Here is a 144,179-nt window from a genome sequence, read left to right on the forward strand (position 1 = left end):
GCATGTCTCGAAGAGACAGTGCCTGCACTACCTAGAGGAGACCTTAAAAGGACCCAAAACAGTAGTAAAATACTCCACCTCAGAGATTAGGTAAGTTTAGCATGCCTGGCCGCCATGGTATTACATCACCCTCCCTTAGAAAATAATGGAGTTAGGACCTTAAAATAAAATCAACTTGGAAATAATGTCAAATTTAATTCAATTATTTAAAATGGGCAAAAGTATGAATAAATATAATTTAATGTTAAAAATTACATTTAACTATAGTAAATAGTTTTATTTAATTAAAAATAATTTGAATAACCTTTTTTGAAACTTTATTTTTTAACATAATTAACTTATTTTAAATTAGTTCTATACACAACTTGTAATACATATTCATGCATAGTAAAAAAAGGCAGGTGTAAATGTATTTTTTAATTTACACTACTGAAAAATAATTTACATTTAACTTACGTTTATTTTAATCGAAGATTTAATTCAAAACCAAGCTAACAGGGCTCTGGCATGTTTTTCTTTAGTTTTAAGTTTAAACTAAAGGTATAAAATGATTTTACAAAAATGAATTAAAATATATTTATGTATTTTTTTGCATCAGATAAGCATTTTGAAATTTCCATATAACTTACCATAGTCAGACTATGCAGGTTGAATTAGTCATTTTTTGTATGTACTTCTACCTATAATATACCATAGGGAGACTCCCTAACCAAAAGAATGTTTAACGTTTGAATTTGAGGAAAGGTTTTTATGATGCCACTTTTCGCCTGATGTAGTGCTGGGCATGGTTGGTGACATGGGAGCAGTAGCTGGATGCTACTACAGCCCTCTCCCAGGCTGTTCCAGCTTATGTCCAGATTCTGGATGCATTGCATTTCCTGGCAACTGGATCTTTCTAGAAGGTCTCCCCTGACAACATTGGCATCCCACAGGGAAACCAGGCGTGATGCTTGCATCAGGTACTGAGATGCATCAACCAAAGAGTGCACCAGTGTACTGCCATGCCACATTCACACGTAGGAAGGCAAAGAGTGGCAAAGAATTTTATGCTTTTGCCCGCCTCCCTCATGTGTTAGCTGCCATTTACTGCATCTGTGTGGCACTTCAGCCACATCTCAACAAGCACACCTTTGTCACAAAATACACCACTGACACTCCATCAGTGTGCAGGCAGGTTGTTTTACTGATGTGTAAGTTGCCTTTCCTGAAAGCACATATGACAACTACATTTTCCAACAGTCCCCTCGTACATATTGGTTGGTTTCTGAGGATTTGGGTGACATTTACCTTATTGGTAATTAACAACTCCCCACAATGGGCCTACATTTGTTTTTAGGGGTGGAATCTAAAAATAAATGAGTAATCACTACCACACAATACACACACATTATCCTGACACATACTCCATGTAACTCGGCATATTGTAGTACAATTGGAATAGGTGCCATCTTTGTTAAAAAAAGGACATTTCTGTTGTTTGCAGGTTATGCCAGGTAGTCTCTTTCCCCCTTAGCTCCTCAGACCCTGCAAACATCCAACAACAGTATATTAGATGGGGTATACTAGGGCACATACACAAGCAAATACTGAACACACTTTTGGGATCCTTAAGTCATGATTCAGATATCTTGGCTGTAGATCCTGTTTCCAAATACAGAAAGAACAATTGATGGACAGAATGCAGAACAATGTCATACATTTACCCCAGTACAGAGATCTGGGCCTAAATCGATCATTTTTTTTCTCACCATGCCATTCCAGTTTGGACCCAGCCATATGCAAATCACTCTCGACCCTGTACCCAATGGGAACAGTCCAGCCCGAACTTCCAGGTCCTCCCTGGACTGGAAACAAGCATCCTTGGACCGGTTTCGTGCTTTCAGCCCTTATCAGCCAGGATAGCTTGACTCCAGTGGCATGGAGATCCTGTTTCCAACATGGAAGAGGGACTTTATGAAAAAGCCCCCATATTTCTGTAAGGGAATTTCAGGTTATTTCTGATGGGGTCATGGAAAAGTACCCTCACCTTTATGGGGTTCCAAATACACAACTGAGGAATGCATTGCTAGCTCAAATCTAGAGGGACATCCCTACGTACTGCAGTGCAGCGGGTGTCCACAGCCAGCACGTGAAGCTGTGGAGCAAACACTAGGTGGAACTTCATCGCTGGGCCCATGTTAAGGCCCAGGACATTTTGGGCTTGTTCTCCAAGCCTCATACACAGAACCCCTGCATGACATCACTGTACCAGGGTGTCCTGAAAGCTGCCTGGTGGACACTACATGCTCAGTTGGAAGAGTTTGAGCAGCAGTGATATGGTAATTAACAGTATTATATTTGTATCTGGCACTTGTAATTGCGTTTTGAGAGTGCTGTCCTGTGATGTGTTCACTGTAAGCTTTTTCATAACCTTACATGTTCTATGTAAGATGTTTTGTATGCATTTATTGACAGTTCAAATTTATTAACATACATGTTTATTGTTGGTCTACTTTGACTTGACTACTAATCTGGTTTTGACATTATGGGAATAAATACAAGAACATCAGATTTTCTGGACCTAGAAATATTTAAACACATGATATACATTAAAAAAATGTATAATTGCTGTTGGATGTGGCCCTTTCTGCAGGGTCCTCCCCAAACGTTTTGCCTTCACCCTCCTGCTTTCTGAACCCGTTTTTGTTGGCTTTTAGGACTCTGCATACTTTTCCATTGCAAACCAGTAATACAGTGCTTGTTTCCTCTCCTTAAAACATGGTAGAAGTGGCATATTTTATTTATTCGTAAGTTCCTAGTAAAGTTTCACTGCCTGTGACCAGGGCCTGTAAATTAAAGGCTACTAGTGGGGCTGCAACACAATTTTGCCACCCACTTAATGTTGCCCTTTAAACATGTCTCAGGCTTGCCACTGCTTCGTGTGTGTACAGTTTTAGACAGCTGTTCCAACTAAGCAAAATAAACCTTTTGTCAGGCCCACACCTTCCCTTTTAACACATGCAAGTCACCCCTAAGGCAAGCCCTTGACAGCCCAGACGGAAGGGTGTAGTGTATTTAAAAAGTAGGACATGCACTTTTAAGTTTGACATATCTTGGTAGTGAAAAACTCCTAAATTCGGTTTTTTTCACAGCTGCAAGGCCTACATCTCCCATAGGAAACATTGGAGTAACCTTATTGCATTCAAGAAGCTGTAATTTCCAAATGGGATCAGGTACCCAGTTAATTTTGGTGTCTTTGGAATTGTAATGAAACATTTTCTCATGGTAAAGTTGGATTTTAAATTACAACTTTGAAATTGGCACTTTTAGAAAGTTAGCATTTTCCGGCACCTTCACCAAGGACTCCCAGAGTGACTCCAAGGTCTAGTCAGCTGGGCTCTTCTTCAGAGCCACAGGGACATAACAGGCTCACAACCACCTAAATCAGCACCAAGATCCGGCTAGAGCAAGCCCCTTACCCCCAAGTGGGGTACCCCTCAGGTCCTGGACCTTTGGTGTGGGCTCAGTGGAACTGAGTTAAAGTTTTTGGGGTCTTTGCCAGTTAAAGCAAAAACCTTTTTACTCACACTGCCCGCCAAAGCGAAGTTCCATCAACCAGACCCTTCATGCAACAACATCGACTGCTCCCGAGAGCTGCACTGTGAAGGTTTGGCCCGATAATTCACGATGACAAGATCTTCATGCTACTGCGATGACTGTCTGTGATCTTTGTGTTACAACCAACTGAACTATTTGCGCTGGACCTAGAAGATAACTTTGTAGCTGGACTAACTTGGTCCCTGTATTTGACCCATGCCCATCACGGTATGCCTAAACTTGTGACTTACTCCTGGTTATGCACAAACCGATAGCCGCAAGAGGTGCTTTGGGATTTTTTGTTCTATTTTCACTTAAATCTTTAAAATTGATCTTCTATTCTACTGATTGGATTTTTGTTGTTTTGGTCTTGATTTGCTGATCACATTTTGCCCTATTGTTCATAGTTGTTATGGGATTTTTCTTGTGTTGTATTTCACTTTATCGATAATAAAAAACTTTTTTAAAGTATATGTTATCGTATGGTACTAAGAATACAACCTGGGTTAAAGCTATTGAGTAATACTGGTTTGAGAGTGGATGTAGAGGTGCGAATGTGATTTATCCAAAGGGAACGAATTTTTGCTCATTAAAGTTCACTCAGAGCCATGTCCCTTTGGTGTGAGGGGCCTCTCTCTTTATGGTTTTATATTTCACTTTAGTACTGTTTGAAGTGCTGCATTAGTACTTTGCACATTGTCTCTAAGTTAAGCCTGACTGCTCTGTGCCAAGCTACCAGAGGGTTGTGTTCAGGTTAATTTGGGGTTTGCTAGTGCCTCACCCTGACAAGAAATGGTCCTTGACTAGGGTTCTCCCACCCAACTAATAACCACATTCTCACAATTTCAATATTTGTAATTTTTAGTTTATGTGATGCTGACTCTATGTACCTTTACTTTGCTTCATAACCAGCATATGTTTGTAACGTTTTACCTTTAAATTTTCCACAAATATGGAATGTGTTAAAATTGTGAAATCATCCAATAGAGACTGCTTCAACCCCATTTAAAATGCTCTGTAGCCAGGTGGGGAACTTGTCTCCTCTCAGATAACTAATGTGCAAACAGCTTTCAAAGTTGCAAAATATCCGGACTCTAGTGGTTTAAATTTTGATTTAAAACTATTTGAGAATAATTTCAGACAGGCAGTTTGTGAAACAAACAGATGCCATAGAAAACAAAAATGTCTGGAATTGTTATCATCATTATTATTATTATAATTATTATTATTATTAGTAGTAGTAGTAGTAGTAGTAGTAGTAGTAGTAGTAGTAGTAGAAGTAGTAGTAGTGGTAGCAGTAGTAGTATTAATCAAAATGAGAAAAAAAGCTGTGAATACTACAGACAGCAATAATTTTTCTATCAATATGTTTCATATTTCTACACAGATTTGTGAGACTTATTTGACTAGTATTTTTAGTCTACATTTGAGGATTGTATAGTCTCTCCCTTATATCCATGCTTTTTAGATCTACAACTGGATGCAATTCCAAAATCTAGCATTGTTGTTTCTTCAAAGACCATGAGGGCCCTTGGCCCCATTGGCCTCCTACTGGACATCTTCTGACTTTATCCCGACTTTTGTTCAACATTTTTGATCCCTTTATATATAAATATTTCAGCCTTAGGACATACTACTGATACTTTGTGATTTATGTAATCCGTTCACATATAAAAACATTAACAATAAGTCCCCAAAAAGTATTGTTGAGAGTCCTTACAGACAGGGATGAAAACATATTGTCAAACTTCTGTTAAGCGAGCTTCAAGTGTGAACTGTCTTGCAAAGTGTTGTGCTTGTTCCTTTTTCTAAAAATATTTGTAGAAAAAAAAACATTCTACCAATGATAATGTACTTTGGTTATGTGGGGAACTAAGTACACAAAAATAATCACAAATGAGGCAAATTGTTCCCGATTTGTGGCCTATGCCAGGGCCGGACTGGCTGTAGCGGGCACCGGGCAATCCCCTGGTGCGCCGCACGGGTGGGGACCGGTTTTGGGCCCCTGGGGGCCGTTTTTGTTACAGGGCCATTTTTGCAGCATAGCTGCAAAATCGGCCCTGTAACAAAATCGGCCGAAAACCGGCCCTGGCAAAGAGCTCGGTGGCACCCATAACCCCGGGGGGAGGGCGGGGGGCCAGCTGAGCACTTTGCCGGGGCCGGTTTTGGTTCCCAGTCCGGCCCTGGCCTATGCTGGTGTCTTTTATAAAAATCAATAATTAAAGTATATGGAAAATTGGATAGATAGGGAAGTAATCCTACCTCATTGCACCAGCTGATTGAACTTTACATGGGTTTAAAATGTGTGGGTTTACACACATTTATAACTTTCTAATACATCTGTGTCAGGTACTTACTCGAATTATTTTGCATTTGAAATTATTGCATGCCACATGGTGAGGGAAAGCGTCTCTGGACTCCATGTTCAGTGCACGCATAAGTGCCCGTACTGCCTAGACCATGTTGGCATTTCAATCATTACCAGATGGTGTTCCATGACCTGCATTGAGCTCTGACAATAAAGAGCTGCCCTCGCAGCATGGAAGATCACTTGGATGGGGTGATCTCAAAGTTGCGAGTCTTCTTCTTATATTGAGAAGATACCACACCCTTAAAAAGGTAAGTGTGGCTAGCCTTATGTATGGCTTTTTACAAGATGGTAATTTGTTTCCCAGATAGTTGCCTGAATTAACCATACCATAATGGTGTTAATCATTTACCTGTGATGCTATTTCCCATTTAGAAAAAATATAATGAGACACAGACAAGAGATGGATGCATCACAACATTTTTATTCTCTTATTTTTCTTCATATTCATCACCCACGTGGTACCATTTTAATACTAAATATTTGCTCTACGTTTTCTTCAGCTACTTTCCATTTGAATTCCTTGTTTCTGAATGAAAGATCCTTGCTAGGATCCTTTCTATCCCTGAATCAGAGAGTGTTTGGCACCTTGCTTATTTTAAACTTGTATTCTTATCATTTTTTTAAGTTTAAAAAAAAAAGGTTTATTCAACTTAAGATGGTATACAATAAAATAGTACAGAGCAATAAAACAAGAATTACAAAAAGGACAAGATAAAAATAAGAAAAAACTGAAGAGAGAGAGAACAAAGTACATTACATATTAAACAAAACATTACAGTCTGAATATTTGTCAACTTTACAAACTTGAGAGAATATAAGGAGATATTTGAAATTACCAGGCCTTAGAGAAATTTTGTGTGGAAGTCAGGGAGGTTGTAAAACGTCATGGAGAATAGGTGGGGGAGCAAAAGCTGTAATAGCGGAGTGATCTAGAAATTGATTGACAGGTGTCCATGGAGCTTTTCGTTTCAAAACAAGAGATAAAGGGTGCATTCAAGCAGTATCTAATTGGTGATCGTGGCTAACTGCATACCACCATGCCTTAAAAGATAGTTGTGTCAAATCTTTCCATTACGGACTATTTGTTGGAAAGCAAGTGCTAATAACAGATCTGACATCGACATATGAAAAGGAGCATTAGCCCAGTCCACACTACCCAAAAACACCTTGGAGAATGAAAAAGAGACCTTGCTTTGAAAAATAAGATTAATTCAGTGTCAAACTTGTAACCAGAAAGTACAAACTAAGGGGCAAGTGAAGAGTAATTGCATCAAGTCAGCTTGTGGTACAGAGCAAGTCCAACAAGTGTCAGGGATATCCTGGTTAATCCTATGCAGACAATGAGGTGTAATAACAAGCCTGTTGTAAATGAAAAAAAGTGTTTGTGTAGTATTTCCTACTTTTAATCCAAATACGTTTCCATGAAAGCAAAGATATTGCGGTGGAAAGCGCCTCTTCCCATTTAGTATCCGTCGCTGTTTTGGATCTCAGAATAGTGGAATCAAGTAAGTGAGAATAGATAAGTAATGCTTTAGGGCACATAGGTAGGATTTCAGATAATTTAGTAGATGATGGAGATTCATTGAAAGAGGAGGTTTCAAAATGATTATAGACTTGAACCACAATCTCTCGTAAGAGAAGAAAGGTAGTTAGGAAGGTAGATGGAAGGTTAGAAAAGAATGTGAATTCTTCGCATTCGCAGCAAGAATTCTGTAAAAGAGGAAAAGTAAGAAAAGAATCCTGATCGAAAAATTGGTGCAGCAAAATCATTCCCTTAATCCCCCAGGAGTGCCAATAAATATGATGCCCTTTCAATTGAATAAACAAGTTATTCCATATCATAGAATTGAGAAAGGAGTCGAGATCAGTGTTTGAAAAATGCATTACTGAAGATAGCAATTTGGAAGTGTTATTGACAATAGGGTTGGACATTTTCCGATGTTTCTTTACAAAAGACAAGTATGGTGACAAGAAAGCCCGTTCTAAATCAAACTGAAGCGGAGTGTATAGCTAAGAAGATATAATCCAGTGAAAAGATTGTCGTAAAAAGAAGGATTTAGGATAATTTAGAAAATCAGGGAAGTGTACTCCACCTTCAGCTTTAGATCATTTCAACGTAGAGACATATGCGGTTTCTTGGTGTTCCAAAGGAAATCAGATAATATAGAATTAATGTTCTTGAAAAATTTAAGAGGAACCCGTAGTGGAATATTAGAAATGGTGAAGAGAATCACAGGAACCAACATCATCTTAATCGTATCTAGATGTCTCCACCAAGACAAATGGAGGGGGTGCCATTTACTAGTTAGAGAAGTGATGGACTGAACACAATTGTCCAAATTAGTTGAAATACAGGACGTGATGGAGGATGAGAATTGAAGACCGAGATATTAAAGTTGTTTGGGTCACCATGTAAATTTAGAGGAAGAAAAATCGTGACTAAAAGTACATTTATTGAGAGGTAGAATTTCACATTTCTCAGCGTTTAGCTTATATCCAGAGACAGATGAATAGGAATCGACTTCTGACATAAAAGCGGGGAGCGAAGAGTTAGGCTGAGAAATAAATATTAAAATGTCATCAGCGTATGCAGCTACTTTAACCTGATCCGCGCCGTGGATAAAACATTTTATCTTAATATTCTGATGTATCCAAGATAAAAAAGGTTCCAGTGCCAGAATAAAGAGGAAAGGTGAAAGAGGGCAGCCTTGTCGGACTCCCCTGTATAAATTAAAAGAAGAGGATATGAGTCCATTGGCACAAATAGCTGCCTTAGGGGCAGAGTAAAGAAAAGAAATGAGAATCATGTATTTTGGTCCAAAACCAAACCAAGTTAAAGCTTGAAAAATGAAAGACCAGGTGACCCGTTCGAAAGCCTTCTCTGCATCTAAAGCAATGGACGCTATGGTATTGGGTATATTTGCAGATCTAGATATAATATCAAAAAATAAATGAGGATTATCTGAAAGAAATCTACCTCTAACAAAGCAAGATTGTTCCTTACCTAACAAGTCAGGAAGAAAAGGTTCCAGTCTCAAGGCCAAAGCTTTAGAAGGAATGTTATAATCCAAATTAACTAAAGATATGAGATGATAGTTCTTACAAAAGTGTGGATATTTACCTACCTTCGGGATTAAACATATATAATTGTCTCAAAACGAGCCAGAAGAAGTATCCAAATTGAGGAAAGAGTGAATTAACAAACACAGTTTAGGAAGAAGCAGCTTGGAAAAGTATGTATAAAACTCAGCTGTAAAACCGTCCTGCCCAGGAGCCTTAACTTTTTTAAGAGAAAGTAGGTCAAGTTGAAGCTCTGTTTGAGTAATATCTGTCTCTAAGGATGAGAAATCGACTTGAGAGTAGCCTGGTTTTGAAATAGAGGAGAGGTAATTTAAAATGTCAGAGTCAGAAGATGAGTACTCCGGTGTATAAATGTCTGTATACAACTTTTGAAACTGCGTTAAGATATCTTGGTCAAGGTGATGAGAGGAACCATCATCATCAATAATTGATTGATTTTTAGGCAATTAGGTAGAAGGTTTCCAGCTCTATTTGGATCTCCACAATACTTAGTACTAGATTTGAGGAGGTATGAAGCAGCATTGTCAGTGGAGACTTTATTGAAATTAAATTTGGCTTTAAGTAGCTTATTTATGATTTGATGGGAATTGGATGTATAATAAGAATGTTTTAAAGCTTTTATTTCATTAAGAAGTAAGTTGAATTAGGATTGTGACAGACATCTTTTTTTTTAAACGAAGTTCACAATAAAATCACAAGCTGAGGCCTTGAATGCATCCCAAATAATGGGAAAAGACATGCCTTCCATTTGATTGTGAAGAAAAAACCCCTGAGCAAAAGCGGTGAAGCAGGAGTTGAAAGAAGAGTCAAGTAATAGGGAGTTATTGATTCTTCATCTTCTAGGGGAAATAGATCTAGGTATAAAGTCTAAATGGACAGAACTTTGAGCATGATCAGATATTAGAATGGAACCAATGTCCACTGAATGTAAGGATTGATTGAGATGATGTGATACAAAGACAAAGTCAATTTGAGATTGTGTATGGTGATCAGGAGAGAAAAATGTATATTTCCTCAGGGTGGGGTCACATTGGCGACATGCATTGGTTAGTTTACGTCTCTGGATAGCTTGTGCAAATGTTTTCTGCGATTTGTTAGGAATATAATGCGATGCAGAGTGTCTGTCCAAAAGAGTATCAACCGGTAAATTACAATCACCAGCAAGAACTAAACTGTAATCTGGGTATTGCAAGAACTTCTGAGAAATTAGAGTCCAAAATTTACCATCAGGTTCGTTGGGCCCATATACATTAAATAAAACGATTTGTGTTTTATTACTCTGCAATTTAAGTATTAAGCATCTACCCGCTGCGTCATTTTCCAAAGAAATCAGTTGAATTGGCTAAGGACAACATCTGTGCTTTTCCCCAGAGCGGGAGAATAAAAATCCTCACCCGCCCATCTTCATTTTGCAATTTCAATGTCTGATAAATGAGTCTCCTGCAAGAAAATTATATCAAAAAATTACATTTTGCTAAGTGAGTGAGATCACGTTGTCTCTTGATAGGAGAGTTTAGGCCCCTGACATTCCAGGTATCCATTGTCAAGACCATGGTAAATAGACAAAATGCATAAAACAATCAGACCTTGATTGAATACAAGAGAGGAGTGAGGAGTGAAAAGGTAGAAAACAGGAAAAAAGAAAAAACAAGTATTTGCAATGCAATCGGTCTTGCCCTTGGGACCTTATATCTAATTAGCTATGCAGCACATTAGCCTGGGTGCTCAAACATCTACTGTTCTTTGACATGGAGGGAAAGTAAGCACCAAACTGCGTGACACCCCAGGTATGGGAACACATGGAGATAAATATTGCCTTTCCAAGGGAAATGGTACAGTCCAAAAGCTCTCTTTTTATAGCCCTGGTTGTCAATTCATTTCATTTATCAACTTTTATTCGGCTATTACAGCCATAAAAGTACATAAAAACAAAAGGACAAGCTACTGAGAGAATCAGGGGAATAGTACATTCACAAATACAATAATACATAGCATCAAAGCAAATATGGGCGCAATTTTTGGGAATTCAGCAGGTAAAATACATCAAAATGGGAAGTACTAAAATATCTAAAAATATAAGTTAATATCAAAAGTTTAAAACAGATAAAAAAAATCATATTCAAAAGTGTCTATCAGTCTTCCTCAACTAATAATCGTAAAGTTTGTTTCAATTCTAATGGTATAGCAAGTGTATAGGTATCTATAACAGAACTCGCATAATTCTAACAAAACATAAGCAAAATACAAGTTCCGAGAGCTCACGGTACAACTGTCAATGAATCTCACATAATTCTTGCACCGCGTAGGCACACTACGAGTCTCCAGAGACCACATTGTGGCTATTAAGGAGATACCTACGCTTTGACCACACCTGGTTGTCATATCACTGAAAATCCAAGATTTGAATAAAATATTATTGTCTATGGGTGCTCGTGGAAGACAATTTCTATAGACCGCAATCTAGAGAATGCTAACGTGATTCAAAACAGTTAAATAGAGGCTGTTAAATAGAAATGAAAAAAAGTCCCTAAGCGAAAGCAGACAAGTCCTAGGGGTGATCTCCAGAGTCCACAAAGTACATACACATATAAGTGTATACGGAAGTATATAACACGAGGTCTCGAATGCTCGACCTAAAAAACAGGAGGCAAAAAGTTTCAGTTTAAACCTGCAAAAAGAGGTCAGGTCTAACAATCACTAAAAAAATGCTTTGTTGAATATTTTCAACTCCTAAATTAGTAGACTAGAGGCATCATGTACAAAGATAATTTACAGGTGTAACACCTACAATTCATAAAAACAGAGGGTTTGTATTACAAACTTTCTCTAAAAAATGTGATAAAGTCCTTTTATGTGAGAGAAAATTATTTATGAATGCTAACGAGGCGAGTTGAAATATTCTTTACCAATGCTTTGTGACTGCAATTGTGGTCACAAAGCATTGATGAAATAGAAAACCTCAAATATGGTGGTAACAGATACACACCGGGGAAGCTGCCCCCAGTTAATCACATGCTTCCCTCATTGTGTTCCCAAACTGGAAACATTGTTTTTAAAGCAAAATCTGTTCTTTTAGTAGACACAGGCTGGGCTTTAAAAGAACATTGTTCCCATTTGAGAGGGTGGTGGACAGGTGTCCCTAGACTGCCACACCCCTGCATTTGCTGCCATTACAGAACATGGCGGACTCCACCCTCAGTCAAGTCTTAAGAGAGATGCATGTGAACTGCAGCTCTGCTCGGTGTAGACACGCAGCCAAAAAGCTCCTTTTTAGGTGCTCAGCTGTCATGCATCTAAAGCTGTGTTTAAAAAAATGCAGTATTACCCCATGGGATTAGGACTGAGCCAGTTCCCATGGGACAAGGGCAGAGCCAGGCCTGCTGCCCGATCCATGCTCGAGCCGTGCTTGCTTTGCTCACTTACCTGCATAACTTTTATTCTTCTTTTTCACCGGGACCGTCCATCATTTAGGAGTGAACTGTGAGATGACACGAGCAATGAAATATTCATCCATTTGTTAGAAGTCCGAATATCTACACATAATTAGTCTGCCCAAATGTCTGAGGAAGTTCACCTTTTAAGAACTAGAACTTACGGCCCACCCCATTTTTAGGTCTCGCCTGTCAATGCGCATGCGCATTGAGCAGAGCGAGACTATAGGGGCTTAAACAGAGCTTACCTAGACTGGCGATTTGATGCAGTGCATGTGCCCTTTTAACTCAATGCGCAAGTGCAATTAGTTAAAATGCGCGTGCACAGCATCAAATCGTCAGCTTGGTGCCGCCAGCAGCTCTTCCCGCTCCGCCCCCTGCTGCATCAAAGGCTTTGCGCTCTGCCTCAGCCCAGCCATTCTCCTCCCCTAATTACCCCCTGCTGCATCAAAGGCTTTTTCACGGCCGGCCAGCCGTGCTTTCAGTTACACAGCCGGCCGGCCGTGTCTTCTTTTCTTTTTTCATTAATTGAATGCGCTCACAGCTGCAAAGGTCTGCGCCCTCATCACTGGTAATCTCCCCATCTCCTAATTACCCCCTGCTGCATCAAAGGCTTTTTCACGGCCGGCCGGCCGTGCTTTCAGTTACACGGCTGGCTGGCCGTGTCTTCTTTTCTTTTTTCATTGATTGAATGCGCTCACAGCTGCAAAGGTCTGCGCCCTCCGTCACTGGTAATCTCCCCATCTCTTGCCCACAACGAATGGATAACCAAAATGTATAAAACCGCCTCATGAGTGCTGCAAAGCCCACGGCCCCCCTCCCCTCCGACAAACTTTAAGAAATCCAGGAATGCTGCTGATTTCATCTCAGTCGTTAAGAGCCCGCAGCGTCTCAGAACCAGCTTGCTTTTTTTTAGTCATGACATAAGTATGCGCTATATCCACATCCACATCCACATCCACCACCACATCCACCACCACTTCCACCACCACATCCACCACCACCACCACATCCACCACACCCACCACCACTACATCCACCACACCCACCACCACTACATCCACCACCCCATCCACCACCACCCCATCCACCACCACCACCGCATCCACCAGCACCACCGCATCCACCATCACCACATCCACCGCATCCACCACCACCACATCCACCGCATCCACCACCACATCCACCACCACATCCACCATCACCACCACATCCACCACCACATCCACCATCACTTCCACATCCACCATGACATCCACCGCCACATCCACCACCACCACATCCACCACATGCATCACCACCGCATCCACCACATGCACCACCACCGCATCCACCACATGAACCACCACCGCATCCACCACCACATCCACCACACCCACCACCACCACATCCACCACCACATCCACCGCATCCACCACCACCACATCCACCACATCCACTACATCCACCACCACATCCACCACATCCACCACATCCACCACCACATCCACATCCACCACCACTTCCACCACCACATCCACCACTACATCCACCACATGCATCACCACCGCATCCACCACCACATCCACCACCACTTCCACCACCACATCCACCACCACCACATCCACCGCATCCACCACCACCACCACATCCACCATCACCTCCACATCCACCTCCACATCCACCACCACATCCACCACCACATCCACCACCACATCCACCATCACTTCCACCACCACATCCACCGCCACATCCACCACCACATCCACCACCACATCCACCGCCACATCCACCACCACCACATACACCACACCCACCACCACTACATCCACCACCGAATCCACCACTACCACCCCATCCACCACCACCGTATCCACCACCACCACCGCATCCACCATCACCACATCCACCGCATCCACCACCACCACATCCACCGCATCCACCACCACATTCACCATCACCACCACATCCACCACCACATCCACCACCACATCCACCACCACATCCACCATCACCTCCACATCCACCATGACATCCACCGCCACATCCACCACCACATCCACCACATCCACCACCACCACTTCCACCACATGCACCACCACCGCATCCACCACCACATCCACCACACCCACCACCACCACATCCACCACCACATCCACCGCATCCACCACCACCACATCCACCACATCCACTACATCCACCACCACATCCACCACATCCATCACATCCACCACCACATCCACATCCACCACCACTTCCACCACCACATCCACCACCACATCCACCACATGCATCACCACCGCATCCACCACCACATCCACCACCACATCCACCACCACTTCCACCACCACATCCACCACCACCACATCCACCGCATCCACCACCACCACCACATCCACCATCACCTCCACATCCACCTCCACATCCACCACCACATCCACCACCACATCCACCACCACATCCACCATCACTTCCACCACCACATCCACCGCCACATCCACCACCACATCCACCACCACATCCACCGCCACATCCGCCACCACCACATCCACCACACCCACCACCACTACATCCACCACCGAATCCACCACTACCACCCCATCCACCACCACCGTATCCACCACCACCACCGCATCCACCATCACCACATCCACCGCATCCACCACCACCACATCCACCGCATCCATCACCAAATTCACCATCACCACCACATCCACCACCACATCCACCACCACATCCACCACATGCATCACCACCGCATCCACCACCACATCCACCACCGCATCCACCACCACATCCACCACCACATCCACCACCACCAGCACCACATCCACCGCATCTACCACCACAACATCCACCACCACATTATTTACAAAATTAAAAGCCATTGTTATTTGTAATATCAATACATCTAAGTCCCGTAAATACAACACACATTGCATTACAAATGCTATAGGTGTCACATTTGCGAAAGTTAAAACTATTGACATTGTAACTGACAAAGCTATTAATTTAGCTATTTTCAAAACCAACACATGAATAAAAAAAGTGTCATTTACAATACCAATCGCTCAAACTTTCCTAATGCGAGACCTATTGCATTTCCAATGCTTGTTTAAATGTATTGCTTTCTATTAATAGCCCATTTAGGCGTACAACTGATCATTTGCCCCGCCCATTAATCTCGCTCACTCCTCACCTCTCTTACTTGTCAGACCCCTCTTTCAGATGCAGCTCCCTCTTAATCGTTATAATAGGCGTTATTTAAAATTGTTGCTGGCAGGAAGAACGCTCAGCACTTAATTACGTGGTAATCTGCAGATCCTGATTTCAAACCTCTGAGAGGCGGACTCTGCTTCCATCCTTCCTAGATGCTAAACTGAGGACTGTTATAAGGGTAATAGTAATAACTGGGCTTTACGGTGCTTAGAAGTAATGTTGTAAGACACGCTATACAGAATGATATGTATACAAATGACAGCGAGATCTGATGATAAATGGTTAAAAAAGGAAAATAAACTAGGATCTAATGCACTTAAAAAAAACATGATAAGAACAATTGTTTACTTCTGACCAGATTCTATTGCTTCCATTGATAGAAAAGAAACTGATGGCGCATCCGGCGCATAGCAGAGGGGCGCCCTTAGTCGCAACACGGGCAGGAGCAGCCAAAGGTGGAGAGTCGTCCGTCCTCGGTGTCGCCATAATGGAGGGGTCGCCCCCATGACATCATCAGAGGGCGCCAAAAAGGGGGCAGCAGCATATAAGGCCCCGCGAGCGAGGGATCGGCCTCTTTTTCCCTCCCCCGAGCTCAAGGATCCATTACTCCAGTTTCGCACAAGGTTCGTAGGGTGCGCACGGGGCACAGAAGTAGCCCGGTAGATAGTGGGGCTTGGTGAGGGGGAACGACCAATAGCGTAGCCACAGAAAATGTATTCGCTTTGGTATTAGCTTTGATTTATAATGGTGTTTTTTCGTTATGTCGAGGATAATTCCTACTTTATTTTTGCATGTTGGGACCACCGCGAGAGATGGCGATAGCACACGGCCAAGAAGTCGACCGACGTATCCGGAGCAGATCGGCCAGTAAGAAGCGGGAGTCAAGCGAATTGAAGAGCGCATGGCGGCCGAATCCCTCGCCGGTCTCTCCCTTGCCGGACCAGCAGCCAGTTAGCTCGACACGTAGGATACCATGGCGTCATCCCGTGAGGCGGCAGGGGATGCATTGAAGTGGGGGCAGAGGGCCCACAGAATGTTGTGCGAATTATACTCTAAAATTGCCTATTGAAGCGGTAAGCACAATGAGATGGTAGCGTAAGAGGCAAGTGTCGTTTTTTCTGTTATGTCAGGACGGTTTATTGTGCGATCTTAATTTTTTCCATATTCTGATTCTGGTAATCATATCAACAGTAATTCATTTACGGAGCTTTTATATTTGTGAAAATTAATGGAATTTAGCCTGCAAAATATCAAGGTTTAGTCGACAGCGACGGCTTGTCTAAACAAAATCGGAATTGCATGCTCCTTAATATAGGAGGTAAGAGCTTAATAACCGTAATCAATAGCTTAGAATTCACAAGCTCTATATGCCAATAGAGATTAACTAGCCACTATGCTATGGTGTAAATCCCGCGGCAGGCAATATGACAACAACGGACAAGTAGAAGAGCAGACGTTAGCTCCACGTGGGAGTAACGGTTTACTTAACATTAGGTTGCGAGTGCTAGACCGCTATGAGGTGTAAATTCACCTGTTTTCCTTTTCGATATTAGACCTATCGGATGGAATACGTGAACAGAAAAAGGACCAGACATTTTTTTGCCTGTAAATGGCTGGTTTATCCTGAGTGCTGTAATAATACCACTAGTCCCGAGTTTAAAACTATTAGTCACCTGGTAATGAGAATTAATTCACCAGGCATAGGTAACATATGAGGGCCGGTATTGCTACCTCCTTTTAGTGGACCCGAACAGTGAAACGATGACATACTGAAAGAGTTATCATGGCTTCTAAACATCATGCTCCATTGCAAACTATAAAAGCCGCCGGTTACTGTGGCAAGAAAATGAGCAAACGAGTGTTATAAGGGTGTGATTGTGCACTAATTCTAAATTTGTCCAGACACCGCTGGAGGTAACTCGAAGTAGTTATGGTAATCCTGCTACCTGGCATACACCCGCATTTCTGCATTATGCTCCAAATAAGTACCTGAGTGTGTACCCATTTCAGCACAAATGCTGCTTCACAGCACAATCTTGCAGCCTGCAGGTGTAACCCTAGCGATTAGACAGTTTTATTAATAGGAGATAGCCCCTTGTGCACCAAGCAAAACCCATGGGCATCGGCTCCTATGCATAATGTGGTGCAGGGACAGCCACAAGGGCAGGACAAGCTTAACAGCATTAAAGGCCCCAGGGCAAAGGAGTGATATGGGGCCTGCCCACACAACCACTCACAAGAATAAAATGTTTAACAAAAAATTCTAGTCTGCGTGGGGCCCCATTAGACCACAGTACGGGAGCACGCCACTCGTGCAGTCACAGTTTTAAAAATGTCGAACAATCAATTATATGGCAAATGCTTTTCCAGAGGGTTTAAGTGCTTTAATAAAAAGCGGGAGAGTGGCCACGTCAGTGACATTATATTTTTACAAATGTTTGAAGTAGTGGTATGTTCACATATATATATTTTCCTTTCCACTCCGCTAAAGTCGTAAAGAGAACCATGCATAACAGAGCGTCCAGTTTACACTAGAGCTACAGACCCCCTGAAGCATGTTTTAAATGGCACATCGTTTCATAAAGAATTTGTGCAACAATCTCGCAAAACATTAATGCCCGTCACTGTCTCGATTAGAGTAAGAGATGCTTCCGGCAATACAGTATGCATTTGATTATTTCCCAGTAAGATATGCTTTCCCGGGGGGCTTAGGTGCTATAATATAGAGTGGAAGAGTGGACACGACAGTGACAGTATAATTCTGAAAATGTTAGAAATAGTTGTATGTTCACATATATATTTTCCTTTCCACTCTGCTAAAGTCATGAAGAGACCCATGCATAACAGTGCGTCCAGTTTACACTACAGCTACAGATCCCCTGAAGCATGTATTAAATGGCACATCGTTTCATAAAGAAGTGGTGCAACAATCTCGCAAAACAGTAATGCCCGTCACTCTCTCTATTAGAGTAAGAGATGGTTCCGGCAATACAGCTTAACACAGCGGCGGATGACATTGACTTGTGAGCTCTAGCTAAAAGCTATCCTGCATGGCCGCCTTCAGGTTTGAATCAATATATTAAATCTAGAAATGCAACGCCAGGGACTACATAGTAACTAGCGGCGTGATATAGCGAGCTGCAGAAGACAATTGACCCGGATGCAGGCTTACTCAGTAACGTGGGACCTCGTGTTTTTTTTCCCCCAGGTCTCCTTGACTTTAGTCTTTCTTCCCGGCCCCTCCTAGGTTTCCCACATTCTGCGTCTTACACGCATATGCTTTACGTCTTTCCTTTCTTGTAATCTCTCAGGCTGGCAGTCTCGTGCTTTTGGTTGTATGTACTAGTTTTAACTACAAACACCGTTTTTCAGCCACGTGCAAAAGTCAACGCGTAACACGAGCTGTTTGTGCAGACCTCTCAGTCACGAAATACTTCAGAGTTACTGACAATCTACTTAACAGTCCTAAAACACCTGAGCGCTGGGCACACCTTCAAGTGGAACAAACAAACGATTTCATGCATGCAGGTAAAAACAGGCAAAATCGAATAGCTGAGCTATTTGAAGGGAGTTCTTCTAGTACAAACGAGACGTGAACATTCAATTAACCAAAGCATGCTTCCAAGTGGAATTTCCATTTTCCTAAATGAGCTAAGGATATCGAATGTCAGTGTTGAAGGGCTGCATTGGTTTCCTTGTTTCCAGGACCTTAAACAATAACCAGTTTCTCTTGTTGTTTTCACATGGTCTCGGGGTTGCACCGAGTGACGGGGTGGCCAGACATGAAGGCCCGGTTCCGGCGATGTAACCATCAGCTACACTGGCGGCACCCAAAAAGAGGGGGTTTAAGACTGCCATCAATAAGCCGGCGGCCAGGCACAGAGCTGCGGTGAGTATTCAAGATGTCGCCGGTGCAGCGGGCTTGGGTCGCTGCTACCAGGTTGGGTCAAGTATTGGGCCACCAGGTATGTACTTTGCGGAAAGTAAACCAGAGAGTATCTTAATGGCGTAATGTTTATCCGGGCCCGAGGCAGGTTGTCATCGGGAGCGAGATGGTACCCCCCTGAACAAGAATGTACAGGGGGGCAAATTAAGGATGTTAGGTTAGCCACAGTGCTTAGAGAATGTGCCCTGAATAAGGGCTTCAGTTTAGGCGGGGTCCTGGACAAGAGGTATCACAGGGACTCCTTTGGTCAGTGCCAATTCTTTACCCCAGAAAAGGTTTTAAAAATCATCATGGGCTCCGGGCTGGCGGGAGATTTGGGGCTGACCTGCTGGTGGCCCTGGATTCTCTAGCCCCACCCTGGAAGCCGTGGGTTGCCACAAGTGGTTCAATGATCAGGTGCACACAGTGCCTTAGGGGACACACGTATCGCCACCACAGGAGTCAAGGTACGTGGATAGGGCTACAGCATCACTAAGTCCGACCCAGTAAATCTATAGCCGTCAGGGGTGCTACCGCAGGCGGTTGTCGATTGATGCGCCAGGGCAGCGGCAAATATACTAGGCCATAAGCACTGCCAGTGCAAGACAGAGACACAAGTATACTCAGTGCGGGAGATTTCGATAGGCCAAAAGGGGGGCTACAACCTCGCAGTATGGCGGGTTCGCCGGGCAGAGGCCCGCATATTGGCGCTAATTAACAATCCAACAAGTAAACAAGGGTCAGGACCAAGCTAATGCAAGTAGCGGCCTCCAGCAGCCCAGGAGTGAGGTAAGATGGGTAAGCATCAATAGGGAAGGGAACCGGAATAGAAATTATATTCCCCCGACAAGCTTAATGGCAGTGGGGAACAGCCCTTTTGCTCCCTAAATCACGCCGGGTCGTGGCGCGGCAGGGGCCCCCAAGGTTCATGAATGGGTGTAAGGAAATAGTACGTTTAAAGGTGCATTGAGTTATTCTAAGGAGGGGGGGTCCCACACGGAGCACTAGTAGGCGGGCCACAACCCCCCTATAAAGGACAATTGGTACTAGCTGAGTGACACTAGGTTTGCAGTGGAATCCGGCTTCCTCCCCGCAGAGCTTCACTGGGGTCCAAGGTCATTGTTACGCCCGGAAGGTGAATATCTAGCAACATAGGAGAGAGCAATTGGCTCTAGGGGAAGGGAAGGGTGCTGCTGAGGCACTAAGCACCGCGGTGAATCAACATTGAGGAGTCAGGGGTAGCACCTGAATCTTATTCCATGGGTTCCGGACCAGAGGGCGAGGTCAGTCAATAAGTATTCATGATTCCGCAGGCAGCACCCTCCTCACAACTCTTAGGCCTAACTAGATAGGCAGCTAGGTTCCTGGTGGACAAGGGAAGGGATCTAGGGTAGGGGAAGCCGAACACATCAACCATTGGCAGGGACACATCCGACATCCGTAGGTTTCTAAATAGTAGCCAAGGGATAAGGATTGTAAGAGGATGAAGAAGAGGATATCTACTAGGGGCTCAACAGGTGTAGAGTCTGATTAGCCACAGTTTTTAGAAAGCCGAGCGTGCCAGACAACAACGTTTCTATGGCTCAGTATACCAGGTGCAGTCATAACCGAGTTGTATATGGGTACCCAGGTAGGAATCTGGGACAGAGGTATATCTAAACACCCATAAAGGAGGGTGCGGGAGATGGAGTGAGGCCCTTTAGGGATGAGGCACCCTTTGCAGTATAAGGACCATCAGCTCCGTTCGTGGGCAACAGTCAATCGCAGTGGTATTAAAGAGGCACATCAGGGGTAGCGGGGGGAGGGCGAGTTTGTCAGTGGCCAACTCGCCCCGTGGCATAATTTCTTGCAGCAGAAATGGGGGCTACCCCAAATGTGGAATGATTTACTGGAATTTTCCCCTTGGAAGGGGGTTTTCATTATGTGAGCACCGGGCAGGCAGGAGGGGAGGGACTGACCTGCTGGTGGTCCTGAACCTTTCGGCTCTACCCCGGGATATCTGAAAATTGACCTTTTGGGGGAGTTACCTAGTGGTAGGTAACTCTGCCAGGGATGGACCGCGCTGCGGTGCCCTGGAAGTTATTAATAAATGTATTCCCTTGATTGATGATGAGGGTGATGGACAAGGTAAGGGGCCTGCTGGCACTTGCCATTAAACTTTTGGAAATGTTCCTCGGTAGAGGAAGGTCGAGATACTGATGTGTTGCCTACACAATCGATGAACTGTTTATCTGCCCTATATCCTGAGTCCCAAACAATTATTTGTGATCTGGTGGATATTATGAACGGTGTTCTCATAAAGATATATGCGTTACTATGACGAAGGTTGTCACTTATCATTGCACAATGTTGTGTCTATGTGATTAAAAGGCTACGCCCTTGGTCAAACCACACTAATGACTTTTATCCATTTCCTCGAGAGTGATGCAGTGGGGCGCAGCGAGTGGCATGTATGAGCGCACTATAATGGCGCATCCGGCGCATAGCAGAGGGGCGCCCTTAGTCGCAACACGGGCAGGAGCAGCCAAAGGTGGAGAGTCGTCCGTCCTCGGTGTTGCCACAATGGAGGGGTCGCCCCACGACATCATCAGAGGGCGCCAAAAAGGGGGCAGCAGCATATAAGGCCCCGCGAGCGAGGGATCGGCCTCTTTGTCCCTCCAACGAGCTCCAGGATCCATTACTCCAGTTTCGCACAACCACCCACCCACCCTGGCAAGAAGGCTGAAGGTGGCGTAATTTCTTGCAGCAGAAATGGGGGTTACCCCAAATGTGGAATGATTTACTGGAATTTTCCCCTTGGAAGGGGGTTTTCATTATGTGAGCACCGGGCAGGCAGGAGGGGAGGGACTGACCTGCTGGTGGTCCTGAACCTTTCGGCTCTACCCCGGGATATCTGAAAATTGACCTTTTGGGGGAGTTACCTAGTGGTAGGTAACTCTGCCAGGGATGGACCACGCTGCGGTGCCCTGGAAGTTATTAATAAATGTATACCCTTGATTGATGATGAGGGCGATGGACAAGGTAAGGGGCCTGCTGGCACTTGCCATTAAACTTTTGGAAATGTTCCTCGGTAGAGGAAGGTCGAGATACTGATGTGTTGCCTACACAATCGATGAACTGTTTATCTGCCCTATATCCTGAGTGCCAAACAAATATTTGTGATCTGGTGGATATTATGAACGGTGTTCTCATAACGATATATGCGTTACTATGACGAAGGTTGTCACTTATCATTGCACAATGTTGTGTCTATGTGATTAAAAGGCTACGCCCTCGGTCAAACCACAGTAATGACTTTTGTCCATTTCCTCGAGAGTGATGCAGTGGGGCGCAGCGAGTGGCCCGTATGAGCACACTATGTGAAGCGCAGAATGAATGACTGCATTACAACTTGCGGTCTAGTGTTTGTATGCATTTTTATTGGAAAGCAAGCATTCCCAACCCGCTTCCGGCCTCGTATCAACACACCGCGGCTGGGAGCGATTACCTGGGGCTGCTCTCGGAGTTGACACCTCCCTCCTGGCGGAACTCCGACCAGTGCTCTCCTCCTCCTGTGTGGCAGCTTCGACAGAGACATGATTTCCTTCCCCCGCTCTGTGTCTCGATGACATGGTTATGGGAGTCCTGATTGCTAGGTACCCTCTGGCTTTGTTCTCACTGCAAAGTGGCTCCTCTCCGATCACGGACCCGGCCTCGGGCAGCCAGCTCGAATAGCAGCGGTGATTAAAAAGTGAATACGCATTTGTCCTGTAGATCGGGGGTCGGTGGTGATAAAATAACGGCCCTCAGTACTTCACTTCGTCATGGGCCGGCGGCGGTGATGCATGCAGCGCTCTCGGTGCTCCTGGACAGTTGATGGGCCTGTAAGCCAGGCAGGCTGCAACGCGGCACCAGCAACGCCCTGGGGGGCACATAATTACCCCCAGAAACAGCAGGCACAAGGGGGGGGTGGCAAGAAGGCATTAGACTGTGGGGAGAGGGTTAGGGATGGATGGGAAGAAAGTAGTCTGTGCAGTGAAGGGGCCAGTTGCCATGGAAGGATGCAAATTACTGACATGGCTGTCATGGGGCGGGACTAACAAACTTAAAGCGAATCGGAAGGCACCATTTGAAACCTAGCACAATGAAGAACATGGGCTGGAGAGAGGGAGGAGCTTCCATGAAGCTTCCACACTAAAGTGTATACTGCATGCTCGCAAAGCGATGGCAGCACATTCCTGCTGCAACTCTAGGCGAGACCTAAAAAGGAAACGTAGTAACTCGTGCAATGCAAGAGATTGCAACATACATTAGGAAACCACAAACAGGGTCAGCAAACAGACAATAAGGATAATATACTCAACCAAAATCCTATGGAGGTGAGGGAGGGACCACACAAGGAAGACATCACGTCCGATCCATAGGGGGTGACATGACGCGAGAAGGGAGGCGATGCGACAAAGAGTTGGGAACAAAGACATCTATGACAAAAATATGCCTTCTAAAGGATAAAAAGGAACATTTGATAACATCACATCAACATTGAAACATCAATCTAATAATCAATATTACAACAACAAGAAAAACTCATCAGCATCAAAATAGCGTAATAACTTCTGAAAGGCAATTTTCGAACTCCACTGGAGATAAACGTTCTTCCATAAGTGACCAACTGTTGGTTAGAGTTTGTAATTTAGCATTAGTGTTCTCGATAAAAGGGTGTAAAGCCCCTAATCTCTTCCAATAGAATATCAGGTGAGACTGCAGGCGCAGTTTTTGTAAGTGAGGGGGGATTTTCTTTGAGTCGCTTAACATGAGATGTATTTGTTTGGGCTAGAGATGACCCTGCAGGCGAGACAGGCGAAGAGGCCATGTTCGACCCTGCGTTTGAGGTGAGGCTATCCATTGCGACAGAAATTGTCCAGACCGGCTGGCGTCTTCTCAGCTTCCCTGCAGAAAATTGAGTTGAAGAAAGAAGAACCTTGGACCTGCCCATGAAACTGCATCACATAAAACTAAGACCTAAACACAAGTCTCAATTCAATGGTAATTATCTTCCCCCACATAAATGTCAAGCTCTGGCATAGCAAATAAAGAGTTCAAACATTTCAAATTTGGGCATTCAATTTAGGGAGAAAATACTGAAAAAAGAAAGGCATATCATTGAATACAAACCTCCACAGAACTCTATCAATTGCAAGACACTTGTCAAAAATATCGCTGGAGCCTAATTCCACCGTCAGGATGGGAGAAGAGCAAAAATGTAGGTAAGAATTTGACAGATAGTCCAGAAAATACATAAACAAACCATGTATGAAACACTGGCTTTAAGAAATCAGAATGCTTCACAATAACCATTGGCTTTAACCCCTTCGCTGCAGGGGTTATTCCCCCGCTGTGCTGGGGGGAGGGGGCGCGCACAGCGCCCGCATGCTCATGACGAGCTCAGCTCGTCATGAGGCACGGGGCTCCTGTGCTCATGACGAGCTGAGCTCATCACAGGTCCATTGGCTCATGTGGAACGATCAGCACAGCAGGGGAATTCTCCCCGCACCTGAGCGTTCCACGGGCCATAACGAGCTGAGCTCGTCATGAGCACCGGAGCGCCGTGGCTGCTCGTCATGAGCACCGAAGGGGTTAAGGAGTATGAACCTCCTTCTGGGGAGGAGCTTGTTCATTCCTTTCTTTAGATAGCATGCAGGTCTCTCTCACAGCTGAGATGGTGGCTGGCTCTGAGGGAGAGGAATCAATCTCTTATTTGTGGTCTGTGTGCCCCCTCAAGACTTCAAGAATGCGAAAACCACAACCGATGTGCATCCTCAACTGGGAAAAGTTCACACAGCTAAAATTTAGGCGAGGGGCTGTCGTCGCATCACCGGCATCCGCGTCGTCCTGCGGAGCCTCACAAGACGCGGCCATCTTCGCCGCGAGGTAAGCCGCGCCCCATTGCATTATTATCATATTTAATCAAGAACTATCAAAGCTGTCAATTCGTTTTTTACTACCTTCGTGGCTTTTTCCTTCTTTTTAGGCCATTTTACAGAGACTGACACCTTTCATGTGAATATTGAGTGCAGAGTGGCACCAAGGCTACTGGGAGAAGTCGTTGGTATCAAAGAGGAGGAGTGATGGGCTATTACTGCTCTTGACAGAGTAGAAGGTCCAGACACGACGTGCCCAACTAAGACGTCTATACAAAGGTTGTCGTCCTGTTCCTAATGGAAGAAAGAAATTGGTACAGTCTGTGAAGCAGGTGGATTAGAACAGGGTAGTTTGAAAGTGACCCTGGGAATCCATTTTGTTGGATTTAATGCCCTCACACACCCTTTCAGGTGTCATGCTTCATCATTTGGGCCTGCTCCTCGTTGGGTCGGCGGTGCAATACCCAACGGGCAACACCTCATAGAGGGGCTCTTTAGCGGAGATCTTTTTCCAACTGCCGTATGGATGAAGTGCGGGTATGGAGCCAGGACTGAAGGGTAGACGTGGTTTAGTGGGTTAAAATAAAGCTAGTGGTACCGGGAATACTTTATTCAGAAGGGCCACTGCTTTAGTTAAAAACGATTTCCTAGAGGAGAGTAGTGGAAAATGATGTTTCCAGCTCTCATCTGGAATTTATTGTAGTCCGGTCAACATGTTTCTCGCTACTGTGAAATTTGTTTAGCGATTCTTCAGGACCAAGATGACTATTTAGCAAGTATCTAAGGATGCAGGAAACTGTCTACACTGGTACCCTGGAGTATGGTGTATGTATGCTCATATGGCTACCACACTAGTGGGTGAAGGGAAGAACAATATTATATTACCCCTCTTCAAGTTGTGATTGTCAGTACCTAAAGTTAAAAACAATCAGACAACGACAGTGTCCAGCGGGTAAAGCTTCAGGGAGATCTTCCACCACAATGTTGGTGATTCCTGAGCTGCGCTGTATGCACCTACCCTTCGCCGCTGGAACCTTCACCCGGTTCCAGCGGCGAAGGGTAGGTGCATACAGCGCAGCGCAGCTCAGCATACAGCGCAGCTCAGGAATCACCAACATTGTGGTGGAAGATCTCCCTGAAGCTTTACCCGCTGGACACTGTCGTTGTCTGATTGTTTTTAACTTTAGGTACTGACAATCACAACTTGAAGAGGGGTAATATAATATTGTTCTTCCCTTCACCCACTAGTGGGGTAGCCATACGAGCATACATACACCATACTCCAGGGTACCAGTGTAGACAGTTTCCTGCATCCTTATATACTTGCTAAATAGTCATCTTGGTCCTGAAGAATCGCTAAACAAATTTCACAGTAGCGAGAAACATGTTGACCGGACTACAATAAATTCCAGATGAGAGCTGGAAACATCATTTTCCACTACTCTCCTCTAGGAAATCGTTTTTAACTAAAGCAGTGGCCCTTCTGAATAAAGTATTCCCGGTACCACTAGCTTTATTTTAACCCACTAAACCACGTCTACCCTTCAGTCCTGGCCCCATACCCGCACTTCATCCATATGGCAGTTGGAAAAAGATCTCCGCTAAAGAGCCCCTTTATGAGGTGTTGCCCGTTGGGTATTGCACCGCCGACCCAACGAGGAGCAGGCCCAAATGATGAAGCATGTCACCTGAAAGGGTGTGTGAGGGCATTAAATCCAACAAAATGGATTCCCAGGGTCACTTTCAAGCTACCCTGTTCTAATCCACCTGCTTCACAGACTGGACCAATTTCTTTCTTCCATTAGCAACAGCACGACAACCTTTGTATAGACTACTGGGAGAATTCGCCATTAACTGAGGTAATCATTAGGGAGACTTGTAAGACCTTCAACACGTTGGTGGTATGAAGTAAGGTTGTATTTTTGCTACATTTGTCTTCCGACTTTATAATACAGGTTTGCCAGCTAGTTTTTTGCAGCCCAATCTAAATTGTGCCCCCTAAGGAACTCTACTGAAACTTTTTTGAGTTTGCATTTATTTATCCACATTTATTTAACCATCCCACAATAATATGCATATATCAACACTAATTTGGGTGTAGGTAGTTAGCAAAAAAAATGTTGTGAGCATGAGTGGTTGCTTGCACTGCTGTTCATGCTTCTTTGTATTTAACGCTATTTTCTAACCAGAGAATGCATCCTCGCATCCATTATGGATGCAAGGGTGCATTGTGCGCTAAAGAAATAATACAAAATACTGGGCTTGTGTTGGGGGACAGTCCTACCAATACAGCACATTTAGTGAGTGTAGTCGCTGCTCACACTGTGTTCTGTTGTATTTAGTGCTATTTCTTAGTGCAAAATGCATCCTTGCGCCCATTCTGGATGCAAGGGTGCATTTTGGTGCTAAGAAAGTAGCACTAAATGTAGAATTACTCTTTTTGAGTAATTCCACATAGGTAATTATATTGGGTTTTGCTACAGAGAATAATGCAAGTTATGTCCACCCCTAATTTTTATACCAACACCTTAACAGAACATATATATGTGAAGATGTTACCATCTTCAAATAATGCCCCTTGTGATCTTCAACGGAAGGTTTGATTTAATGAGGCACTTAGATTCCCATCCAACTGCAGAATACACATCAATGTTTGGGTCTCACAGTGTTAACAGTACATGAGACCCTCATCAGGACAATCTAGCACTTCTAAGTATTTGAAGACAAGGAGGTATCCTGTTTGTTGATTGTTCTGTTTTAGAAATGTCAGATACAATACTTGCTTCTTTCTCTGCAGTTTTCTGAAATCCATATTTAAGGTTATTCACAGGCTATCTTGTACCTGTTTCTTTTCAGTTTTCATTATTTAAGGACTACTTTCAGCTAGAGCTAGCTCAACCGTTAATGCCAAATTAGGTGGGACTCTACATGTTGCTCTACAGAGATAATCCAAGATGGTGAGGGCCAAAGGACAAACTTGGAAAGTTTGTGAGGTAAGCTCAAGCACTTAATTATCCCAGCCAACTGTAGTTGTCTAAGGTGTGAACTCAAGACCAGTGTCAGCCCATTCTACTCCATTGCCTATGGAGTGAACCTAGGAGCAACATTAGCACACCCTGCTGTATTTATCTATTGGGTGAATCTGGTGGGGAATTAGTACCACTTGCAGTTTTTTCTATGGTTTATTCGGGAGCTGAGTTAATCCTACCTGCCAAAGCAGTATGGTTATACGTTCCCGTTTATGGCTGGATGCAGAGGTGGAGTTAGTATGGCATACTAAAGTTGCTTATTGGGTAAGCCCAGAGGTGGATTTAGCCCAACCTTCACTATTTGTGTATGGACTGAACCTGGTAGTGGACATAGTCAACCCCCAGGTTAAACACAGAAGCAGAGTTAAACCTACCTGCAAGGGCAGTATGGTTCTACAGGATTCATTAGTGGGCTTAGGGGTGTGTTAGACCAAACCTATTGCAAAAGCATATGGGGTGAGCCAAGCAATGGAGTTTGTCCAAGCAGCTGTATTTGTCCATGGAGTGAACCTGGTATTGGACTTAGTAACGCCTGTTGTAGTTGTCTGTGCAGTAAACACAGAAGCGGAGTTGATCCTACCTACTTGCGCAATATAGTATGGGGTAGTAGTCGGTGTGTAAACTCACCATTGTAGTTAGCTTAATCTACTTCAGTTACCTATTGGATGAGCTCAGAAGCAGTGGTAGCCTGAAATGGAGTACTTGTCTATAGTTTGAAATTTGAAGTAATCTTAGCCTTATCTGCAGCATTTGTCTGTGGAGTCAACCTAGAGTGACATCACTGGTTTCTCACCCAAAAAATGATGAAGCCACACAAGAGGACTCATTTGCATTATCCATCTGCACAGGAAGTGACATCACTAGATTTCACATTAACCATCTGCACAGGACATGACATCACTTCTCCACCCCCAGGACCTCCATAATAGTGGCCACAGCATGGATGCGAAGCAGCCACACACAGTGGACACTCTGCTGGTGCTCCGCAGGTGTGCCAAAGGAAAGCCTTTCTGTGTACGTCTGTACCTGGACCACAACTTTTGCCAGGAACATTGGTCCTCCCATCTGTGACCTGCACACTCTACCTTGGCTGCTGTCCCACACACTTCTGCCTCACCACACAACACAAACTCTCACGCGCTTTCTGAAAGTTTTCATGCACTTGCTGCACTTAAGACCCTTTCCACATGCACCAATTGCACCCAACACGCCACTCTCTCACACTCATACAATACTGAAACCACTCTTATAACCTTCTGCACTCTCATGCATGCTTCTCAACACCCGCTTACTCAGGAAACGCTCCACAGAGATCTGGGTCCTGCTCCATGACAACACCCCAGACCTTCTTTTCCTCACAGAAACCTGGCTGAACCCTGCATCTGCACCTGACGTCACCATAGCCACTCCCTGGTTACAAGATCGCTAGACAAGTTAGACTTCACAAGCCTGGAGGCGGAATCACCATCATCCACAAGAATGCCATCAGCTGCTCCACCTCCATTCATATATCATCCTCTAACATGAAAACCCTGTCCTTCTAGCTCCTCGTCACAGTCAACTTCACCTTAAGTGGCACTCTCATCTACAGACCACCAGGATCGCACATCAACTTCACTGACACCACTTGACCTTGATGCTTACAATTATATCCTACTCGGAGACCTGAACTTCCACCTGGACGATGACTCAATTCAACTCAAAAGCACTGATTGAAGTCCTTGGAAGCCTGGACCTCACCCAATAAGTAAAGGTACCTATACTCTTCGCCAGATAATGTCTTGACCCTATTGTCACCATTTTTCACAACATCTGAATTGACGAGCCCACACCAATCTCCTGGATACCATTTCATTTATCAAGTTCAGCATCCCATCCCTGTCCAACAGACATGCACTACCTCCGTATCAGGTACCACCGCTGGACCAGACCACCGAAAGTGAAATACCCACTGATTCAAACACAGCAACGGATTCCACAAAGCCATCAAGAATTTCAACAATTGTATCACCTCTTGTGCCGACTCCCCGGTCCCCCTCAAACACAGCAATACATGAAGATCTAAACACCAGGCCAGTTGGTACTCAGAGGAAGTCAGACTGATAAAATGCCAGTGCAAACTTAAAAAAAGTTAACCCTGTCAGTTCTTTTTCTATATTCAGTAGTTGCTCGACCACAAACACAAGAGTCACCTGTTTAGTATTACAGCGGACTCGCTCAACATTTGGGCAAAAGACAGACAGGCAGACTTAAACACTAGATTTTGGGTCACTCTACGTATTACAAACACTTCCAAATGTATATTTAAAAACTTTTTATTCATAAAAAATGAATCATGTACCTGGGACCTCCCTAATGGTTACAATCTAATTCACAGTTAAAAATTACTTTGGATACATTTAATACATAAATCCTTTCAACAATTAAAAAACAATCACAGTTTAAAAAAACAGTCGACGCGGCATTTCGGTGTGCATTAGTTTCCACCTTCATCAGGACTTAAAAGTTTCTTGTTACAATCTCATACAATCTAGTAGGCTATGTCTTGTTATTTTCATAGTCCTAGATGTCTTTCAACAACTTACTTCCCGAAGTTGTGAAGGTCTATACCTTATTTAATTGGACTTCTCTCCTGGGTATATGTTGGAGCCACCGTGCTATCATTCGTTGATAATTCTGTTAGATCAACGCGGCTTTGTATCCGGTTAGTATATTCTTTATTTAATCAATTCCAATTAGGAGATGGTCTAATCATCAATTTAGACTTCGGTTTCTCCTCTTGTTTTGGCGGCTTCCCATCTCCAACGTAACGCTCCGGAAGTCTTTTCAACAAACAACTAGAGAGCAAATGGAAAATGAGCCAGGACAATGCAGACAGGGCATATTCAAAGACACCCTGAGACTCTACCATGAAATTATCCAGACCACCAAACATACTGCTCTGCCAGTACCAACAGAAGCAAATAAATATTCATCATTGTGAAGGATTTCACCTCACCAGTGGCCACCTCCAGCTCGATCTCCCCCTCGCAGGACCACTGCAACAATCTCACTAAATTCTTCCACAACAGAAGTACTGCTATTTAGAGCAACTTCAACCCATAACTAGAACCAACAGACCTCGCCAAATGCCTCTCAATCTCATCCAAATGATCAGTGCTAACCACATGGGCCTTCATCATCCCCAGAAGAAACTGCCACCACCCTGAAGCCCATCCACTCAGGGGCCGTGCTTTCATTCCAAGCCAAAGTCGTAGAGAAATCATCCACAGGCGCCTCACCGAGTACCTCAACGACTACCAACTCTTTGACACCACTCAGGCTGACTCAACTAAAGCATGGAAACTGCCCTCATCACCACCTGGATGACACAGCTGCATTACTCTGGATTGTGGAGACATGGCGGCCCTCATTTACCTGCAGTGTTTAGCATGGTCTCCCACCCCATCCTCATCCAACGCCTACATGACTTTGGAATCCAACAACACCCACTTGGAAGGATCTGCTCCTTCCTGACCGGAGGTCTGGAGTCAGTCTGCCTGGCATTGTACACCTTGAAAGCCCACAACCTCATCTGGGGAGGTCCACAATCATCCTCCCTGAGACCAATCCTCTTAAACACATACATGATCCCTCTAGCCAGCATCATCTGCTCTCACAACATCAAAGTCCTCTCCTACCCCAATGTCATGCAACTCATTCTCTTCCTCACAGACAAAATACACAGTACCAAGATTGAGTCAATTGCTTGCATGACTGAAATTGTCCACTGGATGAAGACCAACAGTCTGAAGCTGAATTCAGACAAAATTGTGATCTTTGGGAAGAGCATTTTAATTGTGGGACTCCAACAGAGCTAGTACCAAACCCACCTCTTCCACTACATCAAGAACCTTGGGTTTTGCATAGAGAGCAAACTCGAGATGACCGCTGAAGTCAATGCCATCACACTCTCATGCTTCCATACTCTGAAGATGCTGAGGAAGATTTTGAAATGGTTCCCAATCAGCACGTGGAAAACTGTCCCACACAAGCAAGCTGGACTATGGCAACACCCTCTATGCATTGATCAACAAAAAAGTCACCAGAAGGCTGCAAACCATTTAGAACGCAGTTGCAAGAATCACACTCAACCTCCAACACTGCTCTAATGTCACACCACACATGAAGGAGCTCCACTCTCTCTCCGGACACAAACAAGCACAGTTCAAACTCCTCAGCCACACTTTCAAGTCACTACATAACACTGGCCCAGCATTCCTCAGCAATTGTATCTGCCTTCACAAACCTTCCAGACACCTCTGCACGCCTAGAATAACATAACATAACATAACATAACATAACATAACATAACATAACATAACATGACATAACAAAACATAACATAACATAACAAAACATAACATAACATAACAAAACATTAGATAAAATAGCATAACATAACATAAAGTAATATAACTTAACTTTCCCAAGACGTACTGATGACAGCGAAGAGGTAGAGATTCTGGCCGAAGATGCTTTTCAGGCCTTAACAGACCCAAACAGGAAAGACGTCACTAAAAGATGCATTTAAACGACTGCCTATCATCAGGATGCCTATGCTGGATGCCATAGAGTGACTGTTGAAATAGATCTGGTAGGCAGGTGGAAGAGATACGAATGGAAACCTGTGATGCAGGAATAAACCTCCAATTGAAGCTCTGTTTGACAGCCATTGTCAGAAAATGGCGGGGTAGTCTGTGCAGTTAGTGCCCAGGTGCTTTTGCCTTGAGCTTGAGCAGAGGGGACGTAGGAATACAGGTTCTTATGTCTATACACAACCTATGACTGACAACAGCAAAGGATGTATAGGAAGATAGAAAATATTTTTCTTTGAATCTTTAGTCTTTGATCAGAATACGCAGTTTTTTACTGTACTAGAGTGTGTCTTACATTTTATGTTTTCAAGCTCTGTGCAAGTGGTAGCATGAGATTTCATACTGCAGGGCTCGTTTGCAGAGTGGTACAGAAACACAACTTTATATTCTCCAAAGACTTCAGAACATAGTAACCAGAGAACTGACGAACACCCTAGTTGGGATAACATTACACTTACTTTTATCTTTCTTCACTTGCTTCCACTGAAGTCTAGGTTTGGGTTTAATAGTCCGAATTATTTGAAGATACATTTGAAAAAAATGGAAATTTCCATTGTGCACATACCAGTGCCTTATTTAATGTACCCAAATAGCAGACTTGCTGGAACTGCAACACTTCCACCTTTAGCGTAACCAAGGTCTAGTGATAATTATATCAGATACAGTGGATGATTGATCCCCACCATGTCCGGATAACTTCTGAAAATGTAAGCAGACTTTTGGGAAAAGGTACTAATGTTTCTCTACAATGCAGTGACTGACATCACGCATCATGTTAGGGATATTATTGACCACTCCATCTTCTCGTATGTTGGAGGACTTTCAGCATTGATTGTCAGCCGTGGATCTTTACATAAAGTATTTCTCCACCGAAATGGCTTCTCCATCGGTAGATAGAGCCACTTTGGTGGACACATATTTGCTGTCTTGGCAGATAGCCCTACACCTGCCCAATATTTTGTCTTTTCGAATTGACAGGTTTTGCAAATCCATCAAGAAGGATTATGTCAATTCTGAGTATATTAATTGCAGAAGTATTTATCGGACAACTGGATTCGCTTCCGTGGAAAAAAAATGTTAGTTCCTCCTAGAAATAAAAGCATTACATCTTAAGAAAATGTTTTATCATGGTGTCTATTAAGTTTTGGAATATTCGTCCCATATATCCAAGGTCCCTAAATAGACAGGGGAATTCATGCAACCAAATGAAATATTCTCACTCTAATATGTCTGTTCTAAGCTCACTTATTAGTAAGACTTCAGTTCGATTTTTCCTTTTTGTTTGCTACCTAAGCATTTGCTAATGATAATGGTGATTTAAAAAAAAATGGCACATACCTTTGGTTTCTTTTGCAAATAGCATTGCACTGCATTCGAATAGTGCACCACGAGCATGTGTTGGCTCTTTAGCACTTTTGAAGTCATGCTCCAAATTAGTTGCAAACCGTGCCTGGTAGCCTTGTTGATCCTGGGGCAAACTGGAGTTGTTTGTGGGGTTGTCTTGCGTGGTTTAGTGTAAGCTGGGGCTTACGTAAGTGGTATTCTTACCAACTTTGTTGCAACCAAGGACGTGAGTGTATAGCTTAAGGTCCTTTGGTTTACCCGGACAGAAGCAGCCCATAGCTTGCGAGCATGGGAGTCTTGCCTAATATTAGGCGACCTGCATTTTGCATAATTGATTCCTTTTTCTGAGTCTGAATCATACGTATATGGTTGCCATGTCAAATTGTGATCCAGCGTGGCGTACAGGAATCCGTTTTCTGGTATATGGCACATTTGTGCAGGTCAAAGTTCAAATAGATGTGGTCTCCCTGTATGAGGTAGTGTGACTCAAAGATGCAGGGGGTCGTGCAACAAGTTACAAACGATAGATGTGCACCGCCTAGCGCTGTGGAAGCAGTCCTCTCTCGAAATGACTGTGTGGGGAATAATTTAAGGCATATCACAAAACAATGATTGAAAGGTTGCATATATTTGGGGCAGATTGTGGCTGGGTACGAGTTTATCCTTTCATTTTCTTTTTTTAAATTTGGCTTTAAAAAAAATAAAAAATGTATCATTATATTTAAAATTCTGTCGTGCTGATATAATTAGTTGATATGTTAACTTAGTGGAGCTTTGCCACGCGTTCTTATCTTTCTTCCACCCATTTTGTTTTATAAACGTTATAGTCGCCACTCTAAATCACGGTAACATAGAATTGAAATAGGCATACAGATATAAATGAAGTGTTACCAAAAACAGGTTCTTCATTTCTGTGTCATGCCGCGTTGGACGGAATATTCATATTTATAGAGATCAAAAACAGTCATAATATTTGACATCCATTTTCCTGGCTGTCTTTAAAGGTTTCCTTTAGAAAATCTTCTGTTTTGGAGATTGCATTTTATTGTTTGCCAGGAAAACAATTAGATTTTTCAAAAGGTTCCACATGGCATTAAAATGTATGGTTCCTCTTAAAATAGTTTTTCCTAAATATATTTAATGACCAGTCCAGGTATCTCGTGCATTGCTTCTATTATAAATCTGCTACTGTTCAACAGTTTTGCCACAATTTCCAATGTCAAAGGGATTCAATGTCCTTATATTGGATTCCACTTTAAATTACTGCCAGAAAACACCTGTTAAAATGCATTTTCTCACAGTGGCGGCTGGTGAACTGGTGAGGCACAAATCCATTTTCCAAATTCGAGTGCCTCGATGGCTAGCCCAAGCACCTCCAGTAACGTCTCTGCAGCTGCAAGGACCCTCGGCCTCTTCATGCCCGATGTAAGCTGCACACCCGGGGCCAGGTTCATCATTCTTTCATGCAGCGCAACTCTGTAAGGCACCTTGCTGCCCTGTGTAAAGGGCACTTATGGTAAGCCTGGGAATGTACCAAAATCCATGGGTGGATGCGTGGGTATACACAGGCTCCACCCATAAAACGCCCACGTTACTCTAGGTCTATCAAGCCACAAAGGGCCACAAAATTTGGCCTTGCGTGGTTTGAGCTCCCTTGCAGGTGCGACTCAAAACCCTGATCAATCTGGCCGTAAAATTTTGTGGTTGCCATATTGTGCCACTCAGCCGGTATTGTGGTTTGTCTCTGAGCTTTCTGTTATTGCATCTATACAACAATTGATACACATCTATAAACAGCCGGGATTATTGGCTTTGTCAATGGTTGTTAGCTGTTTAATACAAATGAGTAACAATGATTTTTTGTCAATAACATTGAAAATGTCTTAATACTGAAATTGTGAGATTGTGAATTCAACATTACTGAGGCCTATGCAACGGGTAGTGGTCTCAAGAGTAAATGTAATCATCTCCTCCATCTGCGTATTTTACAACTCAACTTTTGCCTGTTCAGCACTCTTATCCCCCTCACATCAGCACACTCAGCACATAGCATCCACTTACCTGGAAGCACTGTAGTTTCTTTTACTTTTGCATTGTCACTATGTTGACAAACGAGTTCTTCTTTCACGCACATTTGCAGAGAATCACAATTTCAATTCGAAAACATAACTATTGTTGTGTGCACTCTGAATAGACATGAATGATGAGAGGGGTGCATATTCGGTATTCTGAACTCATCTATGCCCAACTGACAAGCCCAGTGAGAAACTCGCACTGGCCTTCTGCCTCAACTCCATAGCTCCTATTAGTGACCCATTATAAACACCAGGGGCCATATTATGGAAGTACCACAGTGCGCAACAGGCATTAGTGCCCGCTTTGACCACCCTGTGGGACCTTTCAATTACAGAAGGGACCACAGACTCTTCTGTCGCCCCTTTGGTAATTCCGACAGTGCTGGTGCCTATAAAGCTCCATCACTATCTTCAGAGGGTGTTCTCCCATTTGCATGGGGGCATGGCCTAATGCAAATGAGGGAATCCTTTTGCCTCTGTACCTGCGATGTATTACAGACGCGGGTGCACTGGCAAAAAAGCTCTCATTAGGTGCACTAACAGTGTGCCACCTAAAAGGTGGCAAACTATCAGTGCATTCCCTGACTGCAGCCCTCCGGTCGGGGATAAAGGAGGTCCTATGGATACCCCAGACCTCCCCTTGCAGGCGGGTGCAAACACTCACTACTCCCACATGCAAGGGGATCTCTAATTCCCTTTAAAAGTGCAGGTGTGTTGCCGCCTGCACAGTGAAAACACAGAGAGGCTTTAAAGCAGCCACTCTGTTTTTCACATTAATGCGCTACCCAGGGGGTAGCGGATTCACAGCCATAACATGTATGAGGTGCATTTTTCTAGATTACAATGGGGGTAGCTTTTTAAACGTGCACCAGAGCAATCCAGGAAAATGCGCCACATACCTGATAGGGCCCCAGGAGACAACTGAGGTCCAAATATGCACTGCACAAGGTTAATGTACTACAGGGAAATATACGGAAATACTACATCCTGGAAATAGTCAACACTCTTAGGGAATCCATGATGAAATAAAAGATGCAAAATATATAAAGCAACTAGGGGGCCGATTACGATGGCGGCGAGGCTGCAATTTACAGACCATCGGTGGTGGTCTCACTGCCATCGCAAGCAAGTTTCCCGCCCACCATATTACAATAGCAGGCGGTTTTTTGGAGGTCGTAAAGACCGACTGCCATACATCAGATGGGCTCCTTGAGCCCGCCGTAGTGGTGGAGGGGATTGCATTGCCTACAGTGGTAGCAGTGCCTGCCAGGCACCACCATAAGAGTGACCCTTGACCTTGGCAGGTAGGTCGAGCCCCCCCCGCTGCAGCTCTGCCAGCGCTTGAGTGCCCCTGGGCCTGGTTGCCTCAATTGCTCCTTTGTGCCCTTTTTTTACCCTTCTGTTCCCCGCTTCCCACTGCAGTTCCCACCACTGCTGCCCTTGCGGCCCGCCCCCGCGCCCATTCGTTCGCCCCTGCCACCCCCGTCCCAGCTGCTCCTCCCTCCCACCTCTCCATAAAGTGGCGCTGTTGCGCGGTGAGGAGAGCGATACTTGACTTTTCCAGGTAGGTTGCCCCCCCCCCGCTGCAGATCCGCCAGCGCTTGAATGTCCCTGCGCCTGGTTGCCTCAGCTACTCCTTGGTGCCTTTTTTTTCCCTTCTGTTCCCCCTCCCTGCTGCAGTTTCTGCTGCTGTTGCCCCTGCGGCCCCACACCCCCACACCCATTCGCTCACCTCTTCCACCTGCCTCCCGCCTCCCAGCTGCTCCTCCCTCCCGCCTCCCCATAAAGTGGCGGCCACTGTGCGGTGAGGAGAGCAACCCTTGACCTTGCCAGGTTGGTCGCTCCCCATCCGCTGCAGCTCCACCAGCGCTTGAGTGCCCCTGTGCCCAGTTGCCTCAGCTGCCCCTTGGTGCCCTTTTTTTCCCCTTCTGTTCCCCGCTCCCGCCGCAGTTCCCGCCGCTGCTGCCCCTGTGGACCCGCCCCACCGTGCCCATTCGCTCACCCCTGCCACCCGCCTCCTGCCTCCCAGCTGCTCCTCCCTCCCACCTCCCCATAAAGTGGCGGCTTGACCTTGCCAGGTAGGTCGCCCCCTCCGCTGCAGCTCCGCCAGCGCTTGAGTGCCCATGTGCCCGGTTGCCTCAGCTGCTCCTTGGTGCCCTTTTTTTCCCTTCTGTTCCCCGCTCCTTGCCGCAGTTCCTGCTGCTGCTGCTCCTGCTGTCCCACCCCTACACGCCTATTCGCTCCCCCCGCCACCCGCCTCCCGTGTCCCAGCTGCTCCTCCCTCCCACCTCCCAATAAAGTGGCGGCTGCTGCGCGGTGAGGAGAGCGACCCTTGACCTTGCCAGGTAGGTCGCTCCCCCCCGCTGCAGCTCCACCAGCGCTTGAGTGCCCCTGTGCCCGGTTGCCTCAGCTGCTCCTTGGTACCCTTTTTTTCCCTTCTGCTGCCCGCTCCCTGCCGCAGTTCCCACCGCTGCTGCCCCTGCGGCCCCGCCCCCGCACCCATTCACTCGCCCCTGCCTCCTACCTCCCGCCTCCCAGCTGCTCCTCCCTCCCAATAAAATGGCGGCCGCACAACGGGCGCCACTGGCGCGCCGCTGGCGTGCCTAAGGCAAGCCCGTCTGCGCCCGTTCATGCCTGGACCGCGCCCAGCGCCAGTACCCCTGGCCCCCGCACCAGCCGTGATGACCGCCCCCGATACGACACCAGCACCCTCATCGCTCTCAACCCAGGACGAACCCCCACCTGCTGCCGGGCCACCTCGAAGCGCACCCAGGGTCCCTTCGCCTGCCAGAACTACAGCTTCTCCTGCATCAAAGATGCAGAGAAACCCGTCACGACAAAACACAACCAGCCTTCCTGATCGAGACCTGGATGAACGAAGCCTCCTCCCCAGACATCGCAATAGCCATCCCCGACGGATACAAGATCACCCGCAGAGACCGCACCAATGGAGTCGGAGGAGGAGTCGCCATCATCCACAAGAAGACCATCAGGGTCTCAACCAACACAGACGACACTCTCAGCACCACTGAACACATGCACTTACAGATCCACATGGACCCCAAGACCACCCTAAGAGGCATACTCATCTACAGATCACCCGGACCCCTACCACAATTCTGCGGCACCATCGCCGACTTCATCAGCACCCATGCACTGACCTCCACCAACTACATTCTTCTCACAGACCTGAACTTCCATCTGGAGAACAACAACAACAGCAACTCCTCCACCCTGATAGACGACCTCACCAACCTCGGACTGGAACAGCTCGTCACGTCGCCGACCCACATTGCCGGACAAACGCTCAACCCCATCTTCTCCTCAAGCCCACACTTCTCCTTCAGCCACGTCTCTGAACCCACCTGGACTGACCACCACTGCATCCACTTCACCTCCTGGAAACCAGTCGCACATCACCGCACCCTACAGATCCCCCGTCGCTGCTGGGGCAGAATCACCGAAGTAGAACTACAGACAAACCTCGCACTCAACCCACCGACCAACCCCGACGATGGCACGCGCACCCTCAGACGATGGATGGACGACTGCGCCAACACCTTAGCCCTGCTGAAAAAACAAACCCTCAAAGACACTAGCAAGAGAGCCAACTGGTTCACCCCGGAACTCCTAGCGTCCAAGCGCACCTGCCGGAAGTTGGAGTACATATGGCATAGCGAGAAGTCGCTTGGCAGCCGCGCAGCCCTCAAAGACGCCATCCGCAACCACCACCACCTCATCAGGACCGCCAAAAGGACCTCCTTCCAAGATCGCCTCAACAACAATGCACACAACAGCTAGGAGCTCTTCAACGTCGTGAAGGAACTCTCCAACCCCAGCTCAAACACCAACGATGCCCCGCCTTCGCAAGCCCTGTGTGACTCCCTCACCACCTTCTTCCACCGCCAGACCGCTGACATCCACAACAGCTTCAACCCCCGGATGACCCCTACAGGCCCCAACACGCAGGAACCACCACACCCCACTGACTACGACACCCTGACAACCTGGGCCAACTTGAGCATCGAAGACACAATTAAGACCATGGGCACAATCCACTCCGGCTCACCGTCTGACCCTTTTCCACACCACATCTTCAACAAAGCCAGCAGCTCCATCCCACTCCACCTACGCAACATCATCATCCTGTCCTTCGAGACTGAAACCTTTCTTTGAGAGCTGGAAACACACCGAGATCAACGCCCTACTGAAGAAACCCAAGGTGGACTTGCGCGAATTGAAAAACCTCTGGCCCATCTCCCTGCTTCCGTTCCCAGCTAAGGTAATTGAGAAGATAGTCAACATCCAGTTCACCCGCTACCTCAAAGACAACAGCATTCTGGACCCCTTCCAGTCATGTTTCCGCAGCAACCAGAGTACTGAGACTGCCCTCATCGCCACCACAGACGACATCAGGGCCCTGTTGGACAGTGGCGAGACGGTGGCCCTCATCCTTCTGGACCTCTCTGGTGCCTTCGACACCATCTGCCATAGCACACTACGCACACGACTCCACGACGCAGGGATCCGAGACAAGGCCCTAAACTGGACCTCCTCCTTCCTCGCCGGCAGGACCCAGAGAGTCCACCTCCCCCCATTCTGATCCGAAGCCTCCGAGATCATCTGCGGCGTACCGTAGGGATCCTCCCTCAGCCCGACGCTGTTCAACATCTACATGGCGCCTCTCGCCCGCATCGCCCGACAGACGACCTCAACATTATCTCCTACGCCAACGACATGGAACTGATCCTCTCCCTCACCAAGGACCCCCTCACCGCCAAATCCAACCTCCACCAGGCAATGAAGGCCATCGCCGAATGGATGGAGCATAGCCGCCTTAAACTGAACCCAGACAAGACAGAGATCCTCATCATCTGGCCCAACCCCTCAGCATGGGACGACTCCTGGTGGCTCGCATCACTGGGGACACCCCCTGCACCCACCACCCACACACGCAATCTGGGAGTCATCCTCGACTCGAAACTCAACATGACCAAACAAGTCAATGCTGTCTACTCCACTTGTTTCAACACCCTCCGCATGCTCCGCAAGATCTACAGATGGATGCCGACAGACACAAGGAAAACAGTCACCCAGGCCCTAGTCAGCAGCAGACTCTACTACGGAAACGCCCTCTACGCTGGAGCCCTGACCAAGCTTATCAACAGGCTACAAAGAATCCAGAAGGCCTCTGCACGCCTGATCCTCAACGCCCCGCGCCGCGACCACATCACCCCCAACCTGAGGAACCTGCACTGGCCCCTTGTCGACAAAAGAATCTCCTTCAAGCTCCTGATCCACGCACACAAGGCACTCCACAAGACCGGCCCAGCCTATCTCAACAGCCGACTCTCCTTCTACATACCCAACAGGAAACTCCGCTCCGCAGACCTCTCCCTAGCTACTGCCCCACGCTTCCGTAAAACCACGGCCGGAGGCAAATCCTTCTCCCACCGCGCTGCCAAGACCTGGAACACCGTCCCCCTCATCCTAAGACAAAACGAAGACCTTCTATCCTTCAGGAGACAACTCAAGACCTGGCTGTTTGACCAGTAGCAACAGCAACCCATTCCTCCCCTCCCTTCAGCGCCTTGAAACCCTCGCGGGTATGTAGTGCGTTTTACAAATTATTTGATTGATTGATTGATAGGGATTACAATGTCCCTTTCCGCCCCGCCTTTTCATGGCAATTAACCTGCCAAGAAAAGGCAGGCAGAAAGGGACTTTGGGGGCCCGAAATGTGCCCCTCTTCAACCATGCCCCAAGCTGTGGGGAGCACCTCTGGTGCCCCCTACATATCTCTGAACCATGTGGCAGGCACCGCATGGTGACTGCAGAGTAGTGCAGGGTTATGTAAAGTATCCAATTTTTGCTTCGCGGCATGTGCTGCAGCCAGTAGCACTCACGGCAATGCAAAATATAGGCATTGCTACCACCATGGTCGGGCGGGGGTGTTTACGATAGGGTGGCGGGCAGACAAAAGTCCGCCCGCATCCTAATCAGCCCCGAAATCACTGATCAGGATTGTCTCCAAGTAAAATTAAAAGACAGTGTCAGATAGGGACCCCCTGTTTGTGACATTTCATTGACTAGTCCCCGGTCCCTCTGACCTTTTCAAAGTAGTGTCTGCTGTTAATATGTCTCTTACAACCTACTAAGTGTTCTACCTGTTGTTCACCCACCTGAATCAGCTTGGCTTGAGGTTTGACCATGTTTAGCTAGTACAGGTTCACAATCAATGCTGATGGCGCTGGCACGGTTGGGCAGATTTGGATTTCTCTTCATCCTGAAGATCAGAAACAAGAAGACCGCAGGGCCACCTGTGTGCCTACCATGTGAGATAGGGCCAGATTTGCATGGAAACTACAGATTAACATGACGCATAGCCTTGGACTGGACTTTGCATTGAAACGTCCTGGGGCTCCTTTATATCAGCACACAGGCACTGACGGCATTTCAACTCTACTTTCATTGTACTAAAAGAATGTGAAGATCTGCATCATGGCTTCATTCCTTGAGCACCGAGGGCCAGATGTAGGTAATTCATATTTACCGACTCTTAAATACCGAATTTTACCGATTCGGTATTTAAGAGTCGGTAAATATGAAGGGGGGAGATGTAGGTATTACAGAGTCTGTAAATACCGAATTGTTAAGATTCGGTATTTACCGATTCTGTAATTACAGATTCTGTATTTCCCATTGATTCCTATGGGCTTTGAAGCCCATAGGAATCATTGGGAAATACCGATTTTAGCAAGGGTGCAGGGGGTGTCACTTTGACACCCTCTAGCACCCCAAAGACGGGCATGTGAGCCATGTGGCACACAGACATGCCCTAAGGGCATGTCTGTCTGTCACATGGCTTGGGGCCCGATGTAGGTAAAAGTCATTTACCGATTTTAAAATACCGATTTTTACCGAATCGGTATTCTGAAATCGGACAATGAGATGTAGAGAAAAAAAATCGGTAAAATACCGATTCGGTAACATTCGGTATCGTGTTTCGACACTTACCGAATCGGTATTGACCGAATCGCTAGATACCGATTCGGTAATGGCAATACAACCGTATGGCCCAAAAGGCCTATAGGAATGCATTGGCAAAACCGAATCGGTATTTACCGAATCGGTATTTCACGATTCGGTATAAATACCGATTCGGTAAATACCGATTCGGTAAACACGGAATCGGCAAGCAAGTAAAAGTGAAACTAATGAAAGCAGCCAATGAGGTGGAAGCACCCTCCCCCACCCTAGCAGGGAGTGGCAACCCAGGCAGGTGCAACTCATCAGAACATTCTGGAGAGGCAGCCAGAGCTGAGCAGTGAGAGTGAGCAGCAGAGAGAGTGTTTGGAGATCTGTGAACACAGTGGAAATGGCAAGCAGCTTTGAGAGCCAGAAGGCTGAGAGAAAGCGCAAGGTGAAGTTCAGCAGCATGGAGCTGCAAGTATTGGTGGAGGAGGTGGTGAGGGTCCACAGGCAGCTGTATGGGAGGCTGTCCCTCACAGTCCCTGAGTCTACAAAGAGGAAAATGTGGAGTGCCATCAGTGAGAGGGTCAATGCTGTTGGTGTGACCCCCAGGAGCATGGATGACTTCAAGAAGAGGTTTTATGATATCCGGAGCCTCACCAAGAGGAAATTGGCGGAGCTCCACAAGCAGGCAGGACTGACCGGTGGAGGCAGGAACCCCGCGCCCCCCCTCACTGAACTGGAGGAACTGGTGTCCACAACGATTGAGACGGAGAGTGTGGTTAGAGTTGGGGACATGGACAGCTCAGCCAGAGCTAAAGCAAAAGGTAAGAAGCATGCACAGCATGACACACCCTACCAGACACCTCCCCATTGGCCCCAATGTACAGCCAAACCCCAGTCCAGTACTGCTAGCAAAATACATGAGCAATGCATGATGGGAAATGTAGACAGCTAATGTAGGAACAATTTACAGTGCACATTAAACTGCAATGCACTTTAAAAAAGAATCAGAGTAATGAAAATGACATGTGCAATGCATTTATTGTAGTGACAGTAAGACATTTCCGCTCAGTTGACAAATGCTACTTTATTCCTAGGGGCGCCATCAGGTAGTGGAGCAGCAGCTGCACAAGTGTCAGCTCCAGCAACAGCGGACAGTGCGGTGGCAGGGCCAAGCAGCATGGATGCCTCACAGGAGGTGGAGGACAGCAGTGCCATGGCCAATGAGGATTACTCAGGACATGCCCTCTTAATTTCCCACTCCCCCCAATTGTCACAATCCCCACCATTGCAGTTCTCACCAGAGAACTCACCCACACGGTCCCAGCCAGCACCTGCCACAGCTCCAGCCAGGAGGAGTATTGTGGCCCCATTGACCATCATGGAGGGAGCTGCGGGTCAGGCACCAGCACCCACACCTGTGACACCTGTGGCACAGCAGGCCACCCAGCAGACCAGTACCAATCGCCGCCGCCCACGCACTTCCAGCAGTGCAATTCCATCACGGGAGGGCACCGTCTTCCAAGGGCTTGAGGGGAGCATGGTGCGAATCCAGCGGATGCAGGCCAAGTCCATCCTCGCTTGCCACTGGCAATTGCGTGAACATAACCTGCAGATGGTGGAAATGACAAAGGGATTTGCTGAGTTTGTGGCAAGTAACGAGGAAATTGCAACAGGAATGGGTCGCATTACAACTGCCATAACACAGCTGTGTGCCAAGATGGAACTGAATGAGCACACAAGGCGCAGGGATGCCCGTGTACAAAACCGGGCAATTAACCGGCTTGCCGCAGCAACAGCCCTGCTATGCCGCCGAGGGGCAAATATGGAACAGTGCTTCACTCAAAACACTGCGGAGGTGACCAGGGGCATGGCCTGCATCACCAGTGCCATGGAGACACTCATTATATCCAACGCCGTTGTGAATCCTGCCCTGGATGTGGCCGAGGCTGGGGACAGCAGCAGCCGCAGCAGTCCGGCCAGCGCAGTGTCCGAGCCGCGCCGGAGCTCCAGGCTCTCCGCAGAGGCAGCCAGACATGCAGAAGGGGGGGAGCCGCATCCCAGTGGGTCTGTAAAGCGCAGCAGGAAATGACACTGCCAGTGTGGGTGAGGCAACCCGGCCCATTTCCTGTCCCCACATTGTAGTTAATCATTTCATTTGTTGCACATCAGTGCTGTAACGTTGTACCAACATTTTAAAAGTTTCATTTCTTCACATCCATTACGTGTCTGTGCATCTGTACTCACTCAGAAATAGTTGTCTGTTATCTCCTCACGTCTGAACCTGCCATCACTTGGTGTAGACACTCCAGCAGGTTGTGTTGGTGGCACAGCAATGTCATCGTCAGGGTCCTCATAGTCAGACAACTCTACCTCTGTGCCCTTCTTGACCGCAAGGTTGTGCAACATTGCACACACAGCAATCATCTTGCAGCAGGTGATGGGGGTATATTGCCTTGCACCACCGCTCTTGTGCAAGCATCTGAACCTGCTTTTCCAGATGCCGAAGGTCCGTTCTACTACATTCCTTGTGCTTTTGTGCGCACGGTTATACCTCCTTTGGCTGGGTGTTGAGGGGTTGAGGTAGGGGGTGAGAATGAATGAGGGGAGGGCATATGCACTGTCGCCTAGAAGGAAAAGGGGTAACATTACTCACATGCATACATGTACTTCACACTGCTATTTTTGTTATGGGGGTCTGTCAATGTGTCTCACCTAGGAGGTATCCTTCACCAAATTCCCCTGCCGTCAGACGTGCATGGATGCCGCTGCTTTGGAAGACGTAGGAGTCGTGGGTACTCCCTGGGAATTTTGCAACCAGGTCTGTGATGACGCACTTAGCATTACAAATCACCTGCAAATTTATGGTGTGCCGTGACTTCCGATTGCGGTATACGTATTCCGTGTCAGCAGGGGGGCAAATCGGAATGTATGTGCCATCTATGCAGCCAATGATGTGGGGGAATCTTGCCATCTGGTAGAAGTCTGCTTTTGTCTGTACCAGTTCTGCATGGGTTGCAGGGAAGGAAATGTATTGGTCCATCCTTTGTATCATGGCGTCAAGGAACTTGTGGAAGAACCTTGACAGGCAGCTCTGGGTCACCCCTCCTGCCACAGCAACTACACTTTGATAGCTGCCAGACGCAAGCAGGTATAGGCTGCATAGCACCTGCACGTGCACTGGGATTGCGTGTGCCCTTGGGGTGGTGTGCTGCAACAGGGGTTTGAGGTCCCTAATGAGCTCTAAAATGGTCTCTGGGTCCAGCCTGTACCTCTGTAGGATCTCTGCATCTGTCAGCATGAACAGGGTGATCCGCTGTCTATACACCTGCTCCTGTCTCAGCCATTCCCTCTCTCCTTCCTGCTGTAGCCGTAGCCGTCTTGCAATGACATAAAATGCCGCCATGGTGCAAGAAGAATTGCATTTTGGGTCCATTTTTATAGGTTGCACCTGGTTACCACCTGATTCCAATCTATGGTAACTACAGACTCTTAAATACCGAATTTGAAGCTAATTCGGTATTTCAGAGCTTTCCTACATCTCAATCTTCAGTTTTTCACACAGAATCGGATTTACACCGAATCGGTAATTTTACCGAATCGCTGACTTTACCGATTCGGTATTTTTAACGATTCGGTTTGTTGACGATTCGGTATTTTTTTCCGATTCTGTGTTTTTTCCGATTCGGTATTCTACCGAATCAGTGATTTTCCCGAATCCCTATTTTTACCGATTTGGTTTGTTAACGAATCGGTATATTTACCGATTCTGTGTATTTTCCGAATCGGTATTCTAACGATTCGATAACTTTTCCGATTCAGTATTATCACCGATTTGGGCGGTTTTCGGACTACTACATCCCGATGGCTCGATACCGATTGGTAACAGCCGAAAATACCGATTTTCGACCGTTACCGACCGACCTACATCGGGCCCCAGGTGTGCATGCACACATGTGCATGCACACCTGGTTTCGGTATTTTACCACACAATTGGATTGTGTGGTAAAATACCGAATTTGTAGGGCCTTTGGGACTCTGAAGAGTCCCACCTACATCTGAAAGTTTCCGAATCGGTAAAAATACCGATTCGGTATTTTACCGATTCGGTAAATTTACAGATTCGGTAAATGGCTCCTACATCTGGCCCCATATGTACAAACCTTCATTTGTGCTGCAGCACAGTGCCTGGCTAACTGACCCTCGGAGCAAGGAAGAGGCCAGGCACTGACAATAATTATTTTAAAACAATTTTCTTTATAATGCATGGTGACAGACTGCAAATGTTTACTTTGCGCTGAAATTACGGAGGGGGGCGGAACCCTAATGCCCTAAGGGAGCAATTGCCCCTATCTTCTCAAGTATTGCTAACACTGACAGTACAAAGAGATCTGAAAATGAAAGAGACACTCATCTACAAATGTACAAAGGAGCAGCTACCCCCATTGATTTACAACGAGTCATAATGTTTGTCAGAGCTCTAAATAAATTAGAAGTCTTTTTATATGGTCAAATTAGTGGTGAGGTAGTAAGGTAGGGTGAAATTCTTTTTAGAAATACTGTGATCTATTCACTGCGGAAAATTCGATTTAAACCCAAGTTCCCAACCAAACGTATCTTTTTTTGCACCTGCCAGGAACACACAAAGGGATTGCTGGCAGAGTAAGCCCATTGATAAGAGTGGAGCTTTCGTCCAAAATTGTGGTGGTATCCATGTTCGCAAATTCTACTGAAGCAGGTGTTCTCCACATTAATATATCCCATAGTAATGGCGTAAACCCCTATTCAGGGTAAGAAGGATAATAAATCGCTCCCACACTTTGTGGGTGTAAGGGAAGTGGATTCTGAATCAGAAAAATATTTTCCCTGGGGAGAAAAAAGGAAAAAAGATGTGTTTGCAAATGGGATCTGTTGGACTTGGCCATTTTGCAGGGTCATCCTGGAACTTTTTGCCTTCCTCCTGTATTTCTTCTGACCTGTGGTTGGTGGTTCTATGACTCTGGCCACTTCATCAATGCTGTTGAGTGCTAAAGTGCATGTGCTCTCTATTGTAAACTTGGTAAGATTGGTCTACAGCTGTTTTACATATTCAATTCACCTGTCAGTCCCTTGTACAGTGGTATCCCATTTACCCAGGACCAGTAAATTAAATGCTACTGGTGGGCTTGCAGCGCTGCTCGCGCCACCCACCAAAGTAGCCTTTCAAACCTGTCTCAGGCCTCTGCCACTGCAGGGCCTGCATGCACAGTTTACTACTGCTGTGACATTGGCACATAACATGGTTGCCTTGTTGGTAACTCCCCTTTTACTCAATATCAGTCACCCCTAAGGTAGGCTCTAACTAGCCCTATGGGTAGGGTGCCGTGTAGGTTAAAGGTAAGACATGTGCCTTGACTGTGTGGCATGTCCTAGTAGTGACAAACAGCCTATTTGGTTTCTCACAGCGGTGAGACTGCCCTCTCATATGGATGCATTGGGGATTTGCGCCAGGAAACCTATGGTGACAGAGCGCTATATAAGTCTCCCCTAAGATAAGATAAGATAAGATAAGATTCCCTGATATGTGCTTCAGAGGTAATTCCTGATCTGAGAAGGGTACCGTGATCAAGTTCAGTATGTTTGGAATTGTAGCGATAAATCCCGCTTATTGGTAAAAGCAGATTTATTATTACTATTTTAGAAATGCCACTTTTAGAAGTGGGCATTTCTGTGTGCTTTGTGTCTTTGTTCCTTCCTGATGTATATTGACCATCTGGTTCTGACTTACAGGGGAGAGGGGATGTATGTCATTACATCGCATTCTAATACCACGCATACCATTACATCGCATACTTTTACCACGAGTATGCTTTTACCACGCATGCCATTACAACGCAAAGGCATGCGTGGTAAAGCTATACTTATGGTAAAAGTATGCAAGGTAAGTTACATCCTACACAACAAACTACTCCCACCCCTACACTACTCTAACCCGAAAACACTACCACACTACTACACTACCCACACTACTCCCACCCTTACACTACCCACAACCACTACTACACTGCCCACACTACTCCCACCCCTACACTACCCTAAACCCTAAAACACTACTACACTACCCACACTACTCCCACCCCTACACTACCCTAAACCCTAAACCACTACTACGCCACCCACACAACTCCCACCCCTACACTACCCTAAACCCTAAAACACTACTACGCTACCCAAACTACTCCCACCCCTACACTACCCTAAACCCTAAAACACTACTACACTACCCACACTACTCCCACCCCTACACTACCCTAAACTCTAAAACACTACTAGGCTAACCACACTCTCACACCCCTACACTACCCTAAACCCTAAAACACTACTACGCTACCCACACTACTCCCACCCCTACACTACCCTGAACCCTAAAACACTACTACGCTACCCACACTACTCCCACCCCTACACTACCCGAAACCCTAAAACACTACTACGCTACCCACACTACTCCCACCCTTACAATACCCTAAACCCTAATACACTACAATAAACAAACACTACATAAACACTACACTACCCTCCCTAATACACTACACTAAATAAACACAACACCACAACACACACTAAAACGTTTTTTAAAAAAACACACACAAACATTACCACACTACTTTTAAACTACCCTAAACCCTACATAAGTAACCACCGCCCCATGCACAAACCCCCTTACCTCTCTCCTCTCCTGCGTCGCCTAAGGATCCTGCTTCCTCCTAAGCATGGGCGGATTTTGCGGATTCGCAATCCGCGAATTTGCGGATTTGCGTATTTGCGGATTGCGAAAATACGCAAAATCCGCGAATTCTCGCGGATTTGCGTATTTTTTGGGGGGGTGTGTTCGCACGGGTTTCTGCAAGTTCGCGAGGGTTTTGTACAATTTCGCAAATTGCGAACTTACTTGTCGGGTCGCCAGTTTTGCGAACTTATTGTTTCTACGTGCCCAGCCTGTTTGCAAGGCTTTCTTCATCACTGCCACCCTCTGTCACCACTGGCACTCTCTTTGGTCACCCATGCCACCCTCTGGCTCACCCATGTCACCCTCTGTGTCATCACAGCACCCTCTGGTTCACCAGTGTACATTATTGGGGCAAAGCAAAGCACTGCCATCCTCTGTCAACACTGGCACTCTGGTTCACCCATGCCACCCTCTGGCTGGCACACCCATGCCACCCTCGGTATCATCACAGCACCCTCTGATTGACTAGTGAGTGTACATTATTGTGGCAAAGCCAAGCACACCTGCACTAAGTTTTGCAAACAACACCACCTGCCCTGCCCCAACTGACATTAATGAAGGCTGGCACCTGCTTGTCTGCTCCCTTTCCTTTTTGTTGCAATAACAGGATGCAATGGCATACTTGTAACTATTCTGTGACTGTCAGAGCAGGGTCACACAATAGTTGCAAGTAGACAACCGGATTCTGGAGGGCCCCTTCAGGAAGCACTACAGGTAAATGGTTACAAATGATGAGCTCGAACTTTTGCACCTGCTCGTTGGTTTTGCTTTTGCAAAACTCGTTTTTAGGTAATTTCGCCCTATTCGCGAGGCGCGGCGTCGTGCGAACTCGACCGTGGAAGCCGCGAACTCGTGCGAGTTACCCCAAGGTTGAGTATGGGCGCCGCCATTTTGTTTGCGTGACGTATTTCCGTTTCCGCCCGCTATGTGTAATCTCGTGCAATGAGCGCCTTGCGAATGCAAGTTCGCACGAGTTCGCGAGAGAAATCGCGTGCGAACTTACTTACGCGCACGTGATCGGGCCGCCATCTTGTTTTTCATTCATTCCTATGTGTCTGGGTATGGGGTTTCTATCCTCTGTATATCTCTGCCATCCTTTGCTTGTTTTAATATTTTTTTGATCTATTTAACTTATTTTCTATCCCTCTATTTTTCTAGATCTATATTTTTGTGTTTTAGGCTACTTTTGTTTACTTTTCAACTACTTTTTTAAACTTTTATTTCCTTCTTCCCTACTCTTATTCTTTTTCATTTTGTCTCTTCTTTACTGCTAACACCTGCCCAGAACATGGTCAAGACAGCTGTCAAGCTGCCCAAGACGGGCACCGCAGCCCGTGCCCGGCTCCCGTGTGGTCGCTTGAGGGCGGAAATGGTGGTGCCCCGGGAGATCTTCAGCCCTGAGGAGGTGGGCGCACTTGTTTTTCATTTGTGCAGCGCCGTCTCCCCAGGACCATCGCGGCAGGCGGCAGGATCGCTGCTGGTTACACCAACAGCCAGGAGCGACGGAAGCGGTGGGGGCAGGTGTGCCGGGCCCTTTTTAAGATCACGGGGGTCCAGCGCACCTACAATCAAGTCACCCATCGCTGGACCAATATCCTGGACCGAGAGCGTGACCTGCTAGACGTGCTGGGAGTGGAGGTCCCCGGGCTTGGTGAGTAGTAGTAGCAATTTTTTCATCACTCACTACTCTGTTTTTTCTCCTGCTCTGTGTGACTGTGTTATATTGCAAATGTTTGCTTTAATTTTTTTACAAAGAGCAATAATGCTGCTGATTACATTGATAAGAGAGGTAAATTAATATTTCAAAATCTTCTGTGCATTTCAGGTGCACTGTTCTCCTTCTCTGTGGCGGTGCCACTGCTTATTTGTTTTCTATTTTGTGTTCATTTAATTGGGCTGAGTAGTGTATGAGTGTATTTTACAGAACTGCGTAATGCTAGACACAAAGGGGCAGATTTACAAGCCCCTTGTTCCACGTTTACGCTGCCTTACCTGACGCACAGCGACGTAAACGTGGCGCATCCCTGCGAGTCATGTACAACGTGATCCATCTAAGGAGATGCGCCACGTGAAGGCCTGGGCCTGCGCCACAATGGGTGCGTTCCCTCGCAAGGGGGGGGGGGGGGGGGGGTGGCGGTCAGGCAGCTGTGCGCCTCGCAAAAGTGCCTGCGTGAAATCTACAAGATTTAACGCAGGCACTTCCGCGACGCTGCTATGTCAATTCTTTATGCCTGCTTGCTTGAAGCAGGCGTAAGGACTGATGCGGTATGTTGAGTATTGGGCAGCCCTGAGCATTGCTATAGTTGCATCGCGCCCGCGACGCGACTAGAGATGCGCCCCTCTTTCGTCACGAGATGCGTCACGCATCTGCCTACCCTTGCGCCAGGGTTTGCCGCATTGTAATAGCGGCGCATCTGCCGTGACGCAAGGTTAGTTTTGCGTTACGCATTTGTTCTGGTGCACATCTGGAGGTGTCCAGCTCAGAACTCGTAAGTATGCCCCTAAGTGTCAGATTAGCAATTACCTGCGCATCCCTGCAAAGTGTGCGGCACGCCAGCACCACCCATGGTGCGCCGTATTTACAATGCTGCACACCATGGTCCCAAAACGTCACCGAAGCGTTACGCATCGGTGCCGTAAAGGCGGCTCATTGATGGAGTTGCGTTGCAACGATGGCGCAGCTCCAGCAATGCTGCGTCAAGCTGTAAGTCTGCTTCATGCAGGCGCAGGGTTTCAGTGACGCATCATTGTCCTAAATGACTGATTGAAATTTTATATATTCCCCATAGCCACTTTTAGCATGCGTTCCTGCGCAGGAACGCCCTCCCTTGCGCTGGAACGCTCCCTAATGGCGCAGGGCTTTAGAATGGGATGCATCTCCCATATGCGTCACGTTGTTAATATACGCCACACCATGGAGCCTCTCTTGTTGTGGCGCTGCATCACAAAATTGACGCAAGAATGGAGCAAAAGAGCTGCAAGGGGCTTGTAAAACTGCCCCTAGAGTAGAGGCTCAGGTGCAGTCCTTCCTTTGTAGCCCTCATTTTGGATGAAATAGTTGGTTCTTGTTCTTTCTAAATGTTTGATTTGGTTGACAAGGACATCGGCAAGCAGCAATCATCAATGTTTTCTGTTAATTCTTTCATGTTGTACGTCAGGTCCGCCCAGGAGCAAGCGGACCGAAAAATCGGATGCAGTGGCTCCAAAGGAGGAGGATGCAGGCCAGGGCGGCGAGTGCTCCTTTGCTGGCCCCAGTAAGTTTTCATTTAAATATAGAGGACCTATTGTTGTCCAAGCGTTCCTAATTTAATTGTTTCGAAATAGTGTTTAGATAGGAGCAAAATCAATAATCCTACTGTTGCAGGGACAATTCTCCACAAACCGAACTATGGACACCAAAGTCCAGAGTAATAATATTTCAGAGTGGCGTGTTTGGCACACTGTAGAAATAAACCTGGTAGTGTCAGCGGCACGGACTCCTCCTTGCAAAAATTGCAAAACTTTTCGCTCAGTCACTCTAGTCTGGAGGACCAAAAACCACAGAGTCTATTCAAGTTTAAAAGCTTTATTAAAAGTTTAAGTAAACACATGTATTAAAATAAAGTTAGTTGGAAATGGAAAAGTGCTTGGTGCTGAGTTGATGAGTAATGGAACACATTTCTTGTGGTCGAGCCGAGGTTTCACCTGGTTTGAAGTTGATGTTGCTCTTGTCCTTAGAAGTCCAGTTTCTGTCTGTTCAGAGAACAATGGTGTGTGTTAAAATTAAGCAAGCATTCAACAATTGTGACAAAAAAATGAAGCAAGACAACAGCCTTCCCTGGAAGGAGGGACATTTTTACTTTAAGACTAGAGTAGACAGTCAATTAATTTTTCTGTTGTTTTCACATTTTTTCATTCATAGACCAAATACTAGTGAGTGGGGTAATCTAACATTCTTAAATCTACTTTGTAGGTGGAACATCTGGTGGCGGGCCAGCTCGGATGTGGTGGTGATCATTGACTCTGAGTCCGAGGATCACTCTGGGGAGGAGGCGGCGCTAGAGGAGTCGGACCAAGAAGTACAGACTGTGAGGAAGGAGACAGTGGCGAGTACAGGTAAGCTGGATCATGGTACTATCTGACTCTTAGATAGGATATGATGTGTATCCAGTGGTGGCCCAGTGACAAATTACAATATGGTAATTACAGCAGGCTGGGACCGACAGACAGATAGAGGCAGAGACAGAGAGAGAGGAAGACAGAAGGAGAGAGAGAGAGGGAGGGAGCCAGAGGGAGGGTGAGGGAGGGAGACAGAGAGAGAGAGACAGCGAGGTAGAGGGAGACACAGGGAGACATAAAGAGGGAGACAGAGAGAGAGAGAGAGAGGGAAACAGACATATCGCCTGGGCTTCTGCCAGATCTCTTTCATATGAAAGAGCATCAAACCAAGGATACAAGTGAGTTGTGGGAAGGGAAATGGTGATTCAAGCGCCCCCCCTTGCCCCTTCCTGCGGACGCCCATGATACTGGCCTGAATAGTTTTGTACTGCGCTGGCTAGTTGCTAGTTTTACTTTGACACAACTTCCTACTGAATTATTTTGTGTTAATCATATTCTTAAAGAGCATTGGTTACATATTATGTCTTTCTTTCTTCACATAGTTGGCAATACTAAAACCTCAAAACCGACGAGGAGTATGCTGGCTGTACTGGCCCGGCAACGGAGGCTGGAAGCAACTGTTGCCGAATATCGGCGGCTGGTGGAACTGGAGGGGGACGACACGCACTCCAGTGCATCAAATCTAACATCTACATCCTCCTCCGTGACCCCATGTTCTGCCGGTAAGCGCAGTGCTCCAGCGAACCGGAGCCGTGCTGGAAGACGCCACCGCCGAGCAGCAAAGGCTGCACCTCACAGTACTGTTAAGGCTCGCTTGCGCCGTGCACTCCGCAGAGTGTCCGACCTAGAGGCGGAGGTCCAGAAATGGAACGAGTATCAGAATGTGGTGGAGGGCCTCCGCCTAGATCACGCCACCCTCCAGGAGAAGTATGATGCCCTGGCCCTAAGGCATGATGCCCTGGAGGCCAAACGTAACAGCTTGCATCCCTAGAGTGTCCCTTGCCCCTTTTTTAGAGACTTTTGGGGGGTGGGAATTGGGAGTTGGGTTTTTTGGGGACTTTTGAAGGACTATTTATTTGTTGGGGTTAGGTAGGGTCTTGCGGGAGATTATTTTGTTAGGGATATAAATATACTTTTTCAAACTTTATCTGAGCATACCTGTTTTTTTACTACTTTTGAGCTTGGTGGGTGGTGGTTTTGCAGTAAGTTAATTTAACTGAACACTGTCATCGTGTTGGTTCACGTGCAATAGGCCAAATGTTTTCCAAAGTAAATGCCTGTCACAGAGTTTGTTAATTCAAGAGCCCTAGGACTTTACTACTAGTACCACTGTCACTCTCTCGCCTCTCCGAACACTCCATTATACTACCTCCCATCCAAACGCTTATCTTACCTGTAATTTGTGTTTGAGGGCTGGCTCCACCTGGAATTCACAGAGTCCTAAAGCGTTCTGCAGCAGGGCCACAACTGGAGTTTCCCGGCGTGGATTTTCTGCAAAACAAAAGCAATCAACATTAGAAATGTGGCAGCGGTGCTCACACACCACAAAAACCTAGAAGCCCCACAGACAGCACCCCTAAGACAGGCAAGCGAGCAATAATAACGCCTAAACGTTCACGTGCAATAGGCCAAATGTTTTCCAAAGTAAATGCCTGTCACAGAGTTTGTTAATTCAAGAGCCCTAGGACTTTACTACTAGTACCACTGTCCCTCTCTCGCCTCTCCGAACACTCCATTATACTACCTCCCATCCAAACGCTTATCTTACCTGTAATTTGTGTTTGAGGGCTGGCTCCACCTGGAATTCACAGAGTCCTAAAGCATTCTGCAGCAGGGCCACAACTGGAGTTTCCCGGCGTGGATTTTCTGCAAAACAAAAGCAATCAACATTAGAAATGTGGCAGCGGTGCTCACACACCACAAAAACCTAGAAGCCCCACAGACAGCACCCCTAAGACAGGCAAGCGAGCAATAATAACGCCTAAACGTTCACGTGCAATAGGCCAAATGTTTTCCAAAGTAAATGCCTGTCACATAGTTTGTTAATTCAAGAGCCCTAGGACTTTACTACTAGTACCACTGTCCCTCTCTCGCCTCTCCGAACACTCCATTATACTACCTCCCATCCAAACGCTTATCTTACCTGTAATTTGTGTTTGAGGGCTGGCTCCACCTGGAATTCACAGAGTCCTAAAGCGTTCTGCAGCAGGGCCACAACTGGAGTTTCCCGGCGTGGATTTTCTGCAAAACAAAAGCAATCAACATTAGAAATGTGGCAGCGGTGCTCACACACCACAAAAACCTAGAAGCCCCACAGACAGCACCCCTAAGACAGGCAAGCGAGCAATAATAACGCCTAAACGTTCACGTGCAATAGGCCAAATGTTTTCCAAAGTAAATGCCTGTCACAGAGTTTGTTAATTCAAGAGCCCTAGGACTTTACTACTAGTACCACTGTCTCTCTCTCGCCTCTCCGAACACTCCATTATACTACCTCCCATCCAAACGCTTATCTTACCTGTAATTTGTGTTTGAGGGCTGGCTCCACCTGGAATTCACAGAGTCCTAAAGCGTTCTGCAGCAGGGCCACAACTGGAGTTTCCCGGCGTGGATTTTCTGCAAAACAAAAGCAATCAACATTAGAAATGTGGCAGCGGTGCTCACACACCACAAAAACCTAGAAGTCCCACAGACAGCACCCCTAAGACAGGCAAGCGAGCAATAATAACGCCTAAACGTTCACGTGCAATAGGCCAAATGTTTTCCAAAGTAAATGCCTGTCACAGAGTTTGTTAATTCAAGAGCCGTAGGACTTTACTACTAGTACCACTGTCACTCTCTCGCCTCTCCGAACACTCCATTATACTACCTCCCATCCAAACGCTTATCTTACCTGTAATTTGTGTTTGAGGGCTGGCTCCACCTGGAATTCACAGAGTCCTAAAGCGTTCTGCAGCAGGGCCACAACTGGCCAATTTCATCCCTTAATAGACCTTGCCAGCAATGGCCCAGCCAAGACCCGTAAACCCAAGCGCAAACAAGTTTGACAGTTGACACCCCCAAACAACCAAAAATGCAAATCGGGGAAAAAAAGTCACACTTAGCAAAATGTATTTAAATGAGGACTCACTACTTCCAGTCCCTCTTTAGGGGACTCAACGTAAGTTTCTTCATTGTGCAGAATCCAGGCATCAGCATTACGGGAAATGGATAGGATGAGTGGAGGAGGAGGATAGACGACCAGGACTGAGTTCTTGTCAACTAACTGTTGTGAACATGAGGAATGCTGCGGCATCAAAATCAAGACAGTTCTGCTGATGGGCTTGTTGTTGCTTGTGATGGGGTGATTACAGTTTTGTTGTGAATGTGATGAAGCACTTGCTAAACAAAGAAAGACAGACACACAGGAATAAAAGTGAATAAGGAGGACTAAATTTACAGTTAATGAGTCATTGACTCATTTTCAGAACTCGCTGTCAGGGAAGCAGAACTCGTCCTCATACTCTGCTAATTCATCAGTCGGTTGTACTTCTGGTAACTGAGGAGAACTTTCCTCAGGTAGGTCGGTGTCCTCTTCTTCCTTCGTGCATTCTCGTACTTTGTAATCTGGTGGTATGAAGTGCTGGTTCCTCTTTATCACGGTGAGCCGCTCCACATTTGCGGGCAAGAGGCGGGACCTTTTGCAAGTCACAATGCCACCAGCAGAACTAAAAACACGTTCTGAAGACACGCTTGCGAGTGGGCAAGACAAGTAATTGATAGCCAGGTTGGTGAGCTCTCGCCATATTTTTCTTTTCCCATGCCAATACGCCAATGGGTCCTCAGTAATATTGACCGCTGTGGAGTCATCCAGATAGGCCTGCACCATTGAAAGAATGTCCTCCCGCATTCCTGTACTTTGCACTTCTGTGTCCTTTCTGGGACAAGGAAACCCTAGCTCACTTAGCCAATCCGCTTCAGACATATCGCCTGGGCCTGGTGCAGATGATACGGTTGCTGGTGTGGTTAACGGCTTAGTGGAAAAGTCACTCACTTCTGCCAGAGGCACAGATGCAGAAGTGCTTTTTTGGGACGCCTGATGGCCTGCTGATTCACTAGTAGTACTGTCTTCTCGTACAGTTTCCTTCCGCTCTCTTTCAAAACGAATGGCTGACTGAGCTAGCCAACCTTTGTACTCTGTAACATCTGATGTTTCAAAAGGAATTATTACTTTGCCAAACAATGGCTTTTTGTAACGTGGATCCAGAATAGTAGCACAAATGTAGTGCTGTTGTTTCTTGATATTTACAAGCCGTTTATTGCTAACTAGGCGTTGTAATAATCTCTGCGCCAACTCATATGCTTCATTCTTTCCAGCATCTTTTAATTGTGAAGACACCACCTTGACTTGGTGCTCGAGCTTCAGCAACAATGGGATAGCTTTGCTCAAAGAACAGTCTTCCCTGCTGACGTCACGCGTGAAGACCTCAAAAGGACGAAGCATGTCTGTCAGGCTTTTAACTAGCTGCCATTGCTCCACCGCTAGCATTATTTCTGTCGTATCACCACCCAGGTTGTAGAAATACTCATTGACTACTGGAAACAGCTCATGCAGACGCTCAAGCATGTAGAAGGTTGAGTTCCAACGTGTTGCCACCTCCTGGATAAGTGCTTTCACTGGCATACTACGTTCATTTTGCTTGCGCCTCAGCTCCTTCCGGGCCTTAAACGAATGGTTAAAATGTGTGCATATTCTTCTGCAGATGGTCAGTATTTTGTCGACTGCAAGTTCTTTTTTCAAGAACTTTTGCACGACAAGGTTCATACAGTGCGCCAAACACGGCACTCTGAAATAGAAACCGTCCTCCATGGCCCTAACTACATTGCTGCCATTATCAGTAGAAACATAACCAACCTTGCATTTTCTTGGGTGCAGCCATTGCGAGATCTTTTTGTTAAAGTCATCCAAAATGTTGGCTGCAGTATGACTTTTCTCCATGCCAAACATGGCTAATGTTGCATGTTTACGAGCACCCTTAAAAATCTCGACCAAGTCACCACCTGCATTTATCTGTTGTGCAACCCCTGAAAAGGAGACCCAGTGTGCAGTGATGCACATGTAATCAAGGGCTTGGCAACTGGTCCACATGTCTGTTGTCAGGTGCATAGTGTGAACTGCACTCTTCTGCAAAGCTGCCCCAACCAACTCAAGCACCTCTTTATATAGTGCTGGAACAGCAACCCTGGCAAAATAGAACCGGCTAGGAACCTTCCATTTAGGGGCCAGTGTTGCCACGAGTTCAAGGAAACCCACACCTTCGACAAACGAAAAAGGGAGAAGGTCCACCGCTAGCATTTTAGCCAGCTTAGTGTTATACAGGCGTACAATTGGGTGGTTGCGTTGAAATTGCACATCTGAGGAGAACACGGCTGAAATGGTGTGCTGGACAAATTTACGGGATGATGCTGATGCCTTCTTCGACCCACTTCTGATCAGTGTTGACATTTTCCGCATTGGTGTGTCTCCCAGACTCTCAGTGTGCCTCCTATGTGTTCCGGAGGGTGTGGTGCTGCCAGGGGTACTGGGTGCAACCGGACACATGTCTGACGCTTCTTCTACCTCCCCGTCATCTTCAGATGAAACACCTAGTATGGGTATATTTTGGCCACTTGCCCTTTGGGATTGCTTTCCCTTGATGTTTGCTAGGTGCGCAAACCATTCGACAGCGTGCCTTCTTTCAAGATGACCTATCTGGCCTCCGGTTCCATAGTTGGTACCAGTCTTACCACGGCTAACGCTAGTCTTACAAATGCAACAAACGGCTATGTTATCATACTTTGCATGGACACTAAAAAAGTTCCAAACTGGGGACTTGAAACCTCTGGTTTTGGCGCACGAGATGATACTGCCAATGCCAGATGAAGCAGTGGTGGATGAGCCTTGCAGACATCTACTGGGTTGTGCAATTATTTCAGCAACCCTACTTGAGGGAGTCGAGCTGGATGGAGTCCCCCTCTGGGGAGAAAATATGGGAGCTGTAGGTTTTGTTGAACTTGTTGTACTACTTGACTGCATTGGTGGTGCTACCAGTGGCACGTCGCCAGGGTCACGCTCAGCCTGACGTCGGGATAGGGTATAAATGTCTGTCTGCTGCATGGCCGGTGTGGCTGGAATGACGTGTGTGATGACTAGGTCATTGCTGTCATCCTGTTCATCAACATCAGAATGAACCACTTCATCAAGTCCGACGTTCGGATCCATAAGTATGAGCTTTCCGGGGCCCTTCCTTTTAACATTTGATACCTTTCGCAGCTCATGGTGTGCCTCTCTCTCAGACGTCGGAGATGGTTGCCAATCTAGATCCAGATCATCATCTGATGGAGCGGGGCTTGAAGAGGAACTTCTACACACACTCCTTGATCTTTTCTTTGGTGGGGAGCTGGGAGAAAATGAATCATCAGGAGGAGTGCCTTCGTCTTCCTGACATGATACTCCGGCTCCAAAGTCAATTTCCTCCTGTGCCCCTACTTCTGGAAGAACAACCATTGTGGGCACTTGCACCGCTCCATGCGCCGCTACATGGGCCTATTCATTGATCGCTACTTGCAACTCTCCATGGACCTCTCCTTCTCGGCCTTCTCCTTCTCGGCCTTCTCCTTCTCGGCCTTCTCCTTCTCGGACAGCTCCTTCTCGGACAGCTCCTTCTCGGACAGCTCCTTGCGCATGTACTTGTGCTTGTACTAGTAGCCCATACAGTTGTTGTTGCGGCTTTGGTTGTTGAATAGTACTTGTGAGATGAGTTACAACCTGTGTTGATGGTGTGCTGCTACTTTCTTGCGATGAGCCAACATCACTGGTCGTTGGTGATTTAACCATTAAACAGGCTACCTGTGCAGCACTCATGGTGGGCCTTTGTTTTCCCCACAAACATTTAGTGGTGGTGCCACCAGTCTCCTTGGTATGTGGTGCCACTTGCTTCTTCTTCTCCTTAGTAGAGACATCTTTCTTGCTAGAGGACCTACGGGCACCTCTTTTTGGAGCCATCTTCTTCAGATGTCGAAACAACAGGCCGCAGCAGGACTTCTTCCTGGCACTGATGCTCAACGATGATGCGGATTTATTGACTTTATGCACCTACAAGCAAACGAAGACAGAGGAACATCAGTAAATATATGTTGCATATGTAGCACTTCAATAATTAGTTTGCAAGTAGGCATTTATGAATACACTCGTGCACACCACACAATATGGAAATTTCAAAATTAAGAATTGCTAAATTTTTGGGAAACAGGAATTTAACATTGATCCAAGAGAGCACACACAGAGAGGGTTATAGTTTCATGTACCACTGACTCCCCCTGGGCACAATGGGTGAAAGCAAGGCAAAATGGGTGCAGGCCTATGGCACAAAGCTCACTGCCTGCCTTCAAAATGGCCGCTTGACCCCCATCCACATGGCCAGGACCATGCCTCAAAATGGCCACCACCAACATAGCCAGCCCCCAACCCCTACTCCAAAAAGTCAAAAAACACAACACAAATCAAATCACCACAATCCAATGCCATCCATCAAGTTTCAGAAGGCTTATGCTGCCTGCTGGTGGTTTTCTGGTGCAAAATTGCAATTTTTACAATTTCGCGAGTGCGAGATTGTTGCTTCACGGCACGAACGTGCCGAAAAACCAGCAAAATCCGCGAACAGACCGATTCTGGGCTCCCTGGCCATAATGGATGAAATCAGAGCACACTGGGTGCAGGCCTATGGCACAAAGCACACAAACTGGCTTAAAAATGGCCCATAGACCCCCACCCACACGGGACCAGGCAATAAAATGGCCCCCACCCACATAACAAGCCCCCAACACCACCCCAAAAAGTCGTAAAACACACAAAAATCACCACAATCCAATGCCATCCATGCCCTGGCCAGAATCATGTTAAAAATAAAATTCAACAAAACAGTTATACATGCATGCAGCCATGCTCCCATAACTAAGCCTGGTGGTTTTCAATTCATGTGCAGAATTGTAATTTTTACAATTTCGCGAGTGCGCGATTGTTGCTGCGCGGGACGCGAGCAGTGCGAACACAAGCAAAAAAATCCTCAGCTCACGAACTTGCAGATATTCCCCCCCAAAAAGTCGAAAAACAAGCAACACACACAAAAATCACCACAAACAAACAACATCAACTTACTTCCTTGTGAAATAAAATTTCAAATCCAAAAGTAATCCAAAAGGCCTCAAATCCAAATATCCAGCAGCATCCACAAAAAGTTATCCTTCCCAGTCAAGATCGAAATCAAAGTGGCCAGGAAATGGACTAAGCAATGGGAGGAGCTTGCTGGACAGGAACAGGAAGTTGGAGACTGGGGCACTTCCTTCACACCACCCCTATGGGAGGAGCTTGCTGGACAGGAACAGGAAGTTGGAGACTGGGCCACTTCCTTCACCCCTCCCCAATTGTAATTTTTGTACTTTCGCGAGTGCGAGATTGTTGCTGCCCGCGCCGCGGCCCGCAAGCAGTGCGAACACAAGCAAAAAATCCGCTTCGCACGGATTTGCGTATTTTCGCCACATCCGCGAGAGTTCGCGGATTGCGGATTTACCGAAAATACGAAAAATCCGCGAGCGTAACGGATTTTACGCCCATGCTTACTTCCTCCTTCCTGCTTGCTTCACGTCGTTGTGAGGAAACAGCCTAAGTTTCCTCACAATGACGTGAATAGCCGCCGCCGCCGCCATTACACATTACATCGCATGCGTTGTAAAAGCGCATGCGATGTAATGGTATGCGTGGTTTTACCATGCGTTGTAACATCGCATGCGTTGTAATGCATGCGATGTAAAAGCAACGCGTGGTAAAACCCGCGTTGTAATGGCTGTTCCCTGAGAGAGGGGATGTGCATTCACTCCAGCCACTGGGTTGAGGAGTGTCCTGCACTGCCTGGGTGACTCAGTGGCAGTGCTTGGCTGAATAGACCTTGGCTGAATTTAGAGTAGCGGGAGAAGTTTCCCGTGGCACCTGAATAGGCCTGGTCTGCATTTGGAGTGGTGGGAGGAGTAGCACCTACACCCAAATAGGGTTGTGCCTACCTTCCACAATTATGGCTCCGTCCCCCTGTGATGTGTCTGGGGCAAAGGCTTACACTAACAATGGAGGTGGTGGTGCACTTGTAGAGATATTGTAAAGTGCCCCCAGAACTGGTTTGCACTGGGCTCAGAGCCCTGTGCTGGGGGCGAACAAAGACATTGTCACTATAAGTACTGAGGCTCTGACTCCATGTTTGTTGAACTTGGTGAACCCAGAAGATACAGTGTGGACTTATGACCGGCAGGCTGCTGTTAGCCTGGAGGAACCACCTAGGGACTTAACCCCTCTGGATTGCTGACCTGCTGACCTGCTGCCTATTGGGCCCTTAGGAACACAACTAACAGGCGCCTTGCTGGTGTATCCCTTGCCTTGAGGAAGCATAGCGCAGGTGAAGTGCTCTCTGTGTGGTAGTTGAAAGCACTTGTGAATGCAGTCCCTTTCTCCTGCAGCAGGGAAAAGCGTGTGGAGCGCTCCATTCTTTTATTCCCTGTGCCCCTGAGGTGCTATCAAGGCTAGCAACTAGGTTCTAATGGCTCTGGAGGAGAACGTTGCTAGTTTTCAATGCCCCTCGCAGAACCTCCCTGCTTAGTATCTCAATAAACCATTGCAGGTAAGTACCCAGGGGGTAAAGGGGAATGGAACAGAGAAGAGACAGCTCCCAACATTCTTTTTGTTCGGCTAATCTTCTATTCTTTCACGTAGTGTTCTTGTAGTGCTAAAACACATATGTAACATAACTTTACTTTTCCATTTATCTAATAATAATAACGTACTTTTCTTAACAGTTAGGGTTGTTTGTCTTACCAGGTTATGATTGGGAGCCTACTGCTCTTCTTACTTCTCTTTTCACGTTCTTCTTTATTTATGAAGAGAAGTGCAGTTCAGTAATCTTCTTTCTTCTTTTTCAGGGATGACCAGTGCCTATCCTGCTTCATCTCCAGGGATCGAATGCTTTTTGATGGTTTTGTGAGGAGGAAATGGTGGCCAGAGTTAAGTAAGGAGGAACCCTACCGTGAGTCCTGACAGTACCCCCTCTCAACGGGGTTTCCTCCAATCGTGGTTTGGCAGGGAATTTAGCATGGAAGGCGTTGATTAATGGAGGGGCATGAACATTGGTACTTTTTTCCCATGAACGCTCATCAGACCTATAACCCTTCCAATCAATGAGGTAGAAAAGTTTGTTTTGAATCATTTTTAAATTTAATATACGTTTCACCCTGTACTCCTCCTCACCATCAAGAATCAGAGCATCAGGAGGGGAAGTACCCTGCAAACCTGGTTGTACTGGTTTAAGGAGAGAGTTGTGAAAGGCTGGATGAATCCTAGTTGTGTCAAGTAGTGATAGTCGGTAAGTTACTGGGTTAATGACCTTCTCCACTGGATAGGGGCCCATGAAACTGGGTTGGAATTTACGGGAGCCTTTGAGTCTGAGATTTTTTGTACAAAGCCAAACTAAGTCCCCTACCTGAAGATGAGGTTCTTTTTTACACTTTCGATCAGCAAAGTGTTTGTAACGATCTTTAGCGACCGAAAAATTCTGAGTTGTAGATTGGTGGATTTTAGCTATCTGTCGGGCAATGTCTTGAACACTTCTACATTCTTAAAATTAACATGGGAATTAGGATGTCTGCCTGAATTTACAAAGAAAGGGGAATGAACTTTGGACACATTTAAAGTGTTATTATGAGCATACTCAGCAGTCCAAAGATGGTTAGGCCAATCACCCTCCTCATCTAACAAGTAAAGTCGAAGATGTTGTTCTAGTTCTTGATTATGCACTCAGTCTGACCATCAGTCTCCGTGTGGAAACTGGTAGAGTAGCGATGGTCAATGTTAAAAACTGAGAGTCTCTATCTGAGATTAGGATTTTAGGAATACCATGAAGACAAATAACATGTTGATTGAAAAGTATGGAGAGTTGTTTGGCAGTGGGTGTGCCCTTGAAGGGTACAAAATGTGCCATCTTACTAAAGGTGTCAACACAGACAAGGATGGTGTAGTACCCATGAGAGGAGGGCAAATCAAAAATTAAATCTAGGGAGATAGTGTGCCAAGGATAGGGAGGGGTTGGCATGAGTTGTAAGAGACCTGTAGAGGCCTGCCTGTCCGGTTTTCCCGGTGCACAAAGTCCACATCCTAAAACTTGTTGACGAACATCTTGACACATGTATGGCCACCAGAAACGCCGTTTGAGTAAGTCTTCAGTCTTTAGTATACCCTTATGGCCAGCCAGAGGGTTGTCATGACATTCTTGCATTACCTTCAGTTGAAGTTCCTTTGTAGGTAGAAACAGGGTGGTTCCTTGATAGGGCAGTGTTTCCCAAACTGGGGTCCGTAAACCCCCAGGGGTCCGTTACACATTCCCAGGGGTCCGTAGGCAACAGTTGTAAAAGCACAGAAAAGTTTCTTGTATAAATAGCAGCTTTCCAGCAACAATAAAAGTGTCAAATTAATGCCTGTGATTAATGTACCAGCTGGAGCGTGAGGAGAGTTTTGTTCAGTGGCAGCTTTGACTTAACTAATGTAGCACAGTGGGTTAATGTGCCTACTGCAAAGAACGTGTAACATGCATTTTAAAAAGCAGTATTTTATGTGCATAGGTTCGTGGTTACTGCTTTGGTCACAGAGATTCTTTCGTTACTGTGCACTTCATAAGTGACAATCGTAATGTAGCAGAGGGACCTATAAAGTGTCATCAAAGAGCTGCTTGCAAACTGCATGGTGCCAGTTAGTAACTTATGTTTTTTCCAGTTATTCATTATCCTACTGCTGCTAAAAAGATTTATTTGGGTGGAAATATATTTTTAATGTTAAAGTCAGTGCTAGCCACTGCGTTATGTCCTGAATCCTGAGTTTGTGCTTTTCCAGACCAAGCACTCTTTAAACATTTTATATACACACTGATTTACATGTATGATTCAATGTCTCTATATGTGTGTGGTGTAAAGTGCTCTGACATCCTACAATGTTATGAAAGAAGCTATAAAACAAATAAAATACATGTGACAGAGGGGCTATTACTTCAATATAAAATATTAAGGGCCAGATGTACGATCCGTTTTTATATGCGCGAACGGGTTCGCAAACCCATCTGTGCATGCAAAAACCTATTGGGCCATGTACATTGTCTATTTCGCGAAGCGCAATTTGTTTGCGACTCGCTAAATAGGTTTTGCAACTTGCTATTTGAAAGGGGCAATCCCTTCCAAATAGCGAGTCTCAAAACCATATTCAAATGTTTTGAGGTCGCAAAACACTCGCAATTACCACCTACTTCAAGTAGATGGTAATGCATTCGCAAATGGGAAGGGGTCCCCAGTGGACCCCTTCCCCTTTGCATATGCATGCAAAATTATTTTTTAAGGGCAGGCAGTGGTCCCAGGGACCTCTGCCTGCCCTTAGAAAATGAAACGAAAACGTTTCATTTTCTTTTTTTTTTTTAAATGCATGGTAAACGGGCTGCAATGTTTTTTAACTGCTTTATTTAAAAGCAGTCCCAGACATGGTGGCCTGCAGAGCCCAGCAGGCCAGCATACCTGGGAGGTCTGGCATTCCCAATGGGCTCGCAAATTGCGAGAGGCTCATTATTAATAATGAACCTCACAATTTGCGACCCCATTGGAAATCCCAAACAGTGGTAAACACACTGTTGTACATTTTATTTAGCGACTCGCAATGTGTCGCCAATTGCGAGGTGCTAAATGAAATGGTCGTACATCTGGCCCCAAAATCCTTAGTACTTTGAGTATTTGTCTTGTGTGCACACGTGTGTATTTGTTTCGCATTACTGTTTTATTATTTGAAATTTAACTCATGCAAATTGCATGGGGGTCCCCGGCTTCCAGTGGTGACTCAATGGGGGTCCTCAGGAGTCAAAAGTTTGGGAACCACTGGGGTAGACCATTCTAAATAGAACGATGTAAATCTTCAGTAGCCCATTTCTCCATGTCTAGATCAGTCATAACTTCCTGAATACAAGTCTCAAAAGGCTCCACAGAGATCACGCCAGCAATCTTATCTTCAAGAATGATTTGTAGATCCTCAATGACAGGAGCTTGATTTTCTGTGTCTAGCCTGGAAAGAACATCAGCTTTTCCATTCTTAGAACCTGGCGTAAAGGTAATTACAAAATCGAAGTCTGCGAAATAGAGCGACCAACGAAGCTGACGCGGAGTAAGGGTACAAGCAGATAGTAGAAATTTCAAATTGCGATGATCAGTAAACACCGTGACCGTGTGTTTAGCTCCCATCAGATAATGCCTCCAATCTTTGAAGGCATCTTTAATGGCCAGAAGTTCTTTCTCTGTAATTGTATAATTATATTCCGCAGGGTTGAGTTTGCGAGAACGATAAGCCACTGGATGTAACTGTCCTGTGTCCTTGTGCCGTTGTGAAAGTATTCCTCCGATGGCCAGATCTGAAGCGTCTGTTTCCAGGTAAAAAGGTTCTGCATGAAGCAACAATGGTGCGGTGGTGAAGCTTTCTTTCATCAAGTTAAAGGCCTCTTCCGCTTCGTCGGACCATTTGAATGGAACACCTTTTTTGAGAAGACGAGTAAGAGGAAGGATCTTTTGTGAAAAGCCATGAATGAGTCGCCTATAAAAGTTAGAGAATCTGATAAAACTTTGAACCTCTTTGATAGAGGTAGGAGATTTCCAGTCCGTAATCGCATTCACTTTCTGTTCGTCCATTTTTACACCTGCGGGTGACAATGCGAATCTTAAAAATTTGACTGTATCAGTGTTGAACAAGCATTTCTCTAACTTGACATATAGGGAATTCTCTTGCAAACATTGTTGAAGAACTCGTACTTGATTTTGATGGTCTATAGAATTGGAATAAATCAGAATGTCATCAATGTATACAATCGCACATTGGTCGATAAAGTCACTCAAAACATTGTTAATAAAGTACTGGAAGGCCGCTGGTGCATTACAAAGACCTTACGGTATTACTAGGTACTCGTAAAGGCCGTATTTGGTCCTAAATGCTGTCTTCCATTCGTCGCCTTCCCGGAGTCTAATAAGGTGATAAGCTCCTCGTAGATCTAAACGAGTGTAGATTTTTGCTTTTTTTATCTGATCAATGAAACCCGAAATGAGGGGAAATGGGTAGCAATTTTTTATTGTTATCCTTTTGATTGCTCGAAAGTCAATGCACGTTCTGAGATCTCCCCCTTTCTTCGGCACAAAAAAAAGGGGGGAAGAGACTGGAGATTGAAATGGTCTAATAAACCCATTCTCCAAATTATTGGCTAAATATTCTTTTAAATGGACGTTTTCTTTTTCCATTAAGGCATAGATCTGACTGCACGGCAAGTTTGCCCCAGGTTCAAGATCAATTTTGCAGTCGTAGGGCCTGTGAGGAGGTAGAGTTTCAGCCTTAACTTCGTCAAAAATGTCAACAAAGTCTTGATATTCTTCTGGTATCATAATGGTTTGGATCACACATACCAAACTACCATTTTCACACAGCTGAGCAGCTGCACTGGGTTTAGAAAATTCAGTCGCATTATGAAAACAATTCCTGGTGCAATAGACAGAATTTAATTGAATAGTACGAGCTCCCCAATCAATCAACGGGTTTTGTTCAGTTAGCCATGATAAACCTAAAATCGATTGAAATTGGGGAGCATCAAGTAAATTAAATTGTAGGGTTTCTTGATGCCCTTGGGCGGTAATCATTTGCATAACTTCTTTGTGACTGGTTATGGGTCCAGAGGGGTTAAGTCAGTACCATCTACGGCTCTGACCTTCTCACTTTTTTTTCTGATACCTTGCAATCCAATTTGATTAGCAAATTTTTGGTCGCAAAAATTACCGGTTGCTCCAGAGTCAACCATGACCATTATATCTGTGAGAACCACCTCCCTGAATATTATCTTTACATACATAACCAAGTGGGGTGGGGAGACTTTTTAGGGTGTTCGTAAGTTGGTGATTTATTGGAATTGTTTCTTTGTTAGCATCCACCAATCCAACTCCATTGACTGGTGGTGCTGCTAGTTTTCCTTCTCCTTGGCTGGAATTTTGGGTTGTTTCAAGCATGTTTTGACAAAATGTCCACTGCCTCGACAATACATGCACAACTTATTTAGTCTTCTCTTTTCTTTTTCCTCTTTTGAGAGTGGTACTCGGATACCACCAATTTGCATAGGTTCCACTCCTGAAGTTCTTTCTGTTGTCCGTGTGAATTCCGATTTAGCTCAATCAAATCGGAGACTACTGGGTCTAAAATCTCTTCTTCGTACTCCCTTCCGGTCATTTTACCGATAATCAATCTCCAAGTTTAGATCCACCACTGCTGAAATATCAGTAGGACGATTTGGAATCTGTGACAACGCATCCTTCAGTTCATATCTCAACCCTCTGTAGAATACTGTCACACTTTTACTCCCAGGCCAGTCTGTTTCTACCACGATTTTATTGTATTGGGCTAGGTAGGCCACTAGTTCTCGGTAGCCCTGTTTCAATTCTAACAATTTGTTGTCTGAGGCCTGAGATGCAGTTCTTCTATCGAAAGTTTGAGAAATTCTTTTTTGAAGTCATCTATATTATGCAGGATAGGATCATCTTTAGTTACTAATGGCATGGACCATGAGGCGGCGGCCCCACTTACGTAAGATAAAATGAAGGCTACACGGGATTGTGCATCGGGGATAATCATTGGTCGGCACATGAAATGTAGGGAGCATTGCGTTAAAAAAATGTGCACCTTCTGCTGGTCTCCATTGAATCGCTCAGGAGGGATGAGAGGGATTACAGGGGATAATGAATGAATGACTTATGTTGGGGCAAAGGATAAGGTACTGGTGCTAGGCCTTTGAGTTTAAAAGGAGGAGGTTCCTTCACTAGCCCTCAAAACTGATTCTCCTGATTTTAAACTCATTAGTTCTTGTCTCAGAATGTTATTTTCCTCTCAGACTGCCGTTAAATCTCTTTGTACATTATTTAAAATTTCTCCTAAGTCTTTTAACTCAAATCATTTAGTCATTCTTCTCAGGTGCTAGTACCAACGTGGGCACTTCACTCTGTCAAGGCTAGAAACTAGGTTCTAATGGCACGAGAGCAGAACAACACTAGTATCCAATGCCCCTCTCAGAACCTCCCTGCTTAGTATCTCAATAAACCATTGCAGGTAAGTACCCACCGGGGAAAGGGGAATGGGACAGAGAGGAGACAGCTCCCAACATTCTGCTTGTTCTGCCAATCTTCTATTCTTCTCTGTGGTGTTCTTGTAGTGCTAAAACACATATGCAACATAACTTTATTTTTCCATTTATCTAATAATAATACTTTCCTTAACATTTAGGGTTGCTTGTCTTACCAGCATATGATTGGGAGCCTACTTCTCTTCTTTCTTCTCTTTTTCCTTTCTTCTTTATTTATGAAGAGAAGTGCAGTTCAGCAATCTTCGTTCTTCTTTTTCAGGGACGACCAGTGCCTATCCTGCTTCAGCTTCCTTCACAAGAAATGATACAGGTAAGTCTGAGTTTATTTTATTTAATTCTGTAATGGTGTGCCTCTTATTTCTATTAGTGTACTTACAGTGTGTTGAACTGAACTGGCCGTATTAAATGGGGTTCTGGGAATTCATGTCTCTGCCTTTCTTTCTTGTTCCACAGATTTAGTAAAGGCTCTTTAGCTCCGTAGTATAAATTGGAGTTATGTGGTTTTTTTAAAATCTATTTTCCATAAAGCTCTTCCTGTGCTTGATTTATGGAGCCCTAATTATTACACACAAATATCTCTGACTTTGGCAGGAAAGACACACTCAAGTAACTCTGACTCTGTAAAGTATTTAGTTTAAAGAATATTCCTTTTTTATTTAGTTGAGAGGAAACTCAACTAAAAGAGAAGCCCACATTATAGATATTTTGCCTCAGCTGACTGAACACAGCTGAAATTAGATGTTTGCATTTCTCACTGGTAAACAGTGTGTGTTGAAAGGTCACACCCCTGTTCAGGAGAAACTAAATGGTTGTGACAGAAATTGTCCAATAAAAGCCTCTGAAAATTCACCAAAGGTTTAAAGGGGAACTGAGGAAGCAGTTTTAAATACTTGTATTTCACCTCTATCCTCCCAGTGATATTTAGAAACTATGCTATTAGCTTTCCACACAGTATTTCTTTTTAACATAACAAGAACTAAACAGTTCACTGACCTTCACTCTGGGAATTTTACCAACCATGGAATCTAAACCCGGTGTGCAGGCAAACTACTCTGACTGACTTCCATGACGCCCATGTAAATTTGTTGCTCTTCCTTGAAGTACTTCGGTGAAATGCACAGTGGAAACTTGGCGAGTGCTTCACCACAGTGTGATTAACCTCAATGAATAGACCGCTACACAGTGATATGCTGCAGCAGTGTTGGAATGTTGATGGCCATGTTGGAATTTCTACGATGTCAACTTGCCCTCCAACTCCTGGGATCGAATGCTTTTTGATGGTTTTGTGAGGGGGAAATGGTGGACAGAGTTAAGTAAGGGTAAACCTACTGTGAGTCCTGACAGGTGCTGTGCCTATGCACCAGTAGCTCATGGTGAGCCCCTTTTTTTCTGAGGAAGAGGAAAGGTGAAGCAGCCAGTGCGAGTGTCGGCGCACCTTCCCACAAGCATGGTGGGCACACCATAATCATGTGTTCCTGCATTGAGGGAAAAGAACCGAAGTCGACTGAGACTTCCCTCCGTAGCCACCGAAAGTCAGGCGGAGGGAACCTGGTTGTGGGGGGCTCCAGAGAGGAAGAGGAGAGCCCCCCGTGTTGCCTGAGCCTGGTTATGGGTGGGGCCGGTGGTGAGATCGAGCCGGAGCCTTGCGGGTTTCTTGTGCATCCAAGGGAGGGTCTTCCCGTCCACAAGATCAGAGGAGCTCGGGATGAGACCTCGACGGAGGCTCCTGTTCAGGATCGCTCTACATTGTTGCCGCTGGGCCGCATGGTCGCAGGCATTTGCCATTTTACGTGCAGCACCGGGGGCATTGTTCATTGAAGGAGACAGGGTGAGCTGCACCCCTGCCCCCTTGCATGTGGCATGGGGCTAAAAAACTGGTTGAGACCTCGACTGAGGCCCCCAATGGCTAGAGTAACAGCATTTCCTGAAAAAGGCAGGCACAATGCCCAGAAGCCTACAAAAAGGATACCAGGTTCCGTCATAGGTGAGCGGATGACCCTCCAACAGTTATTTTATACTAGGATAGTGTTTCCACTGAGGTGGTGTTTCCTGATGGGGATATCTAGGTGAGGTCAGGGTTGGTGTCACCTGTACAGTGAGGGGAGACTCTTGTTCTGATGTGTGCACCTCATAAGTGGTTATTATAGTGAATTGTTGATATGGTTTACACCTAATGCTGTTCCCTAATGTGCGCACTGCTGCAAGTGTTTTGTAGTGCACAGTGATATATAGGATTGTGTTCTAATGTGTTTTATGGATAATACAAAGACTATTTTAATATAACCTTGTGAGCAGTTTTTTTAGTGCTATTCCTAGTGTGTCACTGCTGTGCGAGTGTGTTGCACAAACGCTTTACACCTTGCCTCTGGGATAAGCCTGATTGCTCTGCTAAGCTACCAAGGGGAAAAGCAGGGGTTATCTGTCACTCCCTTGTCCTGAAAAATGTGGTGGGTTCTGCTTGGCTTGGGTGCATACCCTAGCCAACCAGAAACCCTATTTCTAACAGGATCTTAGTTCACCTGTACGGAGTTCTCCACTATGGAGAATGCCAGAAAGCACAAACTGGGTCCTAATGAAAAAGTTATATGTCTTTCCAGGAATCTGCATGGAAAACTGCCCCTGTAGTAGCTTTCCTTCCGGACTCATAGGAAAATCTGCTAATCCCAGAAAGTAGTAAATCTATCAAGTCTAGATTTACAACTTTCTTTGTGATTTGGACCCAGGGATATGAAATAAGCATTTTAAAATTTCTTAAAACCTATATTCTGTTGCTCCTCAGAGGAAGGAGATTTTTCTGAGGGAGCACCAGCCTTACTGTCAAGATTTAACATGTAGGTCTTCAACTATCGTCTCCTTTGGTGGAGGCCAAACATCTCCTTCAGCACTGGTTGCCGCCATTCTGCCGCCAATATGCTAGTGTTTGCAAAGGTTGTGTGGGCACAGTGATTTAGGATGGATATCTTAGTGGTCCTGTACTCTGGCAAGGGCTTGTCTGTCCCATCTGTCCACTCCTGTCGATTTCGATGCACAATAGCAAAAGGTGACAGAAGGGCTATTATTCTCAGCATGCTTAGTGTGACCATTTTGAATCTGCTCATGCTATAAATAAGTTAACTTCTACAAGATATTGATTGACATTATGGAGTGTCCCTGGGTGATGGTCAAGCTCTTCTGAATCAATAAATCTCAAAGCTTGGTTGACACACTTTGGAACACATGGGGCGCACAAGGCAATTGGTTCGTTTACTAGGAGAACCTATTCTTGCACATAATTTACCTTTGGGAATTAAAAAAGCTCATTAGCCAATTTAAGTTTGGCTTAGAACTCGAGGTTATATCAGGACATTGGACATAAAAATGACTCTAGAAAATTGTTTTATTGGGCACTGAGTAGCAAATCTTATATATATTCGATTGATTCATTTTTGGCCTCTGTTTTTGGGATATGGATGAACTCTTGATATTTCCACTGGATTATAAGCTGCAGGCATACATTTCTAGAAATCTTGTGTACAAATGCTTGCAAGACATCAGTTATACCTCCATTACCCTGTCACTATTCTTTTGCATACTTTGGTATTAGGAAATGTTAGGAGTTAATTTTTGTAACACTGTTCATTATGTGCGTTATTTCACATGGAGTGATAACTCTGGCAGATGTAGCGCAATTTGCAATTACGAGTGTTAATTTAACAATACAGTATACATTATTGATTTATACCTAACAATTTCTTTGTTTAAAACTGGCCTGAACACTAAAGAAAAATATGAGCGAAAACATTTGAAGAGGTGACTGTTCATGCGCCGCGGCTGAATCACCGATGGCATGGAAAAAACGCATTAAAGTGTTCTAAAATGTAAAATTTCCCAGGAGTGTGGTCATTTATTTTGGAAACAAATGTTTGGGTTTCTCCTTCCTCGCGATGACCCTCAGCAACAGCAGCTGAGCATAGAGTTTGAGACAGGTGGGCTGTCACTCAATTACTCCTCCAACAATTGTGGGACAAGTAGACTTACCTGCACACTGTTCCCAGTACAAGCACTCCAAAAACGTATAGTCTGCAATCCATGGTGTGCTCGAGAGTTGCACGCTGAGAAGGCTAATTAGAGAGTTGTGGGTTAATGTGAAAACATTCTAGCATCATTAGGTGTACCTGAAGGAATTTATCTCTTGCAGGTTTAATGTTTACAACTTATTGAAATATGTTTAGTCATTTACACTATGGAACACTATAAAGGGGATTTCAATTGCAATAAAGAAGGTACAAATACTAGAAGAAAGCTTATGCACTGTAATATGATATAGGCAGCCGGTTTCCTCTCCCTTCCTTGCACTTGGAGCACTTTCTCTGATTGGCAATACCCGTTCTTCCCGCAGAACCTTGAACCAGCAAAAAACTTTTGTAGGCAAGACTGTGTACTCATAGTGACTAATTCATTGATGACATAGCAACCTGAACATTAAAATGTTCTAAAATGTAACAATCGAAGGAGTGTGCTCATTTTTTTAGGGAAAGTATTTGGTCGCACACTGTGACCTGATTGATAAGCACCAGAGGGGAAATGATCCCTGAAACCAGCATCTAACTGATGGAGTCTGCAGGACTTTTGCCTTCATCTAATGTCATACTCCACAGCCAGTACATGGCAAAGTTATTTATCAGTGGTCCTTTCCCAATACAAGTACTTCAGTGAGGTAAAGTTTAGCAGGCTGAAATGTGTCTGAGAGTTGGATGCTGAAAATTCGAAATGTGAGAGATTTATGGGCTAACGTGGAAAACAATTGCATCAGTATGAGTACTTAAAGAAACTAAGCAGAGGCTAATTTTGTACATAATTTTGAAAATCTACCAGCATTTCCACTTTGAACACTAAGAAGATGATCAAACTGCCATAATTAATCCCGTCCCCCTGATAAACCTGCGGAAAAAAATTGTTGTCCAGATATTTTATTTTTGATTTTTGTTTTTGGACCATTAGAGAAGTAATTTAGCTTGGGTAGACATGAAGGACTACTTGACCCCCAAACCCTATGTTTTGACATCAAATAAAGGTCTCATGGTTCCTGAAATATTACATCATCACTACAACACATCCACCCTTTCTAAAAATGTCGTTCAGAAAAATTGGGCCTGGATTAGCAATGTCTACCCAAGCTAAATTACTTCTCTCATAATACAACTACACATCAAAAATGAAAATCTCTGGACAATAATGTTTTATTTTCTAAAACATCTTTTTATTAGATTAAAGCAGTTTATCACATAATACATCACTACATTCTTATATACATGGATAATAATTCTGGGCATTTCAGTGACAGTTACCACATATATGGCCAATTCTCTTAGGGCCATATGTATCAAGCTAGTTAACATTCGCAGAGGCCGAAATTCGCAGAATTTCGGCCTTTGCGAATGCTAATTAGCTAAATGGTATGTATGAAACATTTTCGCAGCAAAATACGGAATCGCACATTTTGCTATTCCTTATTTTGCGATTGCACTTAAGGAATCGCAAAATTTGCGATTCCTTAAATGCAATGTATCAAAGAAATATTAATGCAAAAATGCCAATAAGGATTCGCAGATTACCACCAACTTCTAGTTGGTGGTAAGTAGCGAATTCTGTTAAAAAAGCAATTTATTTAAATTCCAAAGGTGCCATATGACGCTCATACATGCCCTTAGGGCATGTCTGTGCACCATATGCCCACACATGTCATTTTCAGGGGTGCAGCAGGGTGTTCTTGTGACACCCCTGCACCCTTGAAAATAATCGCAATTTGCGATTAGCAAATTGCTAATCGCAAATATCCCCTTCATTCCTATGGGCCTCCTGGCCCATAGAAATGAATGGGAAAATTGCGATTAGCAATTTGCTAATCGCAATTTAGGAATGTGAAGGAATCGCAAAAAATAAGCGATTTCCTACATACATACCGTTTTGCGATTTCTAAATAGCGATTCCTTAATAATCGCTATTTAGGAATCGCTAAACGGTATGATGATACATATGGCCCTCAAAGAGCTGTTCAATGCTTATTTCACCCGAGGCCCAATTTACAATTTTTTACGAAGGTATTTTAAAGGTCCACGACTAAATGCACTGGCATAGACGCTAAAAGATTGAGTGTGCACTGGAACATGAAACAAGAAACAAATTCTCAGTGCAGCCCATTCAATCTTATTGCCTTGCAGTTGCAACACTTACTCTATGACCCACATCCATTCAATCAATCAATCAATCAATACATTTGTAAAGCGCGCTACATACCCTTGAGTGTCTCAAGGTGCGGGGGGGCGAGTGCTGCTACTGATCGAAGAGCCAGGTCTTGAGAAGTCTTCTAAAGGCCAGCAGGTCCTGGGTCTGTCGTAGGCTGGTAGGGAAAGCGTTCCAGGTCTTGGCGGCAAGGTAGGAGAAGGATCTGCCGCCGGTGGTGGGTTTCCGGATACGAGGAACTGTGGCGAGGGCGAGGGTCGCAGAGCAGAGGTTACGGGTTGGGGTGTGGAAGCTGAGTCGGTTGTTGAGGTATGTTGGTCCGGTGTTGTGTAGTGATTTGTGTGCATGGGTGAGGAGTTTGAAGGTGATTCTCTTGTTGACGGGGAGCCAGTGTAGGCTTCTCAGGTGGGGTGTGATGTGGCTGCGTCGGGGGACATCGAGGATCAGTGGTGCCGAGGCATTCTGGGTTCACTGTAGTCGTCTCAGGAGCTTGGTTGTTGTTCCTGAGTAGAGAGCGTTCCAGTAGTCGAGTCTGCCGGTGATGAGGGCCTGGGTGACGGTTTTTCTCGTGTCGGGAGGGATCCATTTGAAGATCCTGCGGAGCATCCGGAGGGTGTTGAAGCAGGACGCGGAGACGGCGTTGACTTGCTTGGTCAGGGAGAGGGTGGAGTCGAGGATGAAACCCAGGTTGCGTGCGTGGTCGGTGGGTTCCGGGGCTGTGCCTAGCGATGTGGGCCACCAGGAGTCATTCCAGGCTGATGGGGTGGGTCCGAGGACCTCCGTCTTGTCTGAATTCAGCTTCAGTCTGCTGTCTTTCATCCAGTCAGCGACGGCCTTCATTCCTCTGTGAAGGTTGGCTTTGGCGGTGAGGGGGTCTTCGGTGAGGGATATGATCAGCTGGGTGTCGTCGGCGAAGGAGATGATGATGAGGTTGTGTTGTCGTGCGACGTGGGCGAGAGGTGCCATGTAGATGTTGAACAGTGTCGGGCTGATGGAGGATCCTTGAGGGATGCCGCAGATGATCTCGGAGGTTTTTGAGCGGAAGGGTGGGAGGCGGACGCTCTGGGTTCTGCCGGAGAGGAAGGATGTGGTCCAGGCTAGGGCCTTCTCTTGAATTCCGGCGTCATGGAGGCGTGCTGATAGGGTGCGGTGGCAGACCGTGTCGAAGGCAGCTGACAGGTCCACGAGAATGAGGGCGACTGTTTCTCCTTTGTCCATCAGGATCCTGATGTCGTCGGTGGCGGCGATAAGGGCGGTCTCGGTGCTGTGGTTGCTGCGGAAGCCGGTTTGGGAGGGTCCAGGATGTAGCGGGTTAGCTGTTTGTTGACAATCTTCTCTGTCACTTTTGCCGGGAACGGAAGCAGGGAGATGGGCCGGAAGTTCTTGAGGTCTTTGGGGTCCGCCTTGGGTTTCTTCAGAAGGGCGTTGATCTCAGCGTGTTTCCAGCTTTCCGGGAAGGATGCTGTCTTGAAGGAGATGTTGATTGTTTTCCGGAAGTGGGGTGCGATGGTTGTGCTGGCAATGTTGAAAACGTGGTGAGGGCACGGGTTGGATGGGGATCCGGAGTGGATGGAGTTCATGGTTTTGATGGTGTTTTCGTCGCTGACGTTGGACCAGGCGGTCAGGTGACTGGTGCGGTTGGAGGTCGCGGGAATGGTGGTCTTGGTGGTGGGTGCGGGGTTGTTGCAGTTGAAGCTGTCGTGGATGTTGGTGATCTTGCGGTGAAAGAAGGTGGCCAGGGAGTTGCACAGGTCTTGTGATGGTGGAATGTCGTTGGTGTTGGAACTGGGGTTGGAGAGTTCTTTCACGATGCTGTAGAGCCCTTTGGTGTTGTGTGCGTTGTTGTCTAGGTGGTCCTTGAAGGCGGTCATGAGGAGTTGGTGTCGTCTGTGGGTGGCGTTCTTGTGGGCTGTGAGGCTGTCTGGTGAATGGTCACGGAGCCATTTCTTCTCTAGCTTCCGACAGGTGTGCTTGGAGGTCCGGAGGTCTTCGGTAAACCAGGCGGCTTTCTTGCTGGTGTGGTTGTTTATGATGATCTTGGGGGGGCAAGGGTGTTGGCGCAGTCGTTGATCCACTGTTTAAGGTTGGTAGCGGTGGAGTCGGGGTCGATGGGGTCGGCGGGTGGTCTCAGGGCGAGGGTGGTGGTCAGTTGATCCCTGGTGACCTTGCCCCAGCAGCGGTGTGGCCGCTGTTGGGAGCGGTGGTGTGTGGTGGGTTTCCTGAAGGTGAAGTGAACGTATCTGTGTTGGTCCAGTGGGGAACGGTGGTGTGGTTGAAGGAGACGTGGGGGCTTGCGGAGAAGATGGGGTCCAGCATGTGTCCAGCGGCGGGGGTGGGTGTTGTCATGAGTTGTTTGAGTCCGAGGTTGGCGAGATTGTCGGTCAGGGCGGTTGAGTTGGCGTCGTTGTTGTTCTCGAGGTGGAAGTTCAGGTCCCCGAGGAGGATGTAGTCCGTGGAGGCGAGCCATGCCTTCCCTGGACCGGAAACAAGCTCCCGAGGTCAATGCTCCGTCCATCACCACCTTTGATTTTTCTTTGTTCGCCCTACGTTGGCAGGGTATGCTCAGACGTGAGTACCTTGCTCACTTTGCCACTGGAGTCAAGCAACCCCGGCTGAAGACGGCTGTAATGCCAGAAACCGGTCCTGGGAAGCTTGATTCCGGTCCAGGGAAGACATGGCTTGGCAGTTCGGCCTGGACTGTTCCCATGAGGCACAGGGTCAGACTGATTTGCATATGGCCATGTCTGAACTGGGGTGGCGGAGTGAGCTAAAGAACGGTGATGGATTAAACCCAGATCAGTTGACTGGGGGTGAGTGTTTGTATTGTCAATGCTCCGTCCATCACCACCTTTGGCTTTTCTTTGTTCGCCCTAAGTTGGCAGGGTATGCTCAGACGTGAGTCCCTTGCTCACTTTGCCACTGGAGTCAAGCAAGCCCGGCTGAAGACGGCTGTAATGCCAGAAACCGGTCCTGGGTAGCTTGATTGCGGTCCAGGGAAGACATGGCTTGGCAGTTCGGGCTGGACTGTTCCCATGAGGCACAGGTTCAGACTGATTTGCATATGGCCATGTCTGAAATGGGGTGGCGGAGTGAGCTAAAGAACGGTGATGGATTAAACCCAGATCAGTTGACTGAGGGTGAGTGTTTGTATTGTCAATGCTCCGTGCATCACCACCTTTGGTTTTTCTTTGTCCGCCCTAAGTTGGCAGGGTATGCTCAGACGTGAGTACCTTGCTCACTTTGCCACTGGAGTCAAGCAAGCCCGGCTGAAGACGGCTGTAATGCCAGAAACCGGTCCTGGGAAGCTTGATTCCGGTCCAGGGAAGACATGGCTTGGCAGTTCGGCCTGGACTGTTCCCAGGAGGCACAGGGTCAGACTGATTTGCATATGGCCATGTCTGAACTGGGGTGGCGGAGTGAGCTAAAGAACGGTGATGGATTAAACCCAGATCAGTTGACTGGGGGTGAGTGTTTGTATTGTCAATGCTCCGTGCATCACCACCTTTGGTTTTTCTTTGTTCGCCCTAAGTTGGCAGGGTATGCACAGACGTGAGTCCCTTACTCACTTTGCCACTGGAGTCAAGCAAGCTCGGCTGAAGACGGCTGTAATGCCAGAAACCGGTCCTGGGAAGCTTGATTCCGGTCCAGGGAAGACATGGCTTGGCAGTTCGGGCTGGACTGTTCCCATGAGGCACAGGGTCAGACTTATTTGCATATGGCCATGTCTGAACTGGGGTGGCGGAGTGAGCTAAAGAACGGTGATGAATTAAACCCAGATCAGTTGACGGGGGGTGAGTGTTTGTATTGTCAATGCTCCGTCCATCACCACCTTTGGTTTTTCTGTGAATTAAGTGTTGCCAGACCTTTTCCTTAGCTCACCTCGATACTGCTCAGCCAGGGCGAGTGCTGGAGTGCTTGGTGATGAGTGAAATTCTGAATGCTTGGTGATGTCATAGAATGCATTGGTGCCTGGTGATGTGCTGAGTTTCAGTTGGAGTGTGCAGGCTGAGCAGCAGGGATGCTGCTCCTGGTGGGGCTAATCTGTCAAACTTCCTATCTTCTAAATACTTACTTACCTGAAACTTACTATCTTGATAAATTGACGTGAATCTTATTAAACCATCTTCTACAACCTACACTATGCCTACTGCTACAGCGGAACTCCAAAAATATTTCTAATCAGCACTTACCATTTCCCTGAAACCTCTGAACACACACTCATTAGTCAGTGGGGCCCATAACACTGCACATTTACTCTGTTCACTTAATTCGGCTTCAAGGATTTCGGTGAATCACATAGCAGTAATGCTGTAACATTTGGCGGAGTGTCTAAACCTATTTAACCAGTTAATATTTACACCTACAGTTTTATACGATTTACCGTGGTTTTAACAAACATGAATTTTATTCAGACACACCACAATAGTGGCAATGGATCTGCTAGAAAGAAAATTAGGCATAGGAAAATCACAAGACCAGCTTTAATATTCCATTTTCCCAATTTTATTAAAAGCAACATTTTAATATGTCTGAGGATTAGGAATTGATTAATTCTTTATTCAGTGAAAATCTTAAACTTTATTTCAAAATGATCATTTTTATTTAGAGCTCAGAAAAACAGTAATTTATTTAGAAGTCAGGTAAAAGTTTAGCAAAGAATAGATAGTTCCAAATTCATTCTCTCCTAACATCCCTAACTAACGCCGTCATCTTATCCTTCAGTACTGCAAAGAAAACAAGTAATAAATCAAAGTATCTTACATCCAGGAATCGATCTGCAATCCGACAGCACTTCGAGAGGAAATCAAAAAAGCGACTCCCTCTAAGCAAAATTAGGGGTTTTTATAAACTAATTTCCTAACAATCTATCTAAAAAGTATCTAACATCACCAATTCGGGTTCTGTTTGGACAATTTGGGATGGGTGAGCTTCTCCTCACCGTTACAACATTCTGCCCGCAGAATTTGGATGCGACCGCCTTATTGGTGGTTGGAAACATCCATTTGGCAACTGTAGCTTGTGCAGCTGGCTGAAAAGGCCTGCAGCACAAGCTATAATTGTAAAATGGATGTTTTTAAACACCTCTGCAATGTGTGGCAGGCACCATGCCTACCATATGGTGCAGGGATGTTTCGGAGGCACCATAGGTGCCCCCCAGGGCCTATAGCAGAGGTCTAGGGAGGAAGGGCGTCCTGCTAGGGGCCCCCAAAGTCACTTTTCTACCTGCCTTTAATGGCAGCGGACTGACCATGAAAGGGCAGGTGGAAAGTGACATAATAATCCCAACAGCAGAGTAGAGGCTGGCTCAGCCGGAATTATGGGATTATAAATCCTTCCTGCGCTCTGACGTCATCAAGCGCAGAGCTATCACCCCGCTGGTTTCCAAATGCTGGTATTGTAATACGGTAGTCGAAGGGAAACCATCCATGTCGGGTGGAAAGCCTTCGACTAGCTGTTGGATGGCTTTCCTCCTGACATTAAATTGGGCCCTTAGGCTCACATGCATCATTGTAGGAATTTGCGATTCCTAAATTGCGAAAATTAAGGAATCTCAATTTAGGAATTGCAAATTCCTATGCATCAAGAAATCGCAAACATTTTTGCGATTTCTTAATTTTCCTTATTTGCGATTCCTTAATTGCAAATCACAATTAAGGAATCGCTTTACATTGATTCCTATGGGCCTAGAGGCCCATAGGAATCAATGGGAAGGCATTCTCACTTTGCGAATTCGCAATTAAGGAATCGCAAAATGAGAATGCAAATTCAAGGGTGCAGGGGGGGTCCAAAGGACCCCCCTGCACCCCTGAAATGTCACGTAAGTACATTTTACTCACACACATGTCCCAAGGGCATGTGTGTGTGTAAAATATAAGTTTCAAAAATGCACTTTTGTGCATTTTTGAAACTTTTCGCAAATTACCATGAAGGTTTACTTCATGGTAATTTTTCCCTTGATTAAAAAAAATCATGCATAGCATTTAAGAAATCGCAAAATTTGCGATTTCTTAAATGCTATCGCAATTCCAGAAATCGCAAAAAATTGTGATTTCTTAAATTGCGAAAATTTAAAAAAAAATGATGCATCCCAAAAAAGGTTTTTGCATTCGCAAACGGCCGAATTTTGTGATTCGCACCGTTTGCGAATGCAAAAACGCTTGATGCATGTGGACCTTAGTCTTCCTGTTCCCAGTTTCCCTACCGGTGCTTGGCCAGCTTTCCTGTCCCTCTGCCTAACTGCTGCTCTGTACTTGATAGTCTGTGATTTTTATGTTCTCATACCATTACCTTCACTTTATGTCTAACAGTATCATAGTCATTTTCTTTACTTCAATGTGATGGTTTTGTAAGAAATATTTAAAATGTCTTTTGAGAGGCTTTTGTTTGTTTGTTTTTATCAAGCAAACAAGGCTACACCACTCTTATTTAAAATCTCAATATCATGCACAATTGTGCAGAAGGAAAAGTTATACTATCTGGATCTTGAGCACAGCCTATCATTTCAGTCGAATGATTAAGATTTTTAACAATTAAATCAGCTTTTTACATGGTCCCATATATACGTTTTATCACAGAAAAACCACTTCTATTACTTATTTTTTACTTTTAATTCAAACTAATAGAGGTTTTTTCCTCAAGTAGGGCTGAAAACAACGAACCACAGGAAGCACTGCTGACAGTGGTGTAACAAAACTTGAGGGGGCTCCCACAAAGTACATGGAGAGGCCCCATCTGGACTCACTAGGGAGCTCTCAGGCGAGGGTACTGTGCTGAAGGGGCTTCTTGGGCCTCGGCCCCCCCCAGACGCAGGGTCTGCGGGGGCCTTTGTTACGCCACTGACTGCTTGGTCCTATTTGTAGATTTATAATAGATTCACTACTTTAGGCTATTCACATTTACAAGTGTAAGTTTACTGCAAAGTGTAGGCTTATTTGTCTCCATTTCCTAAATTTAGGGGTTGCAGCCTAATTTGTGAGCGTAAAGTTACTAAAGATGTCTGCTACTGTGGGGAACATTTCCACACAGTAAAGGATAGGGCAAAGTTTAAAAGTTAACTACAATTTAAAAATAATGAAAATCATTTAAAGATACATAATATTGTAAATTAATCTAGAATATTTATTTTAAAGTAGAGCACAATCAAAAACTGCTACAGCATTAACTTAATTTTGAAATATGTATTTAAATATTTTGAATGTCATAAATTCAAATACTTATTCATGTTTTAAAAATAAACATTCACACATAAATTATAAAGTGTATATTTATTATGTAGTAAAAAATAATAAAGGTAATGCACAGAATTACTAAAAATGTATGTATTTAAAAAATATGTTACATTATTTGTTAAAGTGTAAAAAGTTATTATAATATTTTAAGAAAGTAATAATTATGTGTTATTTATATGTATTTTGTTAGCATTAAATTTAATGTATTTATATGTTTGAAAAAGGTAAATAAGATGATTGAATTTAACATCAGTTCCTAATGGATTTTATGTTAAGCCCTAGCCTCAATTGTTTTCTATAGGAGGGTGTTATAGTACATGTGGTTGCCCATGTTTGGTGCTGGACTTACTCCAGGTCAGAGCTGGAGCACAGATACAAATGCTGTGCCTCCTTTTTGGCTGTAGTACCTATAAAAGGGCAGTTTAACCGTCCCTAAACCCCTCTATACTTTTGCCTTGACCCCTCTCAATTAGTGGTAAGTATACCGATTTTCAATTTTCCAGCCACTCCTCCACCCCCATCCCCAAATTTACTACTAAAATGTAGTCGTATGAGTGTAGAGAACTCCACAGTCAGTGCGGAGATCAAAGCTCATAAAATGTAGGCTTGTCAATAGTATTTACTATTGTAGTGCGACTAAACATACTACAAAATGCAGTTTCAGAATGGGCACCTGTGATCATATCAAATTCAGACTGTAATGATAATTACTATGTGAAGAATTTTACTCTGGGAAAACAATCCACTAAATTGAAAGTCTCTTTGCCCTTATGCTTCTGTTTATTTGCTATGTGCCTTGGTTACCTCGGGTGCTAGTGAAAATATCACTGTGTCCTTGTTAGAGGTGTTTAAAATGTGTATAATTAGATTTTTTGCAATTATGCAAAGTTTCAGGAAAATATGTGAAATTGTACGTAAAAAAGCAAAATAAAAATCTGTCATTCCGTGCTTCCCTCACACTTAGCTCCGGGAGTCCTCTCGGCAGGGCACCCCACTAGGCCTCTGTAGGAAGCGGGCTCTTTATATGACACACAAGAATGAGGTATAGCAGGCAAAAAATCCAGGAGTTCCCTTATGAGTGGACAGGGGCTTGCTCTAGCAATCCTAAGGTTTGGTCGAGCAGCCTTAGACTTGACAGAGAGGAGTGTTAAATATCTGCAAATACACACAACAGTCACTAAATGATGCAAACGACTCAATATAGAGATCCAGATACATTTATAAAAATAACATGTATCTTTATACATGTTTAGGCAGCAGACTCAATACAATCTTGTAAGTAAGTTTTGCAAGAGAAATGGGGGTGCTAGGTGGCGCACACGCTAGATGGATGCACTAGTGTGAGGCTCCTGCAGCCTGGCATGTAAAATCCTTCATTTATCCTGCTGATGCCCTATACATTCGCCTGATGTTGATTATGGCCAACGGAGGGCCTGCTGTGAATATTAGCCAAAGCGAGTCCTTCCCGCTCCTGCTGCGAGTGTGTGAAGGTTCTGCGGAGGTGAGTGGCGGAGCAGAGTGGAGCTCCGGAGTGGCCGCAACCTCTACACAAGTCCACGGTGCACCACGAGGCGCGTGGGCCCTGTGACGTAGATCGGCTTCTGTGATTTGAGACAGCAGCCCGGAATCCTGCACCATAGACCGCAGCGGAGCCCTGGGTACAGTGAGGGGATCCGGATTGCCTGCTGACCGAGGTGGGTGGCACTTCATTTGGCGACAGCATTGGGGGTAAGGCCATACCCAACGTGCGCTCTGTGCAACCGTTGCCCCGAGTTCCTGGACGGCTGAAGGCGCGTGCTCCCGAGCGCCCAGGCACAAACTAGAGCAATCAGCGTCCCCTGAGGATACTGCACTGCCCACGCTGAAGTGGTCGTTCACATCCCGGGCTGGGACAGGTACATGTGTGCCCTGCCCCCCCGGCAGTATATCATACTCCCAAAGGTGCCCAGAGACAGCTGTGCTCCTCTGCCCTGAATATCGCTGCGGCTGGGACCCGCTTCTGGTGCGTTGCACCTTGACTTTCTTCTACATACACCTACCCTTGGTGTTACCTGAGGGGCGAGTGGCGGACTTCACCATTTGCCTGTGCCTTCACGCTGACTGTTGGTGGGTGTCTGGGAGCCCTGAGCTGGGATCTGTTGACGGTCGGATTCTGTCAGCCTCCAATTTGGTTTCGGGGGCGCTGGGTGCACATTGTGCTGCATGCCAACACGCAGTGGTCAAGGACTCGTGAATAGGCGCTGGAGTGGGGAAGTGCTCGAAGAAATAGGACACGAGTTGTGGTGCGCAGTAGTTAATGACACCCTGGACTCACCCTGCTCTCTACCTATCTGCAATGTGGAGGTCGCCCAATAGCACACGCCACACTCCTTTGTGTTAATACTCTGTGTTGCAGAGATACTACAATTCACACGCTTCCTTGGTTCGCCTATGCTGGCCTGCCCCAAGATACAGGGTGCAGTATACTCCTTACTCGAAGGGCGCAAACAGTGGCACTGGGAATGCAAATTAGGGCAGTGACTCCAGGTCGCCATTGGCAAGCCAGACACCAAAACAACCTCAACTAAACTTTGAAGAGACGAGACGCAGCTCCCGGAACCCGCAAGATGACCAAGAACTCGCCTGAAGAGAGGGAACCCAGGGACATTAAACTGCGCAGACTACGGACGTGCAAAGTATCCTCCAAGAGGTCCGTCAGGGATTCGCCACTTTTGTTGTTAAAGTGGACAGGATGTCATCACATATGAACGCCATTGCGCACAAGCTGGAGGGGCATGAGGATCAGATAAAAGAGGCTGAACGGCGCATTTCAGATACCGAGGACACAACGACCAGAGCCACAATGCAAATTGCCCACATGGACAAACTTCTGAAGCTCATCGCAGCAAAGAACGAGGACTTAGAAGCGCGAAGTCAGTGCAATAATATACGCGTCCTAGGGATTCCTGAATCGACCAACACGGGCAAGATGGAGGAGTATGTTGAAAAGCTGTTGTTGTCCTCCATCGGGACGGAGTCTTTCTCTAATCAGTTTGTAGTAGAACGTGCATACCGAGCCCTGGGGCTGCGACCACCGTCGGGCAGCACACCACGTCCCTTCATAGCGAGACTTTTGAACTATAGGGATCGGGACGTAGCACAACAAGTTGCGAGGAGTAAACAACAACTCTCCTATGATGGGAACACCTTCTCTATATATCCGGATTTTACCCCTGTGGCAAGTTCACAGCTGTTAAAAACAAACTGAGGCTGGTCCAAATCGATTATGCTCTATTGTACCCTGCGCGCCTTGGAGTCACTCATCAAGGCAAACAGCGTTTCTTTACAAAGCTACAGCAGGTGGAGGAGTTCCTGAAGCATGTGAAGTGCATGAACCGCAGTAATGGATCGCCGACGGAGTCACAACAATCCTCCTCGACAGGAATGGAAGATGATTCCCAATGAATAATGTACCGTCCCTCATACTGCTTTAGAAGCAGAGTTAACTCTAAAGATTGTCTAATTACTGGGGGTTCTCCGGGATGCATGTTGCCTATTCAGCCGGTAGGCCACCCTGAGCCATTCCATGACATACCAGGCACCCTTTGCCCCCTAGAGTCCAGCGGTGCAATCTGAACTGAACTCATCGGCCGAGGTACACCTGTGCTGTCACCTAGGCTGGCCCCCAATGGGTATTCCACTGCTGTTGTTTACTGCATACATGATGCAGAGTATTTTTGTTTTTCTTTGTTATTTGCTGGGAAAAGGGGAGGAGGGGTGGGTGAAAACTTCTGGCAAGTTGGGGATGCTTCAGTAGGTGGGGGTGGGGGAACGGGGGGAATATTTTACTTTCTGCATGTCTTTAACAAGACAGGTTAGTTGTTTCAAAGTTTCACTATGGATGACATGCAAGCTAGAGGTTAAACGCTCGACACGCAGAATAGATTTGTATGATGTATACACACATGGATTGGATCACGTCCTGCAGACACTGACTTCGTCATTAGCAGACATACAAGGCCATGACTGACACTGATCCCGAGAAATCGAATATTATCACATGGAACATCAGGGGAATGGGGGGATCCGTGGAAGAAGAGACACATACTGGCATATTTGGACAGGCATCACATCCACATAGCTATGTTACAAGAAACGCATCTCAATCCAAAGGCACTTAAGAACTTTGCTTGTAGATGGGCGGAACATAGGATTTTTTCCTCTTACTCATAAGATGCGAGGGGAACGGCCATACTTATAAAGAAGCAAATCCCCTTCCACCTAGCGGGATCTACTTGGGACTCGGAAGGTATATACTGCCTTGCCTGGGGACGGCTGGGTTCTGAGTCAGTAACCCAGGCATGCTGTTACGGATCGAATGTAGACGCCCCAGAATTTTATACCTCGTCGTGGGATAAGATTCTCGATATAGGTTCCGACCACATAATCTGGGGGGGGGGACTTTAATGTCACTTGTATCCCAAAAATGGATAGATCCCACCCTGCTCCCTACCACTACACCAAAGCTGGAGCTATTTTACAGGACACAATTGATACTTATCAACTGCTGGATGCCTGGAGACATACCCATCCCAATACATTAGAGGGAACACACTAAACTGCGCAAGCGGCTTCGTGGGCACGGCTGGATTACTAGTTGCTATCCGGGGGGATGGGCCCAACTATTTTTAAAGTACAGCATCTGGCTAGAACTTACACAGATTACACTCCGGTCAAACTCACACTGTCCTCATTAGATTTCGGCCCTCCTCGCAGCACATGGAGGATGCACGCTTCTATTCTCTTAGACTTAGTGCTCCAAGAGGAGCTGAGGGAATAAGTGCAGGACTTTTTCATACGGAGTAAGGGTTTGGGGGAGAATGTAGAAACCATCTGGGAGGCCTTTAAGATCACACTTAGGGGGTACTGCACATCTAAAGAATCTGGTGTACTCAGAGACATCACCAACACATTGCATAAATTGGAATCAGAGCTCAAAGCACTGGAAGTGACATTGGCCACAAGCCCGGATAGCCCCACCCAACTTAAATTCAGAGAGACACTCTCGGAATACATGGACACTGCACAGAGGGAAACACGATTCCGGGGCATTTACTGGGTAGCCCGTCGCTATGGGGAGGGAGAAAGGCTGGGTAAGTCATTCGCACACATAATTAGAAAACCGCGCTATTCCAACTATGTATTAGAGATCGAAGGATCAGACGAGATGGTTTATCGGGACACAGCAAATATACTCAATGCTTTGACACGTCATTACACTCAGCTATACACCACGAACAGGAAAGATACCTTGCACTTAGAGAGCTATTTAGAAGATGTGGAACTGGGATGGCTGAGCGATGTGCAACGGAACTTTTTGTGCGACCCGTTTCAATTAGATGAGGTCAGGGATCCCATCATGCACATGTAATCGGGAAAAGCTACTGGTACGGACGGTATACCAGTAGAGTTTTACAAAACGTATATTGATCTGATGGCCCCTATATTGCGTGAGGTGTACGAAGAGTCGATGGACGCTGGCTGCCTCCCGGCATCCATGAGGGAAGCCCTCATCATTTCACTCCTAAAACCTGGAAAACCGCCAAGTCAGTGCGACTCCTACACACCACTGTCTCTCCTTCATTGTGACGCAAAAATACTATCGAAGCTTATTGCCACCCGACTTAGCTTATTGATGGAAAACTTGATTATCCCTGACCAATCGGGCTTTGTTCCCGGGAGAGCTACCTCCCATAATTTGAGAACCTTTTTTACCATTTTAAATAATGTTTACCCTGACTTGCCGCTAGCAGCTGTGATTTTAGATGCCACTAAGGCTTTTGATTCCATTGAATGGGACTATCTCTTTGGGGTGATGCTACGAATGGGATTTCCACCCCTTTTCATAATTTGGATTCAGTTGCTGTACCACTTGCCAGTTGCTAAGGTGCTCATGAATGGGCATATCTCCCAGAAATTCCAGATCACTAGAGGCACCAGCCAGAGGTGGCCTTTATCCCCATTACTCTTTGCACTTGTGGTTGAACCTTTAGCGGCAAAGTTGCAGCAACACCATAACGATAAGGTTCTGCGGTGTAATAAGAAGCAGATACATATATCGCTGTATGTTGATGATATCATGCTATATATACGGGACCCGCAACAAAATCTAAACCCAATCCTTGGGGAATTCATTGTATTTGGGAAACTTTCGGGGATCCAAATCAATTGGGGGAAATCCTGTATCTTTCCCCTGACGCAGGCGACAATTTGTTTCCCGCTGGATTATCCCCTAGAGTGGTGCGATGAGGAACTGCGTTATTTGGGCATTCGGGTTACCAGCGATAAGGATGAGCTAATGCGCCTTAACTATGGCACAGTATTGACGCGCATTGCAGACTGCGTTACCCATTGGATTACATTGCCCCTATCAATGGCAGGGATAGCATCCTTATTTAAAATGGTGATACTTCCCCAATTGCTTTATCTATTTTTAAATATACCATATCATCCGGGGGGATATTTTTTTTAAATGCTGAGGTCAGAACTGATACGCCTGGTATGGGGGGAAAGCAACCGAGACTGCAGTGGAGTGTCCTCACTAGGCCATACTCGAAAGGAGGATTTGGCATTCCAAATTTTGAATTATATTATATTAGCGCACAAGCCCACTATGCGTACTACTGGGTGAATTAGCCACTTTATATGCCACAAGTGGTGTTGGAGCACTGGCTTGCACACCCTATTACGATAGATGGTGCGTTGTAAGATGTACCTAGCACTAGGGAAAAGGCACCGACTACCATTACCTGTACAATTACAGAGTGGCAATGCATAGGTCGCATGCTAGATGTCCCCCCTGCCACACTCCCCGCGGCTACCTCTTGCATACCATCCAAGCATGCCCCTTCTCCAAGAGACAATATTTCATAACTTCAAGGAGCGGACAAGCATTAAAACTTGGGGAGACTTGTACCATGCTGGCCAGTTTCGCAGTGTCAAGCATATCTTTCAAGGCCTACAGCAGACTCCACTTGACGTCTTTTTGTACATACGACTCCGACAGGGTGTCCGCTCTCTAACCCCGGATTTTCCAGCTGAACCCCCGGTACTTGCCCCGTTGCAGTTGATGCTTAACACTGCGATGGCTAAACGCCTTGTCTCTCTGATCTACCGCACAGTACACACACAAAAGGAAGAACCAGCTGCATTATCACATATACGGTGGGGCGCGGAACTGGGCTTTGATTTGACAGAGGAACACTGGGAGTATTGCTGTTTGCAGACTTGAAAAAGTATCAGCCAGCAGCAGGCTACGTATAATACATTATATATTTCTCCATCGGTTATACTACACACCAGCCAGGATGCACAGATATAAATTACGAAACACAGATAGGTGTGATAGATGCCAAGCTCCGGGGGCAGACTTTCTACACTTGGCCTGCGAATGCCCGGGGGTGTACTAATATTAGGGGCATGTTTTTGAAGCTTTGACTCTGATGACAGGCACACACATTGAGCCTACACCACTACTGGCTCTGTTGGAGTACGTCAAACCGCTACAGGCTGCGCATCGCAAATACGTAGCCCTCGCACTACTCATGGCTAAGAGACGGGTGGCCTGCTCCTGGGGCAGGGGAAGGGCACCCAAATTTAAGGTCTGGCTCGATGATTTGGTTTACTGTCAAGAAACGCTAGCCACTTATGAGGAACAAATACCTAGCACCTCCAGGCCTAGAGACATATGGGGCCCACTGACATGTTACCTTTTAGCACACCTGTGTGAGACTCAGACACCTGAAACAGGGGTGCCAGCGCCCTAAACTCTACCAAATATGTGCACCACTATCATATAAGTCGTCCCCTGAGGAAGTTGGTGATGTTTGCCCTGCACTTCATGTATCATACTCTAGCATGTTCGAAGTTGCCATACGCACATGTGATTGGAAATTAATGGAACAATGGAAATATAACTGTGTAATACGCAAATAATACTACCTGATGGCTGAGGAACTATGTACTGCTCTAATGGGTTGTCAATGAATCCTTGATTGTTGTATTCCTACTGTATTACACTCTGATGTATTGAGGACTCTGATCCAGCATGGTGGACAATGACGTTGTACTGAATAGATGCTGTGTCAATTGATATGTGGCATAAATGTTACTAATGTATTGTTTGGATGAAAAACAATAAAGAAAACTTAAAAGAAATAAAACAGTTTTGCAAGAGAAATACTTTACGTGTACAAAATTCAACAGTTTTCAAAAGCTTCAATGTTATCCTATGGGAGGATAAACTAGGACAGCATTCACGTACCGTACAGTGACTTGAAAGACCAATCTCCTGGACGTAAGGTGAGTATGGGGCAAGGTCCAAGGTAGCACCAGCAGGTCACTTCCAGCGGCACTAGGGCGGACGGGTGCAGTGGTGCAATACAGCATTGGATGCCAAGTGTCTATGGGGATCGGTCTTCGTGAAAAGAGACTGCAGCTTTTGACTCGGAGGCTAGTCGGGCTGACCCAACAGGAGCACTCAAGTCATGTGATGATTGGGGACATGGGGACAATAGTAGTCTTCTTCTCCAAGGGCCGGGGAGGCCGGGTTCAGAGGGTCTTAGAGGTGTTGGGTTTCTTTATCCGGGAGCACTCACGGTTGAGGGGGCCTCCAAACAGAGGCTGCAGGCGACATCGTGGAGTTCACAAGGGGTGAACCCAAAGTGGACTCTGTCTCCTGAGGAGCCCACGCTGACATCATTGGCCCACTTCGATTTGGGCTGTGTGGCTCAGGTGCAGTTGTGGTTGGCGGCATTGGTGATGCCGCAGTCCTTATGGTTCTTATTGGGGTCCCTGCAGGGCACAGCGAAGTATTTCTGCTGCTCCACTGGAGTTCTTGAGTCTTTATTGAAGGCAGGCGATCCTACCAGGCTTTGAAGGCACAGCAGCTGCAGGACAAGAAATCTCTGGTGCAGGTCCAATGGGGAACAGCAGACAGTCCAGCAGGGCTGGTGCCAAGTCAACTGCTCTTCTTCAGCCATCTGCTTTCACAGTCTTCAGTATCCTTCTTCTTCGTAGGTCATTAGGATCTGATCTTTGGGTACAAGTGACTTCTCTAATACTGAATTTAGGGGCGTTACAGGAGTGTAGGGTAGTAGCCAATGGACTACCTACCACCTGAGTCACCATGCCCCCCATATGACCACTTCCTGTGGGAAGTGGGCATAACGCTGTCCCAGAGTTCCTAATGTTGCCATCACCAACATGGCTAACTCTGAAAAGTCACCTCCTGTTCAGGTAGTCCACCTTAGGGGTACTGGCATTAGGGTGGGCATTAGGGTGGGCATGCCTGTCTGACTAGCTAATGTTCCCACCTGTCCAGGTACAAAAGGGCTCTTGGGCAAAGGGGGTTGGCCTCATTTCCTGTGAGGGGGCTCTTCAAAGCTCATTTGCCTTTGACTGCTAAACTGCAGATCATCCTGTGGGAGGGGGTGTAATACACCCTCTGCCTGAACAGGCTTTGTTTCTGGCCTCCTGAGAACAAAGGCCCTTACCTATGGGGTCAGAAATTGGTTTCTGGTTACAGGTTGGCAAATCCAGTCAATCAGCACACCAATAGCTGGTAGGTTTTTAGGGGGTACCTCTAAGAGGCCCTCTGTGTGCATATATTAAAAATCCAACACTGATATCAGTGTGGGTTTGTTAATATGAGATGTGTGGTACCAAAATCCCTATTTTCAGTGAAGCCATCATGTAGCTGGGAAACTAGTTTTCACCAGTGTCCAGCATGTGTACTTAAAATTGGCCCCTCTGTTCACTGGTAGTGGCAGCAACAGAGCTGACTAGGACAGGGGAATATCGGCCCATGCAGATATGTCCTCACATGTAGTATTGGGCATCCTGCCCTAAGACCATAAGGCGTGCTGTAGGAGTGACTTACCCATACTGCATGCAGTGTTTTTTGACATGGCACACAGGGTTATGAGCCATGTCTTGTTTTCCTTTTTGTCTGCACCACGACACACATGTATGTGTTTGGTGATGGATATTTTAGGATAGAGAAATTTACGCTGCAATCTTTAAGGACCCTCTTTGGCCTCCTTGCCCTAGGTACCAAAGGTACCGCTAACTGGTGACTGACAGGGAGGTCAAAAGGTATTGCAATTTGGGTACAATCGCACAGTTTTGGGAAAGAGATCGGGCACTGGCGACCTGGTTAGCAGGAACCCAGTGCACTTCTAGTCTAAAACACATTAAATACCAGGCAAAAAGTAGGGGTGATCATGTTGAAAAAGGGCACTACAGCCTTTGCCCTCATTCCTGATCACAGGCAGAAGTCTTGCAGAGTCTTTGCAGATGACAAAGTTTGGTTTCACAACCTCCCCAGACAACAAAAGGTGATTTAGGGTTTTAGTCTTTGAAGTTTTATGTTGGGGTGCTCCTTATTTTGAAGTGTACACTTCTTTTTCTTCTTTCCTTTCGCAAAGATGTCTGTCACAGCAGGCAAGACTCTGGCGCTAATTGACCCACAATGTAATTAATGGGAGTGGCCAGACTTCACACCTGGATGCCAGCCACAGTGATATGTGCATCAAAAGGTTAATCCCAGGCTCCCAGTCCGACTCCTTATGGTTCCCCTTCTCAGCCCCATCTCCTTCCTGAGATGTGTCCAAGCCCCTGCCTTGTGTTCTATCACTGAATCAAAGAGCAATTTTATGGAGTATAAAAGGAGGGTCCCTTCCTCCAGTGTGTGTCCCACACAGCCCACAGGAATGCAGCAATAAACAAATCTGCCTAAGGGGATTCCTCTCCTCCTCATGTCTTCACCAGGCAGCCTGGGTTTCCCACAATGGAACACCGGATCCTCCATGTTATGTACCATTGCCGGCATTCTTGCACTCAGTGTACATTCACTGCACTTACTCTCCAATACTGTTACCACCATGTATTGTGCCACTATAGACACACATATATTCAGCACACACATGGAGTCTACATGTACTGCTCAGTACTGTAACTTCTCTGTATTGTACCAAGGTGTGCTGTTTAAAAACACACACTGACAGCACACACATTCACCATGTGCATGCTGCACAACACTTGACCCTTCATGTATTATGCTTGATGGAAGTACACATGAACCCAGCACATGTGTTTATTGTGCATGCACTGCACAGCACTACATCGTTCATATCATGTATTCTTCAGAGGTATACATACAGTCAGCTCTTGCACTAATCCCACATGTACTACACAGTACTGTCTGTCCCTGTACTGTACCCTTCCCAGGCACACATACCTCATGTGCAGAGTAATTACTCCTGCACTGCACAGCACTCCACATCTACCTGATGTAGACCATGGTTGAGTTAAGCACACAGCAGCAGAACTTGTACAAAAGTGAGTGAGCCTGTAGGCCTCACTCCAGTGACACAGGGTAAAAAGAACATTTTCACTACTACAGATCACTGCTGCCTCCACTGTGCTCAAGATGATTAACTCCTGGTGAAGGTGGTAGCATTCCACACCTATGCGAATATCACTTTGGGCGCCCATCACAGTCCCACAGCACTGCAATCCATGAGACAGGCCTATGTCATGGCACACACGGAAGATCCGCGGTTAAGTATGACACAAAAATCAGCATTAGAGATCCCGACAACAGTACAGTTCGGCAGTCAGGGCAGGGGTACACATCCATAACCATGCAGAGGACTTTTCCGTCCTAAAACTTCCAACAGTCAAACCTTCCGTCTTTTGCAATACTGCCTGTCACTTTGTGTTAATCTAATCGCAAGAAAATAATATTCTTTGAATTTACTGAAATGATTACACTGGCAGCCAGGATATGGAGCTCCTTGTCACTACCCAGGGGCTGCCCTAGTAGTATCAGGACACTCCTGTGGAAAACGATTCCAGTCTGCGCGTTGGGCCCACGCCACCGCTAATGGTACTGCAAGTCAACGGGCATGGCGGATCCAAAGAAAGAATCACATCAGTGTCCTTTTTACTGTAAAGATATTTCTCTGGGAATTAGCTCTTACCCATTTGTCCCTTTTCGTTGTAACCAAGTATCTGCAGGGACTTACTAATCCCAATAGTGGGCCTGTCTTCCCCCCTTTTATACCCTATGCAATCAGGCATTGAGGCGTTCAAGGCACTGGTCCAAAGGGCCTTTAATAATATTAAAAGAATGCTTTTTCACATGTCAAAAAGGATTTACTTGTACATGTAGTGGCTTCATGGATGGTCATCCAAGTCCTGAAATCATGATTTAAAATCCCTCATGTCGTTGGTGTAAAACTACACTGTGGCCTGCATTTTACACCTGTCTAATATTTGCCTAATAGGCCAGTAGAACATTTTGAAAATAATGAATTCTCATCATGTTTAAGGGTCAGATCAAATATATGGTACGAGCCTTACTCCCTATTATTAACAAATGGTCTCCATTTGAAAGAGAGCAAACAGAGAGTGCAAAATTCGGTGGGTATGAAACATATTTTTAACATTGAGGATAGGGGCCCGCATCGTTTTTCTTATATACATCACGTATCACCTCGCTCCGTGCAATAAGAGAAGAATATTGTCAGTACTGTGCTGTTATTTAGCAAACATATACATGTATGATTTAGTTTAATATCCATATCTGAAGAAAGACCATGTATTCTCTCTAAAGGGCAACTTCTCCGAACTGTTTTCTGTAAATAAAAAAGGTTGTTATTGACGGCATGATGCGGGGGTACCTTTGTTACTTCTAAGGCAGAGACACCGTCTAGCAGGCATCCTAGTTGTGCTGAAAATTGATGTAATATAAAATGGTACCTCAGTTAGTTTGGGGCTGCAGCAATACAAGCGACAACTATACTGTTGCCTGTAGAAGCAACAATAAAGGCAGAAAATGTACTGATGATAATCTCATCAGTTTGGTAAAGCATTGAGTTTATTTCAAGCCTAGTTGGAAATGTCAACCGTGTACAATATTGTGTGGGTCTTTGATGACGACAAAAGGCATATCAATCATAGTAGTTTGGTGGGGACTAAGGCAGATTGTCTTGTTACATGGATTCTAAAGTTAGAAAAGGCACTGTGTGAACGAGAATGTGAGACCGAACATAGACAGCTGATGAACATACAATGAACATACAGCTATAACTGAGAATATTCACTTATTGTGAAACTCTGATGCATCTTTGTGTTGCTGTAGGAATTTGGACCCTTCATTCCTTCTTCTTCCCACTTTCTAGTCCCAGTTCTTACTAATGAGGTGGCTCCCACAGTCGAAATTTTAAAATCCCAGTTTGAAATTATGAGAATACAAGCATTACACACCGATGTTGGCTGCCACAAAAGGGAAAGCATTCACCTGTATTTCTTATCTCCATTAGGACGAGGTGCTCCAGTGAGCACTTCTAGGCTTTGGACTCCATCACTGCCCAGTCAGTTCCCTCCTTGCTAAATTCAGTGGGTTTCATGGGTACTACACTGGATGCTACTCCAGGAAGGGATTTTGCTGGACTTCGTGGGTAACTTTTGTACCCTGGTGGTCTGATTGCTCGAAGGATTCATATATTTAATTTCCGGCCTATTGATTCTAATTTACATTTATGGATTTTGTGCACAGTGGTTATGGCTTTGCTTTTTTGGATGTGAGCTGGCACTTAGTCTTTTCCTGTTTATTCCTGATTGCTCGTGAAGCCTGGAATCATGCTGCCTGCCTCCAAGCTTTATCGGGTGAGCTGTGTTCAATTTGAGTCTGATGACTTCATTTGAGGATTTTCATTTTTTAGTCCTTTGGTTCATATTCTTGCAGGCGTTGACAGCACCATGGGCTAATGGTCATAAAGGAAACTTGCCTTTTTCTGTCTTTGCGCCAAGAATGATCATATGTATTGTTGTTGGGGCCTTCTGGCCTCACTGGGGCTTTCAGTGTGGACCTGTGCTGAATGCATGCGCTTCCATTCTGTGTGTCTCCTGCTTTCATCAGGGCCTGGACATGATCCTCTTCCAACAGTCTGGGGTGGCTTCTAAATGCTCCAGGGTTGGCTCCGCCCGGAAGTTTATAGCTTGGCAGCGAATGGGACTCCTCCTGTCAGATGTATCCCTTGGCAATCATTCTCCTATTGCAGTCAATGATCTGCTTCACAGTGCTGGCAAGTTTGGTTTGCTTACTCCTGTCCCCTGCTCGCATGCTTTCTGTTGTGGTATGGTCCCCATTTTCTTGCTCGGTGCCCATGCTGATGATTGCTGTGGGTGATACTGTTGCCTCTCCACCTGGTACAGTGGGAATGTTGTTGTTATTTTTCCCAGGGATTCTGTTCACCCTGTTGGGATACCTGGTATTTTATTTGTATATTATGAGCCTCTCCCACTTAGAGAGGTACACTGGTGTGTTGGTTTCTTGGGCCTTTACTGGCATTGGTATCCTGTACCTGCATGTTGTGGGCATCGTCCTTCTAGACTGGCCTACTTTTCTTTGGGCTCTTGAACATTTTCTGCTTCCTATTCCTCATTGGGGCCTCCTTGGGGCTATGCCCTGCCAGTTCTACTGCTACCCTTTCCAGTGCTGGGTGCTGTGGTTTAGCTCCTTATTTTTACATCCTTTTGACACCCTGAGAATACTGTATTATGTGTATCTTTCCCGGGGAGTTCTTTTGTGATGGACTGGGTTCTGTGGATCAAGTGAGTGGGGTGAATCAGATGCATTTGATCATGCTGACTGTGGGGTATTGGGCTTCCTGCCTCCTTGAGCAGGTGGTGGCACATGCTGTGATTCATGTGTGGCAAACCTCTTGGGGCCCTGGGCCTTGAGTTCTCTTCTCCTCGGTCCTCCTGCTCTGTTGCCTTTCAGCTTGGGCTACTTGCCCCGTGTGACTTATAACTAGTCTTCCTGTGGTTTTGGTTTGTACCTACCTAGCAGACCACTTTTTACACCTCTTCCTGCACAACTGAGGTGTAGATTTACCACTGCTGCCATTCTTCTTTTTCTTTTTGGAACGCATAAAAATGGGCAGTGCTTTGCCAGTTCCTTTGATCCCCTTTTTGCTTGGCCTTAGGTGGTCTATGTTTATTCACATGGGTTCAAGCCCATAGTTATACCTTCCTGTGTTCTCTGTAAAGGAGTTGCTATGCTGTGTCACATTGCTAGTGCTGCTGTTGTCTGATATCTGGTTCTCATATGTTGGCTACCGCAGGTCTGTTCCAGTCATTGAAGTGCTTTGTATTGTTCGATTGACCCTCTCTGAGTGTTCTGCCACAGGAGTATTCCATGACTTACCCTCTAGTTTGTGTGTTCAGCCCCTGATGTGGTTGGAATTCCTTCTGGTTTATGGATATTGACCATTCCTGTTGCTGTCTGCAGCTTGGATGGTCTTCATGTATGCTTCTTTTCTGACCAGTCTTCCTTCCCTAAATCTTGATGATTGTCCTTGTCTGCCCTGTGTGCATATTAAATGTGGTGTGGAAGTCCCCTCTTGGGGTTGGACCCTCCAGGTTTGTAACTCCTGGGTTTTGTTGGGGGCCCCTAGGCAGACTTGGACTTGAGGGGTATTCTCTTTATGGTTGCCATGTTGTCACTTCTTTACACCTGTTGCAGCCTGTCTCATGTCTCCTGATTGTACCTGCTCCTCTGCTGGGGTTACCAAGCACTGCAGAATTTCAATTGGATATCGTCAGACTCCCTTCTTCTTCTGCTTGCCTAGGCTCAGGACCTTATTTAGAGTTTAGCAGATGGGATACTCCATCACCAAGGTGGCAGATGCCCCATCCTTTATATTGCAAGTTAATTAGCTTATGGCACATGTAATACAGTGAATGAGCTGCCCGTCACATTTTAAAGGTGTATACTGTCTAAAATTTCTAAAAAAGGTCCTTAATCTACTAATCAAGGCATACTCCAGGAAGTGACAATAGGTTTGGAACTCAGATGGAATATGTCGCAATTTGTAATACACAATAAAACCAATGCACATTCAAGTGTTGATTTGGGTACTGTTGGAGACAGAGCTGGTCAGAAGTGTGCATGACATTGGAGATGCAGATAGTGTGTATTCTCTGCAGCATTTGAGCCTGAGGTTTTCCTTTATCATTCCTCTGATCACTTAAGGCAAATCCTCTCCTGGCACCGGTAATGATGAGTCAGGAATTTTAATTGTCAGCAAGAAATCTCCACATCTAATAGTATTTACAATTCTCCTGCCTGAGTAGGGATGCCTTGAGTCCCACATATTTCAGTGGCCAGCATTTCTAAGGCTTTCAGGAAGTAGGTGGCAATGGCATCCTTAGTTGGTGCCTTAATATATGTTAAAAAACGTCTCAGGTGAAGCTGTTGCAGGAGACTGTCATTACTGGTTCGGTATCTATCCATGTGATTTTACTAATAAAATAAGGACATAGGTCGGCCCTGTTCAGGGTCTGGAACAGGTAGCTCCATTCCAACAGATCAAAGGCCATCTCAGCATCTAGTGAAAATGCCAGTGTGTCATCATAATAATCTTTAACTTTTCATAGTAAGTGGATAAGTGTCCAGAGGGGATTCCTGGATGACCAGCTTGAAACAAAGTTAACTTGAGTCTTCTGGATAAGACAGGAGGTGACTTACCTTAACCTGTTTGCCAGGACCTTTCAATTTAAAGAAACCTTAAATTAATTTTACTATAACATATATAATGAAATAGAAATGTAATAAAATACAAGTAAACACTATATTAAAAAACAATATGAAACGTTAGTTTACACTTCAGTATTATAGTAAAAGAGCAAAAAACGATACACTCATCTTTGATATATTGGTCCACGATATTCAAGTAGTTACCATATTTTGATTACAATATTATGAACAGGTGATATTTGGTGTTGATATTTAGGTTGACTACGACCCAGAAAGAGAAACTCACAAAACACCAGCGACAAGGAACCCAAAGGGCATTTCAACTGAAAGGTACAGCCTGATTGTTCCCTTATGCCTTAAGTCCTTAGAGGTTGTATGATTGAATATGGGTAGTCAGTCTGACTCTGGGATCTTTAAACAGCCTTACATTGATCTACATCATGTTCACAGTTGGCTAAGTACTAATTTTAAATTTGTCTTTGCCTCTCCAGTTATATCTAAAAAGCATTCCTACATTCCTACTACTGGCTAATCTGTTCATTTTGACAGCGCACCCAGTGGACTGAAATATCCTGCATATATAGAGATACAGAAGTGGGAGATATAATACATGCATGTGTCTGCAGCACTGCCATTAGGTATTACACCATTGTGGAAAGGTTTTTCAAGTTTCTATTTTGTGAATCAATAATGATGAATAATATGCCTCTTTAAACATGATTTTTACATATATAGAGTGAATTAACAGAATTGCATTTGAAACAAAGTTCCTGTAATGTGTAGAAGTGTGCTTATTAATTTGTTCTTGTGATGCCACATTTCACTGTAAAACACCATTTAAGAAAAGATGGATGCCATATTTGTCACTCACTTCTGTTACCTCCTTGGTGCACATCCTCTCCCCTCAGGCTTCGCAGCATGCAGTCAAATTGAAGTCATTCTGGGTTTTTTTCATTGGGATATTGTTTTGTTCACAATTAACTTTTTATCATAGAGATGTAAAATTATAAAAAGTATTTAATTCATTCCTTCACTGGATCTATTCATTGAGAGAACATTTTATTGTTAAATGTATCATACTTGTTTGAACATCTCCAGATGACATTAGCATAGAGGGAATTGAATAGTTTTGTTAAGAGTTGGGATGGTGCTTATGTGTTAAGAAAATGACGTACATTATACTTGTGTTCTGATTTGCTAAAGAAATTATACTTTTGCTCACACCACAATGAGTTTGCCAAATTATGAATTTCCAGAAGTAAGAATTGTGTTTAAGAACCCCCTCAATTTGGGAGTGAGTTAGAAGACGTTCCTATTTTACTAGAGATGCTGCCTGACTACTAATTTGGCTGCTTTTTTGGTACTTACAATAATTTCTGATTTTACTAACCCTGTATACCTTTTCATCTGAGAGCCTTCATGTAATTTGATTCTGTAGCACTTATTTTTTAATTTGTGTATCAAAACCCTTTAACTTTCTAGTGATCTAGAACTCAGCTATTGAGTGAACCATATCACTCAATGAGCCATTCTATTCTGATAGTTTGATGGCTGGAGGGGACCCTTAAGGCTGGGGAATATTGCCTCATGAAATTGAGGTTCAACCTAATCTCCAATCCAGTAAACTGTGGGTGAACCAAATAAGGTATGTTTTGGAGTGTACAAATTTTGGTGTACGGTTCTGCTCAACTTGCGAGCCCCAAATGCAGCAGCATTTGGGGCTCGCAAGTTGCCTCCTGCTCTCCAGCTTTCCTACCTGTATTGAGCATTGCTCAGCATGTTACCCATACCCAGAATAAGTACTCCACCTGCAGAACTTTTTCATCTCTTATACACTTTGGTTGCATGGAGTCAGTCATAGTACTCTCTAGGTAAACACAAGTCATCAAGATGAAATCTGGCAGATCCTTTGAAACCTTTCACTCTTCAGAGGTTATTAAACACCTGCTGTTTACAGAAATCTGAAACTGCAAATCTATGGCAACAGTGATACATACAAGATGTTACCAAAATAAAATGGTATTTGTGTTATACTGACTGTTCAAACACGTCAATCCCTACTTCAACAAACACTTCCAGATGATCAGCTATATCCATGTGTTATGCACATCAGTCTTGCCAGGTCCCACTTTAGCACTTGAGGCGCCTGGTGAGAAAATCTTTGTTAGTGCCCTCCCCTCCCCCCCCCCAAACTCATTCTTCAGAGATTCCCTCACTACACCCTCCAAGGGTGACCCTCATCTCTTTAAAGCTTGTGGTAAAACCACTCTTTTTCCCTGACCAAATTTTGAAAGTAAAAAGTAAGGGAATTTCCACAAGGAAAACAGCACATGTTCTGATTTTTGCATCTCACAACAGGGAGAGACATGATAATTCCGCCCTGAGCTGATTCCATTGTTAAGGCAAATTTCCAAACATGTGGAAAAAAAAGAATACATTGAAATTACGTGGCTTTGAGAGGAGGGGGCTGGTTTTGTACATCACTAAGACTAATTGGAAAATATGAACCTATATTCAAATCTCACGTTTTCCATACATACTTCACCCGCCCTCTATTCAGGCTCATCATGTCTGCTGTCATAACGATCCCATAATGCATGGAAGATGGGTGCATTGGAATTTTCCTGTGAGCTGTGTGATTGTAGGGAGCTTCAACATGAAAAACAGTATGTACTCATCGGGCCGTATGATCAGCAGTACCATATACAAGAACATGCCTGTGTCATGTTTTAAACGCGTCCGATTATTTGTTCATGTCTGTCTAACATTAAAGTCCTTAAAACTTTCCTGTGGAAAGGCGCATGCCCAGGCAAGCAGGATGTAACTGCAGCAGAAAAGATTCCATCAGTTTCCCAGACACAAAACGATGCCAAGCGTCTCAGTTGTCAGGGACTGATGACAGATCCGTGTTCATATGAGTCTTTGATCCTTGCAGATGGAATTAACCATTGTTGTACTCTATGCATTTACTACATGTGAGTATGTGTTTGTGGATCTCCATATATTTAGTAAAGGATCAGAAGTCTTTTATTGATGGTGACAGCTGCTGACATGTTTATTCTTATGTACATACTCTTCCCTAGAAATTGATGCATGTCTTACTTCTATAGCATCTTTTCAGATCAAAATTGGCTTCTGTGGATTTGACATCTGTTCAAAAGCATAGTTTGGATGAAGTAACTTAGAGCACATAGGAGCACCTGATAAAAATGTATAATTATACAACGCTGGCAGGATTCAAAAGCACGAGCAAAAAGGATACATGCAGACACATAACATCCACACAAATTGCTATAAATGATGCATACATGCAAATATGCAGACAGAACAGCAAACATACCGAGGTCCTTGAACAAACAGCCACTCATGTACATGTTCCAACTCAATGACAGGCGTAAACCGACAGGAGCAGACCTACAGGCATGTTTACACATAGACTACCTGACATATAGTCATCCTGACACGGACCAAAAGAAATGCACTATGTTATGCTCATGTCATATATGGCATTCCATGCTTCTCTGGGCCAAATGAAATATCTAGATGTGACAGGAGAGTGCATAGGAAGGAACACACGAAAGAGAAAAATGAAGAAGGAGCTTTATGATCTTCCTTAATCCAGAGCGGTCGCTTAACATTAGTGTCTACCTGCTAAATAGGAAATAGGAGAGGAAGACAAGCTGCAGAAAAAGGAAGAAGGGAGGAGGAAAGGATAGGGATTGTACATCAAAGAGGAGGTCAGACAATGTGGGAAATCAGGGCCTGAGAGAGTGTTTGGTGTGGTAGACTGGTAAAGAGATGTTAGGTAGAGGCAGGCATCAAAGTCCACACAGCAAAAGACAGGGTGATTAAATACTTCAGTCTCCATGCCTTGTCATTAACACCACAGTGTCCTCTGCAAACCCATACAATATTTTCCCTCTTTGAAATAAATATAGGGCCTGATTCACAAAGGTAAACTGAGACGAAAGTCTAACTTTACGACTTTGGGTATTCACAAAGGGCATTTACAGGTAGTAAAGTTAAACTTTTGTCTCAGTTAATCTTATGTTTTGGTCTTAAGTTTAACTGAGACCAAAACTGAAACAAAAGTCTAACTTTACTATTCATAAATAAATACAGAAATGGAGACCTGCTGTCTCTTACAGGTCTCCACGCCCCATGCCCTGGCCCACACCCTGCGCATCCGCTGAAGCTGCTTCAGAGGTCATTCTTTCTACTACATTGCTGCAAACGTGGAACGAATGCCCCCTCCACCTGTGCACCTGCCCGTCTCTCCCATAATTAAAGAAAAAGCTCAAGACATGGCTTTTCGACCAAGGACGCCATACCCCAGTGCCTGGAGACCCCCCAGGGTGATTTGTCGTGCTCTATAAAAAAAAACATGACTGATTGATTGATAATTGATACTGGGAGCCAACATTTTTGGGAGGAATCTCAATATGTAATTCAACATCAATTGATCTTCCCACTCCCATGTACTTCTCTCCTTCACACAACCATTTTTATAGTGGTCAATTGTTTGAACTGGGCTTGCTGCATCTAAACCCGCATATAGCCATACACACATACATCACTTTGCAGTGGTCATTTTACATGGCAAAACTTTGGTCCCACTCAATTGTTTCCTCTTTGCCCCCGAGGCCCACTATTACACCTCATGGGCCACTGAAGAATGGAGGAACTATCCAGGTGGCTTACGTCCTCTCCATCATTTGGCACCAGATGGAAGCCTTCCATAGGGACTTAGACTACGACTGGCCAGAGACTCAAGCAAAGTTTGCAAGTGGGTTCTCTACAGCCAACCCATGACTACAGCCAGTCATGACTTAATGTTTCCAGGGACATAAGTCATTCTAAAATAGAGTAAATAACAGGTCTTACATCTTTTTGGTGCATAACCTAATGTGATCAGATTTACTGTGCTGAATTTCTGTGCTGCATAACCTAATGGAATCAGATTTACTGTGCTGAATTTCTGTGCTGCATAACCTAATGGAATCAGATTTACTGTGCTGAATTTTGCATGTTTTCCTCAGTTGTGCACTCAGATATTTTGCCTTCTTTCATAAGTTCTGTTTTCTTCAACTGGAAATAAGCAGCTCTCTTAATGAGGATCTAAGTAATATTTCTACTAACATTTATTATATGATATACTAGTACAAAGCATGTGTGGTCAAATAATATAATTGATCACAAATATGCTGGCAATAGTGAACATTATAAATGTATACAAAACGCTACAGAAACATCATAAAAGTTGATTTAGATTGTATGGGATGTGCATAAAAACTTGCATAACAAAAAGTTTGATAGCAGAAGTGCATACCTGTGCTAGGCTGCAAGCAGCCCTTTTCTAGGCCTGGGGAAAATGTAAATTACGTCGGTATGAGTCTCAGAATTTTATACATGACATGTTAGACATGTTACACAAAATTCAGAAAATTATGCTATTGTTCTACTTTGCCTTGTTATGTGCAATTTGTGGTAAAGAATAGCAGGGAAATATGAAATTCGAGGTAATAATTTACAGTAAATGAATACCTAAAATATAAAGCAAACAGCTTTTGCTTGCTATGTTTTGTCTTAATGCATCCTTGCACCACAATTAACGGAAGTTACCATTTCACGCTAAAATATTGTGTGAAATGATGGATTTGATTTCACATAATTTTGCTGAAGCTTCACGTAAATACACATAAGCAATTTATGTGAATTGGCGCAGCTCATGAGTGCTCATGAGTTGTATTCTAATAATAACAAGCATTGGTAAATGCATTAGGCTCGCCTATGTGTTTGTAAATAAGTTTGCTTTTTAAGTTTTAGGTTGGTGAGCAGTTGAGCAGTATACATTTAATAAAGTGTGAGTGAGGTGTGAGGAGCTGGGGGTGAGGAGAATTAGAAATAAACAGGAGGATGAATGAAAGAAGGGATGCATGATTTGGTGGTTGAAGCGGGCACAACTAAAACGGTGGGGGCAGATTCATGAGGTAGAAAATGGTAGTATATCCGCAATGCCTCTCCCCTTGCAGCTGTGTCCTGGGCACTGGCAGCACCAGAAGAGATAGGAACCTGGGAGCAGAATGCTTCCTGAAGGCAGCGCTAAGCAGGTTCCTGTTTATGAGGATTTTCAGGGCACAAGTGGAGTTTCTGTCACTGACATAGAAATGAGACTGTAAAAGTAGCCTTGCAGTGCTGACAGCCCTCCTTGTTAGAGTCAGGCTTATACATCATGCGTTTCTAGAGAGCTAAGCAGGATGTTGAAGCGAGAGTGGGATGTTCCTGACCATAAAATGATTACTTCAAGGTACCTCACATATACATAATGTTACATTACCAGCCACAGGACAGCCTTGAGTGCCTGTGTAGATTGGCAGCCATCTTAGACAGTAGGGCCCTAACATCTTTTATTTCGGGCAATCTTGGTCTCCAGAATATACATGACTGAAAAATATAGGTTGTGCCCAGGGGACACTAGGTAGTGTGTTCTTTGTCCAGAGCCCGGAAATGGAATATAAGCATTACTAATGCATCAGGGTCACCTCTGTAATGAATAAAAAGCTGTTTTCATTAATCATCGTAGGGGACGAAGGAAAGTTCCCCCCTTACAAATCACACGGGGTTGGAGAGGATGTGGGGCAGCGGCAAGAGCTTGCTGACTCGAGAGCTGTGGATCCCGGTTTGAAACTCCACGGCAGAACAACCTGTTATTCTATGCAAATCAATTAATCTTTCACAGTGATAATTTCCTATATAAATCGGCCGCAAGACGAAAAGGCAAAACTTAATGAAACAAATAGTTTCTCGTGGATTTTGACAGTATTTCAGCAACGGGGAAACTGATTCGAGAAGCATACAAGGAACAAGCATTGGTAAATTCAGGAAAATATGCTCCAGCCAATAGAAATGGATGAAAAGTAAGTGGCACGCACATGAACCAATGAGAAGCCAGGAAAGAGAGGAGGAAGGATGTAATTCCTTTTTCAGTTTATATTAAAAACAATAGATTTCTCAAGCACAGCGCAAGCGCTCTGCAGGCTAAACCTAAAAAGGGTATTTACAACAAGGGGTGGTGAGGGACAGAGTCTCTGAATTAAGCAGAATACTCTCACCCAGTCAAAAGATCAGGGCTAGATCCAACACCGTTTTTTAGCTCATTGCACCATCCCAGTTTCAGAACCTGGCTGTATGCAAATTAGTCTGTCCCTGGCCCAGTGCATCATGGGAACAGGGCAGACCAGACTACAAAAGCCAATTCTTTCACTGGGAAGGAAACAAGCTTCCGGGGACCGGTTTCTGGCATTACAGCCGTCTTCGGCCCGGCTTGCTTGAATCCTGATGGTGCAATGAGCAAGGGACTCATGTCTGAGTATACCCTTCCACGCTTAGGGTGGACAAAAATATTTACAACAAGGGGTGGTGAGGGACAGAGTCTCTGAATTAAGCAGAATACTCTCACCCAGTCAAAAGATCAGGGCTAGATCCAACACCGTTTTTTAGCTCATTGCACCATCCCAGTTTCAGAACCTGGCTGTATGCAAATTAGTCTGTCCCTGGCCCAGTGCATCATGGGAACAGGGCAGACCAGACTACAAAAGCCAATTCTTTCACTGGGAAGGAAACAAGCTTCCGGGGGTTTTGTCCACCCTAAGCGTGAAAGGGTATACTCAGATGTGAGTCCCTTGCTCATTGCACCATCAGGATTCAAGCAAGCCGGGCCGAAGACGCCTGAAATGGCAGAAACCGGTCCCCGGAAGCTTGTTTCCTTCCCAGTGTAAGAATTGGCTTTTGTAGTCTGGTCTGCCCTGTTCCCATGATGCACTGGGCCAGGGACAGACTAATTTGCATACAGCCAGGTTCTGAAACTGGGATGGTGCAATGAGCTAAAAAACAGTGTTGGATCTAGCCCTGATCTCTTGACTGGGTGAGAGTACTCTGCTTAATTCAGAGACTCTGTCCATCACCACCCCTTGTTGTAAATAATTTTGTCCACCCTAAGCGTGGAAGGGTATACTCAGATGTGAGTCCCTTCCTCATTGCACCATCAGGATTCAAGCAAGCCGGGCCGAAGATGCCTGAAATGGCAGAAACCGGTCCCCGGAAGCTTGTTTCCTTCCCAGTGTAAGAATTGGCTTTTGTAGTCTGGTCTGCCCTGTTCCCATGATGCACTGGGCCAGGGACAGACTAATTTGCATACAGCCAGGTTCTGAAACTGGGATGGTGCAATGAGCTAAAAAACGGTGTTGGATCTAGCCCTGATCTCTTGACTGGGTGAGAGTACTCTGCTTAATTCAGAGACTCTGTCCATCACCACCCCTTGTTGTAAACCTAAAAAGGGGACTAGTGCTGCTCCCATTTTGCAAAGCAGGGCTGTTCCATTTCCCACCAACTAGTTTGCGAATGGGAACTCAATTTGTGATTTGACCTTTGTTTTAATAGATCACATTGACAATTGTCAATTTACTGGTATTACAAAAGAGACCTACGTAATGAATATTAATTAGGGAGGTCACAATTCGCACCCCATGTCATCAGAAGCAAATGGGGATTGGAGACCTGTAAGAGACAGCAGGTCTCCATTTCTGTAATTATTTCCCAATCAAGATTTTTTATTATGAAAATTCAATCCGTGTCCATTAAAGGGATAGGCGCACTTCAGCACACTGCCTGCTCCACCCACAACGTCGACGACACAATTCACACATGAGCTGTCTCAGCATGACTGATTCTCTTTCGTGAGTCAGTTTGCACCCCAACTCAGACACTGATCAATGTTTAGCAACTACAATTGTGGTCACAAAATTTAAAAACACTTTCCAAATCTCATAGAGGAAGGGAAATCCTCTTTCACACGTGCCTATTTTCGATTTGGAGAGGGTTGCAAAAGGATTTTTTCAAGTCAGAAAGTTTTTTCAACTCACAAAAGGGCCTTTGTACATTTGTAAAAAGATATTTTTTGCTGACTAACCATGTTATTTTGTGAATCAAAGGCTTTGCATCCTCAAAATACCTTTGCATATTAGGTTCAGTATGTCCTTCCTGACCCAGCTCCCTGGATAAAGATGTTCCTCAGTCCTCATTATCAGAACAGGGGGGCATATTATCAAGAACGGCGTTAAAATTATCGCCGTTTTAGCGACAGAAAACTGCCCCGAAAGCAGCGATAATGGGCTTGATAATATGCTCTTGAGAATTCCAATAGGAGCCCATGTTCACACCAGAACATGGGCTTCTATGGGAATTCACAAGGGCATATTATCAAGCCCATTATCACCGCTTTAGGGACAGTTTCCTGCTGCTAAAGCGGGGATCATTTTAACGCCGTTTCTTGATAATATGCCCCAGAGTGCCCTGTGGCAGCCACTTCCATAAGGTTTTCCACACAGGACAATGGTTACAAGTGTATTTATGCAGTCCCACACTGATTATAGAAACTCTGCATACCTGAGTATAATAATGAGACGTATCCAGCAACTGGTGAAAGGCCAAAATTAGTAAGTAGGTTGTGTTCAATTTGAAAATAAAATAATCATATGTCTGTCCAAATCCACCTACTCTATTGGCTACCGTCCAGAAATGAATTCTCTTCAAATCAGCTTGCATGTTACATAAGCTATTATACATTACCCTCCTAGATTTCAGTGGCATCTGGTGGATTTTCAAATTGGTGGGGTGGAAATTTTATACCCAAGTTTGAAAGGAGGGTGTGAGGGGTTCTCCCTCGCAAGAACATTTTGAAAAATGTATTTAAATGGTGGATTTTACACCACATATTTACTGCAAATTGTTGAAAATAGGGGATCCAAATATAGCATTTTAAAGCAAAAGTGTGAAGAAAACATTAGAAACAAAAAGATTTGCCCAATCCAGCCTGCAATTGCTGTTGATTTCCGTCCACCTCCTGCCCATCGCTGCTTGCCCCACTGAACTGCATTGCACAGACCCCCTCCTCCCCAACTCTGCATTTCAAAAAAATGTTGGTGCAGTTTTATTTAGCGCTAACACCACACAAACGTAGGGGGTGCTTTACATTAGCACCAGTTACTTTTTTGTTCAGTTTTATATAGCACCAACACCACCCGGATGTATTGGAGTGCTTTAAATTAGCACTAGTTCCTTTACACAAGGACACATTCATTTCTGTAGGCAGAGGCAGATTAAGCGCCCTATTACGAGTATGGTAGTCCACAGGACCGCAGTACTCATGGCGGTGGTCCAACCACTGCCACCCCTGCAGGTCTGTCTGACCACTTCAGAGTGAAGTGGTCAGACAGCTACAGGGGATACAGGATACCACGGCAGTCAAGCAGCGGAAGGGGGCAGCAATCGGCTGGCGGTGCCGCTGCAGCAACGCCGTGCATATTACGAGATGCCTGTTAATTGCTCCTTTAATCGCGATGAACCCGTCATGAAATGGGTGTTGGAGAGGCAACTAAGGGGGCCCTTACAGGAACACTTGCCGTTCCTGGGGGTGCATGCGGGGGAGCACATGTTGTGGCCCCATGGAATTACACCTCAGTTTCTGTACAGTTTGGCATACATGCCACACTACGCAGGAACATGCTGCAGGCACTGTTCTCGGTGGCATATGCAGTTAAGGCTCACCTATGAGCCTTATACAGCTGCCGCCATGGGTCCGCCGTAGCACTGCCCGCCTGCAATGGATTACAGTTGTAATACAGTAGGCGCTCGATGGGCTTGCGGGTCCTCCTGTCAGGGCATCAATGGCAGGCTGACAGGAGGACCGCCAAACTCATAATAAGGCCCTAAGTGATTTGCCCAAAATCAAGGATTTTAAGCTGATGCCAAAAGTCGAGCCCGGTTGCCCAGCTCCATAGTCGCCCGCTGTGACCCTTATGCCACATCCTCTCCAAAGAGGACGCCACAATATCTACCTAGCATCAGCTTCAATTTCACACTTTGTAATTATGGCAAATCACTTAATTTTCCCGTGGCAGCCTGCATTTGCTGTTGGTTGCTCATTCACCTCCCGTCAATGCTGCTTGCCCCGCTGAACTCCATTGCATATATCTCCACCTCCACTGACTCTGCTTTTCAAATTTTTTTGGTGCAGTTTTATATTGCGCCAACACCACCCAAAGGTATTGGAGAGCTTTACACTAGCAAAAAGAACAGATGATGGACAGAATGCTGAACAAGTCATCAAACATTCACCCCTAATCGAAGGTCTGGGTTAAATCCATATTTTGTTTGCTCTCCATGTCATTACAGTTTGGACACCACCTTATTTAAATGACTCTTGAACATGCTCCCATGGGAACAGTCTAGGACGAACTGCCAGGCCAGCACCAGCACTAGCAACAGTTACTTTGATTGTGCAGGTTTATATAGCGCCAACACCACCCAAAAGTTTTGAAGAGCTTTATATTAGCACATGTTACTTTGCCCAAGGACACATTCAATTTGTAGGCACGAAGAGATTAAGTGATTTGCCCAAAATAAATTATGTGATGCCAACGCTGAAACTCAATTTCGGTTTAACAGCTTCATAGTTGGCAGCTTTGGCCCTCATGCCACAATCTCCCCCGAAAAGACCCAATATCATCTACCTAGCCTCGGCCTCAGTTCCACATTTTGTGATTGCAGATAAATCACTTAACCTCCCTGTTAGACCTGCCATCATTGGCGTGAGTCTCTCTTCCATTTTGACAGATTACCTCCTCTGTTTTTATATGTTTTTGCTGGATTTATGCTTTGGGCTAGGTGCCACTGCTAATCAGTGCCACAGTGCAAGTGCTCCCTATGTTAAATTAATGTACTAATTGGTTATTCCATGATTGGGTTATTTGATTTATCTGTCAGCCCCTAGTATAGTGCACCATGTGTGCCCAGGGCTTGTAAATCAAATGCCGCTGGTGGGCTGCAGCACTGGTTGTGCCACCCATAGAAGCAGCTTGTAAAGTGTGTCTCAGGCCTGCCATTGCAAGGCATGTGTGCAGTCTAGCACTGCCATGTCGACTTGGGCAAGTGCACCCAATTGCCAGTCCCTAAACCTTCCCTTTGCTTCATATTAGACACCCCTATGGTAGGCCCAAGGGCAGGGTGCATTGTAAATATAAGGTAGGACATGCTATGATGTGTGTAGCATGTTATAATAGTGAATTACAGCCATTTTCGTTTTTCACTCTTGAAGGCTACCTAATCTCAAAGGCCAGAATGGGCAGTTAGATTATTACATTCTTATAATCCTAACTGACTCAGGGAACATGGTAGAAATTCAAATTTAGTATGCCTGAACTCAGAATAATAAAATACATATTTTAGTAAAGTTTATTTTAATATTTTGTGTTTGCAAATACCACTTTTAGAAAGTAGGTATTTGCTTGCATAACCATTTGAGCCTGCCTCTGCTGGGTTGTGTATTCCTTGTCTGGATTTGTGAGTGACAGGGCTGGGGGATTCCAGGAGACAGGCTGGGGCAGCCCGGTGGTGAATAGAGAGATCTGCATCTAGATGGGAGGGAGGAGTCGCACCTGGGACCTGAATAGGGCTGGGCCTTCCCTCTACAATGCTGGCTCCACCCCCTGTGGCTAGTCTGATGTCTCTGCCCTGCACTGTGAAAGGAGAAGAGGAATCATTTCAACAGAGTGCTCCAGAGCTGTATCTTCCCTCCCCTGTGCTGGCTCCACCTCCTGTGGGGCGGCGGATGTCTCTGCCCTGCACAGTGAAAGGAAGAAGAGAGTTGTGTAAACAAATTGCTCAGGAACTGGTTTGGGCCTCTCTGCCTTCAGAGAACAAAGGTTTTTGGGGTATAAATATTGGGACCCTGATCCCAAGAAATTAGATCACTTTTGGAACAAGAAACCTTTCTGCCAAGGAGAAGAACCAAGGAAGCTGCAGGAGTTTGGACTGCCCCTCTGCCAGTGTGCTGTGTGCTGGGTTGGCCTGCAGTGGTTGCTTCATTGCCAAGGGAAAGGAGAAGGAACTTTGTAAGGACTTTCATCTACAGAATATTCTCCAAGGGCTTGAACTGTGCTTGCCTCCTGCGGAAGTCTCAGGGACAAAATACTTCACTTCCAGCTCCCTCCTGAATTTCCTAGCTGGGAATTCTGACTCCAGACACTTGAGTGCCGCTGGGAGCTGGAAGCGCGACGTATCGAGAAGAAGCGAGCTTTCGCCGCATCTCCCTGGAAGCGTGTGTTCATCGAAGCTGCCTGCTGTCGCATCACCGGAGAAGCGTGACGCCATCGAGAAAGTCGCCATCGCATCACCGGAGAAACGTGTCGCAGGGCCTGTCGCGGCTCCAAAGTACAGAGTTGTCGCAAGGCTGCCAGGGTGTCATTGCATGGTAATTGCATCGCCGCATCAAGGGCGCCATGTTCTCGCATCGCAACCAGATTGTCGCATCGCATCAAGGCGCCATCTTGCGCACCGCAACAGGCTCGCAGGTCGAGAATCTACGCATCAACTCTGCCCCGGTAAGGCTCATGACGCGTCCCCTACTCTGCGCAAGCATTGAGGCAGGACGCAACCGTTCCCCCGGGTCATGGAACCGACGCATCTCCCCTTTTGCGAGCCTTTTGTTCACTTTGCGTTAGGCATCCAGGTACTTTGTTGAGAACTTTGTTGCATTTACCAACAACTTGAACTAAGAGACTTGTAATCATCTTTTAAGCAATCTTAAATGTAGTATTGTGGATTTTTGTTGTTTGTGGTCTTGTGTTTAAGTCTATATAAAAAATACTTATTTTTTATAAAAACCTGTGTTGTGTCCATCTGTAGTGTTATCCCTGTTTTACTGTGTATATTCACAAATGCTTAACACACTGCCTCTGAGATAAGCCTGTCTGCTCATGCCAAGCTACCAAGGGGGTGAGCAGGGGTTATTAAGGAGTCTAATCACCTTATCCTGACTTAGAAGTAAGGGTCCCTATTTGGACAAAGGTGAATACCATGGCCAACTAGAGACCCTCAGATCTAACTCTCCCCATTTCTAAACACAGCAATGATTGGCGAAGCCAGTAAGTGAAGGAGCCCGAGGCTTAGCCAACATGCCAGGTTCTATATTAACACAAATTAGATGTCATTTGTGTCGCTATTGTAGGATTGAGTACAAGAGGGCTTCACACAAGGGAAGGCAGGGTGAACCACAGTAAGCAAATCAAAACTTGAGACATAACTCACCTGCGGACTTTTTGCTCCCCGATCCTGGTGAATGGAATACAGTGAAATCAATCAATCAATAAATCATAGCATTTATAAAGCGCACCACTCACCCGTGAGGGTCTCAAGGCGCTGGGGGGTGGGGAATGCAACTACTGTTCAAAAAGCCAGGTCTTGAGGAGTCTTCTGAAGGTCAGCAGGTCTTGGGTCTGCCATAGGTGGGTGGGGAGGGTGTTTCAGGCCTTGGCGGCAAGGTGGGAGAACGATCTGCCACCGGATGTCTGTCTTCGGATGAGGGGGACTGTGGCAAGGGCGAGGTTGGTGGAGCGGAGCTGACGGGTGGGGGTGTAGAAGCTGAGTCATCTGTTGAGGTACGCTGGTCCGGTGTTGTGGAGTGCCTTGTGTACATGGGTAAGGAGCTTGAAGGTTATCCACTTGTTGACAGGGAGCTAGTACAGGTCTCTCAGGTGGGGTGTGAAGATGTGGTTACAGCGAGGGATGTCAAGGATCAGGCGTGCAGAGGTGTTCTCTATGCGTTGAAGCCGTTTCAGGAGTTTGGCTGAGACTCCTGCAAAGTGGGTGTTTCCGTAGTCCAGCCTGCTGCTGATGAGGGCCTGGGTGACCGTTCTTCTCGTTTCGGTGGGGATCCACTTGTAGATCTTGCAGAGCATGCAGAGGGTGTTGAAGCAGGAGGAAAAGACAGCATTGACCTGCTTCGTCATGGAGAGGGTGGAGTCGAGGATGACCCCTAGGTTGAGTGCGTGGTCGGTGGGTGTTGGAGCTGTTCCCAGTGCGGTCGACCACCAGGAGTCGCCCCAGGCTGAGGGGGTCGATCCGAGGATGAGAACCTCCATTTTGTCTGAGTTCAGCTTCAGCCGGCTGTTCCTCATACATTTGGTGACAGCCTTCATTCCTTCGTGGAGGTTGGTTTTGGCAGTGTGGGTGTCCTTGGTGAGGGAGAGGATCGGCTGGGTGTCATCAGCATAAGTGTTGATGTTGAGGTCGTGCAGTTGGGCGACGTGGGCGAGCGATGCAATGTAGATGTTAAACAGCGTTGGGCTGAGAGATGAGCCCTGGGGTATGCCGCAGATGATCTTGGTGGCTTCGGAGTGGAAGGGGGGAGGCGGAAGCTCTGTGTTCTGCCAGAGAGGAAGGAGGTAGTCCAGTCCAGGGCCTTCTCTTGTATTACGGCATTGTGGAGGCGTGTGCGTAGTGTGCAATGGCAGACTGTGTCAAAGGCGTCTGACAGGTCCAAGGGGATGAGGGCCGCGGTTTCTCTGTTGTCTAGCAGGGTCCTGATGTCATCGGTGGCGGCAATGAGGGACGTTTCAGTGCTGTGGTTGCCGCAGAACCCGGACTGGGATGGTCCCAGGATGCTGTTTTCTTCGAGGTAGCGGGTCAGCTGTTTGTTGGCGGCCTTCTCGATGACCTTAGCCGGGAATGGGAGCAGGGAGATGGCCCGGAAGTTCTTGAGATCTTTGGGGTCCGCCTTGGGTTTCTTGAGTAGGGCATTGATCTCGGCGTGCTTCCAGCCTCCAGAAAGGTAGCTGTCTCGAAGGAGATGTTCATGGCCTTCCGGAGATGGGGTGCGATGGCGGTGCTGGCTTAGTTGAAGATGTGGTGCGGGCAAGGGTCTGATGGAGAGCCGGAGTGGACGAAGTTAATGATCTTGATGGTGTCGTCATCGTTTATGTTGGTCCAGGAGAGCAGGTGGTTGGTGCGGATGGTGGTCGTGGGGGCAGAGGTCTCAGTGGTTGTCGGGGCAGTCGTGGCATTGAAGCTGTCATGGATGTCTGCGATTTTGCAATGGAAGAAGGAGGCCAGCGAGTCGCACAGTTCTTGTGAAGGTGGGATGTCGTTGGTGTTGGTGCTGGGGTTGGAGAGTTCTTTCACGATGATGAAGAGCTCTTTGCTGTTGTGTGCGCTGTTGTCTTGGCGGTCTTTGAAGGAGGCCCTTTTGGCGGATCTGATGAGGTGAGGTGTTTGCGGGTGGTGTCCTTGTGGGCTGCATAGCTGTCCAGTGTTCGTTCACGGTGCCAGTTTTGTTTTAGCTTTTGGAAGGTTTGCTTGGAGGCCTGGAGGTCTTCAGTGAACCAGCTGGTTTTCTTGCTGATGTCGCTGTTGAAGGGTTTCTTGAGCGGGGCGAGGGTATTGGCGCAGTCGCCGATCCACTGTCTGAGGTGACGGGCGGTGGAGTCGGGGTCGGAGGGGTCGGTGGGTGGGCTCTGGGCGAGGGTGGTGGTTAGCTGGTCTTCGGTGACTTTGCTCCAGCGGAGGTGAGGCATCTGTTTGGTGCGGTGGTGCGTGGTGGGTTTCCGAAAGGTGAAGTGGATGCAGCGATGGCCGGTCCAGTGGAGTTCCGTGGTGTGGTTGAAGGCGATGTGGGGCACGCGGAAAAGATGGGGTCAAGCGTGTGGCCGGCAGAGTGAGTGGGTGTTGTGACGAGTTGTCTGAGTCCGAGGTTGGCGAGGTTGGTGATCAGGGAGGTGAAGTTGGTGTTGGTGTTGTTGTTGTTCTCAAAGTGGAAGTTCAGGTCCCGAGGAGGATGTAGTCTGTGGAGGCGAGGGCGTGCGTGTTGACAAAGTCAGCGATGGAGTCGCTGAACTGTGGTCGAGGTCCTGGGGGTCTGTAGACAAGGGTTCCCTTGAGGGTGGTGTTGGGGTCGGTGTGGATCTGGAAGTGCAGGTGTTCGGCGGTGCTGAGGGTGTCATCGGTGTTGGTCGAGAGTGTTCCTGTGGACGATGACGATTCCTCCACCCACTCTGTTGGTGCGGTCACTGCGGGTGACCTTGTAGCCTTCCGGGATGGCTATGGCGATGTCAGGTGCTGAGGAGGGGTTCAGCCAGGTCTCAGTCAGGAAGGGGACGTCTGGGGAGGTTGAGTCGAGTAGGTCCTAGAGTTCAACGGCTTGTTTGCGGGTAGAGCGGGTGTTGAGAAGAATGCATCTGAGGTAGTTGTGTTCTTTCCTTGTCGTTGGGTTGGCGGATCGGATGCTGGTGAAACTGCAGTTTCGGCAGGAGAAGGGTCCTTGAGTGCGCTTTGTGGCGGCCAAGCAGCAGGTGCGTGATCGTCCAGTGTCTAGTATGTGGAGGGTGCCGGCATCGTTGCAGAGAGGGGGTCATGGTGTCGGCGGGGGCCAGGGGTACTGTCACTGGGCGCGGTCCAGGCGCGGTCCAGGCGTGGTCGGGTGCAGACGGGCTTGCCTTAGGCACACCAGCGGCTGGCATATATAGGGAGGAGCAGCTGGGAGGAAGGAGCGGGGCGGCAAATGTGCGAGCAGGTGCGGAGCCGCAGGGACGCAGTGGCGGCAAAAAAACGGGTGTGGAGTGGCAGAGGAAGCAGAGGGTAGAGGGGCACAGAATAACAGGGCGCAAAGACAAAACAGGCAAAGTGAAAAACAGGGCACAAAAACCGCTAAACAGGGCGCAGGATCACATGGAAAGAAAAGAAAGGAGAAATACAGGTGGCAAGACACAAGACAGTACAGACTAACCGTGGGCGTAGTTCGCGAAGTAGCGCTACACGTAGCTACACGAAGTGCACTTCGCACTGCGCGAGCTACACGTAGCACTATGCGAACTGCATAGTACCCTGTTTGTGATGATTGCACAGTGCCGAATGCTTGCCCGCACTGTGCAATCATTGAAAACTGCATCTTGTACAGTGCGAGCTGTCTTTTACTGCCGCTTGAGTAGATTTTTACTCGAACAGCAGCTTTCTCAACGTGGATTGGTAGTTTCTCATCGCGAGCGGTCGCGAGCATATGCAAGCACTCGCAATAAGAAACCTGACCGCGTTGAGGTTTATTTTCCATGCTCGCGATCGGCAACTTGATGTTGTTGATCGTGTACGAGGAGAAAGTCTCGCCGGGATGTCATTTTGCTTGCTTGATGTCGCCAGCTTGACGTTGAGGCCCGAAAGCAAGCAAAAAATGACTGCTGCACTACGCTACGCGTTTTTGCACTGTGCTATGCGCAGTTTGCGTAGTGTGAAGTAGGGCAAACTTCACAAACTACACAAGCGTAGCGTAGTGCTTTGCCCAGGGTTAGTAGTACAGACCAAGAGCAGCGAGCGAGCCTCGAACTCACGATCGGCAGTGGTGGCGCGCTGGGGGGTGCTTGCACCAGGAAGGAGCTGTTGCGGAGGTGAGGGGAGCGACCTGCCTGTGAGCAGGACATGAACTATTAACTCACACTTTAGAAGGTACTGGAAGGAAGCTGCTGGACTCTTTCCCCAGATCCCTGCTCACCTATCATAACAAAATCAACAAGAGTTTGAGATTAATAGAGAGCTCCCGACTCTTTCCTGGCCCATGTGAATAACACACAAAGCAAAAGTCTTTTCTCTGCAGCAACACACACACACCGCTCCCACCAGTGTGTCATCACTGACCTGATTTATGCCTCCAGGTCCAGGAAAGCAAACAAGGTGATGATGGACAGAGCACTGAACCCTTTTAGACACTCACCCCTAGTCACAGTTTTGTCTTGAATCCATCATAGTTCTTTAGCTCATTTCGCCACCCTAGTTCAGACCCAGCTATATGTCTTGACCCTTTGCCTCATGGGAACAGTCCAGCCCAAACTGCCAAGCCAGATCTTCCCTGGAGCCGAAACAAACATCCTGTGACCGGTTTTGGGGTAACACCCCTCATTAGCCAGGCTAGCTTGAATCCAGTGGCAAAGTTAGCAAGGGACCCACGTCTGGGCATACTCTGCCAACATAGGGCGAACAAAGCAAACACAAGGAGATGATGGACGGAGCGCTGAAACTTTTGAGTCACAGATCTGGGATGAATCCATCTATGTTCTTTAGCTAAGGTCGAAGAAAACCTTGCCCAGCCAGCGCATGCACAGTTCCGAGGGCCATCCTCCAGCACCCACAAAAACCCCCACAGATTTGCACATCTTTGTCACCGAGCAGCAAGCACAATATATTGCTGTTATGCTCTTTATTTCTTCTCAACCTTTTGTTACTCCCTCAGGGTGGTAGGGTGATGCCCCTCTCACCCCTTAACCCCAGCCGTCCCTGCTGGAGTTGAACCAAAAACAGTTCTAACTACCCTCTGTTTCGCTGCATGTGCTCTAGGTATTAACTGCTGCACACAGTGTTTCAATTCAGCATCATAACATGGAGAGGCACAACTTTCCTCATGAATGAAATCCATGATGAGCCCTTTTTTTTTATAACACTCAGAAAGAAAGAAAACTGCAAGATATTTTGCTAGCTAGCAATCTATGCTATTTCACTTCCAGCCATCATGCATTCTCAGTAGACGAATCAATTGATAGTTCCGTTATGACTTTGTCAGTGTTTGTTTGCAGTTTAAAACTAACATAATAATAATAATAATGATGATGATAATAACAATATTGATAATAATAATAATATCTTGGCATCATTTTCTTAATCATCAGGTTTTTCCACATTTTAACTCTTCCTTTTACTGGGATTCAGCACATGGGAAGTACTAAATTCCCAGTACATAAAAGAATACTTCAGCATCAAAGAGCCCTAAGAAATTGTGACCAATCATATCCGGTCGCTAGGCATTTTTAAGAAGTGCATGATAGCACAGTGATAGGATTATCCTATTTTGTGGATGACTCTACTGTAGCCAGCATTAGAGGAGGAAACAGAGAAAAACAACTAAGGCAACTTGAATCCCAGCACATTTTAGAGCTGAATGCAAAGACACCAAGGGGTCTCAATATGGAAGAGGATTTACACACACATTTGTAGAACTCTGGTTATGCTATTATCTAATGGTTAATGACTGTACTCAAACAGTATATTTTATAGCGAGAACTGCTGCCAGTAATTTTGCATGTTTTAATGCACACACAGTCACAGGCACACATTTTGTTATTAAGTTTGATTAGAAGCAATGTTAAAGAATAATGAGTTTTAAGCACCCATAGATAATAATTTTAGAATAATTAATTATCACACAGCACTTTGATATTTTTAGGGGAGGGGCCATAGTTCTTTAAGCTATAGAGTGGAGCAAGTGGATAGAACACATGCAATTTCTACTGCAATTAAATTAAAATTGCATCCATGATATACAGTCACTTTGTGCAATATGAGTAGATATGTCCCTAATGATACTTAGACACCTTATCCTGGCACAAACAGGGCACAACAGTATTGACGAGGGTTGAAGGTTAAGGTAAATCCATATCAAGATTGGGAAACAGAGGGGAATTATTCCTCTGGAATGATGTTAACATGAAATGGCTGGATGATAGAATTAATCTATAACTTTGCAATGGAACTTAGAAACCTTATTTTTGCCCATGTAATATGAGAGAAAACAAAAAAAGATTGTTTGTAACGACAAAGTCCCTTATTAAAGATTACTTGCAAGATTGCACATTAGCACTTAGACACTTTGGTAAGACCATTCAAGGGCGTAATGAATTTAAATATTAAATATAGATCGAAGAACCAAAGATAATATGTTTTTGTGCAAAGTGTGCAGATTGTTGTCTATGATAATAAGTTGATGTATGGACTTTATTAATGTCTATTGCATAAATATATAATAGGGAACATTGAGTATGTGAATGATAACATCTTTCGGAAATGGTCACTGTGTTTGACAAACTAGAAAACTATTAATGAGATATAAGGCAGTTTCTGACTCCCAAGTAATACCAGACCTGATAAAATGTAAACCAATTTTCAAAGTCACTATATTAAAGTTTACTGTAAGAATTCTGCTATAGCACGCAGACACTTTATTAAGCCCATCCAAGGGCACAATTAATGTATTTATATATCAAATACAGATTGAAAAATGATATATTGTTCAGTGCAAGGTGTGCCATTTTTCGATAAGGATAATAAATTGATGTATAGACTTCATTGCAGTCTATTCACAGAAATGTGTAACACTGAATATTGAGGATGTGTATAATAACATCTCTTTAAAATGGTCACTCTGTTTGCACGTTACAAAGTAGAAATCCAAAGTTTGCTGTTTCTCTTGACTCTTGCAATGGCGAACCCATGGCGGGGTTAGCGAACTCCTTATCAATAACCACAATCTTGACCTTTGACCATGTCATGAGTGATGTAATGTGTGAGGTCATAAGCATTACATTGTGGGAGTGTAAGTTATAGTTAGCTCAGGTAACTAAGGGTGGGCGTAGTGTGCGTAGTGGGGCTACACAGAGTGCCATGGAGTAGAAAATAAACTCCGCACAACCTTAGTGCATGAGCAGTTTTGATGAAGAAGTCACTATGAAGGAGGAAGAGGGAGCCCTGGGACGCCACAGCTAAGCTAAGCCATTTTCCTTACTTTTAAATTGTTTTTTTAAAGCTTGTAATTTAATTGTTAATAGGGCGGGAGGGAGGCGGGGGCGGTGCTCGGAGTAGGCAAAACTCCACACACTATGCGGGCAGAGCGGAGCCCTCCGCCCACGGTTACAGGTACCTATAACTGCTGAATTTCTGTATGAGTGCAATCTGAGCCTACCAATAACGTCCCCTGTAACCTTTGACTTTTTCAGTGAATTCATAAGTTTTTTAAAATTCTATTTCCTAATTATAACGTCCCTGTAACCTTTGGTTTACTTAGTCGACTTAGAAGTTTTTTTATTGTATTTCCTAACTGTAACCTGTAACCTTTCAGAGTGGGTGTGTGAGTGGCTGAATTGGTCAGTGAGTTGGAGTGTTAGTAGCTGTATGGGTCTCTAACTGTGTGCATGAGTGGCTATGTGGGTGTCTGAGTGGGTGTGTGAGTAGCCATGTGGGTGTGTGAGTGGGTATGAGAGTGGCTGTATGGGTTTGTGAGTGGGTATTTGATTGGCTCTATGGGTCTCTGAGTATGAGTTTGAGTAGCTGTGTGTGTGTTTGTGAGTAGGTTTGTGAGTGGCGTTATGCATGGGCGGATTTTGCGGATTGGCAATCCGCGAACTTGCGTATTTACGGATTCGCAATCCGCGAAGATCCGCGAACTCTAGCGGATTTGCGGATTTTTCCGTTTTTTGTGTTGGCGCGTGTTCGCGCCGATTTTGGGACAAGTTCGCAATTGCGAACTTACTTTTCGGCTTGCAACGGCCGCGACTATGTTGTTTCTACGTCTGGTTTATCATCACAGGTTCACAGCACCCTCTGTTTCACCACTGCCACCCTCTGGGACACCCATGCCACCCTCTAGTACATCCTCACTGGCACCTATTAGGTTTATTTATCACTGTAGATTATGGTGGTTGAAAAAAGCAAGCACACCTGCCCTTCTTCAACTGCCATCAATTAATTTGTGTTTCATTAATGTGTCAGTAATTTTGAAAGTTCCAGTCTGGCTGGCACCTGCTTCCTTCCTTATCTGTAATTTGCTTTTTGTTGCAGTGAATTTTTTTTTTCACAGGACCTTTATGGTGCTATTCTATGAGCCTGCTGTTTGGGTCATAGCAGGGTCATAGAATAGTTGCAAACTCTGGAGGGGCCCATCAGGAAGCACTACCTTGAATGTTACTAATGTTAAGTTTGAACTTTTGCACCTGCTCATTGCTTTCAGTTTAGCTAAAATCGTTTTTTCTGCAATTTCGCGCGTTTTTTGGGGCGCGAATCCGTGCGAGATCGATTTTGGAAGCCGCGAATACGTGCGAATACAAAATTGTTTTTGTTGCGACGTGTATGTTCGCGTGATCTTGCGCGTGTTCGCGAGGCGCTTCTAGCTATACGTTTGCCAAGTTACCCTATCGGTCGTACACGGGCGCGGCCATCTTGTTGGCGTGACGTAATTCCGTTTCCGCCCGCTATGTGTAATCTCGCAAAGTGTGCTGCTCGCTAGTACAATTTCGCGCGTACTCGCAAGGAAAATCTCGCGCGAACTTACCCACGCGGTCGTGAACGGGCGCGGCCATCTTGTTTCTCATTCATTGCTATGGTTCTGGGCATGCTTTCTCTATCCTCTCTCAATCTCTGCCATCCTTTGCTTGTTTGAAGTTTTTTTGATCTAATTTTACTTATTATCTAACCCTCTATTTTTCTAGCTCTATATTTTTGTGTTTTCTGCAGCTTTTAGTTACTTTTAAACTACTTTTTTAAACTCTTTTCTTTTCTTCTTCACTATTCTATTTCTTCTTTATCATTTAAGTTTATTTCTGCCCAGACCATGGTAAAGGGAGCCGGGAAGCACCCTGAGAAGGGGAAGGGTCCCGCACCCCGTGCCCGGCTCCCGTGCGGGCGTTTAAGGGGGGAGCAAGTGGTCCCGAGGGAGATCTTCAGCGCGGAGGAAGTGGCGGCACTGATCTTCCACGTCCAGCGCCGCCTCCCCAAGACGATCCTGGGAGGCGGCAAGATCGCGACCGGCTATGGCATCCGGGAGCGCCGCCAGCGGTGGGAGAAGGTGTGCCGGGCCATGTACAAGATCTCTGGGGTCCGGCGCACATATAACCAGGCCACCCACCGCTGGACCGATGTCATGGACCGGGAGCGGGACTTGCTGGACGCGCTCGGCGTAGAGGTCCCCGGGCTTGGTGAGTAGTAGTAGTAGTACATTTACTACTCTGTTTTATCCTGCTCTGTTATTTGCAAATCTTTGTTCTTTACCAAGAGCAATAATGCTGCCGATTACATTGAGGTAAATTATATTTCAAAATCTTCTATGCATTTCATTTTCAGGTGCACTGCTCTCCTTCTCAGTAGCCTTGCTTGCTACTATGCTTCTTTGTTTTGTATGTTGTGTTCAGAAGCATTTCATTGGCCTGAGAAATTATGTATGAGTGTACTGTAAAGAAAAGAACTGCGTAATGCTAGACAGTAAGGGTCATATTTTCAATTACCGGCGCATCCCTGCAAAGTAGCAGGGATGCGGCAGTAATTGTGTGCCATGCCACCACCACCCATTGGCCCAAAACGTCACAGAAGCCTTACGCATCTGTGCCGTAAAGGCAGCGCATTGCTGGAGTTGCGTGCCAACGATGGCGCAGCTCCAGCAATGCTCTGGGGTACCCTATCTCCCCAATGCTGCATCAAGCCGTACGTCGGCTTCAAGCGCGCAGGGTTTGAGTCATGCATCATTGTCCTAAAAGTGACTGATTGACATCTTGTAGATTTCCCTCAGCCACTGTTAGGATTCGTTCCTGCGCAGGTACGCCCTCCCTTGCGCCGGAACGCCCCCTGATGGCGCAGGGCTTTACAACGTGATGCATCGCCCATATGCCCATATGTGTTTTTTTTTTTAATATATACGCCGCACCAACACCATGGCGAGTCTTTTGTTCTGCCGCTGCGTCAGAAAAGGCACGCAACAATGGAGGAAAATCAGCCGCAACTTCCGCAAGGGACTTATAAATCAGCCCCAACAGACTGAAGTCCAGTCCTTCCTTTAGACAGTCACATGGCTATCAGAAGAAATAGTGGCGGTGGTGGCGGGTGGATTGATAGTTTGAGTATTCACTGATCTGCAAGCAGGATGGACTTTGTCTGTCACGTGTTGCGCACTGCTGCCTGCAGTGCCAGGCCTAGGCAAACCTCTTTAGTAGTCTGTTTTTTGAGTTACATAGGAACTTTCTAAGTCAACGTTCCGCAAATCAGGCAATACGAATAACGTAGTATACCACATGAGATAGATCCCGTGGAATAGTTGTCTATCTATTTGCTATTTTTCCAAAATATGTTGTTATTGTTCTTTTCAAATGTTTGATTTGGTTGAAAAATCTCATCCATGTTTTCTGGTTTTTCTTTCTTTCATGTTGTACATCAGCTCCCCCCAAGGGCAAGAGGACACAGGAGGAGGGTGCTGAGGATGCAGGCCAGGATCGGGCAGGCGAGGGCTCCTTTGCTGGCCCCAGTAAGTTTACATTTTATTAAACAGTACCTATTTTTTCCTAGCGTTCCTCATTCGATTTTTTCTAAATCGTCTTTGATCTTCTTGTAGACTGGATATAAATTCTTATCCTGCCTCGAATATGACTCCCTGTGGTATTACTAGACTATTCTTATTAGTCTGTCTGTGTAGCTAACTAAGATTGGACATTTGGCAATTCCATTGGACTCCCATTATATTCAGCAATACCTCTATGCACTGTCTCCTTACTGACTAGATAGTGTGGCAGAGTCATTCAGCTCCCGAAGTCACCGATTATAGATCCCCAATGATCTCTAGATTATCGTACGCAGGACAAGAGAGTAGTACGGAGTCACAGCACAGTCAAGAAGTGTCAGAGGCACTCATGCTTGCAAAAATTCCAAAACCTTTAGCTCATCCACTCTAGTCTAGAGGAACAAAAACCACAGAGTCTATTTAAGTGTAAAAGCTTTATTAAAAGTAAACACATTTATTAAAATCTACTTTGTCATAAAACTATTTAACTGTAAACGGAAAAGTGGTTAGTGCTGACGATTAATTGGACACATTTCTTGTGGTCGAGCCGAACTCTCACCTAGTTTGAACTTGATCCTGGTCGTGTTCTTAGGACTCAGGAGTCAAGCTTCTGTCTGTTAGGAGAAAAAGTGGTGCGTGTTAAAAATCAAAAGCAAGCATTCATCAGTTGTGCATAAAAGTGCAGCAAGACAACAGCCTTCCCTGGAAAATGGGACATTTTTACTATGGAGTAGACAGTCACAAATTATTACATTGTATTCTGTTTTTTTAACATTTCTCCTAGACCAAATATTATATAGTAGTGAGTGGTGTATTCTAACATTCTTAAATGTACTTTGTAGGTGTAACATCTGGTGACGGGGCCAGCGCGGAGGTGGCTGTGTTGGACTTGGACTCGGAGGCCTCTGGGGAGGAGGCGGCGTTAGAAGAGCTGGTGGCCGTTCCTGTGGGGGATCAAACGGTGGTGGCGGAAACAGGTAAGCTATATATTCCTTACTTATTGAGATTGAAGACTGCATAGTGTGCTTTCTGCACGGGTGTATTACAATTACAAATCAACCAGGTAGTAGCCTCCTCGAAATGTACTTCGACTTAGCTGTGAAGTTTTTGGTGAGAAGAATCCCAATAAGTTCTTAGACGAACGTGATGGATGGGATGAACGAAAAGCGAAAGAAGGGTGTAAGTAAGTGGGACGCGAACTTGTATGATGGCTGGCAAAGAAGAACGATATGTGTTTGCTTGGACCCAGAGGTGGCTGGGAAGGAAAGAATATGGTATGGTGCATGGCTGGGTCAATGATGAAGCAAGGATGGGTGGAAGGACAGCAGCCTGGGTGGGTGAAACAGAAACTGTATGTGTGCGTATACTTTGACTGAATGGATGCCTGGAGCATGGTATTCTCTGACTCTTACATAGCACATGTGTATCTAGAGAGAGTAGATGGTCGCCAGGTGAAGTAAGTGTTACCTTGAAGAGCATGTACCACCGCACCCGCACGTCCGTCCCAGTGCAGGGAAGGCAAGGAAAAGAAATTGTAAATGTGTCCAATACTACCATGAATAGTAGCAGTACTTTGTATTGCGTTTGCATTCACAGCATATATCTGGTTATTACGGTGGACACTCCGTACCTCTCTTAATAACTTTAGTTTACTTGTAGTACGTCATTCATGTGTGGGTGTATCACTGTTCACTCAATATTAAGCAAAGCACCTAAAGTCATCTCATCTGTCATTAAATACGTCCCATGTGAAGTGATAGATAATCAAATTAGTTAGCTTCTTCAGTTTCCTTTTCTAGTACTCATTTGCACTGTAGGGTGAAAGGTAAATTAATTAAGCAGTAGCCCTTGTAACAGAGTATTCTCAGTGCCACCCGTAATAGAAAAGTAATAGCTTCACCACCTGCATGTACTGGACCGGTACAGTAACGCAAGTCTGTCTCCATCATCATGGTGTGCAACTTTTTTTCTCGGGTGCAACTTCACTGTGCTGTGTCCATGTCATTCTGCCGGCTTGCATAAGATAACGTACCCATTTCCCTAAACAAGAGAGAAGAAGAAGAATAAGACTGGTGTACTGTCATAGTCGACTGTAATGGAAGTCCATAGTGGTCGTAGAATTAGTTCATTAAACTACCACTACTGTTAGAGCAAGGATGCAGAAGTGGGAGGTTACATAGATACTGTCCTCAATAGTTATGTACTGTGCTTTCAATTTGCTACTTGTACTCTGTGACCCAACTTTCGGCTCAATCACTTTGTGTTATTAATAAGGAGCATTGGTTACAGACTATGTCTTTCTTTCTTCATATAGTTGCTCCTTCCAAATCAACAACAAGGAGGGAGCAGGCTAGATTGGCCCGGCAACGGAGGCTGGAGGCCACAGTCGCCGAGTATCGGCGGCTGGTGGCCCTGGAGGAGGAGGAGGACACGCAGTCGAGCGGGGCAACATCTTCGACTGTGACCACTGCATCCTCCTCCGTGACTAAGCCAGCGGGACCGAGCCGGGCTAAGAAAGCCGACCGCCACCGCCAAGCAACCGAAATACCAGCTGCCCCCCACAGGAGCTGCAAGGAACGCCAACGCCGCCTACGAGTCCGCATGTCCAACCTGGAGCAGGAGGTCCTGAGGTATAAGACCTTGGTTAAGGGCCTCCGCTCCGAGCTTGCCACCCTCCGCAAGGAGTATGATGCCCATGCCGCATCATGCACCAGCACCAGCACCCTCCAGTAGTGGAGTGTCCCTTGCCCTTTTTTTATAGACTTTTGGGGGGTGGGATTTGGGAGTTGGGATCGTTTTGGGACGTTTCAGAGACAATCGTTGGGGTTAGGGTGGGTGAGGGAGATTATTTTGTTAGGCATAAATAAATATATTTTTCAACTTTATCTGACCATACCTGTTTTTTACTGCTTTTCAGTCTGGTGGGTGGGGGGCGGGGGTGTAACAGTAACTTTGTTTTCCTGAACAGTCGTAGGACTTTAGTAGTACAACCGTCAATCTCTTGTCTACTCCGAAATAATACTCCATTATACTACCTCCCACCAAACGCTTATCTTACCTGTAATTTGTGTTAGAAATTAGGGCTAGGCCCAGGGCTGGCTCCAGGTGAAATGGGGATTAACGTTGTCATTCCTGGGCGGGTGACATTTCCTCATTGCGGTGGTACTAGTGGTGTGACACAGTGGCAGTTGCATGCCTATGGAAAAAAAGAAAACGAAACCTTGTTTGTACTCCTTACTGTAGCATTACAACGGTTACGGTACGATCGAGAAAATAGCAGGTGACAGTACATTAGAACAGTGCCATAATGTAGCCTAACAAATGGTAAAGTATTGCAAGTATAACTAGTACTTGCGTTGAATTTATTTGACATTGGCTACTACTACTAGAAGATATAGTACTGAAGCTGAGTAAGTCTAGAAGATATCCTCGTATTCCTTCACCAGCCTGTTGCTGCTATCACCTTATCCTCCCCAGCAAGTGTGTGGAATTATTGATGTCATTTTAGTCAGACATCAAGCAAAACAACACAGCCCGGGGGAAGAGGGTTAGGGTTTGTAAAATGGATGGGAATGGGGGTTTCTTTTTGGGTAGGTTTTGTTGAGAGAAGAAAAAAAAAGCAGAGCATGGACAAACAATAATTGAAGATACAGAGTTTACAGACAATCTTTGGTTACAAACTAAAGGTAAGCACATGCAGTCACACTCATAGAATAAAAGACAACAATGGATACTGTATCTGTATTGCGTATGTTGTTGGAGTTGTCCTGTTGAAATTGGTAAGTAAGTTGCATGCAGCAAACAATTCCTCTTATTGGCGGCACTCCTCCATTCCAGCTGACGCTTCGTCCATCAATGTGGTGGTGACCACTGACAGAAGAGACACCCTGTCCACTGCCTGCCTGGCGGATGTTGACTGAAACCCGGCCTGTAATTATTGAACGGAAAACAGGAAGTGCTATTACAATACCACTGATAAATAAATAAAAGGTATGTACGCTGTGTGGTTCAAAAAGTGACACTTTGATTTCCCTAATAGACAGTACAATATTTTTGAAATTGCGTGCTCTGTCTGAGTCACCTTTTTAAGGATCAATAAGTATGGCCAAAATATTATAGCGGATCTTTCCCCTCAAGGTGGGTGTACTACTGTGTTTTAGAACAAAATTTGACCTTCCCAGCAATGCTCCCACCAAGACCCTTACTAAAGCCAGTCGCAAAAATGTAGAAGAACCCAATCATATCTCCAAAAACGATGCCTAGCAGAAAAATGGTTACAAAACGTACTTTGAAAGTAACAGTAGACCCAAATACAGACCGTGGATTGTATTCAAACCACTTGCCTGCAAGCAAAAGTATCCATAGCCAGCATCGCTCCAACAGTGCTCTACAACAACAGAACCGCGTTGCAATAGAACCCCCCTAAACACATGCAATCCTGCTGCTAGGGCTAACCCTAACGAACCCTAACTTACAAAAAGTGCCAAAACTGGTGTTTCCTTATGGATTTTGTCCAACAAACTTCTAGCCGGTATTAGACCTTCCCAGGAATGCCCCAGGCAAGACCCGCCAACCCACCTGCAAAAAAACACGCGACAACACCCCCAAACAGCGAAAAAGCTAAATCTCATACTTACAATATCTCTCGGCCTTCGGTCCAAAGTAACGCGCTGTGCAGCTAGGTCATCATCAATCATCATAACTCCTGTTTTCCACCACGGATTTCCTGAAAAGCAAATGCAATCAAGATTAGACTGTCGCAGCAGTGCTTCGACAGAGACCCCGGCCGCAACCCACCCACGAACAGCAGGAAGCCCCCCAAAACGCTACATTGAGCAAGATGTCTGAAGAAATGGCAAAAAAAAGGCTGTTCCTTATGGATTTTGTCCAAAACACTTGTATCCGGTATTAGACCTTCCCAGGAATGCCCCAGGCAAGACCCGCCAACCCACCCGCAAAAAAACACCCGACACAACACCCCCAAACAGCGGAAAAGCTAAATCTCATACTTACAATGTCTCTCGGCCTTCGGTCCAAAACGCGGCGCTGTGCAGCTAGGTCGTCATCATCATCAATCATCATAACTCCTGTTTTCCACCACGGATTTCCTGAAAAGCAAATGCAATCAAGATTAGACTGTCGCAGCAGTGCTTCGACAGACACCAAAAATTACACACAAACCCCCGGAACCCCGCCAAAGAGCACCTCAAAGGCAAGCAAGTCAGCAAAAACGGCAAGAAATTTCCACCTCATATTTGGTCCAAAACACTTTTGTCCATTATTAGAGCTTCACAGCAATGGGCCCAAAACCGTCAACTCACCCGCAAAGAAGTACAACACCCCCACAAGTGCTGAGTCTTTCTTCATTGGGCGTAATCCAGCACTCTGCTTGGAGGGAAATCGCAGTCTGGAGGAGGAGGATAGAGGAGCATGTTCTTCAGAACTTGTGAACCTGAGGAATGTAGACTGCGGCACCTTCAAATCAATAAGCAAACAAGTGAAGACAGTTCTGATGATGGTCTTGTTTTTGGGATTAGGTGATTAAAGTTTGAATTAAATTAACTGTGCAAAACAAAGAAAGAGAGACACAAAGCACACAGGAATAAAAGTGAATAAGGACGAAAAAGAAAGTTCTTGATTGATTGTCTCATTTTCAGGGCTCGGTGTCAGGGAATAAGAACAAGATTTCGTCATCATACTCTGCGAATTCAGGCTGGATGAGGTCAGTGGCACCGAACAGAGAAAAAATCCCCTCATCTACGTTGCTGTCCTCCTCGTCTTCATGCGGCGTGCTTTCTCGTACTTTGTAATCTGGTGGTATGAGGTGCTGATTCATCTTGATCATTGTCAGCCGCTCCACATTTTTGGGCGAGAGGCGGCTCCGTTTGGGAGTTACAATGCCACCAGCAGCACTGAAAACACGTTCAGAAGACACACTTGCGAGTGGGCAAGACAAATAGTTTATAGCCAGGTTGTAGAGCTGTGGCCACAATTGTTTTTTGCCATGCCAATACTGCAATGGCTCCTCATTAAGAAAGACCACTGTTGAGTCATTCAGATAGTCCTGCACCATCGACTCAAGGTCATCAACTGTTCCTCCACTTTGCTTACTTTTTGCTGTGCTGGCTGTGACATTTTTTCGAGAACCATACCCCATCAAACTTAGCCAATCCTCCTCCCCAGCCACTGTTAGTGTTGTCATTGTGTGTGGTGCAGATGATCCAGTTGCCGGTGTCTTTAACGGCTGAGAGGTCACTTGTGCCCCAGCCACAGGTGCAGAAGTGGATTCTTGTGACTGCGGATGGCCTGCTGATGCTGATGCTGATGTACTGGCTTCTCCTTCAATAACCTGCCGTTCTTTTTCAAACCTCTTGGCTGACCAGGCTAACCAATGTTTGTACTTTTGAACATCTGCATCAGCGAAAGGAAAGAATGCGTTGTCTGCCAGCGCCTTTTTGTAGCGTGGATCCAGAATAGTAGCACAAATGTAATGCTGATCTGAGTTGATGTTTTTAAGACGTTCATCACCACGTAGGCGATGTAATAATTTCTCAGACAAAATGAAATGGTTTTTTTTTTTTCATCTTTTTGAAACTCAGAAGAAACCGCCATCAGTTGGTGCTCCAGTATGCACAACAATGGGATAGCTTTTCCCAAATTACAGTCCTCCTGGCTGACTGCACGCGTGAAGAACTCAAAAGGACGAAGCATGTCTGTCAGGCTTTTAACTATGGCCCATTGCGCCTTACTCATCCGCAGGTCCTCCTTCTGAGATGTAGCCTCTGTCAAGAAATAGTGATCGAGTACCGTATACTGCTCATACAGACGCTCAAGCATGTAGAAGGTTGAGTTCCAACGTGTTGCCACCTCCTGGATGAGTGCTTTCACTGGCATTCCACGTTCAAGTAGCAGTCTCTGCAGATGCTTCCGGGCCTTAAAAGAATGGCTGAAATGGTTGCACATTTTGCGGCAGGTGGCCATTACCTCGAACGCTGGACTCTCTTTATCACTCAAGAATTTTTGAACTACCAGGTTGATACAGTGCGCCAAACACGGCACTCTAACATGGTCACCCTTCGACATGGCCTTAACTACATTGGCGCCATTATCCGTGGAAACATAACCAATCTTGCGTTTTAGGGGGGATAGCATTGTCAAGACCTTTTTGTCAAACTCTTCCAAAAGGTTTTCTGCTGTGTGACTTTTCTCCAAGCCAAACATGGCTAGTGTTGCATGTTTCCGAGCAGCTTTGAAAACTTGGTCCGGGTCAACACCTGCGTTTAGCTTTGCTATAACACCTGAAAAAGAGACCCAGTGTGCAGTGATGCACATGTAATCATCGCCTGGGCCACTGGTCCACATGTCTGTTGTCAGATGTATTGTGTGAACAGCACTCTTCTGCAAAGCTGCCCCAATCGCCTGCAGCACATCTTCATGTAGTGCTGGAACCGCAACTCTGGCAAAATAGAACCGGCTCGGAACCTTCCATTTAGGGCAGAGCGTTGCCACTAATTCAAGAAAACCTACCGCTTCTACAAAAGAAAAAGGTAGAAGGTCCACAGCTAGCATTTTAGCCAGCTTAGTGTTATACAGACGCGTCAGTGGGTGGTTGCGTTCATATGGCACGTCTGAAGTAAGCATTGTTCTAATGTTGCCCTGGACCAAGCATTTACGGGCTGATAATGACTTCGTTGACCCAATTTTGCTCGCTGGTGAACTTTTGTGCGTTGGTGTCTCACTCGCTCCAACACTCTTAGTGTGCCTCACATTGGGTGTGCTGCTGACAGGGGTACTGGGTGTAAGGGAAGTGTTTGACACGTCTTCTTCCTGCTCGTCATCATCAGATGAAACATCAACGTTTCCTTGAATTTGGCCTTTCTTGATCGCATCTAGGTGCGCAAACCATTTGACAGTGTGCTTTCTCTCAAGATGACCTCTCTGGCCGCCGGTACCATAGTTGGTACCTGACTTACCACGACTAACTGCAAGCTTACAAAGGGTACAAATGGCAAACTTTGGATTTTTTGGACAAACAGTAAAGGAGTCCCAAACTGGGGACTTGAAGTGTCTGTGGGACATGGAGGAGGCGGCGATACTGGTGGTGGTGGTCATGAAGCTAATGCCAGATGAAGTGGAGGATGTGAATTGCCCAACCTTTGTACGTTTTGCACTTTCACCGCCACTAATTAAGGTCGAGGTTGACGGAGGTCTCTTCTTGCCAGAAAGAAATATGGAAGCGGGACGAGTTGGTGTACTACTTAACTCCAATGATTGTGGTGTTTCCACTGCCTCCTCATCGACAACATCATCATCACGCTCAGCAGCTCTTCGGGCTAGGGTCAAAATGTCTGTTTGCTGCATGCCCGCTGGGGCTGCAGTGACCTTTATGATGACTGGGTCGTCGTTGGCAGAGTCTTCATCAGCAGCAGTATCCGCCACTTCTTGTTGAGACTCATCACACTCCATAACTCTGAGACTTTGGACGAGCTTCCTTTTACGCTTAACTACCTTTGTTTGTTCCCAAGTTTGATCCGTATCATCAGAAGGAGGTGTGCTTGAAGAGGATGTAGACACCACCCTTGATCTCTTCCTTGCTAGGGGTGTGGAAGACAATGAAGGATCATCAGGAGGAGTGGCTTCCTCAAATGATACCTCGCCTTGATTGTCGATTTCCTGATGTGCCCCTACTTCGGGAGGAACAACTATTGTGGGCACTTGTTGTGACCCTCCATGCACCTCTGCTTGCGCATCTCCTTGCGCTGCCTCTCCTTCCACATGTACTTGGGCTTGTACTTGCACATGTGATTGTTGTTGCCGCTGTGGTTGTTCAACACTCGTCAGATGAGCTACAACAACCTGTGTTGATTGAGGGACATTGCTGCTGCTTTCTTGCGATGAGCCAACATCACTGGTCGATGGTGATTGAAGAAGTATACTGGCTGCCTCTGCAGCACTCAAGGGCTTGGACTTAAGTTGGCGTGGTGGTGGTGGTGGCACTGAGCCCAATGGAGCGGGGGTGCTGCTGCCAGCTTGGTCCCCAGCAGATCCCGCTGCAGCTGCTGCAGGCATACTTTTTTTTTTACTCACAAAAAAAGGGGCGGGCCGCACACCAGTGTCCTTGGTAACTTGCTTCTTCTGCTCCTTACTGGCACCTTTCTTGCTAGAGGAGCTACGGGTTACTTTTTTTGGGGCCATCTTCTTCAGAGCAGGTCAGCAGGCAGCAGTTGCACGAGTTGCAGAGGGTTCTGTGTCCAGACGTGACGTCGCGTGACGTTATGCTGCACACACCGCTGCAGGACTTCTTCCTGGCACTGGTGGTTCTATTGAGTCTTCTTGTGCACCTAAAAGCAATGGAAGACAGAGGAACATCAGTTCAGTTATACACCCCAAAAAATCGACAAAACACAGAAAAATGAGCACAATCCCATGCCATCCATGATGTTTACATTGAAGACACCCCACAGAAAGACTAGGGACATGCAAGTATGCAACACTCACTACCCCTGGGCATAAGGGATGAAAAGTAGGCAAAATAAGTGCAGGCCTCAGACACTGCCTCTCCTCAAAATGGCCCCCTTACACCCCAAGCACATGTTGCCTGTACCAGCCAGCACTCAAGATGGCCACCACCACCACCCACATGGCCAGTCCACATCAACAGTACACCCCCAAAAAACAGAAAAACAGCCAGAAATCACCACAATCCAATGCCATCCATGATGTTTACATCAAAGAGAGTGAGACAACACCACAGGCACACTCAGTCCATGCACCACCACCACCCCTGGGCAAGCAAAAGGCCACACCAGCAGCCCCCCAAAAACGACAAAAAACAATAAAATAAGCACAATCCCAGCCCATCCATGGCCTCAATTATGTTTAAATTCAAGAAGACATCCCACAGAAAGACTAGGCCCATGCAACACTCACCACCCCTGGGCAAAGGGCCACACCAGCAGGCCCAAAAAAACGACAAAAACCAATAAAATCTGCACAATCCCAGCCCATCCATGGCCTCAATGGTGTTTAAATTCAAGAAGACACCCCATAGAAAGACTAGGCCCATGCAACACTCACCACCCCTGGGCAAAGGGCCACACCAGCAGGCCCAAAAAAACGACAAAAAACAATAAAATCTGCACAATCCCAGCCCATCCATGGCCTCAATGGTGTTTAAATTCAAGAAGACACCCCTCAGAAACACTAGGCCCATGCAACACTCACTACCCCTGGGCATAAGGGATGAAAAGTAGGCAAAATAAGTGCAGGCCTCAGACACTGCCTCTCCTCAAAATGGCCCCCTTACACCCCAAGCACATGTTGCCTGTACCAGCCAGCACTCAAGATGGCCACCACCACCACCCACATGGCCAGTCCACATCAACAGTACACCCCCAAAAAACAGAAAAACAGCCAGAAATCACCACAATCCAATGCCATCCATGATGTTTACATCAAAGAGAGTGAGACCACACCACAGGCACACTCAGTCCATGCACCCCACCCCTGGGCAAGCAAAAGGCCACACCAGCAGCCCCCCAAAAACGACAAAAAACAATAAAATAAGCACACTCCCAACCCATCCATGGCCTCAATTATGTTTAAATTCAAGAAGACACCCCACAGAAAGACTAGGCCCATGCAACACTCACCACCCCTGGGCAAAGGGCCACACCAGCAGGCCCAGAAAAACGACTAAAAACAATAAAATCTGCACAATCCCAGCCCATCCATGGCCTCAATGGTGTTTAAATTCAAGAAGACACCCCTCAGAAACACTAGGCCCATGCAACACTCACTACCCCTGGGCATAAGGGATGAAAAGTAGGCAAAATAAGTGCAGGCCTCAGACACTGCCTCTCCTCAAAATGGCCCCCTTACACCCCAAGCACATGTTGCCTGTACCAGCCAGCACTCAAGATGGCCACCACCACCACCCACATGGCCAGTCCACATCAACAGTACACCCCCAAAAAACAGAAAAACAGCCAGAAATCACCACAATCCAATGCCATCCATGATGTTTACATCAAAGAGAGTGAGACCACACCACAGGCACACTCAGTCCATGCACCACCACCACCCCTGGGCAAGCAAAAGGCCACACCAGCAGCCCCCCAAAAACGACAAACAACAATAAAATAAGCACAATCCCAGCCCATCCATGGCCTCAATTATGTTTAAATTCAAGAAGACACCCCACAGAAAGACTAGGCCCATGCAACACTCACCACCCCTGGGCAAAGGGCCACACCAGCAGGCCCAAAAAAACGACAAAAACCAATAAAATCTGCACAATCCCAGCCCATCCATGGCCTCAATGGTGTTTAAATTCAAGAAGACACCCCACAGAAAGACTAGGCCCATGCAACACTCACCACCCCTGGGCAAAGGGCCACACCAGCAGGCCCAAAAAAACGACAAAAAACTATAAAATCTGCACAATCCCAGCCCATCCATGGCCTCAATGGTGTTTAAATTCAAGAAGACACCCCTCAGAAACACTAGGCCCATGCAACACTCAGTACCCCTGGGCATAAGGGATGAAAAGTAGGCAAAATAAGTGCAGGCCTCAGACACTGCCTCTCCTCAAAATGGCCCCCTTACACCCCAAGCACATGTTGCCTGTACCAGCCAGCACTCAAGATGGCCACCACCACCACCCACATGGCCAGACCACATCAACAGTACACCCCCAAAAAACAGAAAAACAGCCAGCAATCACCACAATCCAATGCCATCCATGATGTTTACATCAAAGAGAGTGAGACAACACCACAGGCACACTCAGTCCATGCACCACCACCACCCCTGGGCAAGCAAAAGGCCACACCAGCAGCCCCCCAAAAACGACAAAAAACTATAAAATAAGCACAATCCCAGCCCATCCATGGCCTCAATTATGTTTAAATTCAAGAAGACACCCCACAGAAAGACTAGGCCCATGCAACACTCACCACCCCTGGGCAAAGGGCCACACCAGCAGGCCCAAAAAAACGACAAAAAACAATAAAATCTGCACAATCCCAGCCCATCCATGGCCTCAATGGTGTTTAAATTCAACAAAACAGTTGTATCATGCACCCATAACCAACCCTGGTCCTACTGGATACTGTGGCTACCCACAATATAATTTATTTAATTTTCTGAAAAAGTTCCAAAATTGTACTTGCAGCAACTGTAATGCCCCAAACAAACTTACTTGTGAAAGTTGATTTCTAATCCAAAAGTGATCCAAAGACAGGCAAAAAGGCCTCAAATCCAAATATCCAGCAGCACCCACAAAAAGTAATCCTTCCAGCTCCAGATCCAAATGAAAGTGACCAGGAGATGGACAAAGCACTGGGAGGAGCCTGCTGGACAGGAACAGGAAGTTGGAGACTGTGGGGCACTTCCTTCCTCCCCCCCCCCAAAATTGACTCCTTGCAAAAAAAAAAAGCCATGCAAATGTCAACCTGAGGAGTGATTCTGATAAAAATCATAATTTTCTGAAGGTTTATCCTGTTTGCTGGTGATTTTCTTGTGCGAAATTGCAAAATCTCTATTTCGCAAGTGCGAGATTGTTCCTTTCCGCCGCAACTACGTGTTCGCAATTGCGAACTCTCGCGAGGTGTGCTGTGCAAGGTGGCAAGCCGCGAGTACGTATTCGCGGGCGACAAACTCCCGCGGGAACACGCAGCAAGATCTAAAATGGCGCGTCACTCGCAAAGAAAAACAACTCGGCAAACGCTAAAATGACGGAAAGTGAACGCCGTGCACCACGCCGCGCGCCGCAACCAAGCAAAAAATCCGCCGCGAGCGGATTCACGGATTTTCGACAAATTCGCGAGCGTTCGCGGATTGCGGATTTGCCGAAAATCCGAAAAATCCGCGAGCGGAGCGGATTTTACGCCCATGCTTAGTTATGTGTTTGTGAGTGGCTCTATGAGTCTGTTCAGAGGGTGGACAAAGGGGGCAGGGCCTCCGATGAGCTGTCAGCAATCACGCTCTGGGGGACTTACTATTGGTAACAGGAGGAGTTCTTTCCCCTCAATGATCCTCAGCATCCAATGGCACTTCATCCCCCAGGTGGTGTGTTTGCAGAGCACTGTACAAAGGGGTTGTTGCCTCCGATGACCTCTCAGCAATCACGCAATGTGGGACTTACTGGTACTAACAGGAGTGGTTCTTGGCCCTCAAAGGCCCCCAGTATCCATAGGAACTTCATCCCCCAACAAGTAGTGCGCCAAGAGGTGCATTTGCAGAGTGGTGGAGAAAGGGGTGGGCCTCTGACAACCTCTCAGCAATCCCAATTCTTGTCCTCCAAGGAACATCAGCATCCAAAGTGATGTCTTCCAGCAACAATTGTTGCACCAGGCAGTTTGTTTTCAGAGTGGTGGAGAAAGAGGGCGGGCCTTTAATGAGGTGCGTCAGGATTCACGGTTCCACAGTGAAAGGGGTCCCCCTGAGCATCGTGGGGCATCTACAGATGTTGAGAAAAAACAGTATAAGGCAATGTATTGACCTTTATGGGTCCCTCTGAGAGTGCCTCTAACAAACCCAGGGGTCAGGGTATCTCTACCCTGACTCCTTTATTCACTTTGCACAGAAATTGTCTGTCCCCGGAATCATTTCCCGATACATAAAATGGTGGTCAAAACTTCCCAGTCAGGTTGCAGCCAGCCAAACAGGAACCTGCTTTGGCATGGGGACCCACAGGTTCACCTCAGGGAAATCCGTGGAGGGTCCCCACCCCTAGATAGTGCACCAGGAGGGCCGTTTGCAGAGTGGGGGACAAAGGGGGCGGGCCCTCCGGTGAGCTCTCAGCAGTCCCACTATTTTGGACTTACTGGTGGTAACAGAAGAGGTTCTTTGCCCCCAAGGACCCTCAGCATCCAATGAAATACCATCCCCCAACTAGTACTGGTGGTAACAGGAGGGGTTCAAGGGGACTTCATCCGCCAACCATTAGAGTTTCAGGAGGCATGTTTGCAGAGTGGTGGAGAAAGGTGGTGGGCCTCTGACAATCTCTCAGCAATCCCACTTATCAGGACTTACTAGTGGTAACAGGAGGGATTTTTGGCCCCAAGGACCCTCAGCATCCAAGAGGGCTTCATCCCAGCACCAGGAGGTGCGTTTTCAGTGTGGTGAAGAAAGGGGGCAGGGCCTGCATCAGGATTCGCAGTTCAATAGGGGATGGGGTCAAGCTAAGCACCATGGGGGATCCACAGATGTTAAGAAAAAATAGTATAAGGCAATTTATTGGCCTTTAAGGGTCCCTCTGGGATTCTCTAACAAACGCATGGGGCCAGGGTACCTCTACCCTGACCTCTTTATTCACTTTGCAAAGAAATTGTCAGTCCCAGGGACCATTTCCCAATACATAAAATGGTGGCCACAACTTCCCAGTCAGGCTGCAGCCAGCCAGCCAAGACCCTGCTTTGGCGTGGGGACCTGCGGATTGACTGCAGGTGGATAGGCGGATGGTCCCCACCATTAGATATACAAATTTGGATTTTGGTTAATATCTCATAAACTACTGAATGGATTTACACCAAATGACAAAAAGCACACTTTCTGGACCAAGAGCTAGCTTTCTGCCAAATGTGGTGTAATTCCATTCAGCGGTTTGAGCTGCAGTTGTGTTCAGCCTCTCAATGGGAATTATCATGTGGGAAAAGCATTTTAGGACCCCCCCCTTATACTTGGCCCTCACTTGACGGTAGCCTTGAAACTTACCAGACAACAGCTGAAGTGAGCGTTGCATTTTTTGGGGAAAATTTAGTTCAGATTCATCAAACTGCACCAAAGATATAAGCAAGTAAAAAAAATACTTTTTCTATGAAAACTCGGTCCTAACTATAACTACCTACTGGGTAATATAGGATATATATATATAATTTATGTTATAAGAATCTCCTGAAAAAATTGGGGGCAGATGCTAACATAATTGTGAGACAAGCAGATAAGGGGGGGCAACGTGGTCCTATGGCCACAACAGCTCTATATGATTGAAGCAGAAACACAGTTATCGGATTTAGCCTGCTACAGGAAAAATAATATCCATGTTGTCAAAACAGCATGGAATGACCACTACCTAAAACTCCTTGCTTGAAAGAGTGGGGGATTACTTAGTGATGCAGAGTACTGGTTCTTGAAGAAAGAACACCCAATGATCCCTACCTTCTATCTAATCCCGAAAGTACATAAATCCATTGCCAAATCACCGGGCAGACCGATCATGTCGGCGATCAATAGCATTATGGAGAACACCTCGAAGTACATTGCCTATTTCCTCAAGGAATGGGTACAGGGTCTGAGCTCCTTCGTCCAAGACACTTCTGATTTTTTAAGAAAAATTGCGAATGTGGAATGGAGTTCGGATATGTTGCTGAGGACATTGGATGCAACTTCGTTGTACACCTCAATTAGACATAATAACTGCATAAGTGCAGTTTAAATTTTTTTTAAATTTGAGACCTATGAATTGTGCACCACATAACAGAATGTTGTCGGCCATGGTGAAAGGATGCCTCAAACAAAATTATTTTTTGTTTAACAACCAGATCTACCATCAGGTGAGAGGAGTGGCGATGGGGGCCTGCTTCTCCCCCAGCTACTCTTGTTTACATATGGGGCTGTGGGTGGAGCAGGTCCTGAGGGGAGAGCATAAGAAAGTAATGGAAGATCATGTTGTGATATATCTTAGTTATATTGACAACCTGTTTTTTATTTCAGGAAATGCCCTAGTTGCAAGGCCTGTAGATTTGGCAGCAACAAAACCCAGTACGTCAGTCCTTTTCAAACAGAGCCTATTACGATCAACAAAAGGCTGACATGCAAGACTGAATATGCTATTTATGTGCTGGAGTGTCCCTGTGAGCTTAGATACATCGGCAGTACAAAACTGCCAGCCCACAAACGGATACTCCAGCACATAAGAGCAATCACTGGAAAGGACCAAGCCTGTCCAGTAGCCAGACACGTTGAGCAGTCCCATAACAGCAACCCCAACCTCTTACAGTACTATCTAATTGACACTGTCTTTCCCATGAAATGGGGTGGTAATCGTGAGGCTAAGCTACGTCTCCTTGAGACTAGGTATATAATTGAACTCGACACAAAGCATCCAGCGGGGCTCAATTCTAGTGAAGATTTCTATACTGGTTTATAATCTTGGTTTTCCAGAATATACACAGACATTATTGTGTTCCCTGATATTCACATTAATTTCTTAATTTCAATGTGGGCCCACATTGAATAGAAAGATGACAACTGATATAATCAGGTTCTGTTTTTTTACTATATGAATACATTTATGGATTATATCTTAAATGTATCACTTTCTCGGGGAGGTTCAGCGTCAGCATTTATTAGCATCTGCTATAGATGCTTTGATGCATAAAGATATTGTTTTTTTAGTTATGCACTATTTTGCACATGTATATATCTTAGAATATCTTTTGTATAAAGTGTTGTTATATACAGGATGGATTTATAGAATTATCTCAGGTTCATACAAGAATAACTATTGCCCACTTGGGCTCTATCACAAGGATATACAGAGCAATTCTGGCAAAGTCACCATGAATGGCAATAATGCAGCATGCATGGGATTTGATATATGTTAGTCCTGATAAGAAATAATTTTGGTTGTATACCTGGATTTCCAGGTTATCTTCATGCATAGGTCAACCATCGTAGACATATGTGTTTCAGTGTTAGCCTTCAAGATATTAGGAGGGAATCGAAACATATATATTGCGACATGCAACCCAGAAGGACAAAAGTGCTTTGTGAATATTTATATATTTATGCATATATTTATATATTTATTTAAACTACCAATTTTTACCCTCATTCCATGCTTGCTATTTTTTGCACATTAATAATGTATTATGCTGCTAGGAGAAAAACATTACTTTCCATTTTCAATCCTGCACTGAGATATGTATATTTTGCACAGTTCCTTTGTATTATGCTGCTAAAAGTAACTTGTTGCTTTCTATGATGAATGTTGTGCTGTTTCATTTCCTGTTTATACACTTTAAATGCCTCCCCCTCCTATGACAGCGCGTCATGTGATCAAGACCCGATTGGAGGTCGAAGCGCGTCATGGCGGACTGGCTGCTCGAAAAATAAAGAATCTTTGATTGGCACTGATATTCGAATACCCGTATTGACTATTAGGATATGCCCCGATGGGATATTACTCGCCTGGTGTTTAGTTGTTATATGTTGAATATTAATTGAAACGGAGGATATTAAGAATTTTAATACCGGTCCTTCTATATATTTTATATAATTTTCGATACTGAAGTGCCTTTATACTTTTGATCAGTACGATACTCTAATGATGGTAGTCCCTATGTGGACACTGTTTGTTTTACATACTTCGTAATATTAGACTAAACAAAGGGTTTGCTTCAAAACAACAAATTTTAACTACAATCGTTAGTAATGTAGCTTGTTTCTTTGATTTGACCTCGCGAATGTGTAAATAGTAATGGGTAAATCACCACTGCAATATGGTGACCGTTGTTCTTTGCTTATACCGTTTTCGGATGTGTTTATTTAAACAATATGGCGCCTGAGGAACACGCCAGTTGCCGTTGTGGATATCGGAGATAGCGTACACGCAGTAGGAGTAAGGTAAATATCCTACGAGGGGGCATCTGAATATAACTTGATTTCTGAATAGTTTATTAATTTGGGTTATGTATTCACCAGCAGACTGGCACGTTCTCGTGGTAGTGATCGAGGCTCATAGAAGTCCAGTTTAATGATATAGAAGAATCGGGAGTTGATATGGGTACGATAATCACCTGAATTGAGGTGAGTGGAATTTTGTATTTTGGCATGAATCTTAGAATTAGTCATCATAGTACTTAGAATCTTACTTGGATTATGTTTATTACAGGGGACACGTAATATCCAGGACTTGATTTTGTTAAAAGCTCTGTGGATCTGACATTGGTTAAACCACTCGAATGATAAATGCATATATTCTTGGACAATTATAGTGAGTAATACTTTTTACGTTTGACTTACTGGTGCACTGTGGGTCCGCGAGGGATGCGAGAGTAAGGATGATTTCATATCATTTCAGATTCCTATCCTGTTGCATATACTCAGGAATAAATAGTTTGCCAAGGACACAAAACCCTTTTTCTTTGGTAATGTTAACTTTCAATATTTATGATCGTTGCTTTTGGCTTTGCGTCCAGAATTTCCTTTTAGAGACACCTTGGGTTGCACTGTCTATCTCGGTGTTTCTCCTTTCAATATGATCACTTATGGACTATGTTTCCCTCACACAGAGGGTGATTAGATTAAATGTAAAACTTTTTCTACTTTGAACAGTGATTTGCATATATGCATATATTGCTAATATATCTTCTTGGCTTGCAGCCCTGAAGAAGTCGGTATGGCACGATATTAATGCCTGATGAAACACGTGTTGGCTGCTAAACATACCTTTTATTGATTGGAAGGAGTGTGAATAAATTGGAATTGAAATCTACGACGAGCCGTGGTATCTTAG

The sequence above is a fragment of the Lissotriton helveticus genome, chromosome 8, assembly GCF_964261635.1.
Source record: "Lissotriton helveticus chromosome 8, aLisHel1.1, whole genome shotgun sequence".
NCBI lineage: Eukaryota > Metazoa > Chordata > Amphibia > Caudata > Salamandridae > Lissotriton > Lissotriton helveticus.